The following is a 121,174-nucleotide window of genomic DNA, read 5'->3' as shown; positions in this document are numbered from 1 at the left end:
AGGAATTTTTCTAGTCTCTATTCATGTCTGATAATTACTGTCCATTATATGGGTAAGAAAACATACCAGAAATTGTTACGCTTGCCAGCATCTCAGGAAGTTAAGCATTATAGGTGATAATTATGTTTTTGGCAACACGTTTAGCCAGATGTTCAGAAGCAGCTGCTGTCAACCTGTTGGCAAAGTTAGTTTTTTCATGGTATGGTGCAGTGATTCTTGGCATCCTTCTAGGGAACAATGGCATAAAATTGAGGGGAAATTAGACTGAATGTAAGCTGCAACAATATACTGTGGTGATAGAAAGGTCTATCAGTAGTGGGTAATGGAGAATCTTGAAATTGATGCTAGTGGCTTTGCAGAGGGTAGAAAAATACCTTCTGGGCACCATTAGTCAGTGATTTCTGCTCATCAAAATCACTTTCAGGAGTGGCATGTGGACCTGTTTCAAACAGTCTAGCTCTGGATTTTGGGAATATGACCTAGAGGCTTTTCTTTCATCACAGGTACTCGGAATTCAGGGACCTGAGATTTCTTTGCTAGCAAGCATTGTTGAGGAAAGTGTTAGAGATGGGTAATGTGATGGTTGGCTCTCACAATTAAGGGATGAATATTATGTATATGTTAAGAAAAGTTTTATAGATGTATAGCTATATTATTATGTTCTCCCCGTAGCTCTCTTTCCCTTCCCCCTTGTAGTGTTGTCAAAGGTCGGGGCATTTGGGGAGGGCAGGTTTGTTACAGGAGGCACAACATGGCAACACCTGACCTTCAATCAAGTTGTAAGAAAATGATCTCCACCAATGGACGGCAGAAAAGGAATTGACTGACAAGACTTTGTGAGGTGCCAAGAGTATAAAAAGCAGTTGTGTAGAGAAGCACATGGTGGTTTAGTCTTATGCTCCCAGTGCTGCTCTTCTCCTTATTCAGTCTTTTGTTGTCTTTTGTTAATGTTTAATAAACCTTGGAAATTTTAAAGCATCGTTTCTCACAAAAGGAAATAATAGGTTATAGTTGGAAGGTCACAGGTACTTCACCACAGGCACAGTGGTGTGGAAAGGTATAATAAGCTTGGGTCTAACATTTCTTAAACTCTCATGTACTACTGTAATTTGTGATTCTCCTTCACAAACAGCCCAGAGAAGGCATCTTGGTGATTCTGGGAACAGTTGCAATGATGATCACTGGGTATCACAATGAGGATTTTATGAATTTCCCGTAGATATGTAAGCCGTGCAGGGAAATGTTTTGGAGGGACTTTAGTGCTCTGTTCTCTTCAGTGGATTCAGAATTGAGTTTCAAAAACTTGTCTTTATAGATAGCAAAATGTAATGAGGTTTTGTTTTCTTTGCATTTCATACTATGACTGAACATGTTCTGAATGGGATGGTTTTGCATTTGTAAGTCCACTCAAAAGGCCATATTGTTTTAATTGTACGTTTGCATAGATAATTCAGTCTCCAGAGCAGAGTCCATTTGTGTTTGGTCATCCCTGAGAAGGGTAAACAATTCGCTCTGTCAGTGAAATGCATCTTTTCTGTGGTGTCTGGGAAAACTGAGTAGCACAGCCAAAAAAAAACATTAAAGTGTTTTTGCACATATAAAACTGAAAGTGGCCAAACTTTATGTATTGTGCGATGTATTGTAACTGAATTCAATATAATTTTGCTTTATGCATGTCTGAGATTTGCTTAATGAAATTGTCAACATTTATATATGCAAAACACTTGATGCCTTCAGAAACCAAATATTGACTACAGCTGCATGTCATTGTGACCAAGACCAATTTCTCACCATGGGAGTTTCAAGTTCCAGTCCCCAGAACCTCAGGTGTTAAGATCTTGTTTGCACAAAGTCAGACATTTGCACTCTAAGTACCTTTGAATGAGATCCCGTTTCAGCCTTTGGTATTTATGTGCATGTTTGCACATGAATGGGCTTACATAAACCGGCATTTGTGTGCTTCATTGCTTCACTTTTCTTAGGTAAATGCTTATGAAAAAAATATGCGTGCTTCTGGGAAGAGCCAGTTAAGAACTTTTCAGCAGGGCTAAACTAATTCAGGCATCCTTGGTGGATGATGGAGTTCATTTGCCTGTGGTTTGCTGTCCTTCAAATGGCAATTGCTAAAGGGCAAGCTGTGTAGAAAAAGGTCATTTTTCCCAATGCTTACTGGAGAAGCATAGAGTTTGTGTTTCTGACTCAGTGTTACACAGTTGTTTTTATGAAGAAACATATGGCATAGTTGCACTGGTCTAGATGTTCTTTTCTGCTTATTCATCCCAGAAGGCTTAGTCTGTTGAGATTATTTTTATAGTAAGTATAAACACTGTCTAACCATTGGGGAGACTTTGTCCCTGATCAGATCTGCTGATGTTAATGCTTCCTGGAGGAATGAGTAAGAATACTTCAGCAGCAAAAAAGTGTTTTTATATTGAGGAAAGACTGTAGATTAAAATATACAGAAGTTTTTGCTGTGTCTTTCCCTGGAATAAATATGAAGAGTGGATGGGTGAGAACATGTTATGAAAACTGCAAGAATATATGATATAACACTGTGAGGTTCCTTTATTGTTTTTGGTGTTAAACTGTTTTGGTGTGTTTCATAATGTATTTGTATTCTTCTCTTCCCCAAAAAGTAACTAAGTTTGGGGTGTGTAAACTTTTTCAGGTCCAAAATCTCACGTGAAATATATGGGAGGAAAGGGTGAACCTGTCTTCCCTCCCCCCCTCCAGTTATAATCACTAAAGCATATTACTCTATATATTTCCCACTGCACAAGTATTCTACCTTTAAACATGTTGTTTTAGATATAAAGCAATTGAGGGGGAAGATGGTAATCTGGGAGTTTGAGTGTTTATTTTTCTTTTGTTTCCAAGTGCATACCCTTCATGATATTCTGTAGCATTTCTTGGCAATTTCTCTGCAGAAAATATTGGGGGAAAAAAAAGTTAAATAAAATTTAGAACTGAACAGCTGTGGCTGAAACCCTATAGTAGTACAGTATCTCCTGTTTCTTGCTAAGAAACAGGTGGATAACAATTTAGGATGGTTTTAAGGTCGATGTTCTATGTTTAAATCAGCAAAACCGTCTTTCAGTCTTTCATGTCTTTTGGTTAAATTCTGAAAGTCTCTGTGCTGAGGTCAGACTTCACTATCTGAGGACATGGAAGGGAAAAATAATGAGATTGGAATGGTTAAGCATGAAAAATAACCATAACAATGAGACCTTTGCTGCTGGTGAGGTGTTGACTATCATTTGTTCTGCAAATGATTTTGCTTGTCCAAGCTATGTAGGATTGTTAGTTTTGAAATGGAATTGAGGCACTGTTACTTTGTTTGTTATTGTTCAATTTGTGCAGCTGAACTTCCTTCAGAAAGATATCGTGGTTTCTCCAGAGTATTTAAATACTGCAAGAACAGCAGCTGGGCTGGGAGATGGTGAAGGAACATCTGCAAGACTGGGATTCTAGATGAAATTCAGCATTTTAACTTCACAGGGCAGGTCTGTTATCTTGCCTGGGGCAATGGACAGTGTCTGCTGGCTGCCTTGGTTCTTGTGTCCAGGGTGGTCAGTGCATCAAGCTGTAGTTTGTGTGGTTTAAATTAATATTATTAATATTAAATTAATATGTATTAACTGATACTGAGGCACTCGGCCCTGTCTCTCATTATGATTAGGATTTGGGAGCTTAGCTGTTAGTAATTGCTGAGCTACAGTGACACAAGCACTGTAGACAGAAAGGTTGTCCATCATACAGGGAGAGTGCTATGCCCTTGGGAATGCAGGGGGAAGAGGGTGATGCTGTGATGCTTTCTTTCCAGTTAGGAAATGTCCTAGTCAGCAGACTTCTGGATTATTTAGTGTGAAATTCTGGTTTTGTAGATTCAAAGGAAGACAGGCTGGGCATGAAGAGGTAACCAAAAACTGCCTGGGGGATTCATATGTAATGCTGATCTAATGCATTGCTGAACCAAAAAGAGGTGCACAGCAGTATAGTGAAAGCATTAGTGGTGAGTGGTAAGTGCTTAGAGGTGGAGGCTGATTTAAATACCTCCTCTACATTGTCATCCTGTGACTAAAGTTCCTCTTTCTTGCTTAGTATAATATATATATATATGGAAGGCTGTAGAGCCACAAATGCCTTCAAGGTATCATTCTTGGAGATACTTAGAAAACCAGCATGTAGAAGAAAATCCCTGCACCAGAGATCTTCAGATCTGAAGGGACCAGTGAGGCAAGGAGGACAGGGTCCCTGTCCCACTCATCCTTCCACACCTTGGGTGCTTCCCAGGGTGGCTGCAGAGCCTCCTTCCTTCCCACAGTCAGCAGCCAGGAACCTGCTGTTCATGCAGAGCACCTACTCAATTTCTGAACCTAGCATCCAGAATAACCTTCAGGACCTCCCTCAGCACCCTCAGAAGGTCTGCAGACCTGGTGCTAAAATAAAGCAAAAGCTGCAGTTGGGGATTATTTGGCCTGGTCACTATTTCTCAGTCCTGCTGCTACAACTGGTTCTCCTGGCACTTGTCCTGGTGATTTTTGGTGTACCCAGGAGGCTCTTGTGGCCATGGAGAGAGAAGGTGAGCCCCAATATCGTTCTGGGGAACAGACTATCTAAGAAGAGGTGCGATGTTGTGGTGGGGGTGGTGGTGTTCACTTCTCCTCTCTCTCCATGCTGCTTTTTGGCCGTCTCTGTTGTGCCCGCCATCCCTCCCGTGACAGTGCGTGCCAGTCTCCCCTGGCCAGAGCAGTGCCCAGCTGGGCCATGCAGCTGGAGCAGTGGGGGCAGGATGTGGGGGCAGCCCCCGTGCCAGCTGCGCCCTCACACAGGAAGGTCTCCACAGGCTGTTCCCACATCTGCTGGAGAGGAGACGTGTCTGCCAGTTCACCAGTGGCGTGTGGCTTGCTGCCCTTACAGCTGCACCAAAGCTGTGGGGCTCAGTCCTGTCTTCCTGCTGTGGCCCCACGGGAGGATGAGCATGCCTGGGGATATGGTGACTATCTCCTGCTCTGCTTAGTGTGGGAACAGCATCCAGCAGCACAGAAGGGACATTCAAGTTGGTAAAACAGATTGTGCCAAAAACCAGAAAGAAGTCAGGAGGTGTAGTAGGATGGTAGAGGCTGTGCGCCCTTGCCTTCAGGAGTGCCATCATCCTTTTCCATTGATCTTCCTGTGTCCCTGATGGCTCTAAATGATATTGCATCTTCCAGCTTTAAAGTTGCTTGAGCGTGCATTGCCACATTTCCCGCTCTCCAGCTGCACACTCAGTGAGCTTCCCTTGCAGTGCTCCCAGCAACATGACTGCTATTTTTTCAGCAGAAGGTAGTTTGTCTTAGGGGGGAGTATTTCTTACATGGTCTTCAATTAATATCTGACATCGGCACTGCTGAAAGAAAATGGATCCCACCTATAGTGCAGCAGATATAATGGAGCTTCTTAAACAGCATGATTTGGGAATAACCCAACTCGTTAATTAATGCTCTTTTTCTATGCTAAACCCAAGCTGCTCAGGCAGTTTTATTCTTTTCCCATATCTGAGAGGCAGAACAATGTTTAAGGACTTCAGTAAAGCTACATGTTGATTTTTAATGACACCTGTGTCTTGAGGCTGGTTGTGGGGGATCACTGTCTGTCATTAGTCAGGCATCTTGTTCAAGCTTCATAACCAGTTTGTTTACAAAAAATACCACAGTTTTGAAAAAAATCTGACACCTTTTTGCTTTATTTCTTTAACAGATTAGTTTGCTTTTCTTCAGTTTCTGTGCAAAGGGAGTCTGCCACTCTAGAACTGAGCTCCTGTTTGAAATAACTAGCATATACCTATGAAGTATTCATTAAAGAATTCAGGCTTTTTGTTTGCTCTTTAATTATTCCTAATTAAACATCAGAGGGTCATTTGAGATAGTTGAAAGTTAAAATTATTTTTCTGCACAGAATTCTTCAGATCAGTCAGCTCTCAGTTATTTTCCTGCCAAGGCACTGCTAGTGAGGCCTCAGGTTTGTTTCCTATAAAGGAAAACAAAACCACTTTTGAATGTCTGGTAACTCTGGGTGGTTGTAGGCTCTGGCTAATGGTCACACACACATGCTGTGATGGTAGCAGCCATCAGATTTCTGCTGTAACCCACCGTGGACTCTTCCCCACATTGTTTCTGCAGCCAGGCTCCAGCTGATATGGAGGATGCTGCTATGTGATAGATGTTTTTGTTCAAGAAGTGGGAAAGAGCAGGAGGTGTAAAGCCTTTTTTGTCTTCTCACCAGCGGTGTTCCTCCTTTCCCCAAGGAATGTGCTGAAGGTTAGCCAGGCAGAGACCATACGGAGTAGTGTTGGCTCCTGCCGTGCAGTCTGTGTAAATTTGTCTTCTGACATCTTCATCCCTTCTCAATGGACTGGTTGGGGGCAGGAGGGTTAGTAACTGGTACTTCTTAATTCCTAAATTCCTAAAGCTGCACTAATGTTCTTGGTGATCTGTGAAAGACTTAAAACCTCTGTAATAGCCTGGGAAGTACTGTAGCAGGAGTGTGTTTCTATGCTCAGCTTAGAGCTTTGAGGAAGTGGATTGCCTGGATTTTGTCTATAGATACTTTGTGCTTTGAATGGGACCATAGTCAGATGTAAATCATGGTGCTGTGCTGCTTGTGCTGTCATTGTGCTACAAGATAAAAAGAGAAACTTGCCCCCTCTCCATTTTCATGCCCCTTTACAGGCATATCCAGCTTCTTTCAGGGAACCCTGAACCACAGTTGAACCTTACGTATTTATTCTGAGCAGGCCTAGTGACACTCACAATAAACTTGGTGGACTGCTCTGTGATCCTCTCACTGAATTGTACTTGTCACTTGTTCAGCATGTGGGCTGGGCAGCTCCTCAGGCATTTTGAGGATCAGAAACAAGCCTTGCTTTTATGTGATGTTTAAAAAAAAAGCCCAACCTCAGAGTGAACAAATTAAAGTCAAGATTGTTCAGATTGTGATTTCAAATTCATCAGAGCTGTTGGAGGGTAGATAGTGCTGCCTCTTGTGGTACTGTCCCATAATTGAGTGTATTCCCTTCTAAATCTCTTGGTGCATCTCACTGTGTTCCCACTGACACATGGCAAAAAGCTCTGAGAAGCGCTGGTGGGTCTGTAGTATGGCCTGGGATGCCTCTGTAATGAATCTCCAAGTAGGAATTTCCATTCCTCACCTCTAGCTTCTGTCTCATGCCATGGGTTATCTGTATATGTGTGGCTGATGATTTAGATGGGCAAAGGAGCCAGAAAGCTCCCAATCCCAAGGCAGGTCCTGGACATGCTGTACACAGGTGTGAGGGAATCAATGACTCCATGTGGGGGTGTGCTCAGCATAGCACAAATACCCTGCTGCCTCCAGACAGGCCATTTACTCACTGGACCTTCTTAAGCCCCAGCCTTGGAACATATAGGGCGTATTTGTGACCCTCCCAAAGCAGTTAATAAGATTTTACTTTCATTTAAGCATGCTTAGAAAGTGGAAGACACTGTGACTCCCTTACAGGAACATACAGCCTGACATCCTGTAAATTACAGGGGATGTTGTACTGAGAAGGCTTTCTATCTTTAGGGTTTAGCACAAAAATTCTGTAATGCCTTTTTTTTTTTTTTTTTTGCTATTACTTGCAAACAGGAAATGAATAAGCAAAGAAAGACCATTATATTGTGGTGTCAGAAGCTGTTCAGTTTGAAACAAAGGGATTTCTTCACATTCAACCTCATTAGTCTGATTAGTGGGCTTGTAAAATGAAGCATGAAAATGAAACAAGACAGACATGAATTGATTGTACTAAAATCTACACAAACTGCTGCTTGGAAATGAAAGGATGACAGACATCTTCTGTGAGCTGTTTAAAAAGTTAAGTTTTCAAAGTAGCTCATTTTCTCAGAGCATGTAAACTACATTTCTGTAGCTCTTAACAGGAGACACTAAGAAGCTGAAAAATTCAAACAAGCCTGTCAGGTGATTTTTTTGGTTGGTTCATTGTGTTTGTTTTTTTAATAGAGCAGAGAAACACGAAGATGTAATAAGTTATCAGTAAAAAGATATATTAGGCAGGAACATGCTATAACTGCATGGAAATGGATGACAGGCTACTGATTGTTACCTTTTAAAAATCCGAGAGAATACTTGGCATTATTTTTAGAAAGGCCTCTTTGTAGCCTGCTGACTTCTGCCTTCAAATGCACCGTCCTTTTGCCCTGGTTATTGTAAAAAATAATACCTGTTTGTTTGGATCTTGATGGGAAATCCTGAAGGATTTTTCTCTTTCAGCATTAGACTGGCACTGTGTTATATAGGTACAGCAGTCTCTTGTTTCTAGTGTTACTGTATAGCTACAACGTATTATTTTGAAAATCGAGGTTTGAATACCTAGTTTTTTTAACAGATTAGTTAGATGTTCTGTAATGCACAGCCACAAAGTATTTCCATGAACCATGGAAGTAATGTATTGCCAGGCTTATTTACCCCCTTGCTCCATATATAAGTGAATTGTGTATTACCTGCTTTAAACCTAAGTAGACCTGGTGTTGTGAAGGTGACCTGTGTAGGAGACAGCACATGAATGTGCAGCTTCTTCAGCCACTGTGCTTCTGGCCCACAACTCAAGGAGCAGCAGTGTCTGCTGGGCACAGCCTGTTGTGCAGTGCTCCCATGCCAGGACCAGGAGTGCCTATGGAAAGCATGAGTTCCTGCCAAAGGCTGCAGAAGACCCATTTTTCAGGGTCTTGTGGATGGTGGCACCTTAGCAGCCACTTTGTACCATAGGTTTTGTAGGCCCATGGGATTTATTTCCTAGGCATGAGTCAGGACATGATTTTGCCTATAAGAATCAAAATTCCCTTTGAGATGTTTCCATTGGAAGGGGGGAAGAAGGAGGATCACTTCTTTGAGCAGGTTTTGAGACAAGTGTTTTGAGTATGGCCGTCATGGCAGTCTGCCATCCAGAGGCACATGTTGTGGCTCTTGAGTGCTGGGCATGGGCACTTTTCACTCTATTTTTTATTTTCAGCATAGGTTTGTGGAATTTGTGTAATTTAACTGTGTGTGTGTTTGTGTTTCTAATACAAACCTCAGTGCAAACAAACCCTGCCCAGCAGGGACTGTTGCAGAAAGAAGAATGAGAGAGAGTACTGTTGACTTGAATATTCCCTGTTCCCTGTCTTTGCAGTGAGTCCCAGATATTCCATGGGTTCCTGGTACCTCTGCTGGATAACCAGACAAGTATTTCAGTGACTTTAAGATGATTTCTTCTTTGTTTTGAATGAGGGGAGGAGAATGCTTAAGGGGGGAGTTTGAAGTAGTCCCTCTAAAAATGCCAGTAGAAGTTAAACTGTTTATTAGGTATATTAAGATAAAATTGATGGATAAAATAGCCAGGTTTATGTCCACTTTTCAGAGTGCTTGGCTGGCTGTTTGCTGTGGATCTGGGGAAGGCAAAAAGGGATGCTGGATAAAAGCAAGCCCACCATGTCGTTGTTCAGGGTGTTGCCTGTCATTAAACAACCTCTTCTGCAGAAGAGAGATTTTAAGAGAGAAGGGGGAAGTTCACCAAGAATTATTCAGTGTTGGTGTCACTTTTATCTTTGAGATTTCTGTGGTGATCAGAATGGCTCTGAAATAGATCACACTGTGTGCTCCAAAAACTTACTAAAGATTAAAATGGGAGTTGTGAACAACAACCTGTGTTAGAAGGTGTAAATACATTAAAAAATAGCATTTCTATAGTTGAGAAAGGCACAGGAAAACTTATTGTGATGTTTGCAGCTGAAGTTAAAATAAAGAAGAGGAACTTGTTTTCCCAATAAACTTCCACTGGTTTGATTTCTGTGAACTCCAGTGTGTTCTGGGGACTGCAGTTAAGGACATCACTATCTGTGTTAGCAGTAAAGCGATAGACACAATTAGTATTGCCTGCTCTTCTAGGAAAAAAGCCAATGGATGTCATGGGATGGGTCTAAAAATGGATGGTGATGACACCCATTTTATGCTTCATTTGATCCAGTGTAATACTGTTGTGGGCTGCTGTTTGGAGGAGGGGCAGAACTAAAATAATATGTATTTGTATTGATCATAAGGCTCATTAAATGAGGCAATTTTTGTGGTTTGCCACTTAGAAATTTGTGCAGCTTCTGCTACAAGATAATGCCAAAGAGCTGTGTGCTTTCGTCTGGGGGTTTGAGAGTTGTGGGGTTTTTGTATTTGTGCTTTCCCCTTCTATCTCAAATTTGGTGTTTACCAACATCTTGAGAAAAAGAGAGCAAGACTTTCAGGCTGCTGGGTTTGTTTGATGTTCTATTCCCACTAGAGAATACAAAATATAATTCAGTTGCATAAACAGTTGTAACTGGGAAAATGCATTCCTGCCAATGTCTTTAAAAAGAGCTTTGTTCTGGAAAACTCTGCTGAATTGACGCTATAATCGCTTTCCTGTCATTCTCTCCAGTGGATATATAAGTGGGTTTTAGTTTGCCTGCATGAGTCTTAACCTTTGATTTTTCTGACTTATGGGTTATAAGTAGACAGTTATAACTCCATGGATCGCTCTCCTCTGGGACACCCCAGGGTTCTCCAAATACTGGGCAGCCAAACTCTGGAGTGAGTGTATAAGGGTTGCTCAGGGCTGAAAATACTGATGGATAAGTTGGACTTGGAAATCACACCCTTTGTGATCTTCTTGGTGTCTGTTAAGTGCATAGCAGCATTTGGCAGCTGTCTAACAACCATGTGTACCTCTCTGTCTCAGGTTTAATTCTTGTCCTAACAAGTGTTTGTATGGGAAGAAGGTTTGGGGAGACACAAATATAGTGTTATATTAAATAACTAGTGTTAGTTCTGTGGTGCTGAGAGGACTAAAAGAGCAAACCCATCCTGCTCCTCTTGTGGCTGGGAAATTGTTCTGGCTTTACAGATCAGAGTTCAGCCATCTGGGGAACATGTTCAACTCTGCTCTCATTTCCAAAACTACAGCATAAATTATGTGCACATCTGAAATTTGTTGGGATTTTTCTTGAAGCATTGTGTCAAGGGGCTGATAAAAGAGACACTATACTTTCTGTGAGCCAGCAGAACCTTTTTCATTCATACCCCACCACTGCTTGCTTGAATGGGAACAAGCTGAGAAAAATGTCTGAAATGACTCAGGGGTGGTATTGGAGCTCTTGGGAGGATGCACTAACTTCTTGTGATCTGGAGCATTAAATCTGCTTTCATGTCAGGGAAAGGATTGCTATCTATTATACCCAGTGGTTAGAGTGGGAACGGGGTATGGCCATCTTTAACTTGAGTTCAACCCAAGAACCAGAGAAGCTGAGGTTTGGGTGAAAATGGCTGGGAGTCTGTCTGAGCATTGTATCAAACAGTCAGCCAAGGCAAGGACATTATGAGAAAGAACCCACACTGCAAGTCCCCAAATCCTTGCTGAAAACTGATGCCTGCAATGAGCACTATGTAGAGTTGGGACAGGCTAGAACAGGTTTGTTAGGAAGGGAAGGTGAGCTGGGCAAGGGGAAGGCAGTGTGAGGCAGAAATCAGAATTATGAAACCATAGACATATGTATAGACTGGAGGCTAGTGGAAGGAATGGCATGATGGTTAGAGGAAAGGGCATGAGTCAAGACTAAGCAATTGTCTGCAGTTGCTTGCTGCAGCTAAGAAACACATTCATCTGTTGAGACACTAGAGGACATTTGATGTTTGATGGATGAACAAGCCATCAAGATGGTGGTGCTGTGCTGCTGTGATTTATCTAGGACCTTTGTTCCTGGAACCACTGGAGGGGGACACCAATAAGCCCGGAGGAGGCAATGCTTGAGGAAGTTTTCTTCTGGTTTGCCTTTGCCAGTGCTGTGGAGAGACACCTTCAGTCCCTAGAGCTAGTGCCAGTCCTTCAAAGATTAACAGCCAGACCACAAATATTGAAATATGCCTGGTGTGACAGTCACTCTGGTTTCTCGTGCTGGTGCCTTTGAGGATCTAGCTTGCTAGTTTTGTCTGTAATTCCAAGACTTAAACACAGACTTTTCAAGTGAGAAGTTTGGGGGATGTGGTTTTTGTTTTGTTTGGTTTTTCTTTTACTGAAACTAAAAGGAGTTTGGTTTTTTGAGATGGAACCCAAGTGCAGTTAAAATGCCGGAATATCCATATCAGATGGTGCCCAAGGTGTGACACAGCTGCTGCTGCTTCCAGCATGTCAAGGGCTGGTGTTGGTTGGTTCACAGATAGTCCTTTCAGGCCAAGCTCATGAATATGCTGCTGTTCCCTAGTGAGACATCCTAACCACATTCCTAACTAGGAGGCATGACTGAAGAGAATTAAGTAACTCCTAGATTGCAGTAATTTAGGACTTCTTCAAGGAAAATGTTCCATGTGAGATCTGTGGCACATCACAAACTCCCAAAACTTCAAGCTGGCATTCAGTCAAACAACAACAAAACAGTAGTTAAGGTGTTTCTCACTTTTAAAAAATTTTTGTTTATTCAAATACATTTTTAATGCAAACACCCAAAACTGTGATATGTCCCAGTTACTGGAACCTTCTGAGAGTGCTTTTGTTGTATCAGTTAACTGAGGAAATATCAATGACTTGCGTCTGGAGCAGCAAAAATTCATGCCTGACTCCCCTGTGGGCATGGGTGGGATCAGATGCAGCCCCAGGAAACCAAAAGGCAGTCTTTGTGTGTTGGTTTGTGCTAAGGGAGCAGGATAGGGGTGTGTGACAGACCTTGTCCTAATAAAATATTATTAAGGACTTGTTTTTTTCTTAGAAATTATTTCTTCCTCCCCTGGGAAGCCTATAATTGGGAGTTGGAGGGGAAAGAAAAAATAAGCTGTTTATTTAGATGTAGAGGAATGTTTCCAGTTCTCCAATGTAGCTCTTAAAAAAACCCCAAAACAACACCCTTCCCCCTCCCCTCACAATGTATGTGGCATGTCTGTGAATAGCTTTATAAAGCTCCTCAGGTAGAAGTAACAGATTAAACCTTTACCACCTAGAACGGGAGCATTTGTGTATTAGTTTTCTGTGTGCTCTGCCTGCTGCTCCGAGTGAGTGTGACGAATCACGTAGTGTCTGCAGATGTCAGAATGGCTAAAGAACCCGTGTCTCCAGTGAAAAAACAGTTGGACTTTGTTATCCTAGTCTTCTGGGCTTGTATTTTTATTAGTAATCACATGTTGAGAATGTCCTATTGTATTTTGTTATAAGCATTTCTTTTATAAACATCATGAATCTTACCTGAGTGAATTCTGTGTTCTAGGAAAAATGTTTGCTTGATGATTTTAAAAAGGTGATAGACTTGATAATCAGCAAGAGACTGAGACCGGCCCAAGTCATGAGAGTTTGGCAAAACAGGCTGATTTTTCAGCAGAATGTAATGAATGTTGAACAACGTTGTTGGGATCAGTGCTGTGCTGTTAGAGATACAAAGTCTGAAGCCAAGAAATGGTGCTTTTAAGCAGTGAAAGATGATGTATGCTGAATTTTAAGCACTTCTGCTGGCCTACTGGGAAGAAAAAAATAATTAAAAAGCTGCCAGAAATCCCTGTTCAGCAGAACAAAACCCAGCTATTAATTCATAGGTTACATTGTGTTTCTGATCAGCATTTGGGTCTTTGGGGTATGTAAATTGTGCTGTCAGAGTTTTGCTGTCCAGGGTGTTCATATATGTAAGGAAAAACCAGTAAAACTCACTAACATGAGAAGTGTTTAGCTTCCCCTAGTAGAGGGGGAAAGAAAAAAGGCAGCTCAAGGCACTTATCAGTATGTTCCTTTTGAACATGGGAATGGTGAATGCAGGACCCTCTGTAAGTATGAGTGTGTGAGCAATCAGCTGTTTGGACACCCCAAAAAATAATGCCTGACAGCATTAATTTATAGTAACAGTAAACTATTGCACTCTTCAAAAGATAGAACGTGATCTTAATAGGTTAATCTGTATTTCAGAGGGTTTTTTTGGGTTTTTTCCAATACTCAGTTGGATTAGCATCTGTGGTGCTGAGTTAGTCAGTTAGGGGACACTTGTACAAAGACTAAGGGGATACTTTAAAAGCAAAAATTTTGTATAGTTAATGTTAATTACAACAGATTTAGAGGCGAGGCTTTTGTTTCTACTCCTATTGAGTGTCCAGTCTAAGAAAGGAGGTAATGGTAGCCCACTTTTGCAGGCCCTTCACAAGATTTGCTACTGCCTGAGCAGCTCAGTGGCACCTGTATGGGCACTGCATCTTTCAAAGGCAGTTATCAGAAGGGTCAAGCATTAACAGCTTCCACACAGTGCTGAAGTTTAGGTGCACGTTTGGAATTTTTTTTTAATGTGTCTGTCCTACTATGTGATCAGTGTAATTACACAGGCAAAACCAGCATTGTCTATATGGAAAAGGACTGACCTGTTTAACAGCAGCATTGGGATTAATGACCACTGTCAGCATGAAGCAGAGGCTTGGAAGGATTTGATAGGGAAGTCCATTAGTCAGGAGCTTGCCAAGACTGCTAGAATATGATGGCTTCTGTTTCTCCATTAAAACTCAGGTTGGGAACTGTAGCAATTCAGCCTCTAAACTGTGATTTGGTGGACTTAATTTTACCTCTTTTTTTTTTGTAAGGGTAGCATTACAAAAGGCACTCTCAGCTCCTCAGATAGAAACATGGTTTTGAACTGGAAGCAGCAGTCTGAGCCATAGGACAAGTTCCAGAAGGGCAGTGGTCTGCAGGGCATTCTTCATTTGAGGAAAAAAAGGCAAAAAAAAAAAGTAGTCGATAGTATGGACCTTTGGCAGGCTCCTTCCCAACTCTCAAATATGGGTAACATTTGATTGTTCTTTCAGTCTTCAAAGATCAATGCAAACCTTTATTTTCTATAAATAATTTAATAAATACTTTTGTTTTACAATGATACAACAAATAACAAATTCATAGCAAATGAGTCACAAAGAATTTAGGATCAGTATACTTTAATAAGGTATCAGTGTCAAAATACATTTCCTTATCAAGTTAAAGTTCCCATACAGTTATAATATTGTCATTAAGAATTCAGCAATATAGATTATGAAATAATTATGATAAAAAGTATGATTAATATTAAGACATGGTATATTTTTTCAGAGTGTTTTAGTAAACTGTTAGGGGATAACATTTTTAATGCTGAAACTACACAAATAAGAAACAGAAGAGCAGTATTCAAGTGTCTTTAATCCTTGAAGCCTTAAGTCTGTGCCACTGCAAATTTGTCAAATCTGGATGGCCAGTTTTCACCAGATGTTGATACTTAAAATAATTTTTTCACATAATAGTAACTTCACTTTATGAGTAGGTTATTTTTGGTAATGAACTCTTGAAAGACTGCCTACAATAGGGAGTATATTTTTTTACATCATGTACCCATAACAAAAGGTTTTTATCTTTTCTAGCTATATGTGTGGTTAAAACTTGCTTAACACAGCGAACTCTGAAGTGCTCTACGAACCCAAGGCTCTCTCTATGCAAGTGTCAGTGCATGATATAAAGCAATTTTATGCACCAGGCTTCAGCAGACTCAGAAGTCTTAAAAATATATTTTTGTTCTAAGTTTCTGGGCCAGATTTTTACCTTTTACCTGTGCCACTGTTTCATTTTCTTCAGCGAATCTACAGTGATTTATACCAGTGGAAGAAACAAGATGGATCCCAACACTGATTTAACTCTGTATGTATTTTAAAGTCAGAACTTCTCACCTGCCTTTTATTGTAATACTTTTTGCTGTTTAGAGATGTTGTAATTTAAACTTTCAAAACCCTTTGAAAGCATTCAAAGCCCTGTTTTTCAAATATGTGCATAACAATTAATGATGGTTGGAAAGGAGCTCTTAAAATGTCTGGCTGCCTTTTAATGACTTTTTAGCTACTGATTAATGTAAGGCGAGTAAAAACGAGAGACCTCCCTGCTGGCTATTCATCTCGCTATGCAATCCCTAATTCTTTTTGTCTAACTGTAACTGAGTTAGACTAATACACTGGGAAATACTACTTGTTGATTCAATATTGCAATTATATTGCTAGCTAGCATATTAAATGAAAATGGGTAACATTAATCAGGTGTTAGTACTGGCCACTGCTCTGATTCCTGAAATATCAGCAACATCATAACAAATACTACAAATTTATAGCAGAAACAGCTCTTAAAGTAGTTGTGTCACAGAAATAGCAAAAGTACCAAGAGATGATTAACAACTGACCCAGAGAGAGATAATAATTAAAAAAAAAAATCTGTTTTGTGTAAAAAATAAAGGCAGCAACAAAGAACAAAACAAGAAACCTCAACGCAAACACAGGCCTAAAATCCTCCACTGGGGCAAATCTGTAGGACTCCCTTGGCTGTAGAGCTAAGCCAGGTTAAGGCAGCTGAGAATGTGTCTTGCTTCTGAGGAAAAAATGCTTAAAACGTGCAACTTTCACAGATACCCACAAACATTGAATTTCACCATTCACATTTCTTTCGATGAAGTGTATAAAAATGAAGGAAAGGGATGGGAGGCAGAAAGCTGGGATTTTTCCTTAGTATGCTTTTCCAGAAGTTATTAAGGTTACAATAAAATAAATGCTGGAAAACAGAAAGACTCAAAGGATTTTAATTTGGCAGATCAACAGAAAACTGTGGTTGGAGATCAAATTTTTTTCATTCATCTTTGGCAATAAAAACATATATTTGCAGTACTGCAGCCAAAGTATCACATGATGAGGCATTTATACCACAGCTTTTTATTAGCATGAAATTACGAAAGAAAAACATTCAGAATATAAATTACAGGTAATGAGATAAGGGGAGGGTAATCAAACTCTCTAAACACCATTTTAATTGCAATAGAGAAAATACAGTAGATGTATTTTTTTTAATATGAATAATAAAGTGAGTAACTTCAAAGGCCACTATTTGGTAATGTGGACAGGTTCAATATCTAAGTAAAATCCTGTAAAAGTGTACTGGTATTAGAAATTGTCTACTTGCAAAAATATATTTAAAAACTGAAGCTGTTTTGAACAGTATAGGCCACGGAACATTGTGGGATCGCTCAGGTCGCCTGGTCCAGTGCTCGGAGCAGTTCACTGCCCTGCAGCAGCGTTGAGCTGCCCAACACAGGCACGTTCACCTCACAGTCATATCTTGTCAGCTCAGGCAACAAGTAGGGTTCAAAGGAGGGCCCCAGCAGACGACTGGTCATACCTGGAACACAGCAGTAAAGTAAGTTATGGTGCTGAGACCAGAAAGGGCATTTTTTTCCTCCCACCTCTTCTGTTTACACCACTTTCATTCTGTTTTTATGTCAACACGCTTCAAACCACCAGCAGTTCCAGGTATTAGAGCAAATCTGTGCTCTGCCCTTCCTTAAACTGCTGCAAGGGTGTCACACAAACAAGTGAAGTTTTCCACCTCCACCCCCAAACTGAGACTGTTCTGAGAAGAATTGTATTGGTAAAGATGAGGAAAGCTGTAGTAAAAGACATGGTTTCTGAATTGACACCACTCCTCTTATGTACTAAAAAGAACAGATACACGTCCCCTTTAGTTACTTATTTCAGAATTTAGAAGGCACATGTTAAGACTCTAACATACAAACTTCCATATCAATGCTGTTGGTAAACAAAGTTGTTACAAAGTATTGTATTACAAAGATGTAATAATCAATTTTGTCACAAGACAAGAGTATTGATGGAGGATGACAGGTCCTCCAAGGTGAAAACGTTTAACTGTTTAAACTGAAATGAAGGGTAAAAACACTTTTTGCATATATTACAAATGTAAACATTACAATTTCACACTAAACCACAAAACTAATTCTATATTTCGATTTTTATCATCCTCCACATTTTTTGTGTGGTTTGTCTTTTTCCATGGAATCAGTATTGGAATAAAAAACATTTTCCAATCTCTGTGTTTTACAGCTCTTACCTGATGCTTTATGAGCTGGCTGGACACTGTAGTCCTGACAATGGGAACTGTAAAACAGAGGGGGAAACGCTCCTGCTTTCAAATTTTCACCTGGACTGTCACAGGTGAGTTGATGCTGCTGCTGCTGCTGCTGTTGCTGCAGTTGATTCATTGGCTGGCTCAGACCTCTTGAGTTACAGAAAAATTCATCTGTTATTTAAATAGTAGGAAAATAAAAAGTTAAATGGAGCCAGTGTAATAATTATAGTAGATAATACTGATCCAAAGCAAAGTGAACCTCGATGTGATGATGTTACAGCATAGGCAAATCTGCATCTTATCACTAAGGAAGTCTAGAAACAGCCCCAGCTCTAGCAGTAGTACTGCAGTCAAGATATGCTTGTGTAAGGAAACACAGTGTTGTAGAGGAACAGTATCTGTTCCAGCTCTGAGATAGTCACACCTTGGGCCAGCAGGAGGTACACACAGCTCCATTAAGCTGATTTCTGTTCCCTCCGAAGGAAGTGTGTGGACATACATGAAACCAGCTAAATGGTACTTATCAAATGCACCTTTAAATTGTTCAGCTCTTAGTGATACAACTTGATCTTTAATTTTAACTTAGTGTAATATTTACAGAGCTTATTTACATTTCCTTTTGAAAGAGCTTTTTTCCTCTATTCAACCTGTCTTAAAACGATGTTTCAATTTGTTATATTGCAAAACCACTTTCTTTTGTCTTACCAGTAAGAACACTTGTGCTGAGAGACTTCTTTTCTGTAATCAAGGAACAGTTTTCCCCCTTGAGAAATTTAATTCTCTTCCACATTAAGTGAGATGGGTTAATGACAGATGGATCTCCCTGGAATGAGAAGGGAAGCAAAACAAAGAATTACACTGATGACCATGGTGAGTCCAAAGTTGTGAAGGGGATGCATTTCTTATGATTACCCCACTCAGCTGTTGCAGGGTTTGTTCTTCATAATCCAACTGTCGCTTCAGTTTCAAACTGTTAGACAAAGCAAGTCTTGCTGGGTTTACATCTATGCCTCGTTGTCCAAAAGCATCCAGGGGCCTGTGGAGAGTAGATCTTTGTATGTGCACAGGAAGGCAAATCAAAATCCTCTGGTTTATTTATACAGATTCTTCTTTCATTTAAAGACATTTAAGGTGTCTGAGACTTGCCAGTGGACAGATCTCAAACCTCAAATGTTTTTATTTCCTTTTATTAGTCATCCCACCATCTTTAGAAACTTTTGATGTTTGGGATCAAAGACTTACAAACATTGAGCATTAACAGCCTCTAGGGATCTCCAGGCAGACAAAAAAATTGTGTGGAAAAAAAGTAATGTAATTCTTAAGAATGGGATTTGAGACCCATGCATGGCCCCTCAATTTACATGCCGAGTATGACCCACAAGGTCTGACTGGGGACAAACCTTTTCTTTCCAGATGCATATTCAGACACTGGTATTTCTGCCAACAAGAAATCCCGAAAAGCAAACTGCAGATCTTCATGTTTTAAAGTGACCATTGCTATTTTGTGTACTTTTTGAATATGTCAGTGTGAGCAACATTGATAACTCAAGAGCTACAGAGAATCTTCTAGCTATGAAAACTTCTAGGACTGCACCCTCTGATCTACATCTCATCATATACTGTTCACCTGTGTAAGAAAGTAAACAGGTTGTAGAAAAAGAGCCTGCAATTTAAGTCTTGGCTGTAGTATTTACATATGCCAGCAATAATGTACTTTCATTCCTTTCTCTCCCCCATTTTCTGTTGTGCATACATTTATACAGATTCTTCTTTCATTTAAAGACATTTAAGGTGTCTGAGACTTGCCAGTGGACAATATACATAGAAGGTAAGAAAGTACATGTGTGTCCCTGCTTCTCTGGGCCAGTAAGTCTTTTTGGTACTGTTCTTAAATTGCCTGAAGTCAAGTATGCTTTGCAAAATTACTGGTGTAATTTTAACCAGACCAGCAGGAAATTCATTTGAGTATCCTAATAGGCAATGAAAAATTAGCCCACTTCTGCTTCCTCCAGACTCACTGTCACTGGGACAGCACCACATTAATTTCCCCAGAGCTGCAGTCTGATGCTTATCACAACAAACTGTTTCAGCTGAATTGAGAAAAATTAATTTTCAAGATTATGACCCTTCTCATTTCCCAAAATATTTTCTGGGTAAAATATACATAGTTATATTATATATATTATATATACATAGTTAGTTACATACCTTTTTTTATATATGGGCACCCTCTGAGAAGTTATTGGTGGGCCTGAGGGGGAACTTGATAGGGATCCTGAGTATTTATCCATGAGTCTCCATTTTGCAGGAACATATTCTAATGGGGGATCAGGTGGCCACTGGGTGTTTGGTCTTCCTCCCATTGAAGACAGGGGAGTGCTGGCTTGGTCATGGTATGGTGGCAGTGATGACCTACTCATATTGTTGAAGAACACCGATGACAGAGACCCATGACAAGAGTTAATTTTTTCATTTGATAGCTGTGGGCAATATTTCTCTGGGAGGAACTGATTCTGTGAAGTAGGAGCAAGGGGCTGGAAGATGGTAGTCATGCTACTTAGACTCTGCTGGGTATTTTGTGCACTTTCAGAGAGAGGACGTTCTTCTTGGCAGATGGGACTGAGCTGGAAATCTTCTCCATCCATAGGAATGTAAGGAGCCAAGGTTTCAAGATCCAGTTCATTAAAGTCAGTCTGTGCAAAGATAAAGTAAGTTCATAAAGAAACTATAAGTTAGTAATAGTTGTGGCAGTTACTGTGATGTGGAATAATAATAGATGCAAAGCTGAAAAATCAGTGTGCCACATTTACCTAATGAAACTGGTCAGGTCCTGTTTAAAGATGTCTTGTTTCTATGCTAGCATACATGTTCATCATATCATCAGTAGAAAAATTAGGATAACAAACTGAAGGAAAAAAACTCTCAGAGGAGCAGTATTTGTTAAAGCAGCTTGTTTGCAGCCTCCAGCATCACTGTGATCTGAAGATGATGTTTCACTAAGCTTTGAATAACTTGTCTGCCAAGACTCTACAACATGTGGCATGTAGTTCAACCTCAGGCCTTTTCATGTTAAAATAAAAAACACAGCTTTCTCACAATCCAGCTGCATGAAAAAAGATGTCTAAAAATGCGAGGGTTGAAAAAATTTAGCCAGAAGGACACTACCACACTTTAATTGTATTCTTTCTTCCCCTGGAGGACTAGCCATACCCACACTCGCTTCTCTTGGCATTTGACCAGAGCTGAACAGAGGGGATAATCAACACTGGCCCACCCAGTCAAATCATAACACTCCTGCCAGCACTTTTATAATACTCATTTTTTTCCACCAAAGCAGCTGATGTGGTGGGACACACCTGTGCAAGCAGATGCTGAATCTGACAATACTGAAGTTTGGACATATAATGTCTTGCAGTGACTTTCATCCTGCCTCCACACTTGTCTCCTATCTGTCCACCCTTGCTTTCATTTCTATGTCCAGAGTTAGACAAAATTTCTTCAGAATATGGATTACAGCCTACCTAAGCCTCCAAACTGTGTTGGCAAACTGAAGTACCTAATTTGGGCCCCAACACCCCAAACTTTCTGTAGGATTAATAGATAGAGATGTGTGTGAGGTCTGCACTACCAATCAGCAGTGCCTATTCCTTTCTCTCAACTATGAAGTATAAGCTCTTCACAAAGGCATTTCAAGTATCTAAAGTTAAGTACGCTGAATCAGGCCCATACCTTTTATTCACTAGCTCACTTGCTGTAATAATAGTGGGTTTATTCATTTACAAGGGAAATTTCTACACTTACATCATTATTAGAATGCAGAAGATTGAGACTGTGTTACTTTATGTGCATGTAATTTTCAACTGTCTCTGAAAACCCCTGAGAGGCAAAAGAGGAAGCATATATCTAAAATGAGTTTTCATTTTGTAGTTAAAGGACATATGTGCTATGAGGGGCATTCCTCTCTCATTTGGTTGTTTTGCAAGAATTGGTTTGTTTATATTTTGTTCTAGAAAGGATGTTTATTCATTAGTCATTTGGCTGGATTTAAAAACAAATTGCTGTTGCTTATACTCCTTATCCAATCAACAGAAGCCTCCAAATTTTGAAAGCTCTCTGGTGATCCTTTCTTCTTAGCACTGCACCACAGTGACACTCCAAACCTTGTGTTTCAGAGAGTCAGGGACAGAGATTGACCTGGCAGCTTTTGGAAGCGCACTGTTTAGTTAATGTGCATCAGAGATCTGGTGTGCACATGCAAATGCAGTTTAAATGCTGTATCCCAATATCTGAATACACAACATGCAGCTGTACTGTGTACTAGCAGGACTGATGTTGGTGGCTTTTGGAAGAGAAAGTTCATTACCTGGGAGGTGCACTGACTTTTTGATTCTGTGTCCATGGCAAAAAGTTTTTCAATCACCTCGATCTTAAGATCTTCATCCACAGAAGTGTAATAATCTCCTGGGCTGCTGGGCTGCATGGAAATAACCATTTGTTATAACCAGGAAGACAACCACAGTTCTGGCTGAGCATCGTGTCATTTACACCATGCTGTTACTCAGTAACAGATCTTTCCTATGAAAAGTGAATGGGAAGATGGTATATTTAGTGTGCTCAGCACCCAAAACTGTCCACTTCTATCAGAAGCTTTTCTCTGACACAAGATTGTCAGTACAAAACATAAGCACCCATTACAGGAACCTAGCTGTCATCTTATTTTAGATGTTTTTTGGCAACTTAGACCAGGAACAAGAAATGTACACCATTAAATACTTTTGTCAAGAAAGAAGATGCTTAACAATACCTCCATGCTTTTCTTAAGACTGGATGCCCTCTGGTTCCAGCTCTTGAAGGCAGTGCCATGGAAGCATTTTCATTTCTTCAGTGGGAAACTCCACAGAGCTGCTCTCAAAAGCCTGACTTGGCTAAGCTTTCTAAAAGCTACAGCTTCTACTTAACAGAAGGAGGATGGGTCTGGGGTAATGATCCCAGTGGCCACACAATTTTACATTGGCTTTTTAGATAAGGCTACATCCATGAAAGGTGGTAGCATGTTCTCCTACTAATGGTTTTGTATGTTACAGTAATTACTAAGGGACAGCTGGGAGACAATGAGGACTGCAGTCTGAAGCCAGGATATTGCTCCCATTTGATAGTTTTGCTGCTAATTCTTAAGGGATGATGCAGTACAGGAAGGCTAGAGATACTCTAGGCCTTGCTAAATAAGCAGTGAGACAGGACTGCCAACACAAAAATGTTGTCTACATCTATTGATGGGATTTGCATACAAAACGTAACATGCTTTTAAATGTTTTTAAGCTCTTCTTACCGTGGAGCAACTACTGTTGCTGCTTGCACTTGGAGTACTGCTGCCAGGTGCAATCTGAGGCATTGTAAAGGATGGTATCGTCAGTGTTTCACCTTGAGCAGGGTGGCTTTTCACTTCCACTGGCCATGTTTTGTTTGGTGTCAAAACAGCACTGGTGAAGGCAGGGGCTTCCTCAAATTTCTGTGTTCCTGGATAGGAATTGAACAATATTAATGAATATTTTTAGCTGGTGCAGTGTTATGATATAACTGCAGCTATTCATTAAAAGTAAACACTGCTCCTAGTTGCCATGACAATAAGTTGGCATAGACTTAATGCACATTATTTAGTCAGCAAGAAAGCCTGATTCTCATTCACAGAAATTTTCCACTGGTGTGAGCATGTGGGCTCTTTTAGCCATTACTCCCAATTTGTACACACAGCAAATAGACCTTGTCTATTAAGTTTCTAAATGTAGGTTCACATGTGGTTCTTTGTTGCACAAAAATAATTTATACAAATACTAACCAAAATCCAGGGAAATAATGGCATCACCAGGTGTTGGTGCCAGCTGAGCAAGTTCCTCTGGTTCTTCCTTTAGCTTAGTAAACAAGAAGTCACTCTTCTCTGTTGCAGGGATGCTGCTGTCAGAGGCAGTGTTCATCGTTAGCAGGTGAGGCTTGAAGAGTGATTCTGTTTGGTCCATGGAGAACATAACATCGTTCTTCTCAATTTCACTATGAGAGAATAGGTTTTAGGCAGTTTGTACCATAAAGATGAAAGATGTGGGTAAAGTAGGCAGTACAAACTCTCTGAAGCTGGGGCTATAGGAGAATTTTGGCCTCTCAGTTGCGTGCCAGGCTCTTGACAGGCAAGGCACAGTTCCAGCGTTGCTGAGCACCACCATTTCGGATGACGCAGAGAGTGTGGTCAGGACTTCTGTGGGAATACTCAGGGCTTTGTTGCTCTGCTTTTTAAAGGGATGTAGTCAAGGCTATAATGACCCAGACTATCACTCAAATAACTATTTCCTATTTTGGCCCCAACTAGGACCAAAAAAACTTGAGTTTTGCCAAATGAAGGCAAACCTTGTGATTGGTCCTGATTTTTAAGGCTGTAAATAACTTCTCCTAGCAACATACGATACAGTTACTACTTAGTTTTATCTCTTGGTCACGGCATTAGAAAAACAAAACACGTTAGCAGTTGTGTTACACAATACAGTCTTATAAGCAGACCTTATGTTCTGTTGTATGAGAACAGCAGCCACTCTGCAGAGGAGAAAGGCTGTGGTGTATTTCGACAGCATGTATGGGAACAGGCATGCCACATTTTTTATCCATGTCTAATATCAGTAAACAAGACTGAGCAAACATGACTAAACTGATTTTGGAACAACAGTGTTGAATAAATAGACCCTTAAAAAGCTCCTCCAAATATTGCATTTCACCAGCATGTGAATGCACATGTGAATGCTGGTGTGTCCCCTGTACCCACCTCAGCACGTAGTTGACGCAGACAATGCACTGGGGCTGCAGGTTTCGGGTATTGTAAATCACCGTTCCTTGGGTCTCCAGCCATACATATCCCCCGTGCTTGGCAAGCATACGGTACTGGCCTGTCACTACTTGACCTTTTGTACACACTGAGAAAAGAGGGCAGAGATATAAATAATGCATCAGGACAGGAACACTCAACATGTAACACTTGTTTCAAATACACCGGCTCCTCAGTTTTCATTATGCAGAAGTGCACAAGGCATTTGTGGACAAGGATGTGCTTACCTTCAGGGAAATTCAGCCATTTTAAACATGAAAGGAGCTGCTCATTTCAGGTGTCTACTCAAGACTGTAAATTTGAATTCTGGCATTTGAATTGTTGAGATGGTCTGAATGTTCAGATCAGAATGTGGTATTTTAAAAACTCAAAAATAATATCATTTATAATTTAAATAAAATTTAATATAATAATCTCAACTCCCAAAATAATGCCTGCTGACTGCTGACTATTGACCCTGTTGTAGAAGTGTCTCAGTTTGGGCTCCCAAATTGATCTGTAGAAAAGAGAATTTATTGAGGAAACTATAGTTGCCTTATTTGGGTAATTGATAAATATAAAAATCAGGTTATTTTAAAACTATATTCACTAAGATTTTTTTTTTAAAAACTAAGATCTCATGACAGTAATATCATTCTTTAAAAGGTATCAAAATTAAGAATAGTAAACAGGACTGATTTGTCTAGACAAAAAGCTGAACTTCTATATTTCTTCCACTGGTTGAACTGGTTGATCTGTGTTGTTCTTCCAAGCTCCATTCCAAGAGCTTGGAATTAGCAGCCTAGAAGAAACCAAGACTAACATGACCAAATCAAATAATGTTTATTTAACTGTTTTTTTAAACTATCCTGTGTTTCTCAAACAATAAACTGTAAATAAACAGTAGAACTTAGGTTTAAATATTCTAAATGATTGAAGGCTGAAATCTGTAGCCCTGCTACCTTCCAATATTTTGCAATATTTGCAGAGGATGAGTTTTCAGTGTGGAGCTTTGGACTTCTGAAATGTAAGGTTTTATGATGTCCTGTCTGTTGTAATTTAAAGCTGTCAGTGAAGGAAAAATAATGTTCATCAATGGCAAAAAAATTAGGGCTAGAGTAGACAAGCTGTACTTTCACTAACAAGAGCTTGTACCTGTAAGCAGACATAGTCACACTGAATAGCAGCTGAAGTGCGAACTGGACGAACTAAACCTTTGACCACACATTGACAGTCTTTCCTGTTCAACAGCTTTTACATCCAAAAGAAGTATGCCATCAAACTAATGCCCTAGAAATAATGCAGTTTGACTCAGGAGGACTGGAAAATTGATACCATGGTCTTTTTACAGAAAAATTCCATGTGAATGTGGCCATTAAAAGAAGCTGTTTATTGTCAGCCTCTCTTACATCGCCACTATACAAATGTACAAATCCAGGCCTGTGAAATACAACAACTGTTTTGCAGATAATTGTTGCTGTGTTTATCCTTCTATTTCTGAAGTTTGTTTGTTTTCTTCCTAGGAGTATTTAATCATCCTTCATTTAATTCATTTAGACAAAGTAGAACATTACTTTTATTGATTAAATACTTCTGGTGGAACAAAATCAAAAGGCTTTCATTTCAAAGTGTTTTAGTGACTGGACTGTTCTGCTCTGTTTGTGAAACATAATTACGCTGCTTCCTAATCATCAGCTCATCAATAAGAGTCACAGTGTAGGCGCCTGTTACATTACAAAGAAGCTTTTTACTGCTTTAATCTTTTTTATTATTATTATTCAAAGCATGTCATGTTCTGATATAATAAAGTACAGCAGAATCCCTCCATGGGGTAATCTCATAAATTACTAATACACTTGTAACTGCTGACTTTGTTATCAGTGCTACATTTAAGGTTCTGCCTTCAGTGTGAACTTTTCACATCTCTATTTTCTTTTACTTTTAATAAAGTATACATTACCTGTATCTGTACAGAACTAGTTACATGTCAATGAAGTAGGCTCCAATTATATTCCTTATCATTGTGTGGAGAGAGGGGGAAGGTGGGGATGAATTTAATAGAACACAAAACCACGATTCCCTTGGAAGGCTTGCTGAACTTCTGCTAACTGGTGGGCACCATCAGAATTGATGACTGCATTATTGCCAGGAGCTGTATTCTATACAGAGCATATTTCTAATAAATATTATTGTTTAATAAATGCAGGTCTGCTGAACATGAATTTTGAGGTAGCTATTTCCACATACAAAAGGACATGTCATTTTTATGTTTTGTCAATCTCAGCTTGCTGTCACTTTGTGGTTGTTCTCTGACTTGGAAAGAAGCTGATGGTCCCAGAAGACACAAGAACTATTAATCTTAGAAAAACTTAAGGGGTCAAATTTTATGGCAATTTAAACTGAGAGTTCTGTTGTGGGAAATTGCATTTATCACTGCAATAGACTTTGGTCCTGTGCTTCCAACAATAAAAAGGTAATCGATACTGACCCTATGCTATCATAAACAGAACTATGGAACAGCTGATCCTAAACATTTTTAACCTGTGCAGTACCTTGAAGACTTTTGCTGGTTAAATACCAGCATCTAAGACTTACTCTTGCCCTCATTCTGCTTCTTGATCAGACCTGGTACCCTGCAGCAAGTTTGTAAGACATGGCCCTTTTCAGTGGGCACAAACTGCATCTGGACACACCCTGCACGACATGAGGGTAATTGAATTGCTGGAGTCAGGAGCAACATGTATTAATGCCTGGTCGTTGTAGATACTAGAAACTCTCCAGAAATCTTTGCATGGACAAGTAACTCAGTGCCCCCATTTCATTAACCAGATGGGGATCACCAACAAGGGCTTGCTCACCTTCCCTTTCCCATTACCAAATGGATTGCCAGCTCCCATTTTATTCCCTCCCTGGTAGTATCCCATTCTTAGAAATCCAACCCAATGATTCAAAAGCACCAGTGCAGCACACCCCCGATTTCACAGGATGATTTTCAATAGCCCAGCACAGGATATTAACATCCTATCTATAAATATCACTTATTCATTTTTACTGGTAAAAACACTAACATATTACCTAAGAAACCATTTTAGAAATTACATTCCCAGATAACTCTCACTGAGTATGGGCTGATCTATTTTTTTTCTTTTAAGCAGCTTTGGAAGCAGAATGATTCATATCAACACTGTTTTCCAGTATACAACTTTCATCACTGCCAAACACTTTTTCAAGAAACATTTCAACTTAAAACTGTCCTGAATCTTTGCAATTGGAGCTAACCCCTTAAGGTGAGACAGCTATTCTTTGCTGCAGCTTTTCTCTGGAAAGTACAGAAATACTTCCTGTAATTCTATTTGGTGGCCTATTCCCTATAGACATGACTTAAGTCATGGGCATTTTCCTGAGGACAGAAGCCTTCATCACAGCAACTACAAGGTATATGGGGTTTGTTTTTTGATCTTGTAGGTTCCAGTCTAGCTGTTTTGCTTTGTTTCTATTAAAAGAGCATCTGCAGAGGTTTTAGTGATGTGCTGCTTAGAACTCTCCAATAAACTGGTTTGGGGGTAGTAACAGCCAAGGGTGGGAAATGTTATTTGTACATTAACACACTAACTTGTCTCCAGCCAAAGCACTAACTCTTAAGGACAGAGACTGAAGATTTAAATCCAATTATTTTAAGACACCTGATGTGAAAGAGATGGAAATTTTGTGGCCTGCTGAAGAGAGGAATCTTGGATTTGATCTCTGCTCCCAGAATAATTCAGATACTTTACTTAAAGAACAGCTAAAACTGGCAGTTCCCATAGGCATAACAATAACAAAATCTGTTATATAACAGTAATAGCATCTGTTCCTGGAAGTAGGTATTGTTTTCATAATGAATAAAAGAAAATCTCCTTGCACATCAACTTTGGATGGGGAAGATAGTTGTTACTTGGTAGCAAAAGAGAGACATTCAAAAAAAACCACTATTTCCCTTTGGCTCAGTCTGCTGAGTCCAACAGCACATGAGAAAGACAATCACAGAATGGCTTGGGATCTTTAAAAGATTTTAAAGGGATCATCTAGTTCCAGGCCCTGCCATATGCAGGGACACTGTCCGCTAGACCAGGTTGCTCCGAGCCATGTCCAACCTGGCCTGGAGCTCTTTCAGGTATGGGGCAGCCACAGGCTCTCTGGGCAACCTGTTCCAGTGCCTCACCATCCTGATACTGAAGACTAAAGCTCCCTTCAGGTACTGGAAGGCCACATTTAGGTCACCCCAATACCCTCTCTTTTCTTTTTGAACAATCCCAATTCTCTTGACCATCAGGAAATGCCCTTCTCACCAGGCTAGAGATGCCTAACTCAGCTTTTCAAACTTTCAGCTGAACCTTGCACTATACCTTACAGAGACAGTGATTTTCCTCTCTAACATCCAAGTTTAGTTTGAATTATGTCAAAACCCAGACCCCCTGGAACGGTCAGCAGATTTCAGCTAGGCAAGCACAGTAATCTGGTGTAAATACTGCTCTTGGAGAATATCTTCACACAAAATGCACTTGTATTTTCAACTATGTATTGAGGTACACACAATTTATGCTTTACATGCAAACAGCAAAGAAGAATAAGAATGTGACTTACAGTTCTGATGGCTTTTGGTCATACTCTCCGAGTCCAAGGCATGGTAGAACTCATATGCTGAACGACCCAGCAGCTCCTCTGGATGGTATCCAATCAACTCTGTTATTCTTGTTCAAGAAAAGAAAGCAAGTATTTAAAATTCAGGTAAAATGAGAAGTTCTAAGCTTCCAAATACATGAGGAGCTATAGAGGACTTCCGATCACATTCTGAAATATCCATGTTGAGAATAAACTGCCTTGTCCTACTACTGGAATAAAAATTCCTAAAGATATTAATGTGTGCACTGCAAATTCTCCTATGCCTATTGCCTGCTATCTCTAATAGAATGTAACAACTTTTGCTACTGACAGAGCTCTCAAGCTGCCCACTACATGCAGAAACTCCCAACAACCACATTCAAAATCAAATACATGTGAGAGGGGTAGTGGCTGCTGCCACTGTATGTGTACATTTTAAAAACATACACAAAATGGTTAAATCACTACTTTGGGCACTGCATTTCATAAAATAACACTAGGTGAGAAATTATGGGCAGTTAAAAGGAAAAAAAATGCTCATCTAATTAATTTTTCCTCAATCACTTGAAAACTCTGGCATATGGATTAGGTTACTTGGGTGACTAATCCACAAACTAAGTAGGATTTTACACAAAGAAAGCTATGATCTCAAAAACTAGACCTTTTTTCAGAGTTTTTTTGAGGCAAGACAGGATTTCTCAGAAGTTCCTGAATCAATTAATATAGGTCATCAAACTGTTCAGATGATTTTCTCTAATGAGGGGATGAAAGAAAAACACTATTTCAGTTGGAAATACCATCACGCACAGCTTTACAGGAAATGCAGTAAATTTTAAAAGTACATAAAAAATTAATTCAAAAGCAAAGATTATCTTCTGGTTTACAAGACAGTGACACTCTTGGATACATCTTCCTACATCTGAAATTGTTATAATAACCTGTAAAACAGAGAACAGCAGAAGAAAGGACACAAACTGATTGTGAAGCTGTCATAAACCTTTAAAAGCTGGAAGGTTTGTAAATACTGGTCACATCTTGCACCATTTCACAAATGTCAGTGGCAGGGACCCGGTTTTATGCCACATCACTAACTCACTCAGAATGGTTTTATCTGCCACCACCAGATTTGATTTGTGGTGTTGCTACTTTTAAGAGGCATCCTCAGTTTTTTATACTCCCTGGAAGGCTAAGCCCTTTGGACACAAGCATGTCTTTACAAGACAAACATGTATATACTGTAAAACAAACAGCAAGAGCACGGCATTCATCTCCTGGACCCCCCTACAGCAAGGAAGACACATAAGATGGGACTATTTTGTGTATGGCTTGAACACCAAGGTATTGAGTCAGATTTTCCCTGCCTCTATCTCCACAGAACTCTAAAGCTCATAGTCCCAGCACCGCTTCGTTTTGTCACTCTGAAAACTATTCTCTGTCCTGCTTTCCATGGAACAAACTTGGGTTTATAATTGAGCAAAAGCTGTAGTTTGTATTGGATTCCCCTCAAAAACTTACTCTTCTGTTTATGTTTCCAGTTTTATTTACATTTAAAATTAGACCAACAAAGGGGAAATGTTTGAATCCAGGTTTTAAAGAGTTTTTTTACTCTCTTCACTGACAAGCTTCTGAGCTTTTAAATTGTATCCCACTCAAATCTAACTTTCTCCGAAATCGCAATTGTTTTTGCTTTGTTATTGAAAAGTACTTCTCATAACGAATTGGTCATCAAAGCTGAATCATCAGAAGAAAACAACAAATACTGAAAGAGTCCTAATAAAATTAAGGCTCAAAATACAGTTGCTGCTTGCCTTTACACAGCCAGCTGGGACACACTGGTGTAAGCAACCAGAAGCTTTTGCCAGGACCAGTGTAAATGGTCTTTAAAATCGGAAACTATGGCCTTTGGCTATATAATGGCACAATACCATAAAGCCATTCCAGTTAATTTGGAGCTTATCAAAAGGGGAGGGATTTTAAAATTCAAGAAGTTGAGTATTTACTCTTAATCCAGTCACTGGGAGCTGAGAGCCAAGTGAGGGTTCAGCAGGGAGAAGGAAAACAAAATTAAAATAATGGGGTAAAAAAAGAAGCACCATGCACCCAGTAGCAGCAGTGCAAATCCAAACCCACATTACAGCCTTCATGGAAGTCAACAGTGGAACTGAGATAGCAAACAAAAAATGCATGTTGCAGCAGGCTGAGGGACTCTTCTCATATGGGAATTGTAATATCTCTTCAAAATTTATGTATTCCAGTCCTGTAATTCCCCTCAAACTGTTCCTTGCTGTTCATAATGAGCACCCTCACTGTAAAATTACTCTACTTGTCATTCCATGGCACAAAATGACTTGTGGTACAATCCTGCTGTGACAATGTCAAATTGAATTAGATCTAATATAATCCTGGATGGCAGTTAGCAAGTGGTGGGTTTTACTAGAAGCAACTGCATGAAAAACTTACATTAAAAGATAAAAATAAGAGATAAAAAAATTACCCACAAACCCCACAACACTGGCTAAGTTCTAAACCCATGCCTGGTAACAATGAAATACTAATGAAGAGTAATTGTTTTAAAATAGTTACTTAAAAAAATAATAAAAAACAGCTAAACAGCCGCTATGCTCTCATTGACTGATCTGTTTAACTGATTCATTCCACTTCTCTTTAAAAACTACTCAGATTGACATGATTTTTTAAAAAAAATATTGTAGAATGTTTCATTTTCCCACTCAAGAAACCCCCCTAAAACTGGCTGATAGTGTTTCCTAAGTACATTTTTAAATACCACTATTTTATAAAAAAACACTCTCTCTCCAATAGTTGTGATGTCTATTAGTTTTGGGTACATAAATTGGCACTTCACACCCTCCCTTATTCCTCCTGTGGTGCTGCTGACCCTGAAAAGCTTCAAAAAAATCTCGTAGGCTGCAGGCTGTGCAGGGCTGGAAATCAGGTTAGCATATTTTGTGCCACATTATGCACCAGGGTTGAAGTGGGCAGCTATCCCTATACTCATCAAAGCCATCCTGTGGCTCTCCCAAGATGTTCATGGAAGAAGACTGGGCAAAGCCAAGAGCCTGACCGGCCCCTGGGCCAGGAGGCAGTGAGTGTTTTAGCACAGGTCCTTCTACTGACCTCACCTGAGCATTACTTTAAGGTTTGCCAATGAGGTGCACCCTCTAAACTGTGTGTGCTCTCCATACAAATCCTCTTAGCAACACAAGATGCCAAGTGAACACACTAGGCATTTAGAGGACTAAATGCAAAGAAAAAGGCACCCCATGGAGCTATGAGGAGGAGGAGTACGTAGCTAAGAAAGTCAGGAAAATGTCTACGTCCCACAATACCAAAGGATCATTTACAAAACTGAGTTCAGACACAAGACTTCTACTTTTGTTTAGACACCAGACAGAAAATTGCTCTTTGTGCAAGCTGTGGAATGACAAAATTAGAAAACAAACTGTATGGTGGTTTTAGATGGCATTCCTGTCATGGTAGGCTTTGTGTTTCCTTTGCATCTGTAGAATACTAATTAGTAAGATAATAATACTTTTTTGCTGAACATGAGAGGTGGGCTATGAGGCTTTTTATTTTTCTATTACCAACTTGTTTCTGAGAACACAAATACCTTTGGGGGAATCTTAACTTTTGCCTGACTGTCTTTTAAGTTTTCTAAGCTAAACTTGTCATGATATACAGAGGTCAAAATCTTAGAAAACACAGTGAAGAGGTGGGCAATAGCCATCTACAGTAGGAGACCTGTCCCAGCTGCCTCCACTAAATGTGTTTTGAGCACTTTTTCAGTTTCCTTTAAATACACAATATATATAAGTATCTTAATAGTGGATTTTAAGGACGTTGAATAAATGCAAATTTTGTGCCTAGGGTACGCAATTAACAAACAAGCGATCTGAATTCTATTTCTAGGTTTGTACAACTTTGCCCTATTTTATGTCTTTTGAGACATAGCAAAGCAATCAAAGCTCACTGCTTGGAGGCTGCATTTTCTACAAGATGAGCTAGTTCAAGTATTTTGTTTTTTATTAAAATTGTGCTTTTCTGTCCCTTTATAGGAGCACAAAGCTTGTTATTGTACACTACTTCTTGAGTTAAAATAGTATGGTAAGAATCATCAGGACTGAGAAGTCAGGCTCTGTGGAAGACTGCTCTAATGTTTACTGCCTACGAAAAATAGCTGGGTATATATTCATTGGGCCCTGTGTGGACTGTGTGTGAGGGTGTGGATCACTTAACAAAGTCTTTCTGTATTCAAATAGTTACCAAGTTATTGATGTTAAATTGGTCTTGAAGGGAACAAACAAAATGAAGTTATACTTAAAGCAGAGTGAGTTAAAAAAAAAAAAAAGAGAGTGAAAAAATAATAAAGCCTAACATAGACACTTAGGCCTGGTGTAAAGCACTCTATCAACCTCCTAGAGCAGGCAGTGTGACAGTCTTGCCAACTAACCACATTTCCTCTCAAAAATATTCATGGCTGTTTCTACTCTAACCCTGGCCAATGAAAAATAAAACCAAAATGCAAAATCCTGGGACCAAGGCTGTTACTGAGCAGGATGGATGGCCTGGAAAAGTGTATCTGCCCTATGAGGAAAAAAAACCAACTTGTATACATGAAATTCTTCACCAGGACTGTCACTCCTACTCATTTTGTCTACCTAAATCAAGGTTTTGTTATTAATAAAAGAAGTAGCTCACATTTTACTCTTAAATATGACATATAACAAAAGTCAGCTTTGTCAAATGTGGATCTTTGGCTTCAGATATCACCACTTCACTTTGTCTCCATATTGCATTTTTCCCTCAGCAGGAATAAAAGGACAGGAGGTCCATTCAAATGCTTCCCTGTGTTCTCATTTAACTTAAAAATATTCCCCAATTATAGGTCAAATAGCAAATTGACTTATATCCTCATCCAAAGTCCTGTGCCTACATATTTCTTATTTACTGGGACATAACTGGAAACACAATAAAACTCAGTTTCCTATCAGTTGGGCACAGCCTGGATCCCACATGAATACTTATATGGGAAATCTAACTGGGACCTATACTGTGGCATTATATCTTCCTGCACCATCCTATTCTGATCACCACATATCCTCTGCTATTCCTTTTGTCTTCTTCAACTCTACTGTTAAAATGTTTCAGGAAAAGGGAGAAAAGGATATATAAATAATTGGGTTTCTAGTAACCAGGGACATACAATCCCCCACAGCAAGCCATGCCTTCAAGTAAGTGTAGATGCCACCAAGGTAACAAAATTGCCTTAGTACAAAGACATGCCTTTTCTTCTGACTAAAACACCCTCACAGGCAATCCTTCCTGACACAAAAGCATTTTGCAGCTGAACTAAACCCTCACTTGGATTATTAAATTGTATCACTGATCAGCATTTCTGTATTACAGCTAAAATAATCCTTCCTGTAAACCACTTAGCCAAGATAAGTGGAGCAAGGGAACAGTTTTAAATCACTCTCCAGGAATGGCTGAAGCAGGCACTTAATAGAACAACCCTTATTTATTATTCATACCCATGAACCTTTCTCTACAGGCTCATCACCTTGCAAAAACTGTTTTAAGAATCCAAACATATCCCACCTTACCACTGTCAAGTCATAGGTACACATATATAATTTATTTTTGGAAGGCAAATTATATGGGCTACTGTCTCACATGTTTTAAATGATGGCCAGTCTTGTCTGCTTCTTATTACACCTACCCTATATCCTTCTAAGGAAAAGCCAACTAGTTTATGTCACAAAATACTGTAAGATAGCCAGCCTATATTTTGCATGTTGCTTTGTGACAGACAGAGACCATGAGCTTTCCTAAGGAGATTATACTCAGAAATCCATGAGTTTCTTTGCTTGAGTGCATTGAAAATAAAAACTTAATGCTCCCTGGAAGCAGACCTGTCCACACCAGATGAACTGCAAGGAGGATAGCAGGACCACTGCAGAAGCCTGGTAGAGGAGGCACACTCCCCTCAATGATACCAGCCCTGAACTGGAAAGACACTGTCCCTTATGGAGCAATGAACTGTGCCAGCCCTGCTGCATTGCTGCAGAAAGGACAGAGTATGCAGAAAAGAGTTTAGGCATCTGACTGGCACATGCTGCCTCCCTCCTCTGCTCCCCAGCCTGGATTTACATTCTTGGCATAAGCTGCTCCTTCAATGAAATTTGTCTAGCAGCACTGTATTTGATAAGAACAGCTGAGTGTTTTGCCTTTTTATGTGTCTAGTGATGTGTCGCCTGCTGGAGAGAAACCAACATCCCTCTGGGAGGAAAGTGGGGGACAGGTGGATCTGCTGTGAAGAACCTGAAAAGTTTGTGAGGTCTCTTCCTTCTCTGCCCTAGCTATCTTTTTGCAGCTTTACCAAAATCTGAATAACACAGGAATGAAACATCCAACCAAAACTATCCAGTAAAAGATGTGCTACTTTTTAGTCTGGTTTTAGAGAAAAAATTTCTAAAATCCCTACAAGTTCAATCCTCCAGAGGAAGCTGTTGTATTTCACTGCCATGTGAAACATTTTCCCTGTAAATCACATGTTCACTATTTAAGACAAAGCATACTATTTCATTATTTTTAAAATAAGCATGTGTATCTTTAATGGGATGGCATCAGTCCCTCTAATTCTCATTTATAATGGTTTATGCATTAAGTCTTGCAGAGACATGTGAATGCTGCAATAAAGCAAAATCCTCTGCTACTCTCCTGTAGCCTGCCACTGAATGGCCCCAGTAATTCAGAGCATATTGTTTTTAATAATGAGTCACTACCATATTGTTGCTTCTCCCTCCAGCAGCAAAAACCTATTCATAACTCAATAGTTTCATGCTGAAAATATTACCATGGGAAAAAGTTTGATTGTGATTACATCAGAGACTGTTTCTAGTTACTTGCTGGCCAGTTCTCAGAGAGGTCAGAAGGTCAGTTGCAAGTTTGACACTTGCAATCTTGCTTTCATCCACAGCTGCTAACACGACAAGTTTATATGGCTGCTTCATCACATTGTTTAAAAAATAATCTTAGCAGTTTAAAAAAAACTTCAAAGGTTGAAGAAATCAACAAAAATGTTGGTCCTGTGAGTTTCTGCATAAGTTGCATGCATGTGTATAATCTCACTGGTAACCCTCCAGGCCCCAGAGACTGCCAGCATCTCTGAATTTCAGAAGACCAGTTTCTTTAGGCAGAAAAGTACATCTTAAATTTAGGGATGACCTCATAAACTTAAAAAAATCCCAAACAAACCCTAAATCCACAGCAGTAAAGACAGGATTTTCTGGGCAAATGGAGCACAGGAAGATACTTCATGGGGAGGGATCTCTGGCATGGATCACTTGGCATGCATAGAAGATGGTTATCACAGTACACAGGGAGAAGAGGTAGATGGCATGAAATGGCATGGAGATCCCAGGACAAGTCTGGCAGGTGGAGACTAGAGGAACCTCCATTTTTTCCACTCAAGAGTGAAGTGTGGGGAGCAGAGGACAAGCCCCTTGCCTGATCCAAGGTCCTCCCCTCCCCTTCATTTCGTCACTAAATTGTGCAGGGAGAAAACCAATAAAGGTTGTTTGCTTTTCATTGAGCAAGAGGCTGCAACTCCATTTCAGAGCAGCAGGTACTCTGGATACCTTGGCAATTCCTGGTTAATGTAGGGCATAAAGTACTTGCCAGCTAACTGATAACAGCATCCTGGGCCAAGCCAACCGTAAAACAGACCTTGACTAAGGTCCGTACAACATGCCATGGGACACGCTCTCTAAAATATGGGAACAGGAATCCTGTAAACCCTTCAGTTTGTTAAACCCCAAGAAGCTAATGTTTGTTCCTCCAAGTTGCCTCATCTTCTGCCAGTAAAATGGAATTCCTCACTTGGCAGGATAAGGAAATACAGCAGGAATACAGTTTCACCCAAATTGAAATTTTTGAGGTGGGTTAAGCGAGCCACTAAATAGCTGTTTCGGTAACAAGCTGAATTTTCTTCTAGTCCTTGCTGACCAGGTTCACACAGGACATTTGGAAGAGCTGCTTGTTTTGTTCAAGAAGATAAAAACACCTCTGGAAAGAAAAAAGCTGTGGAGCATACCTGTCATCACAGTAGGTGAATTTCATGTCCATGCTATGGCGACTCAGGAAGGTCTTGCTGTCCAGGGGGATGTCAATGTTTGAAGGGTGCTGAATAGGCTCGCACATTATTATAAGGCAGGTGAGAAGAGGTTCCTTATACCCACACAGAGTGTGAGGAGGGCAAGTGTTGTACACTTTGACTTGTCCAGTGCAGTGCAAAACCTGAAATAACAAGAAACAAAGGATGTATTTTCTCTCAACATCAAAAATCAAACTAAAGTCTACTAAAATCAAACCCACTTAATTTGGCTCAAATATTGTACCTTCCATGTGGCAGACTTAAGGTTAACAGTTCTGCCTCTGTTGGTAACAGTGCATTTCATCCTCATGAAGAAGTCACGCTCAGTTGACACCTCTTTGCTTTTCTTTCCAAAGCCTGGGCCTGTATAAAGGCAAATTAAAGCAAATTAATTTTCTCATTTTCTTTCTTGATTTCTTCTACTTATAAGCATGAAGGATTCAAGAGAAATAACAGACCAATTCTCAGATAATTTACCTGCAGAGACCATCAAAGATGCATTGACCATTGCAGAGCAGTTTGTAGAGCTCAGACCTAAAACTTTAAGTGGAACTTAAATAGGACTTGGTGCATTTTAAACCTATGTTTTAGCTTGCAGCACATGAATCTTTCCACAGTGTTACAATTACATTACACCTGTCTACACTTGATGAAAGGAAAATACTAAACAAATAGTTCCTTAGTACTATCATATTTAAGCAGTATTTGGCAAAACAAAATGAATCTGCAAAGCACTGAATAAGTTAATGACTACTGTAGGAATGAAAATTCCTTTTACCATGACAAACAGATCTCTGCTGATAACCATTTACTTAATTCAGTTGTTTCAAAAATGAACAGGGACTTTTTTATTTTCATTATTACCATTTTTCAGACTCAGATTCTCTCGAATTTCTTCATGGTCACATGGATGAGTGAAGTCAAAAATGCTATGTCCAGTAAGTTCCACCTGTATGGAAGTAAGAGCTACATGTAGTTAAATCAAAGAAACTGAAAGTATTTATCTGTTTTTAAATGTGACTGAAATGAAACTGGTCCCTAGAACCAAGTGCATCGACAGGATGCTTACAGACACAAATCCCATGACCCTCCTTTTGTTTATCCTATGCATAACTTCTCATTTTCTCCCCAGGAGGATTCTCTTATCTTTGAATTTGCACAGTGCAGTTAACAGTCAACACCAATATTGTCAATTTCGACACAGGAGAAAACTCACAATCCACAAAGCAGAAAAGGGGGGAATCCAAAAGAGCAGCTCTATCCACTCTGTCCCATAGTTTAAGGCACAAGTATGTTTTCCATCTCCCCTAGTATGATTCTAGGAAGGCAACTTTGAAGTTGCCAAAGACACAACTTGATAGGATGGGACAGGGAACCTGAAACCTGTGTTGTCTGCTGTGCACAGTACCTGCCTGAGAAATTAAGACATTTATTTCCAGTCTTTTTTGCAGTGACACACTGCTGGGTTTTCTGCCTTTAGACATGAGAGTTGTTTCTGTGAATTTTATTACAAAGAGAGGAAAGCGTAAGGGAACAAGTTACCTGGGTAAGACCCATATATTTGTTGACATTCTCTGACAAAAAGATCATGTCTCCATCCTGTGTCACCACAGCAATAAATCCCTCCAAAGCTTTCAGGTACAAGTTGTCCATCTGTTGGTCTGCCTCTTGTTCATTCTCATTGTCAGCACATACTGAAGAAAAAAAAAAGCAAAAAAAGCACTTCAGCACCTCAGCCAGCCTTTTCGAATGCAAGCACACACAGTTACAAGGCAACAAAATATTTTTTTTCTGTTAAAATTTCCTTTCAACAAACCTCTTCTGGTGGGGCCCCTGAACAACATATGAAAAGGATGTCCTTATCTCTAAAAAGGCAGGAGATACTTTTCTCAATGTTTTGGCAAATGCCAGACCCTGTTTTCACCTTTAGCATGTTTCTGCAAGATATGTTTTCAGTCACTAACACCTGCAGACGCAAATTACTGAAGGGCATCTTGTTTGTGCACTTTCTCTTGGCCACTTGCAACATTTGCACCTCCTAACAGGCACAAGGTAGAGGGCAAGCCTTATAGAAGGGACATAATCTATGCATCCTTAACAAACAACAGGACTCTTTCACTGGGTTAGGCTTTCTAAGAAATTCAAATACTGCTCCTACAAAACATGCCTAAATAGACCTCTTCACTCAGTACAGACATATCTCTTACCACTACTTTAGATAGAAAAAGTAGAAAACTGCTCCTTTGAAATAATTCTGGTTAAATCTTTGTCATCCTATAAATCTCAGTATTCCTAGGAAAACCACAGATCCATCTCACTGATACCTGCTTTTTCATCTGCAGACCTCAGAACTTCCTATGGCTCCACTCCAACAAAGTCTGACAAGCTTAATCACCCACTCACACTTCCCCTGTCCTGCCAGGAGAGCCTCAGACTCTGCATATGTGCTAAATATTTGCTTATGCAGATTCAAGAACCCAGTGCACCTTACTAATTTCTGGGAAACACACTGTTCAGCTGAAACCTAAGGCCGTGCTAGAATATTTATGACAGCTATTATTTTTTTGGTTATACATTTTCCTGGTACCTCTTGGTGCAGCAACAGTCGATGGCACCATGATGCCCTTACTGTGTGTGCTCCATGCAGCCCATCTCATGCCATGGGAAGCAGCACGTAGCAAAACTGCAGGTGGGGGGGAAGGGGCAGGCACTGCTCCTCCTGATGCCAGTCACACAAATGCCCATTTCCCTTCTATGTTTTTAAGCATGCCTCAGCTCCATGAATAAGAAGCTGTCAGGGAATGACACAGAGACAGCTAGTATAAAAAAATTTCTGTGTAGGAACTGGCCCATTAATTTCTTGATATGTTTTATGCAGAACTTCTGGAATTGTTTTGCAAAAAACCACAGCTATTGTATCTGGTCTGTGTACCTCAGACATGCTGTGGTACGCTTATCTTTAGAGTTTTGTCAGTTAGCCTGCACATTTGTGGTCAGTCATTGCAAATGTCATGATAAGGCTCAGATTTTGAAGGGGAAAAGTAAGTAAAAGAAGAAAAAAAAACCCCACCTTATTGTCTCAGAAAAAGGAATGACCAGCTCCAAGATAAAGGGCCATGGCTAAAGACCCATCCAGATCGAAGGTGCCCCAGAGCCCATGGCAGCAAGGATGATGAGAGAAGAGCTGAAGTGATTCTGCTCTTTGTGCTCCTTCCTGGTGGCACAAGAGTGCTCCAGGCTGGGCCCACCACCAATTTTGCTGTCTAGAGGATCCAACCATAATTGCATCAGCCTTACTTGCAAGAACTGTGGGACACAAATTTCTTGGAGAAACTGCTCTTTGATTGTTTAATGCTGCAATTTCAGCTTACAGTTTGTTCTGTATTACACATACTGTTAGCACTTGAGAAAAGTAATTAATTTTTGTTCTTTTCTTCAATGAAACAGCATATTGATCATATTCCTTCATGTTTCGTGTTGAAATACAAATTTTTCAAGAAGTCTGGAAGCAGGAGTAGGGCATTGCTTTGTAAAACATTACATGGTTTGGGTTTGTTGTGTTTTTGAACAGGGAAAAGGCTGAGCCAAACTAATGCAGTTTTACTTTGAAGCACTAATGAATGATGATTAAAGGATAAGTTTGATCTATACATCATCTGGAACTGCATCTGCTAGTGCCTGAGGATAGACTGCAAGAAAACCAAGAGGGATGAGCATTCACAATGCAGAACCCAGCAAGCACTGTTTGGAACAGGTAAGTGGTGACAAAAATGATGATGGCTGCTGTTGTTGCCGCCTCCTGTTCCTCAACATCCCGCCCTGGCAGCAGCCCATCACACAAACAAGGGAAGAAATGGACTCAGCCCTGGAGCTATGGAGAGCGCTTGGTTTACCCCTTTGCCTCTCAACAAGACTAGTAGCAGGGAAGAAAGGACGCTCTCTGGGGATGGCCAGCACAGACTGGGGATTTATCATTTCACGTCCCTGCACTGCAATTCTAGCTACACATACAGGGGCCAGTTCCTCCTCAGTACAAAGCAAATTACTTCAGGAAATTACATCAGGACTAGCATTTAAAATACAGAAAATATACAATAATATATTTGAATAGTATGCACTTTGACCAAAATGACATTTAGGGAAGGAAGAAAAAAAAAAAAAAAAAAAAAAAAGAGGTAAGTGACCATCTGCTCCCAAGCTTGTTTCTGCTGCATAAAGAATGTCAAGGGTCTTTTTTTACTTTTCCAGAAGCAAACAAATGGTTTATTCAGTAGGGCTCATGGCTATAGCCCAAGACAATCGGCCAAGTGTGGGTTCAGAGAAAAAATGACTTTTCAGCTCTAACCCCAGACCCTCCTTTTCATTTTTTTCCCAGCTCATTAAGTTTGCATTAACAAAACATCACTATTCAAAGGCAGGAAGGCTATTCAAAGCATTTGTATTCTTAAATGCCTCCAACAGTGAAAGACAAACACTTTACTTGTATTATCAGATGATTAAGTTTGCTTTTCCATGTATATAAATTATATTACTTATACAAACACACATGGAGGACATGGATCAGGGGACATCACATCAGGGCTGCAGGTTCAAACCCTTACAGTCCGAGCTGAGTGCAGCACTTAAAGATACAGTCAGCTTTAAAGCATGTGGTTACAGGGGTTTATGGGATCAGAGTTCACTGTTTTTATTAAAATTATCTTTGTCCAGCTGGATGTATCTGTGATGTGGACAGGGAGGAGAGAGAGAAGATTGTTTGTGCTGCCACGCACCCCATCTAACCTAACCCAAAAGCATGACCAAGGTGTTTTGCAGACACACTCCAGCCTCTCTGGTAACTCAATAAACCTGAGTGCACCCCCCGCCCCCCTTTCTCCTCAGCAGCCCGGCAGCAGTAGGAAAGGGGAGCTGGCAGATACGGGTTTCTTGTAGTACTTAATAGGGCGTGCTCACATTTCAAAGAGGAGGAAACGGCAGGCGCTATCAGGTACATAAAGGTGGATGCCAAGTACCTCCAGAGCCACTCTGCTGCTTGTTGCCCATCTATTCCTTGCCTGTCCCCCCAGCAGCCTACTCAGTGCAGCTCAAGAGCTGGGGAACACACCAAAGGTGCTCATGTCTTTGACTGTTTCCAGGTGCTTTGCAAACACAGCCCCGGAAGGTGTCATCTGTGCTAACCCGCTGAAGCAGATCAGCTACCTGAGGATCCTAAGTCTGCAGCAAAGAAATATGCTGAGCTGCACTGTGGCAGCCCTGCTATGCCCTGTATCAGGTAACTTGGTATAATTATAGTAATATAAATAATAAATAGGAGTCCCTCCTATGGCTGCAGTGTCAGCGTTAGAGCATGTTCCCCTTCTCTGTGGAAACCACTAGCTACTAAGACAGAGGATATACACACTTTAGGAGAGTGATACATCTGAAGAAATTCACTCACTGCAACTAGCAAAATCTGGTTTACTTCACAAAGAAGCTATTTTGCAGATGCAAAACAAATAATGGCATGGCTACTGCAAGCTCCTCCCTGAAATCCCTATTGTGTTTCACTTTGCTTTAAATTGTCTTCATTAATTTACCTTGGAGTTGAACTAAAGCATTAGCATAAGAAAATTCAGCTTCAAATGGAAAATATTTGAGAAAGCTGGGACCAAATGGAAGTGGCAATGGAAGTTAGCATGAGTAGGTGAGAACAGAACTTCAGCCTTGGGTTTACAATAGGTCTGAGATCACTTTATCCAGAGAGCAGTACCTCATGTAGACTTGACAGGTTTTTGCAGGTCTTTGGGAAGTGTAACAGTGAGACTCAGTTTATACCGATTTTTAGGGGTGGGGTTTTTTTTTTGTTTGGTTATTTTTTTTTTTAGCATTGCATTTCAGAATAGCTGCTAGCTAAATCTTGAAATGAGGATGTGTTTCAGGGTTTTTCTCTACAACTTTTTCCACCTCACCTCAACTAAAGGGAGTACCTCAGTTCAGGCACCATGACAGTATAGCAGGGAGACTGGACTGCAAAAATGCCAGTTTAAATTAACAGCATATTCAGCAGAATGAAGTAAAATTGTTCTTCATATTATAGCTACTTGATAGAGCCCAGCCAAGACTGCATTCATGTAAAGCTGGAAAGTCTATACAGGAGGAGAATCCCTGTCTAGGGGAGATTGGGAGATGTTGAAACATGTCAAAAAGCCTCCTAAAGCTGCTGCTGTGGCCTTCCTGGGACTGTCAGAGCTACAGGAGAACCGGGAATAGAGCAGTGGTGTCCCATGTCCCAATATTTGAAGATAATCCACTGCTCACTTTGCCCAAAGGCAGTATTTCTTGAATTTTAATACAGCATTTTTCAGTCCATGTCTCAGTCTGTATTAAATTTTGGTATTTACTTTGACAAATTTTCTAACCACCAAATTGAATTTATTCATTGACAAGAAACTTTGAACTGTTACAGCAAATGCTTTTTGCAGTGTTTATGATAACCTTTTATGCTAAAAATAACTTTTGTAAACAAGCTTTGATTAATTCTCACTGTCAGGATGTGCACTGTTCCCAAGTTTAAGAACACTTTTTCCGTAGATGCTTGCTCATTTCCTTCAGTCCAACCTCTTGGAACAAGTCAGAAGGCTCAAAAATCAGGCTTCTCCTTAAAAAAAATAACTGCACAGGTATAAACAACCTCCCAGCAAACAGCCTGTAACTCCTCTCAACACCTTTGATCTGACTCAAAGGGGTCTTTCTGTCAGTTCAGAGGTAGACAATGATAAAATGCATTTCTACTGGAGGTCACAATCATCACCTGCACAAAATTTTCCTGGCTTTTTCTCTCATCATACTTACATCTCATCAGTACCAGTAAGCTGCTTACATATTGTGCATAACCGACACCAGGCTACAGCTGCCACTCCAGAAGAGGGTTGTAAAATCTGCCTGATGTCCACAGGCAAAAGTTAGGGAAGATCTAACAGCAGCTTCATCCTGCATCAGAGAGAGCAGCTTTCAGACAAACTTGTCTCTTCCTTGTTTCTTGTTTTCCATCAAAGGAAAGTGACTGATTTTTTTCCCCCTTTTTTTCTGTCTTGACAGGGCAGTACATCCTGTTCAAGGGGATATTTTCAATGTGTTCAATAAAAGCTTTCAATTTAGATACATCAAGAAAAAGCTACTCTTAAACTTGAAGCTTCCTGAAGGGCTCTTATCTCCAAGTGCACAAGCAATCCTGGATAAAGAAAACACTTATGTTAGTGTTGTTTTGATTGCAGAGTTTGTATTTAGCCAAATCATTCAGATGCTACTCCCAGGAACTTGCTTGGAGTCGTGCAGACATCAGTGTTGCACGTTGGGAATACAGCATCTCATCAGACCAGGAATTTGACTCCCATGGGACCTTTGGGTACACCTTCCCTGAAAAAGGACATCACTTCAAGCAGCTGAAGCACTCAGCACCTGACTCACTCTAATTCCTAGCAACAGGCATAAAACTATTTTTCCAATTTAATAAAAGCAATCGAGTAGACATGCTATTTTTAAAGCACTGTTTTATGCCACAATGGCCTGACATTAGATACAGCTTGTCCAGACATTCAAAAACAATGCCCACATCAGTTCTCCCTACAGTCTGTCCTCTCCCTTAAAAGCCTAGAGAAAAGCTATTTTTTCCCCTTCTGCTCCCTGCTGGCTTTCCGGCTCTGTTGTCTCCCTCCCTTGAAACCTTCACACTGGCTTCCTTGTGGCCTCCCTTCTCCCAAACAACTTCCTGTCTGTATCCCTGTTCCCTCCCCATTTCTGCTGCTGTCTGCCTGCACAAGAACAACTCTCAGCCAGTTTCCTTTGCTGGATTTCTGCACAGAAAAGACACCCGGGTGACCACACAATTGGGATGGGATTAAGGCAAGCCAAAAAAATTGTGTTTGCCTGATTAGCCTGATTAAAAAGTCCGTAGTCTTTGCACACAGAAACTCACTGCAGAGTTCTGGCTTCTGTAACACCTTGAGTATCAGCATGGTTCAAATAAACACTTAAAATTATTGGCACTGTGCATACAGGCTTCCTAAAATGGATTCTCCTCCTCATAATCAGACCAAAAGAGGATACCTGAGGCAGCCTTAGCATCTATCACAATGTTAGCTGTTAACCAAGGCAGCCACTCTTTAGCAAAAGCCGTTATTTCTCTTTTGCCAACTATTAGCTCCCCAAACAGCATTAGCCTTACTTACTAGCTATACTAGGAAATAATATAGGAAAAATACTGCTTACAGTTTTTCTGACCACACTAAAGGACATAAGATCCCAACTCCAAAAGCTCCACTACTGATAAGCATCTGAATGCCTATTTTCAGCAGCAACTTTATGGGATCAAAACCTTTACCTGAGATGAACAAAGATCAGTTCTAAATTTATCCCAAACATCTGAATGTGACAATGGCAAAAATGTATTATGCCAACAGAATTAGGAGACATCTTGAAAAATATTTAAGATTATCATAATTAAATATTTCTACTTAGCATTCCAATTATATGGTGTACTGTTCTGTGCACAACATGGAAACAGTATTATAAAGCCATTGTTTCAGTTTGCTTCCTGTGATACTAATCTCAATCAGGCCGTCAGACGAACAGCCTGCATTTCTAAATGTTAAAGGCTTCCTCTCCAACATTCCCACACAGAATTGCCTACTGTGAAAATCAAAGGGAAATGTGTTACTAAGTAAAGCAGCAACTTTTATAAAGCAAAACCTGGTATTTTTTACCCTTTTGAACTCTGAGATATACAACCAGCTATTTCCTATTATGATAGGATCCAAGGGCCAAGCTCGGGCCCTGCAACGCCTGCAGGAGACATGCACTCTGCAATCCAGAAGTCGGGATTTTTCGAGGCACGTAATGGGAGAGCTCTCAATGAGGGCTCAAATTCAGGGGCTCCGCCCTTCACCTGCTGGAAGAATGTGGGTATACATTTCCCTAGGTCTTGGCTTCCCAACAGATCATTATGCAGACACAGCTAATAAAACAGCCTGAGTTACACAAGTGAAAAGCCCTATTCTGACTCAGGGAGTAATAGGAAAGGGCATGAGACACTCAATGCCAGCTGAGTGAGACTGGCAAGTTGCCTATCTTTGGCCATCTCCAAAATCCCACCTGGAGCATCAGCTTGCAGAAAGATGAGGGTACAGTCCTGGGAAAGGCCTTGTTCTCTCTACATCAGGCAAAATTGCCTTAAAACAGAGAGAAGTGTTTGAGAATCATGCCCACAAACAGTAACAAAATAAGATATGGTGTACTAGTAGGTTTTGATAGACTAAATCAGAAACAAGCAAAACAGTGATAAAGCAGTAGTTTTTTCTCTATCACATTTTGAAGTGTTTCTTTCAAGCTGCAGCAAATGTTATTTCAATGTCCGAATTACTGACAGAACAAATATACTCACTTAACTCCAGTTTACAGTGGATGTCCACCCCAAATAATCAAAACCATTCAATAAAGACAACATAAAGCAAAGAGGGTGTTTGCAGCCTGGGGTGGCATTTGCTTCTATGCCCTTCCACCTCCCCATTTCCCAGTTCATCTATCAAGAGTTTCCTTGTCAGTCAAGTCAGACTTCTCAAATGCAACAGTATATTTATGGTGAAACTCTAAGCTGCTAAACACATACATGAAACCTTTGCTGTAGCTTTGCTTGGGGCTCAGAAAGGGTCCAAAGCAGAAGGAAGAACAGAATGGGCACAAACATCACGCAAGCCCATGTTCCATCTTGTTTCACACTCATCAAAACGGATAAGCAGCAAACCTCTTGACCTGTAAGCCTCCAACTGCATCAAAAACCTACCACTCTGAATTAAACTGGATGGCCTTCGAGTGAAAGCCAGTATCCTTATAAAGACTGACATTATTCAGAGGTCTACAAGGATAAAAAATTCAATTTATATGTTAGCTATACTCAGATAGTAGAGGAGCAGCAGACAAGGTTTTCTGACTTGAGTTCTTTAATTATAATGTATTTTCATTATCAGAAAATAATACCCAAAATTTCCAGATAATCCATCCTTTTAAAGTACCTAAAGTTCAGTTCCTCAGAATAGAAGCATCTAAGATTTTGAAACTCTTATCTACACCTCTGATGCCTAAAGATGCAGCCACAGACAAATCTGCATTTGACTAACAACACAAATTTTAATGAGAGGATTTACTCCAAGTAAATACTTGGACTGAGGAAGTGAATGCATCAGATTTAAGGCTAAGCAAATAACTAATACAGAGAAAGCATGAAATATTAAAGCACAGCCTCTTGCTATTCTAACATTTTATTTCCAGGTTCTTTCTCCTGCTGGGTACTGGTGGTACTTAATGAAAATGTAAATTGTCTACATGAATCACATTATTTTTCAAACACTGTACAGAAATATGTCTCAGAAATATAATATCTTTATGTGTATGTATGAATATTATACACATATACTGAATTGTCATCGCTATCAAATAATGAGTCTAAGCCTTAACAGTATAGAAGTATCAAAATAAATGTATTAGTCAGTAGATTTTTTTCCTCACTGAGAAATGTAAATTTGAAAAGTTCACTTTAATCTTAGCAGGTTAGCAAATGTATTTTTCTGATGATGACTGCACCCAACTATTTCATATCAATTTTCACAGGCACGCACATTACTTATATTATCGGTTACAGCCTCTCAGAAGTTTACTTTTCCTATGGTGTTTCAGTCTCCAGTTCATTCCATATAAATATTTGAAAAGCTGAGGCTGTGTTTTTATGAGACAGTTACTAACAAATTGGCTTTGTTTAAGAACATTTACCTATTTACGCAACTTCTTCAAGTATTAGTTACATGACAGAATCAGAGATGATTTCCAAACACTGTTCAGCACATCAACTTCTCTTTTCACAGAAGTACATGATAAAACTACATTATATAAGCTAAGATAAAATACCTACATTTTATACAGTGGGCTTCAGCAAAAGCCAAAAATGCTACAAGAAATTACTGAGCACATGGAAGCAGAACTGAATTTACCCTATCTTTCAGACTACCCAACAGCAAATTCAACAACAAAATTGGATGCTTCCTAGTAACATTTATTAACGTAATTGCTCTCGTATGACTCAACTTTTCTAAGTAGAGGAAGTGCAATCGTGACCTTATTGGGAGTCTTGCCATTAATCAAGGAAAAGACAAAATTCTGGGGTTACCATTCACAAACAATGCAAGCATTGTTTTCTTAATGTATTCTCAACACTCATAGGTCACTGTGTGAAAGTTCTGGAAACATCAGTTGTTTTCATTGATCTTACAGGCTACTCAAGCCACGTATTTCTATCGAAGTGGTTATTCAAGTATGGGGCAAAATAAGAATAGTTCTAATTTTATCCGTTTTCACAGGCTATAAAAATTATGCTTGTTCATGTTTCCTACTAGTCCAACATGAGCAAAATTGTGTAGAATCCACTCGCATCAAGTATTTAGAAATTGTTTTAGCTATCTTAGTATAGCTACCTACCTACTACTCTTGGCCAGTATTACTCCTTTCAAACCAAGTACTGGACCTTCAGAGCATCCCAGCTGCTATTTGAATGTGCAGGCATGAACATTCATGTGCTTGCCACACCAAATCAAAAAATTATTTGCTTCAGTATGGAAGCTTAAGGCATATGTTTGAATTCTGATTAAACTTTTGAAAGCTCAAAATCTCGTAACTTGAATGTAACCACATTCAAGATGTCTCAGAGATTTTATTTAGAGATGAAAAAAAACTGTGCTAATTATTCTTTTGGTAACCTTGTAGTCAGAGAAGAGCATGCATAATCTTACCAAGCTGCCATCAGCCAGCCCAGACAACTAACTTCTTCTAGCAAGATCTTACCTGAAGACAAAAGCTTATGAGTCCGTAGGAAACTGATTGCCAGGCGCATTATGGATGCCTTGTCCAGGTGGGAACTGATGTTGTGGGGCAGGGGCAGCTCATGTGCCAGTTCATAGAAAACCTCGGTCTCTTTGCTTCTTCTGCATCTTGCTGCATCTCTCGATTTCTCCTTCCTCCGTTCGGAACTGCTCCTGATAGGTAACAAAGAGAAAGAAAAAAAAAAAGCATGTCTTGAAATGCGATTCACAGCTTGAGAGGCGTTTATAAGAGCACATCTCAGCAATTAATCTATTCTATCAAGTGTTTGAAATCAGTTGGCCAGGCTCTAATACCTATTTGTATCATTTGAATAGGAATTAGGAGAGGACTGCCACAGCTGGAAAGGCCTCCAATTGCACATGAGTCAGCCTTTGAACGCCCCGAATCCCCATGCAGTACAACAGGATTGAAATCTGCCTTAGGCAAGAGATTCAAAATGAAACAGCAAACTACTACTTCTGGGATTCAGGAAACATTAAAGTATTTTTGTTTGTTTGTTCAATCTAAATTTACTTACTCTGGGACAGAGTGGCAATACATTTTAATGCTAGAATAGTTATAGTGAATATGGGTGTGACACAGATGCAACAATGTTGTGGAGTTTCAATGGCTGCAATCCACATTAAAATAAAAGTAGTAATAGAGTACCAAATTGTGTTGGTCTTGAACTGTCTTAGCTCTTAATCCAAAACCTGTCCAGAAAGCCATCTTTCTTTGACCATGAAGAGCACAAAATGGAAAATACTGCTGCTTGCAAGATAGCCCTTCTTTGGAGAAGCTGTTCTAATTAAATCGCCATCTCTCCACTGTCTATGAAAATAGATCCCTTCTTCAGTAAAACAACATAACCAATAAGGCCAACCTTCTTCAAACTTCATGAAGAACAGAAGAGCAGGAAATAACAAAGGGGAAGGCATTTTATGAAGCAAGTATGCAAATTTAAGCCACCAAAGGACATAAAGCTAAATTTAACATGTGAGAAGCACAAGGAATACATTTCTAATGGTTCCGGGATAGGGCATTTTAAGAGTGATCTCTACTGACTCTAAGGTACTGAAGTACAATTCTTATTTCAGAACATGAAGCATCTGAAGCCATTTAAAACCATGAGCCATTTCAACCTCACTTAGCTCTGCTGATACTACGAGTGCCTACATTTGCACGAGTTGAGGTTTTGCAGTTGAGGATTATAGTCACAGTAACACAGAATACATTTCTTTTCAGGCCGACTCTTGCAACAGTCTACCAGTGCCACTTGACTGAGCACAGAACAGGGTGCTAAGTAGAACAGCTCCTCTGCTTTTGCTGTTTTGGCTACACATTAATTTCCAGAATCACCAGCAGCATCTGTGTCCATTTGCAGGGCTCCCAAAAATGAAGCAGATTATAACTTGTTTTTTCCAACGTCAATATAAAATAATGAGCCTGTAAACTAAAAATGGACCAACCAAAAAACCCTACCCTATCAAAACAAGGAATTTTAATAAATGTATTCTGTTGCATGAAGATTATGAGGAAAACAAGTATTAATCACATTACTTAATCCTAGAAACTGTTTCAATCATGATTGGTCTCACAAAACTGCCTAAAATAGAAAAAGAGTATTACTCCATAGTAGAGTATTTGTTTCTTGAAGACTTAGACAGTCTGCAGGAGCTTCTAGCATTCTAGCATAACCACAGGAGGCTTCATAAATTAGTAAGAAGGAGAAACAGCCAGGATGTGCATTAAATGCCATGAGTAAAGTCACAATAAGGTATGTGCTGGGGCTCAACAAGGCTGGACACTCAACATCATCGCTCAAAGCAGCGAGATCACAACAGATCAGCAGAGCCCTTGTGCTGTGAAACACAAGAAGCTGGGCACATATGTAGGATCAGACAGGTGCTCACTAGTGGGTATGCTAACAACAGGGCAGGAGGGCTCACATTCTCACAGTATCTTCTCAAGGTCCATGATCAGCCCTCAGCAATCTTCTTTCACAATTATTTTGCCCAAGGTGATTGTTTTATAACATGGTCTCTCTTACAGGAGGTGTGAGCTGGAGGAAACGGACACATTCCAGTACATAATGGCAAGATCCAACTTCAAGAAATAGTTCAGGGGTATTGCTGAATCGTCCGTCAAGTCACCTAAGTTTAAATCTAAAGGAAATTCACAAGGTGACACTAACTCATTACTTTTCTCCTTGCCAAGAAAGAGTCATACTATATCCATGTAAAAAAAAAGTCCCTTCTTACAACTATCTGAGAAAATACAACAAAAAATGTCCCGTGTTCTCCTGTGGCCGGTGCTGGCTACAGGAGAGTCATGTATAATACTTATACTGATGGTACTTTTAGAAACACGTCTTGCTCTCTCTAAAGAAAAATGTGCCTATTCTGTGCCTATACAGATGCTAGACTGGGAACAAATCTCAGTTTCTAATTATACCAAGGAAATAAAAGTAGAAGCAAAAAAACCGAAACAGAACAAACTACGTAGCAGTATTTGTGAGCATTTCCAATTGTCGCTTGAAAAATATAACTTCAACCATAAATGTTTGAGCTCTGTTCTAAATCTAGAGGCCACAATTTTCACATTAGAACCAGCTTGGGCAAAACAAGATCCAATCCCTCCTCATTTAAATATGAAGCTTTGGGAACCAAGGCCAAAGACAGGTCACAATTTATACACTAAAAACAGGTTGTATAAGACAGGGTCTCTCATGACACTACTGCAGCCACAAAGAAAAATATTTAGTTTTCTAACCTCTGTAAATATAATTTTGAAGTGTGGCTAATGAGACAAGCTGGTTTCAATAACCATGGGTTGCTCAAGGTTTCTAATAATTAACACTATGAACAGAGAAAGATTTTCTCTCTCTCTGTTGCAGATGCTCTCCCTCAACACTGTTTCTGACTGTCCTGCTAAGGTCCCCTGCAGAGAGACATCTCCATACATTACACACCACACAAGAGCTTTCTCACATCGGAAAACAAGGGAAGGAATCAGCCTGCCTGGTTGCCTTCAAAAGACTTTTTTGCTCATTCATTGTATTTTAAATAAACAAACAACTTGCCCATTAAGCATTTCCCCCTTGTGGCTTCCTGGACCTCAATTTTCCTCCCCATCTCCCCTCACACAGCACACCCTTGAGTCGTGTTGTTATTGTAGCCAGGGCAGCGTAAGCCCACCAAGACCCAAAATGCCCTCCTGCCACCTCCCCACTCAAACCCTCCATCTACGCTTGCTTGCTGTACCTCCCAGGGATGTTCATGTCAAAGATGGCCATTCTGTGCTTACTTGTCCTGGTTGCAAAAGACTCCCAAAATAGCAGCTGAGTGACAGAATTCTGCAAAAAACAGTATTTTCATGATTTTTGTTTGCAGACTGCAGGCCATTAATAATTCTCTCTGCAGTTACCCCCACATGGATTAGCATTTCACCCTGGGTGAGGCTGGACCACCCATAGCTGGAGAGTGGTAAAGTGACTGCACAGCAGCCTGAACAACTGAAGGCCAGGAGGAAATAAAGGCTGACACTGAATCCTCTTCACACATCACCTGGGCAATAGAGAAAAGGCCTGGGCTCTGGCTAATTTATGAATCATTCCCTCCTAGCACATAAACCACCCACTTACGCGGCAGAAAAAGAGTACATGTGTGCGTCACTGCTTGGAGAAGCAACGCAAGCAGAAACCTCACTCACTCTGACAGATTTCTAAAAGAAAAGTGGGGAGAGCAGAGAAAGCCACCACAAATGAAGCCACCCATATGCTGGTCCAAAGCCCCAGGGTATTCCAAGGTAAGCCTCCAGGGAGCTCCTGGACACCTGCTTCTTCACGAGTCCCAGGACTGTCCAGCAGGATAAGACTCCACTGAGCTGCACATGCACCCTCATGCTGCAATCACAGCATAACTGGTACAAATAAACCAAGAAAGGAAAGGAGAAGGTCCAATTTCTTTTGGAAATGGGGAAGTCAAGCTGAGGAATGTGTCTGGTGACTCCATTCAGGACTTGGCTACATAAAAGAAGACTTGAGAAGGAACAGGGAGGTGCTGCTTCCCAGCAACGACTCTCCCAGGGCTGCTGGATGACGCGCCGTGCTGCATTGCTTATGGGCATTCAAGCCATTGGGAAAGGAAGAGTTCCAGAGGCACAGGCAGTTCTGTGACACAGAACACAAGTACAGCACTGTACCCTCGGGACAGCTGTTTACATGATTTCCCATTTCCTCCTAGTGGGTTTAGTTTGCACTCTGAAAATAGAATTTATGGACCAATGCACGTGAGAATAGATGACAGACAACTGGCAACTATTTGCACTCCCAGGTGAAGCTTCCAAATTTTCATAAGCAGTTCTCCATGCTTCTCCCTAGAATCCAAACACCAAACTAGTCCCATGCCCAGGAACAGAGCTGTTGATCCCACCAGGCGAAAACACCCCAGGTGATGTAGGAATGCATGGATCCCAGGAGCCAGATTCCTATCTCCTTGCTCATGTCTGGCAGGCCCTTGCAACACAGCTTCAACGAAATCAGTAGGAATGCCTGCAGACAAAGGTCTTGCACGCCCAGGGTGAAGACCATAATATGACTTTCTGTAGCCTCTCTTACTGCAGGACTGGAAACTCCAGGGATGGCAACTTATTGGAAAAACCTGAAGCCCCACATAACCCATCTCATTTAAACAATCTTGCAAAACTACCATGTCAGCTTAGGAATTGCCTTCCCAGTGCCCACTGCTGTGACAGCTCTGGGCTCCAGCAGCCAGGAAAACAGCTGAGGCAGCCAGCCTCAACCAGGGGATGCACTGCTGCCACTGTTCTGCTGCAGCATCCTCAGAAGGCACCTCTGACACAGAATCAGCACCACAAACAATGAGGCACACAGATCATCCCCCACCTGGGAGCTTTGGTACATGGAGTCACTCACTGATTCAAAGTTTGGTTAGGCACCCACACAACCCTCTCAGCTCAGCAGCCAGGGACTGAGCTGAGGTTTCAGTCCTATTTCCACTGATTGTGTATTTGCTCTCTGCAGTTTCAATCCCACTACTACTTCATGTCCACCAGTAATCCCTGCCCACCACCTCCACCCATACATCTGCCTGGTCCTTCCCGCAGCCTGTTCCAACCCCCTCAAAGCCCTCGGTACCCACTCAGCTGATGAGGGTGCCAGGCAGTCAGCATCAGGGGTCCTCCCTTCTGTCAAGGACATTGGTGGCCTCCTCTAAGCTGATGAAGGGGACTTGCCAGGACAGCAATCCTCTGTTCGATGTTTCGCTGCTCTTCACAAGTCCACGTGGGTCAATACTCAGGTTGTACGTACACACACACACACACACACACTCTTGTATAAAATTCAGCAGTGTAGGAACTGCACTGATTTACACTCCCACTGTGCAGGCTCCAGATCACAGAAGCTTTCAGAGAAACTGAAATGCACACCTTGCAGAAAAATATCTCTAAGTAACCCGGTAGCCTTCACTCATACCTACACTGTGTGACACATCCGGACAGCACTTTGAATTACACAGTTCAGACAGACCCGCTTGAGTTAACTTCATGATTTTGGTGACCCTTGGACTTTGTTTCAAACTGCCATGTATGCACACTAGTAAAACAACACGCATATTACTTTATATCCAATGGCTGGTTATTAAATGTTTCTAGCTTCAGCACTTTAAAGGTCAAGAATCCACAGTTTATTAAGTTGTCACATGAAATTTCTCTAAATTTCTAAAATGCTCATTTCAAATAGTTTAAAGTATCACATGCTAACTTGCAAAACAAGAAAAATACATTCTGTGAATGAAAAGGTAAGAAAATACTTTACAGTTCAGATAAATGAAAAATCAGATGCTTAGCATAAAAAAAATTCAAATTAAACCTGTAAAAACTCAATAGAAGTATTTTAATAGGCAATATTACCTTAGATAACAAAAAATACTTATTTCAAACTAGAAAATCCAGTTTTTGCTGAGTTTCTATTTTGCATTACTTTCTGCTTGGCAAATCCCTAGTTGATTTGAACCAGAATAATAAAAAAGGAGTTTTGCTGACTCTGAGGCACTCCATTGCTATCTCAGAACCACACCACTTGACTGCCCCAGAGATGTGCTTGCAGACACCAAGCAGCCAACAGTCAATGCTTGCTTAGCCTTAAAATTCCTTTAAAAAGTATTTGTAACCATTCTACCTGACAAGCAGTTTATTCTGGATGGCATGCTGTGCTTTTGAAAGCTCCCTCTGTTAAAAGTAATAAAAGACCATGGGTAAATAAAAAGTGCTAGAAGCAGGAATTTACTCACTAACCACGAATTCAGGCCAAACTATGAAAGCTGTGAAGGAAACCCATACACAGTGCCATGCAGATCCCTCCTTATACCTCTTTCCAGTGAAAATAACTATTTCTAAAGAAGCCACCAGATGCCTGGGTTCAGCACACCAACAAGAGCAAAAGTGAAAGGGAAAGGACATGGTTATTTTCAGGCAGATAAAAACACAAAACCAGTTTGAAATATGTGGAGTGCTCATGGAGGACAAGTGCTAAAGCAGCATTGCTGCCCACTGGGATACAGTACCCAGTACACAGACAAAACAAACTCAAAGGATGCCAAAATAGGGAATTTGTTAATAAAGGAAATGAAACTTTGAAGGTAACAAGAAAGGCTACTAACAGAAAGCGCTATTACAAAAAAAGGAAATTAAGTATCTTCCACCCTTCCTTTAAAGCTGCCCTAACTTACAGTAACTCACCACAAGCTCCTTGGCTTGTTTGAGGGATTTCTTGTGTTTCTGTACATACTCATTAAATAAAAAAATACTTTCTAGTTCAGCAAAACTTGGCACCTACTGGCATAAGCAATATTAATGCAATTCCTTCACCATAGTTTAAAACCAAAGGTGAGATGATAGGAAAATAAGAAATTTGAGTGTCAGGGACAGAGGGAGGAAGAGCCTGCATTAAGAATGAGGAACTAATTTCCATTCTCATTAGGATGCTTGGCACAGCAATAGAGGATTTGGCTACTACAATTACAATATCAAGAGATGAGGCCTAAATGAATATCACGGTTTTGGTGCCTTCAAACATATTTATGATTCACTAGGTCCATATCACTCCAAGACCCTCACAGCTGACAGTAACAGAGCCAGGAATAGGTTTTCTTGACAGGGGATAAATTTAAAAGCACACATAAGACTATAACTTCTCTGTCTGAATCTCTGATTGTACCTTTAGTCATAATAATTAAAAGCTATTTGGTTTGTACTCTATTTATTTTCATGAACATTCTTGGCACTGATTTTTGAAAATAAAAAGGAAAAACAGGTGGTACTAACACAAAAAGCATTATACCTATACAGTTTTAAAATGTTTATAGCCCTGGCATTATTTATACCACTAACTGCATTTAAAGCAGCTACTAAAAGAAAAACACTTTGTAAGAGCAATTTAAGGTATTACTGTAAATACTGAAGTTATCACAGCAACTATGTATCAGTTTGGAAGTTCAATACTGTAAACCTCACTGACGCTGCAGGAGCACTGCCATTTTTTAAAGCATTTAGGTTCACAATATGTCAACAGAGTCTGATAAATTTAATCATAGTAAGCAAAACAATGTCTAAGGATTTATGTTCTTCCTTTTTTCCTCTGGTTTTATGAGTACCTTGAACAGAAAGATAAGTTAGGATTTCACAGCCATTAATCTCTTCCTGGATTATTTTATGATGTCGAGTGCCAGCCTGTCCCACAGTTGCCACACCAGCACAAGCCTGGTACCTCAGAGGATGTGCCAAATGCTCTGTGTCTGGGGCAAGGCACAGCCCCACGGAACCACCTGAGGCCCAAAGTGTGCAGACAAGATGCCAGGCTGCGGATCAGCTGTTAGAGCAGATAGTGGCACTGGCTTTTTGCCTATATTAGGGCTAGATTACTTTACTCTGGCTTAGTTTTCAGGAAGTGCAATATCTTGCTCCAAGTCACTGTATGCTCAGAAAGTACCAGTCCTGCTCAAAGAGGGTCAAAACAGCTCTGGGTGACCTTTGTAAAGCTGCTGCTGCCCACATTAAAAACAGATCAGAGAAACACATCCTCCATCTTCTCGAGTACCAGGGACGTTTGGAAAGAAACAAGGAGGATAGCATATGGTCAAATCACAGTGAACCAGCCAATCATCTCAGCCCAGGTCTTCCCTCCCCACACTGGTTTTGCACTGCTCTGCTCCATCAAGATCATGGATTCCTTCCCTATGGCAATCAACTCTGACACCAGCCAAGACAAGGCCAGCTTCAGAGATAACATACATGTAGACTAAAGAAGGCCCAGCAGCAAACACTCTAAACAACACAACAGAAATGACTGTTTCAACATTGGCCAAAACTGAACTTTTAAATCAGCCAAATTTTTTTGTGTGTGTGATAAATGTATCACTCTGCTTTTCTCTCCTAGAATTGCACTGCAGTCATAGCGATAAGGTTAGGTATGACAATGCACAACCCCAGATGTCTATCAATGATTTGTGTTTGAGAGATTACAGATCCTTATCTTGGGGCATTACTTGTAGTAATCAGTCAATTTTGACAGCTAATCTAGAGGTCCATACACATTGTTGCTCAAAGGCTCAGCAGGTATTGCTAAGATCTGTTTTCCGATAACCCAACTATTTACCTACTCTAAAAAACACATATGAAAGGATGTACTTTATCTCTTCAACAGGGGCTAAAGCTAAAGGTGAATGAAGTGCAATTTGCAGGCTGGGGGGGTGGTGGGCCCCATAGTTAAATTCAAAACCAGCCTCATTTTTTAAAGGGGCACTGACCACATCCCCAGCCCATACTAAACCACAACCAGGCATTATTTAACAAGATGGTGCAACTGCAGGTAAACAGGGACCATTTTTCAATTAGGCTTTATTTCAAGCCTAAGGGACAAACACTGCCATTGCATTACTTAGCTATCAGTGGTATGCGTACCTACGCTTCAGCCCCAAACCCACTCACCCGTAAACAGTTCAGAGAGTCATCCAGAGCATTGTTGACAAATCCCAAGGTTTAGATCTAACCCTGTGTTGTGCCTTGGGCAATACCCACCAACATTTGTGGGGGCAAACCCTGGGGCTTCAGCAGGCTTGGATCAGTATCTCATGACATTTTAGCTTGCTGTGTTGGCACATTTGCTGACAGGTTCACACAAGGGGCCTTTGTGGGTAGGAACAATGAGAGAGGCCTGCACAGCACAGGAAAATGGGTGGTGACCACCAAGGGCTGGAAAAACGCCTTTCAAAGGAAGGTCTTTGGAAACATTCATCACACCCCACCCATTTCACTACAATATTTCAGTACATAAAAACAACACAAGGAAAATAAACAGCCCACCCTTCAATATGTTGTAGGTTCTCCAACCCTTGAAAAGAAATCAGCAAGCCATAAAGATGTAAAAATTTTCACCAAAAAGAGCCACATAAAAGGCCATCTACTAAAACATCTCCATACTACCTTTCTTCTCTCATGCATCTCCAGGCTCTTTATGTAAGTTGTAAGCTAAGTAAAATTGAAATTTAAAAGTGTGAACACCTGATATCAAGCACTTACAGGGATTGAAAAGTAACTATATTGACAAAATTGAAAAAAATTGCTATACAGTCCACTACAGTGCATTTCAGCTGGGATTTCTTTCCTTCCAATTTCAGCTAGAACTAGCGAAACTAAATAATCCATAATTAAATGTGTCTCTGAAACCAGCAGACAGGTGTAAACTAGAAGCCAGTCCTTAGAGACCATGCTCTTGCAGAGGCTTGTCTCCATCACAGTCAGTGAGGTTTTCAACAGAGCAAAGATTGAGCAGGTAAAGCCCCCAGCCTTGGGAACACAGGAGTAGCTCTTTCTCCTAAGGCTTTAGGCTGCTTTCTGATGATGCTCACTACAGCATCTTTACTCGTAAAGTCTGTATAGAAAGGCAGCGGAGCACCTACAACAGAAAGCCACTTTGTTTCACCTTGTTTCAAGCATGAGGTCTCTGTGCTTGGATGCTGTAAAGACTGCAGTGAGGGCACATGCCAACTCTAAATGAAAATGTTTTGTCTCCTTTAGAGATTATTCAAAACACTCATTAAAATTATTTTGCAGCATTGTCTTTTAGTAAGTCATGCTTTGTCCTTCCAAAGTGACAAATCATCTAATATTAAAGTTAAGAAAACAGATCCTGCAATAAAATCTCTATTAAATAATGCCAACCCTTCTTTACTTTTTGGATCTTAACCATTTTAGCATCCACTTGAAAATGATGGAAGTTAATGTTTTCTCCTTCTGTACCTCTTGGTGATTTACAGCTATCCATGGTAAAATGATGGATATCCAGAAAGAGAGATTAAGCAGCCATTTCTTTGGCAAGCAGGGAATAATAATTTTTGAAAATAACAATACAGATGCTCTACATTTTGATCATTCCTTGTAACACAGCTTCCTCCACTTCCTGCAACAATGATCAAGCACGGATCCTGAGGGCCAAGCTACATTTTTTGCCCTGGAGTGTGGGCTTTCTCTGTACAAACATGCCAGGACACAGCTCATTCTCAGCCCCAGCTTTCTCTTTGGAAGGATGTTATTTTATACAGTAGCTCTTTAATTGTCTCTCTCCTCCAAACTAAAAAAGCTAGAAACTAAGTCATCAGGTAAATTGGAGCTGTGATAACTTTGCATGCTGTGATTTTGAATTCTCATTAGTATTCAAAAGTTTGCCAGTAGTTTAAGTCAATAATCGAAATTTAGCAGCTTGAGCTGGGTTAAATTTCATTCTTTGCTTACTACAAAGTAAAAATATTGATACCAAAGGGTCAGATTACTTCAGCTACCTGGCCAGAAAAGCAGCAGTCAATTCAGCCAAGTTAGGCAATTCCTCTAAATTTACAGCTAAAATCAGAGCCTGGAGTGATGTAAACTGGGGGCAATCGGTAGCCCCAAAACACCTTCAGCTACTGGCGAAGTCCTGAGGAGTCTTTTCACTGCTGACCTGCCCCTCCACACCCACGGCTGTGGCAGAAGCCAGAGGGACATCAAAACTCCAGTAACTGGGGAGGAAACAGTTGTGGCTCCTCAACATTCAACTGCGGTATTTCAAATATGCTTAAAAATTAAGGCTTGTTTCTGTTGGGAGTTAGCCGCTAGCTCCTCTGCCTTGTCACCCTGAATAATTAGTCACTAAACACTAATTTTCAAAGGCAACTGATATAAAGGCAGTCTGTACTGCAACACAAAGTAAGTAATTGGATGCAGTCTCTTTTGGTGTTTCTTGCTTTATTGCTTCCCTGCTTCTACTGTCTACAAACTCCTAAACTGCTATGTAGCTACAATAAAAAAATGGTTACTCTGGGAAAAGGAGAAAAAAAAAATTATGAACATGAGAAGCAGCAAAGCTAGGAAGAAATTATGTACATACACAGAGGTAAATTCACATGTCCACATTTGTTTATATTTTATTGGTTTTACTTCAGAGCTATGAATTAACTATGTATCAGTATTTTGGCTTTATTCATGTCTTTTGTTCTCCTCAAGTTTAAGGAAACAAGGCACATATGCATATATCTATTGGGCCTGATTTTCATCTCCACCATGGTCCCATCACCCCAAGAGGGCAGGAGGCAGGAGTCAGCTGCAATAAATTCTGTTTATGAAACATATAGGTAGGAAGAACTCAATTCTTCCAGAAGCGAAACAGGATTTTTTGGCTCATATGGTATCAACCACATTTGTCAGCTTACTTAACAACACATGACAACTAGACAGGTCCTGGAGATCTATCAGAACTGTGCATCTGTCAGGGTGTGGTACCTCTATACTCACTATTTTGTTATAACTATACAGCAACCAAATTTCTGACGAGAATGTCCAAGATGCACATGCTGAAATGCATGCAACTGGATCAGTACAGAAGTGGCCACAAGAGTTACACAAAACAGATGGCATCTCCCAAGTCAGGAGTGACGGTGCTGTCATCCCAGTAACTACCAACACTGCTTTGTAAACCCATTTTGTGCCTCCTTGCTTGTGTTCTTGGAGAATAAAATTTTATTCTTCTCATCCTTTCCCTAAATTATGTGACTTAATCAACTGAACTGCACAATTTCCCAAAACCTAACCACTTTCTCAGAAAAAAAAAAAAAATAAGGAAAAAATGAAGGAAAAAAAGAAAAGAAGCTGCACTCACTGCCAAAAATCATAGGTTTGCTATTAGAAAACCCAACTGGGATGGTACAGAGGCCAAAGCTAAGGTAGACTAAGAAACATGTGTACCGCCATCAGCAGAAGTGCAGGAGAGGGCTGAGGCAGGCACAGAGAGAGCACCACGTACACATGTTGATACAAGCTGAATCCAAAAGGGAACATCACTTCTTGTGCTAATGTATTCTTTCATGTATTCTTTTGAACTGCGTGTGTTTGTCTGCCAGTGCAGTTAGCTACGTTTGTACAGAACATGCTGCTATGGCCAAGGGTAGTTATAAAAAGATATTTACCCTTTCATAGACAGGGAAAAAAAAAAAGTTCTTTAATACAGAATACAGAATGTGAATAAATATTTAACTCATTTACTGGAACAGCTTTATGCTACTGTGAAATACATTTAAGACTAAGGTATATGGAAAACAAGAGTCATAATTGAAGAGCAAGCCATTGTACATCTAATGGAGACAATCTAAGTTGTACAAATATGACTTAACGTGATTTAATGTAGTTTTTAGTCAATGGTACATCTATAAAGTAACAAGCCTAGGAGAAATACACTTCATGTACATACTACTGACTTTATTATACATTTAAAAAGAAATTAAAAGCCATTTTATTAATGACTGAATATAAAAATTATCTATACAAACTTTTCTCCATGGTTCTTATTATCATTTCCTCATACAGATAGTGGACTTCTACCAATTTCTGTTGATTTTGAAGAAAACTTGAGAATATTGGAAAAAATCTTCAAGGACTGTAAGACAACAGCCATTACCAGAACAAACCCACTTTGATGAATATTTTAACCACAGTTTCTCCACTTAAGAGGAAACCAATCTCTCAGATCACTAAGAATCAAACAGGCAATTTTCATGACTGATACTAAATAAAAAAATTCGTTATCTACCAATAAATGTTTACCATAGCTGAGTGCAGGTTGTTTAGCTTTAACCAACTTAAGCCTGGCAACATCTTTCTAAAAACAGTGAACAAAACCAATCCACCATGTAAGAAGAAAGACCCTCTCCCCTATCTGCTATATTTTTGATTAAGCTTCAGTTCATAGTGAGGTAGGGCATAGGTCTGTGCCTCTGCAGATAAAGGGATATTGTTCATTGTGCTTACAGCATGTTTTATTAAAAACCTGAATGAAGATTTGTTTCCCTGAAGTTCTAGCTTGCTAACAGCTCTGGGAAATGCATGAATGACAGCATCAAATCTCATCAGCCCAGAAATTTAGAATGACAACAACTTGCCTAACCTGTAGATCAGAGGTTGGAAGATTCACTTGAATTAATACAATTTGAATCTGAGCATTTCTTTAAAACAACAGTCTGACCAACTTAAGCAACTTTCAAGGATGGAGAACCAAAGTCAGCCCGCAGCAACATTTAGAAACTTGCTCTACTGGTCAGTCAGCTTCACTGTCAAAATATTTGTGTAGATTTTATTTTTCCTCCATTATAATTTAGTTCTTACTACCTATTTTTAAAGGCCTGAAGTTATTTTGGGCACACAGGTGTACCAATCTAATGCCATTTCACTTTCAGTCTGTTTAATACTGTGAAAACCTCCTAACCAACTAGGTCATCACTGCTATGTTTTGTGCAGAAACTAGGTGCAAATTCAAACTCAATATTTAACATGAGAAAACATCAGGCCAAGTAGGAAAGAGCAAAGAATTACAAAGTCGAGTTTGGCCAGAGGGGAGTGGAGAGACAGAGAAACAAGCAAGATAAGCTGTGGGGTTTTGGGAGAAAAAAACCCACAAACATACACACACAGACACTCCCCACCCCAGTTCCAAGAAAATCCACTGTTCCCCTTTGGTGAACACTACTTCCAATTCTGCCTTCCACAGGCTGCAGCCACAACAAGTCACTCCTCAGGTGCTTCCAGAGTCACTGCACTCACTGTCACACACTGTCAGCACTCACTGGGCCAGGCACAAACATTTCTACAGATGATTGCCCTGGACAGTAAAAACCAAAGAGTGGCTACAGGCAGCAGCTGCAAAGCCTGTTTCTGACAGCTCTCCCTCCCCAGTGTTTACATGGGAAGGATGGAATGCCATAGAGCATACACTCTGAGGTACAGATGACTAAAACAAGCTTTGCAAAGCCGGTCTCAAAACATGTCTTTCCCACGTTTTTTATAGCTGCAGCTACTTAAATTATCATCTTGAAATATTAAACTCCTCACTTCCTTGTTTTAGCATAAAAAACAAAACAGCAACATAACAACTGGGAAAAACATACTTGACATGATATGTCCCATGTCTGACCCATCTGAGTCCCACTCAGAACAGGGATCCAATACTGACACTCATCCCCATGCACAAACAGGGGACCCAAGGAGAGGAGAGAGCCCAAAAAACCACCTGAAGCTCCATCCAAACAACGATACTTGCAGTACAAAGGACGAGGACACAGGGGGACATAACAGAGTTCAGGATGAAGGACTAGCTTGTGATACTACACAGGCAAGGTCTCCCCTCCCAAGTGTTTCTCTGAGGAATCACATTGCACCTGTCCATGGGATCAATTCTTACTTCATCACACTAACTTAAATGGGGTTATCCTGACTTGCACCTATGGGAGATTGGAACACAACTCTTCAAAGTACCTTTTATGTTTTCTTGTGTTGTTTTAATGACAATAAACAGAAACTATTTTGCTGTCAGACTCTCGTGGGACATGTCACAATCCTTACATCAGATCAGCTATTAAGAAGCAGTGACTGTTCAGCATGTGAAGGAACATCTAGATATCCACATCAGCTCTGGCTGATCAGTTACATGGCTACCGAGAAGTAAGGATAAAGGTTTAGAAGAGAAAGTAGGTAGAAACAACCATTTTGGGAAAAGTTAAAACAAAACAAGGCCTCTGCAAGGAAAAAAAGTAACTCTATAAAAGCCTATTACAGAAAACAGTGTGAGCTTCACATAATTCCAGAGGCTATGAGAGAATGAATCTGTAACTAGGCTGTGATGTAGCATTTCCAATGCCTCAGTACAAATCTATTTCAGTAGAGAAAAAGAAATAAAATATTGAGGACCATTTGAAATGAATACCATATAAAAAAGCAAGAAAGACCACAAACAGAGGTTCATTAAATGATATTCTCTTCCACACAGAAGTCTGAAACATGGGGAAAACTGGAAACCAGATTTTTATCAAACCATCTCTGGAGGAAGTAGATAACAATTCAGAAAATGGGATAAATGTTTGGGAGTGCCATCAGCAGATTTAGGGAGAGGAAAGGGAAAGCACACAACCAAAAAAAATAAAAATCCCATGAGTGTAGAAAGACTTCAAGAATATGGAAAACATTTCCAAGTGCAGACCTAGAATTAGATAAAAAGACAAGTCAAGAACTTTTCACCCCGTCTTACTTCACAGAGGGGGAAAAAGGTTCAGGTGTGCCTGAAGTACAGGAACACCTGGACTTTGTCAAGACCTAGTTATGCAACCACTGATCATCTTAATTAACCAGGCTTTGAGAACTGTCAGAAGGACAAAGATTAATTCTGTTTAACTCCATGAATAACACTTTTTTAAGAACAAAAGGGCTCAGCCTGCACAGTAGCTTCATCAAGAAAGATACACTTCTTACTCCCACAGGGGATAAAGAAGATGAGAAGATACTGCATAAAAACTTTAAAGATAAAAATGCACCTTCTATTAAGCAGTACCTTCATCCCTCAAAAAAACACCAAACCAACACCACAACCCAAAAAACTGAAACTAGAATAAACCTTATGCCAGGATCTAATTTCTGTATGCTCAAGCATTTTTCCCATGTTTCTGTTCACCAGCTTGCTGTATCCTCACCCATGGCAAGATCCCATGGCTATCGGTTCAGTGAGCCCCATGCTATCCCTTGCACATGCAAGGCCAGCCCTCATCAGAAACCTATGTGCTCCCCTAGTGAGAACACCTGTCCTGTGAAGCAAAGTCCATTTCAATTATTGAAAAGGCTTTTCCAATTTGGCCTGAGTAAACCTCTTTTCATGGCTGTCTGCCCAAATCTCAGGTCTTACATGCTTTATCCCTGGTCCAATTGCTCACCTAAACTACCTAAATTAGCTCATTTTCTAGTGTGCTTCTGGCATTCACATCACAGGCCAGGAGGAGTTAAGCCCTTGCATCCTCCTCCCTGAAGGTGAATTGGAAGTTTAAACTATAGCTTAGTCTAAGACTAGTTGTTCTGAGGATTTCATTCTGCTTCTCCCTTACAGAGACACTCATACAGAGTTTTCACCAGTGATGATGTTTCCTTTCGTGCTGCTGTTTCAGTAGTTTTGGGAGCTACCTATTTCACTCATCATCAGGGAACTGAGGACCATTTTCTGCAGTGAAAATGCTTTGTTCAACATCCATTCATACCTACAAGATCACAAATAAGTAAGTAAATTATGACAAACAGCAGAGTTTCCCCTGTATCTGCTCGTACAGTGGCATTCACAGTCCTCAGTTTTGCTACTCCATTTTGTTCTCTCTCAGCTTTAAACACAGTGCCAACATATTATACTGCTTTGTTATCCAGCCTTGGTAATACTGCTTTGATGTTACTCAAAGTTTAACTTCATTGAAGCTGTGTTTAACACGCCATGAACAGAATCACCTTGTGCATCACATTCTGCCTGCCTGTTAGAAGCCAGAGTACACCTGGTACTCTACACTGCAAACAGACCTCTGACACCATACCTTCAGGTTATTGCCCGAAATTTGCATTTATATCAGTCAACTAGAATTTACGGTTTCTTACAATATGGCATTGTTATTACTCCATTGTATTGCTATATAAATATTACACCACTCAGTTCACTTTTGAAGACAACTTTCACATATTTGACCACTATTGACAAACAAGAATTTATGTACTTGCTCTGCCGTAAGCACATTTTTAATAGCACACTACCCTTTTTTCTAAACACTTTGAAGCTGCATAGGGAATAAAGCATTACCCGCAGAATGGGCATAATACAGAAGCAATGCACAAAGTATTATAACATTATACGTTTCCAAAAACAGTGTCAGCCACAAGAAATGCTAAGGCACTACAGTACAATACAGACTCATATCGCTTACAAGACTAACACAAAAGTTTTTGTCAGATTAAAGTACTTTAGAAAGTTCATACATATGATATTTGCTCCTACATTACACATGAAAATACGTATATGCTAATGCATAATAAAATATTAAAACAATAGTGCCTTTGCACATTGTATTAGCCTGGGCCTATAGGGAATTACCTGGCCAAGACCAGAAAGACCATATGCTCTAGCTAATAATCTGCACAGCTACATGCATGAAAAGACTTTCCCCAGCTTTTCAGGTGCCATTGTCTTAGTTTTTAGGGTAAGGAGAGGGAGTTCAGATACTTTATAGGCCAACAGGACCTAGTCTTCCCAGGGATTACTCTCCTTGCAGTCACACAGCAGAACAGAATTTGGCAGCAAGAGCTAGAGAAGGAGAATGAGCTGGAGAAAGGGCAGGTTTTTGAAGGATGGTCAGGAGCAAGTCATTTAGGAATGTGAGAGGGTAACTGTCCTTGACATTTGCAAACTGGCAAGCACTGTACAGCAGTGTCCAGGCTGCAACTACAAAATACTTTAAGCACCACAGCTAGAGTTTAGCTTAGTTTAGAAATTAGAGTTCCTATTTGATCACTCAGAATTCAGTACTTTAAAAAACTACAAATGTACCAGTAAGCATGTACAGCTTTTGTAAGACACTAAATATCCTTCATATACCCCATGGCTAATGTTCTACTCTGGACACTTGCTACCCATTGTCAATGTAATAAGAAGTCCAAACATTAAAAAAAAATATGAGGGCTAAGTCCAGTTTACAAGAAAATAGTAAAATTAAAATTTGATTAGATATGTGTGCACATTCATACATGTACACCTTAGAATCACCATGCACACACAAACACATGGGGCTCAGAAGTCTTTGCCTTCCCATTTCTGAATTTTTGTGAGCAACTGGGACACAACTTCAAACTTCTCTGTCTTAAAATATTAAATTAAAAAAAAAACAAACAGAAAGAAAAAGTTGTCCAAAAGACACAGACATACAGAGAGACAGAAAGCTAAACATCTAAGCTAAACAGTTTAGCTAACAGCTAAACATCAAGAATGAAGACCTTCACAGTAAAGGTTATTTGTGTAACTCATGGTAGGAGCTACCAGTGCTTCAATGAATATACTGAATAAATTATTTTCTCAGTTTTCATCATTAGCAGACACATTCCTCAAAGCGGGATGGATAAAATTACACTGTTAACTGCACTTCAAACTGTGTACAAACTTTGACTTGGAAATACTGTAGTACAGAAAAAGAAGAGGAAAAAGTAGGAGTTATCCCTCAGAAACTTACCAATGCCAGGATTTAGTATACCCATAATTTTATTGCCTGAAGCCTCTACTGAAAAGGCCCTTCCTCACTGGGGGACAGGGAGAAGACAATAAAAACCAGAGGACAGAAGTAGGTTACAAGTTAACATTATCCATTTAAGCTGCTAATGGCAAGCTCTGTTGTTATATTTTTATCAATGCTTTTCTGCAAATTACTTTTATCAGTGATAATTTAGCTTTTATTTAATTATCCAGCAGAGCAGACAAAAGGAAAACAGATTTGTTTTACAACAGCTCCAGCGCTTGTTCTGTCCATTAACATGGACAGACAACAGTAAATTAAAGCTCTTAGACTACATTTTCAGCATATGTGGCATTGAGGTCTCTGTTTCTAACCAATATGTGTTTCTAAAGGAGAACAGAGTTCATATTAATGCTTTTATTCTCTCCACAGAGCTAATGCATGTTTCTGTATTTTTTCATATTTCATATTTTTTCTCCATTCAGCTTTTTGTACTCCCAAAAACATCTCAGGACAATCAGGGAGAATCAATATTTCAAACAAGGAAAATACCACATTTCAGTCCACTGAACAGTGAAATAGCACTTTCCCTCCTTCCAGTTTTCTTAAGGCCACAAAACCACAGAGAAGTTGTGTTTGATTAAAATAAAGAAGCATAAAGAACTCTTGGAGGATTTAATTTTGTTCCAATGCCCCTCTTCATACTTTTTTTAGCAATGTTTTTCAGCTATTCTACTTACTTTAGTAGAACTAAACAGATTGCTTTATAACTTTCATCTCAAATAATAAACTTATTTATAGAAGCTAATGTAGTGAGCCAGCTGCTCTGGGCATACAGAAGGCTCTCCATTTAAATGATATTTTAATGGCTTTGATTACAAACAATTTTGCATGAAAAACAACAAAATACTATTGACTGCTCTAAAAGTGCAAGTCATTAGTAATAACCATTCTAACTAAATAATATGGTCACTTCTGTTCTTTTATGAAATAAACTTTCACTTGGACTTAATAAAAAAGCTATATTAGAAAACTAGAATTTCAAAGTCTGAACTGATAGCCAGATATTCTGGCTTGCTCTGAAGACTACTTGTGTTACCATTAAATATATATATATATATATTCTTCAATTTTAGATGTTTAGGATAGTTCTAATTTGTGATATACAACCCACAAAAAAAGGTCTCTTTCTCAAAGGCTACAATAAATAATGTCACAACCAGTTGTTCAGTCTGAAATTGCTGCCCTAACCCAAGCATAAACATTTATTAACATATAATGCAAAATTAAAAGCTAGAAACAAAGTATTTCAAAGAAAGAATATTATGCTTTGTAGAAGCAAAATGAAAGTTATACTACCATAATTTCTTTATTGATTATTCAGGATTGTGACAAATTACCCCAATACTGTCAAATGTCTTTTCATTTTCTAATAAATCCCTCATTTTTCTCAGAATAAGATTATTAAAAGTCTCAGATTAATTTAGTTTTTGTCTCTTCAGCAAACATTACATGACCAATTACAAACAAATGTTACTGCTAGGGCAGGTCACATTGATGAAAATAGATTAATATTAAAGCACATGGAAATTTGGAACAGCAAGAAAATACTTCTTGGACTACCACCAAGGCAATTTTAAAGCACAAACATGAATATAATTTAATAATTTCCTTACAAGCAGCCTTCACTACAGGGCTCCCAAAGAAATCACAAATGAAGCATTGGAGCATGCATTTTAAGAGGACCTTTACCAGATGTGGGAGGAGGAAGAACATGGTAGTTGAATATTTTTAACCAACTTTCCAGAGATGAGTCTAAATCAAGCTCTTATGAATTTTCCCTGTCATAACCCACGACAGAGCTCAAAGGTTGAAGCTTTCCCAGAGGTTCACTGTGCACAACAAACACTAAAAGTTCCTTAAATTTAGTATATATATATTGGCAAAAGTGCTGTGGCCAGTGACATCTTCTACAGACCCATTAATACTAAACAGGGCATAAGCAGGGCAGGCAAAAGCACAGAATGGCCACATTTTCAACTAGTCTTAGTACTCATGTCTGTTCCAGTTAGTGCTCTTACAGTCTTTAAAATGTGCTGTGAAAGGATGACAAAACCGATCCCTTAATGCAGACATTGGACATATTTTGCCATAAATAGTGTATTTTTTTCCTAATGTATTATAATTATTTGTGAACTATTATTAAGGTTTACCAAAGGACTTGGAGGTGCTCGCTTTTTTGTTGTTGTTCTGTTTTGAGCAGAAATCCAGTGAATAATTTTGATTAATCTGAGATTGTGAGCTCTGCAAGCTGGACTGGAGCAGCGAGTTCAATACCCTGCGGCTAACTTGGGGGACGCCTGGCAGGAGCTTGGCCACTGGGCCAGAGCTGAAGCCCTTGGCTCTTGTGCTAGGCATCTGACCTGTATGCTATTTCACGTCCATAATTTATCTTCAAACAACATCGGGGAAATTGGTAGCAGAGGGAAGGCTTCGGGATGTGTGCTGAACTGTCTAGGAACCTGCCATTCCAACTGTGCTTAGGACTCACTCTTCTTAATACTGTCTCAAATCAACCAATAAAATAAAATTAAAATAAACAAAAAAAACCCCCAAAAATCCAACAAAACATTTTTCCTTGAACTTTTTGAAACACTTTTTTAAAAAAATGAGTCAATATAATGAAGGTGGTTCCAGGAGAAGCTATCAGCATGATCAAAGAGGCAAAGAGAAACTACTGAGTTTCACAAGACATTATCATCAGCAAGCTCAACATAAGGCGATTTTTTTCTGCCCCAAGCTGTTCATACAGCACAGGGGAAGAACAAAGGGATATTAATGATGCTGTTGCACATACTGCACAGCCTGATCAGCATCAGAGAAGCGTTGAAGAGCCTGAGGCCACCAGTCAGTCTCTTGCTCCACCAGATGCCGTGTCTACAGCCACCCACCGCCCCCAACGTCTGCTGCAGGTTCTGCAGAAGCCAGCATCAAATACTTGAAGAAAGTTGAGTTTTCACAACATGATGCAAATGTGAATTTAGCTTCAGCTGGTTTGTGAATACAGCTGCTACCCATAAACCTATCTTTTTCACACTCAGATGATCTTTGACGTAACCATGCCCTACAATATATTGGCACATGACGTTTCAGAAACAAGAACAGCTTTGTAGCTGTGATTTTGCTTTGTATATAAATAGTGGTAACCACAAAACATATTTAAGGCAATTTGCTGTATATCCAATTCTATCAAGCACATAAACATCCCTCTGCTAAATAAAGCCTATCTGCCTTCATTAAACATCCTGGTGTCCTCCTAGTTTTTTGGTAGGCACATAACTACCTCCTCTCTTTGTCACTCCCTGCCTATACCAGCATCCTCCTGTCTGTCAGTGCCTCACTCCTTCTCTTTTGACATCTCAGAAGTCTCCACCACAGACTTTATACTTTTTAAATAGTAACAGATGCATGGAAGAGTTTCAGCATCTGCATATGCTAAGTGCCTTCAGTTCCTCACTAAAGTCACCCTACAGGAAGCAAATGCAAATTACTGCCTTCTAGACATAAGGCACAGTCCTGGGAACCTTGTTATTAAATCATTAACCTTTGCCTTTCATTTTACCTATGTTTTAAGTATTCAAATGTTGCTTGAAACAGACAAGCTTAGTACTTCCCCATGTTGCAATTTGTTACTAAGTGCTTCACTCCAATGATTGAAGAGTGACAAACAAATGAGAGTACCAATTCTCAAATAACAAGAAAGTAGTTCAGTAATTACTACAAAAGTTAACACTGGTGTTCCCCTAAAACCTTGCAAAAATCTGTTTATCATTCCTATGCAATTCCTAAACCAAGATTTTCAAAGTGTCCTAAATACCATTTTCTCTGCCTTCAAGGCTATATTCTGCATCCTACTAATGCTCCAGTTTATCAGAAGATTATGCTAGCCATGGTTGGTATCTTATCTCTGTAATCCACCAAGACTAGTGTTGTGCTACAGGTATGTAAAAATGTTTTGCTGTGGAAACAACCACATGTAATTTGGTGATAAGCCTGAATAATTGGTATGCAATAATTATGGTTGCTAGTATCATATGTTTGTTTTCCTGAACCAAAACAAAAAAACCCAGAATTTCATAAAAGCCCTTATATACGTATTAAACATCACACTAAAAGTTGGTTCATACACATAATTAACATATTAGATATACAACCATGAGATGTCTGGTAAAAAAATCATGTATGGCTACTAAAATCAGTGGGAGGGGGTTTCGCTGTTGATTTGGATAGAATGAAAGCACATCTGTTTCACCCCTTCATGAACCCTTTCTGTCCTCTCGATGTACCCCTGCTGACAGAGGAATACACAGCAATATGCCTGGCAGGCAAGGTGTAAGGTTGATGTAGCCCAGCATCTTCCCATCAGCCTACTTCAATCACTGGACACTTCAAGGAGGACACAGAAAGCAGAGATGTTTCCCCAAAAAGTTCTCCAAGCCTCCTTGTGTCTCAGCCTTCCCCTGAGCACTGACCCCAAGAAGGTATGTTTGGTCAAACCTCCACCAGTGGCTACAGGTGCTTTTGATGACTGAAGTCCAGCACACACCCAAGCCCCAGCAGAACCCTTTGAAACTGCCTGCGTGGTAAGACAGCGTGACAACTCAAGAGTCAAGAACTGCTTATCAGCTTTCACAGCTCCTGGTCCTATCCTGCCAGCCCTCCCTTTGGGCAGGCAGCCTACAGCAATCTCCTCAGGAGAAAGCTATGCTGCTGAATGAGAGCTCCCTCCGCAGGAAGGGCAGAGCCCCTTGGCTCCTTCTCAGCCTCTAGGCAGCATCAATGCTGCAACCACCTCCACCCAAGAAGACAAACTCACCAAGCCTGCAGGGGCTCTAGTAACAGGCAAAAGTGCCTCTTGTCCTCTCTTAAAGCTCCCTTTGCATTAAGCTCTTCTTTCAAAAATGCTCCCATTCTTACTTATTAAAGCAAACAAAAAAAATTTTTTTTGAAATTTCCTATTTAGAGAAGCTGAAGTGTGAACACTGAGTAAGATATTATTTTGAAAAACTCAAACAGAAAAACCAATACACCATAAGCAACAGCTAAAATTTACTATTCTGACACATCTGTCAACCAGGAACCTTTTCAGATCTCTATTTTTTGTAGTATAGCTAAGACTATAGTTCCTCACCATAGCATATGCTGGATTTTAATGTTAATTTTACTGTTCTTTCATTTCACTTTTTCAAACCACATCCATTTAAGCTTTTTAAGCATTCCGAAAGATACAAATGTACTAATGGTTGTTATTAGACCTATCCTCTAAGAGGCTAAGTATACTGAATTACTACATTAGTCAGTAAGAGAAACTCTCCCAAAACTCCTGAGGTCCTCAGTACTTAATGAGACTGGATTTTACAGTATACATTAAAATTGTTGTTATACACCTACAGCATTCCCTCACGTGCACAGGTCCCTAATGACAGCATACAGGTTACACTGCATGAGACACCATGTCCTACTGTAATATCACAAGGTTGGCTTTCCCTGCTGACAGACTACAACCTTTGGGCAAGTGCCATTAAAAAACTTCAAATTATAAGAATAAACTAAAATAAATATCAGCAACTCTCTCTCAACAGCAGTACCTGTATTAAAAGTCTCTCATACCCCCTGCCCACTGTCTGTGAAAGGTTCACAGGTGTTGCCACTTTGCCAGCTGCAGCATAGAGCTCAGGAAAAGCACTCTAATGCTCTTTGGCATTGTGAGCATAGCCGCATTTCTGCTGTTCCCAGTTAGCCCTTATACAGACTCTTTCTTCCCTAGATGAATAGTTATTCCTGCTCCTGTGAAAGTTTAGCCTGAGAAAAACTAAGCAAGCTCTTCAGCTTCAGGAAGGAGCAAGGCATGCAGGCTGAAAATACTCAATGTTAGGCGGGCTGCTCCCTCCTGCTTTATCTGCGAGCACAGGCATTTTGGAAGTCTGTATCTGCATCTTACATCCTTCAAAGGAGAGCAGTATCTCTGTGCACCAAAAGCCGAGTGACGGAGGCTGCTGTACCCCCAGAGATACCTATCACTCCTCTTCTGTGGCAGGACACATTTTGGATGGACCATCAGCGTCTTGAACACAAGCCTTTATGAAGGTCCAGCTGTGGCCATGTCCCCAGTGATGCAAGGGACACAGGGTGTTCCCAGCTCTGAAAGCAGATTAACGCGTACAACTGCATGCATGTTTACTTGACTGAGATCCACATTTAGACATGTATACAAGTGAACAATCCCAGACTGTTTACTGGAACAAAACTCCCACTGAATGCAGCAGGTTATCTTCCTGTACAGCTGAGGATTAAACCCTCAAAGCTTCTCCAGTGCCCATTTGCACATTTCTAAATCATCAAAGAAAAAGGAAAAACAAACATGCCCAAGTGACCATGTATCTCTTCAACACTTGGCTACATTTGGATTCAAAGAACACGTGTTCCTTTTTAACACTGTTGAAAGGACTAAGTCTCAGCCTATCTTTTTTGAACAAGTTTCTAAATCTTGTTATTCTATACGCAGAGTAAATTTCCAGCTCTGACTTTATAAGGCAAAACAATTTTTCTGAAATCACTTAAAATTATGTACACAGGAGGAACATACACTCATTAAAAGAAATGGACTATCAAGTCCTAAAAATATCTCTCTAACTGCTTCCATTTGGAGGGAAAATCCATTTTCATTGACAGCAAACTGTGTTCTCCACCTGGCAGAGCAGTACTCAGCCTTTTGCAATTCTTATGTGTCTTCCCTAATCTCAGGGCCAATCACAGCATCAGGCTTCATCTACCATGCAATTCATATTTGTATGGCTTATCCAGGACCCAAACCCATCACTGAGGAGCAAGCTTGTTGGTCTTCATCATTGGTCAAAACATACTGAGGTTAACCTGGTTTATTTGGCAACTATGCTGCTAGATCTGTTTGGTCAAGCCCTACTAGGATTTCAGGATTTGCATCCATCTGTCAAAAATGCAGTATATGTAATACACGCCCCCAAGAAGCACTCATAATCCCAGTACTATAAAATGGTGTGCTAGATGTCAGTAGTATCACCCACTCTATTACTTTGACAATTCTCCATGTATGGTATTAGGTGGACTGTAGCCATTAAAATGCTGATCCTAAGAATACAAGGTAGTAAACCAGACTACAGCCTTTAAGTGACCAGGAAAGCTGTCTCATAACACACATTAACCAGTAAAAGCTTATTTTCCATTAAATTAATCAGACGAAAAGATAGTGTTGCAAGGAGTCATGTGTAGGCAGCATGATTTTTTTCTATGACAACTCGTTAACCTGAATTCATGGAAAAGATGATGGTATGAGACAATTTAAACAGAATTTCACATAACTGTGAGACTAAGTCAATTCCAATGCTTTCCCTAAAATGATTCTTCTGTTTCTTCAAAGCAGATAGTATTTAACTGGAAGATCATACATGACCTGGGAAATATAACAGAAAAAAATCAATACAGTCTATTGTGTAAATTTTCAAACATACTGAAGTTACTATTTTGTCATCTCTACTTTTCAGCTTTTCTAAGCCATGCCACAAACAGGTTTCCCAAAGAACATGAGTAACAGTTTGAAAACTGTGTTTAAACTGTGTAGAAAGTGTCAAGTTAGGCAAACATCTTTCTGAAAATGAGTTACTGACAAATCTCTGTAGGTACACAGTGTTCTACGTATAACTACATGTGCAAACACAAATATTTAAAAAATAATCAGTATAAACACAGTGACATGGCACAAGTGGCTATGAAATACACTTTCAAAACATACAAATAATCTAGTAAGTAAGTAAATGGTAAACATTATTAAATACACTTGTTTCAACAGTAATGCAAAACTAATGCATATTTTAACTGCAGACAATTGCAGAAACAACTTATGTGGAAGCATTAAAAACCATCAGCAAGAAAATACTGTTTTCTTCTTCCTGAAATTCCTATCATTGCCTTTAATACTGGACACCTGGAATATGTTTTCAAGGCACATTTTCAAGGACTTTTAACTGAGGGATTATTAGCAATAACAAGAATTTCAGAGCGCTCTGAAAATGTGCTTTCATTGCACGCTGCCTCCCTCATCCTTAATCAGCAGGTATATTTGTTATAGAAATCAGAGCAAGAGCAGCACATATTTCAAAGGTGCAGTTAATCTGAAGTCGTGCCTCACGCTTATCTCGTCACAAGGCTGCAGCAGCCAACTTTATTGCCTTCAGACATGTCGGCACTGACGTACACCCCTGCTGCCGGTGGTTCCCCCATGGAAGGGTGCTTCCATTGGCGTCACCACTGGGATGCCTCCTGCCACTGACATGGCTCAGCTGCACGTTTGCAGGACTGGCCTTTTTAAAAGTCGACCGTATAAACTGGGCAGTGACCAGAATAAGCCACGGTTATACAAGAAGCACGGAAATATTATGCAAGACCACAGGAAGTCAGAGGAGACAGCATTCTGGGCAGGCCTGGCAAGGAGTCTGTGTGAACTTCAGCTAACAAGCAAAGCTCGGTCATTGGCGCCAAATTCAGCAGAGAACATTCCCAGTGCTGCAAAGGATAACACTCCCCATGCTTTTGCCAGTGGGCTGCATTCCAGGACGCCATGTACCTGATGAAATGCAGATAAACCCAGGTCTTACTTTTTGCCAAGTTTTCACTTATTTTTAAGGTTTGAGGCATATTTTAGTCCAACACTTGTTAGAAGTGGCAAATGGTTTATTTTCATGGTTTTGCTAATAGATCACTTGCTCTTACACTCCCTGTAATTTCAACTACAATAAGTGACCTACAAAGAAAATGCTTAGCAAAAGGCTCATTTTTTCCACACATCTTGCCCATCTCTACCTCAAGGCTCTGCTAATAGGATATGTGAGGATTATGGATGCCTTTTCCCTTGGCATTTTGGAATGACCTCTGAAAATACACTTGTTGCAAAAGGATGACACCCGCCTTGCACATAACTATATTAATTTAGTCTCTTTCAATGTCAATAGTAATTGTTTTTGGGGTCGGGTTTGGTTTTTTCATTTTGAAAGCTACCTCACACAGGTCCTAATTGGAGAAGACATCCATTAAAACGCAGAAAACTTCACTTCCCAAATAACTTTAAAAATTTGCCTTAATTTGGTAAGCATTCACCGTCATGAGTTCAGAGAGGTTTTATGCTTTGTTCCAGGATTCACCTTTAAAACATCAGTGATAAAATGCTGGAGGTGGAAATCCAGTTTTAGGTTCACATACACATACTGCCAAATAAGAAACACAGCATGCAGAGTCTTACACAACACAAAACAATTACCAATTGTGATGAGAGTAGACAAAGCGTTCTCAAGAGAATCTATTTTATGTTTGTAATCACCCTCAAAAAACACACAATAGCACTCTCCTTCTAGCAAATACATAATACAAACAAAAACCAAACAGTAGCACTCTCTCAACTGGGGGAAGTGATTCTGAGAAGTATAAGAGACCTTCAGTAGATACTGACTGTCAAAGCAAATTAATCAATTTTAATAATTTTCATCATTACTTTTGCTTGTGGGAACAACAAAAGTACGCAACTCTTAACAGGAGATTCCTGCCTTCAACGTGGTTTGCACATGAAAAGGTTCCCATAACCCACTGCTCTTGCAAAAATAATTAAACAAGCACTGTAACAACACAGGAAAGTGAAAATGTTAGTGGTGACAATGCTTTCATTGTTACTGCCAGTATAACAATGCCCAAAATTAATCATAACCCCAACAATCAACACCAAGGCACACACAGTTGGGCCTCTCCAACCAAAACAGATCTCTCTACAGCCAGATCCAGAGTTATAGCTGTTGAGAAGTGCAGTTGTTTCTCCAGTTTAAGTCAGAGATTCCTGTCTAGCAGAAACAAGTCTGCACCACTCAAGGCCTGAGTGAAGTGAACACACTGGTGGTTTTAATGTGGCCAGTCTACAATAGCCCACAGTACTGAGTGTTATTAATCATAGTAGCACAGCAGTTTCTTCATCCAAAACCAGTAAGGTCTAAGCACACTGAAACAACTTGGAAACGCCCAGAGTAAGGAACAGCATTTTATCTGTATCTATTACTGCCAAATAGCAAGGCAAATAGCTCACAGTAAGTTTTTATCACACCACAAGGGTTAACTAGTGACCCACACTACAAAAGCAATAAGCTGTTGTGCCAACAAGGACGCTAGCAAAAACACACTTCTCCAATTCTGCAGACTCCTGGTGGATCCTGGAACCTGTGGCACATCAAGCTGCAAGCATGTAGCTGTCTGGCGCCTGGACTTCTTCAGCGATAGGAAGACTTTTGTCTCTACAGGAAAATGGACTTGTGGCTGAAACTCTTCCCTGTAGCCATTACAACAGCTACTCCAGTCATTTAGTCCAGAATATCCTTGAGATCTCTACAGCTCTATCAGAAATGAAGGTAGACACACTATAACCATGTAAACCTTGATCTCCTAAGGAAACAAGCTAGAAGGGGATAATTAATCTAAACACTGTCTCATCACCTATTAAAATTTCTTTTGATTTCCAAGTAGTTCACTGAGCTGTAATACTTCTCCAAACTTCCTACATGCAATTCATATTCAACAACAGCAAACTGTAATATACCTACAACTACAAGCACAATAAGGTATTTACTTCTTCTGAGGTGGGGGGGATAAGTTTTGTCTCAGTAGCAAGTATATCTCTAGGTTGAGGCCGCCTCTTTTTTTCTTTCAGTACATTGATTTCATACTCCACGGCTTCACTAAAACAACTCCTGGTATGTCGGCAAACAGAGCACACTGAAATACATCTGCCCACCAATTATTGCTTCTTACAAGTGTAAATCAGAACTGACTTCCTATGCAAGTAACAGTATAAAAACAGATGGTTGTTTTACTTTCCTCATACTTTACAAAGGTATCTCATTTGCTTAATCCACCAGCTAAGACCTGAAGTGAAATGATCATGACACCCTCCTTTAAGAGGGATGAAGGTTTATATCACACACAGCTGACATTTTATTTTCCTCAAAGGCATTTTCACAAAACAGTACCCAGAGGTTTGAGGCAGGAACTGAAGTCCATTTTGATAAAAGTTCTAGATATTAAGGACATGGAGATTTTTTTTGGTACAACAGCCAGAGCACTCCAACTGTTAATTAAGGTACAAACAGAAACTTAGGAAACCAAATCAACAGGAGTACACAGCTCAACAAATGACTCAGAAGGCTCTTTCCATGGCTGTAACCTACTCAAAACATAATATAACATGAAATCATTTTGTATTTGCACTGTATTCATCACATGAATTATGGAATCTGAAGGAATGCTCTATAATGATTTCACTTTGGCAGGGTTTCTTCTTTAAAGGTTTTAACAGGTAAGGTAGCAGGCACTCTTGCTCTTTCAGCTCTGCCTTTAGGCGGGACTTCTGCTCCACATTAGCCATCACTGCAACCAAAATCTCTACTGTGACCTCCAATGCAGACTTTGCTCCCTGCTCATTTTATTCTCCAGTTTAGGAGAGCTCTGAAAAGTTCCTATTTGAATAAGCACCATTTGCTGTCATCTGCTTCCTTTAAAATATTTACTTTTAAAAGCGCCAGAAAGCAATAGTGCTGGTCACTCTGTATCATTTCTTCATATCTGCCCTTTGAGAAGTCGGAATTTAGTTACAGCAAGTTTACAGTGACATTTAGGTTTGAGGGGCGGGGGATGTTGTCCTAAGATTTGGCAGGCAGAGGGAATGAAGTGTTATACAGATAACACGGTTTCTTGCACCATCTTCTTCAGGGCCTGCACACAGCAAAGCTGCTAAGTCTATCTAAAATGTTAGGCTTTCTCACTGTTTGTTCTTTACACTAAACACTGTGTGGGCTCCGTCTTCAGGCCCATCCTGGCACTCGTATGCAAGAGAAGCCTTAACTGAATGAAGATGCACAGGCCTCAGCCTCTGTGAATGAGATTGCATATGCTGACCTCTAAACCCATGTCACATCAACCCTGTATGTCAACACTCCTCTACTTTCTTACAGCTCTCAGTTCAAAGAAACTGACAGCAAATGATGGCTGGCTGAAACCCTGCTGAACTCCCCATCTGCAGAAAAGACCAGTTTTGTTGTGACGGTCAAACCCTCCTTTTCACTCTTATTGCCCCGTGGGTTGCTCACCTGCCTGTTCCATGATGAAATCTGAAAGAATAAGGGTTTTTATCATCTGAGATGCTTTCAGGGTGTTGCAATCTCCTGCTGCCACCTTCAACACCCTCACCTTCTCAATTGCTTGGGGCATCTAAATTGCATGCACATGGATCTTATGTGACAGAAGGACAAACTCAAAGGTGAAGCAAATGAAGGTGTACGTCACCTGTCAGCACGTGGGTGTAACCTACATATTGAGGGATAATATGGAGTGGAGCAGTAAAGAAAGCAATTAACCAGGTAATATAGGAGTGAGAGATAACCAAATTCCTTCCACTTGACAACCTCCTTTTAAAGCATTTTCAAGTTGGGTTCATTCTTCAAGCTTCGTGCCAACATATCTACAGCATAGTGTTAGGCATAGAAATAAAAAGTCCCAATTTAAAAAAGTTTACAGTTTAAATAAATAACATACACAAAGGGTGGAAGGAAGGATGTACTACCATCCTAGTTTTCCAGACTGGGGAGCTAGGATAACTACAGGGACCAGTCACACTACACTGTCCAGGCTACATTATCAATGCAATGCCCTGAGTACCCAGCAGAACAAAGAGCCAGGCTGAGCAAGGGGCTTTCAGAGAGGGTGTGGAGGGAAAAGGAGACAGAAGAAGCACCTGCAGAGGCCAGACCCATTTGCTGAACTGTTGTTCAGTAGCCAGGTCAGCAACCAGACGCGACTTTCACAGCCAGCTTTACTTAGAGTGGCGAACAATCTCAAGAGACAGAATCCAAAACATGATTTTATTCAGCTTCACTGCATTTTGGCCCAGGTCCCCATGCCAGAGAGGTTTTGTTCGCGCCAGTCATGCAGCTGACAAACAAAAGTAGCTTGGGGGGGGGGGTTGGTTTTTCTTAAATGGGAAATAATGGCTGTTTCAAAATAGCAGTATTAAGTTTCCCTCAAGATATCTGCACTTGCTTCTATTTCATTTTCAAGCCAGCACATGCCTAAGCGAACAGGATAGTCCCCTTTTGTGAATCACTGGGAACATAAATACTGCATTGCTGTTATGTAAAAAAGCCAGTAGAAGTGTTAAGAGACCTTGAGCACAGAAAGGATGTTCCCATAAAAATGTCCCTCTGATTAGTAATGGCAATAAACACATCCTTCAAAAATTCACAGGGAAAAAACCCAAGAACCAGATCCGTTAACACACGCTGATAATCTTACAGCTTCAGCACAAAAACAGCCCACCTGCAGCTGAACCAAGCTGTGGACCATCGGAGAAATGCAACATCTTCCACCTAATCACGCACATAAAAGTGCTGCATTAAGCAATAAAGTGGGTCAACATCACTAAATGTCTACCTTTCCTTAAAAGTGTAAATAACACTGCTTTGTTAAGACCAAGCATAATAATCTGTCTTCAGGCATTGGTTTCCTCCTCTGCAAGCAAAAGTCAGGCATCCCATGTGCAAGAAATGCTGAATTCCAGCTCTCTGCATTCTTCAACGTACAAGACAACCTTACAGGACAATGGGAATTGTGTCTCCCAGGTCCATATGGGGATAACTGGAAGAAGTAAACCAAGAGCCATATATGTCATGGTTTTCCCTTGCAACAGAGGAGGAATGGGAAAAGCCAGGAGTAGGCAAAGCCTCACTGTTCTTCCAAAGACCATATGGTGAATGGTTACGCAGAGGCTATTTTAAAATGCTTATCCTTTCCCAACGGCTCTCCACCTTCATTGAATTAGACAAAAGCAGAATTCTTTTCCAGAAGAATCATCAGGCATTAACTATCAGACAATACCAAAAGCACTTTCACAATTTTCAATCTTCTTTCACAGATTATGAAACACAGTAGAGGCAACTGAGACCTTAAAAAAAAAAATTCCTGGAGTATAGCTGTAACTGGTCACTGGATTTGTATCTGGAGAAATCCTGCCAAAGGAGTCGTGGCATGATAAAACCATTTAGTGTTGAACTTCTTCTCACACATCCTCGTATGATGCTGATATTCTATAGATCACTCAAAAGCCATTTTTGTTCTAAGCAAACTTCCTATCAGTTTTAAATCAGTACTCGCCATAAATACCTAAGAGTCTGAAGACACTGTCATTGCCATCAGCTAACTAGTTTGTTATTTCATCATAATGCTACACAAAAATCTAACCAAGAACAACAATGCTTATCATCTCAGAAGATACTTTGCTATTTGCAACGATTTTTGGATACAAAATGCACAGACAGCTAAAAGCTGGGCACATTCCTAGCAACATTCCCCATTTACAAGTGTAGAAATTCAGAGTGGGGTGGTTTCTTAATGTCTCAAAGATCTTTGAAGTATTTTGACAATAAGTACCCAACAATATCTAGAATTTACTGGCAGAGAGGATAATACAATTGTGAATGGACAGGGCCTGTAGACCAACAGCAGCCAGAGAATGTCCCAAACACAATGGCTGAATAGGATTGCTTTGTAGTTTATCATACAAATGCAACTGCAAACGACTACAGCTGTGATACCAAGAGTTTAAGGACCTTTTTATGGCAGTAAATACCTTAGATATGCTAATGGTAAAACAAAATACAAGGAATGTTCTTTAAGGCATACTTCCACCACCTTTTTAAAAGCTGCCTAATAACCATCCCACTTCATACTTGCTTCAGGTTATTAACTAAGCAATTATTTATTTTACAAGGGCATGACTATATCTTAAATGAAAAATATTACACAGTAATTTTGAACACCATCAGAAAACTTGCACCAAAATGATGAGCCCTTCATGGATTTTTTCCCATGCAGATTTTAAGACGTTCATAAGGCCTCTGACACAACAAATGAGCACCAGCTTTCCCATCTAAAAAGAAAAGAATAGGGCACATTTTTAAGATTTCATGCAACTTACTCAGGCCACTGACCTGGGTTCTCAAAATGAAACCATCTTCTGTGTATTAAATAATATACATTTAAGGGATTCAGAAGCTGACTACCTAAAGAGAACATATGTACTAGGCCAAAGGTGCATATCACCTTGGGATGACTATATTTCAAGATATTATTGTATCTGCTACTTAAAGCAATAGCTTTCCTGGGAAAGGCAAACATGCCTATCTCTCAGCCTATGCAGGCAGGTTTTCAAGAACATGGCTCTGAAATTATCAGTCCTTTGAGAACAAGTTAGAAATTCTGTAAACATGCTGTTTTCTTCTCTCCCATATTTTGACTTTCTTGCCTGTCATGTCAGGAGCCGGTGAGGGGTTATGGAGGGACTTCATTGCTATGTTTTCAATTATACTACAGTCTTTAAAAAGCTGTTCACATAACCAAAGCTAGAGAAGACCTTTGTCATTGCCAAGTCACACTTCCTGCCTAACCCAAGCCAAAGACAACTGAGTATTTTCATCAGACCTGGTAACTTGTCTAAGCAATTGCAGTTTTTGAAAGACTGGGACCATTTTTAATTCAGGGTTTTAAGTGATGAGGGCCTTGTAAATAGTGTAAAAGAAATACCTAATATTTTAAGTTTAGCAGATGAATTTGAAGATTTCTCCTGAAAGGAAGACAGGAATCTGACTGAGGTCCAGCCACCAAACCAGACACATGTATGTGTGTTGTAGACTTTGGTACAGCAAAGATCTGAAAAAAGCCCCAATTAAGTCTAACACCAGAAAAAAAAAGACAAAGAAAACAGAAAAATCTTTAAACTAACAAGAGACTAATAATTACTTAAGTCTCATTCAAATTAATTTAAAACATCTGGCTTTCAATAAACAACATAGTGCAACACAGGAAACCTTATAAAAATGAAGCCAAATCTAAAATGTTTCAGCTGTCTCCTTATGTCTTGACAATTTCTCAAACCAATCCCTTCCATTTTAGTCTAGCTAAACTAGAACACTTGCTCGTTTCCCTTGTGCTTTGGAAAATTATTTTTCCAAGAAAATATTTATTTTTACAGAAAAGATTCACCAACTGTATCTGCAGGTTTTCCAGGGTTTGGTAGCCCATTGTTCAAAATTTGCACTTTATATCTTACCTTCATTTGCCTAACTAACCAAATATATTTTGACATATTAGAGAATGAGTAACAAATATTTACAGTAGATTAAGTTCATATTTCAGAAGTTCCAAATAATTTCTAAATGATCCCAGTAATCTTATTACACACACACCTTCAGACAGACTGCTTGCTATCAAGTACCGTAAGTTACACCCACATGATTTATCCATTAGGAGAGTTGTTCTGTTTAAAAAAAAACAAACCCAAAAACCAACCATACCACCCCTCCAAAAAAAAGTCACCATGCACAATGCTCCCCATATCACTTCTAATTTTAGCTTTTCCTTAGATAACACAATTTCCTGAAACAAAAAGAGACTGCTCATACTCTTCTAGCTCCAAAATGTAAAAGTATTGTTATTTGTAGAAGTAGTTCAATGCACACAATATTTCATATACAAATATAAAGGGATGTTTCAGTGCTTCAGCCTTCTGTTCTGCCAGGGCTGTGGAGAAAGAGGTGAAAATAAACAGGAATTACTGAGCTTTTTTTAATTTTTTTTTTTTGGCAGGGGGGCAGGATTTAAAGAATGAGGCAGGCAACAGAGAGCAGTGTAGGACCCTCCCCTGATCAATGTTCACTCATATATACGAAAAAAACAAGCAAACAAAACTGGACTTTTATGGGATTTGTCTGGGCTGTTCTCTCCACCAAATTCCTGCTTTACAGTCTGTCCAAATTCTGGCCTGGAGGTTTCATTCATGCAGGTCACAGCTGAGGTTCAGGGACATGCCTCAAGAAGTAGGGACTGGAGGACTAGCCAGGCACAGGCAAGATGCAGTTAGAGAAATGCTTCTTGTTGGAAACACCAACATGCTGCTGAAATCTTTGACCAAACAGTCCATAGATTCTCCACAAATACTTGAGATTAAAACACATGCTACTTAATGTTTGTTTGAAAGCAAATCAGTGCATAAATACATACACAGCAGAACGAAGCAGCATTTGTAACTTGGGGGTGGTTTAACATATTTACGTTAGGAATCAAAACCACTGAGGAGCTGTATTATCCTGGTTTTGTACTACTTGAGAGCAAAAACAAAATAAAAAAGTGATTTTTCCACCTGCCCAAATGTACAGAATTTGTTCATAAAGCTGCAATAAGCCAGTATTAATCATCTACCCACAGGCTTACATAAAGTATGTGTAAAGTTTCTGAATTTTTCAGACAATCTTCTTTGAGGCAACACCCTAAACATTCCCCTAAATCAAAGAAAAATGCTGATTCCACATATTAAGAGAGAGAGAAAGGGTCAAGACTAGGGCACCTCTTTGACTGAAGATCAGACATAAAAATTCAACTAAAGCAACTTTGCTTCATGTCTGGCAAAACATTTGATGAGTTTCAGTAGAATAAATATTGAATATTTGCTGTGTCACATAAAGCAATGGACAGAGAAGCATAACGGAAATGCTATCTAACACCAAACGCTTTGTAATAACAGTCAAGTAAATTAAATTGCAAGTCTAACTGTTTTCAGGCCCAAATATGCTCATTTAATCAAAATTTATTATTGCAGATTTTGTTTAAGCTAAATTTTCTAGACCTAAATAAAGTAACAGAGGAAAGAACCAAAATCATAATTAGGTTTTAACTCAAGGAACAGAGCATAATTAAGTGAGTTACTTTGGAATACTACTTATTTATCAGCCAATTGGTCAACTGTACTTTATTAAGCTACTTTCTAAAGGCACAGAAAAATAGTTTCCCATTTTACAGACTTTAGAAACAGTCTCCATGAAAAGCAGTTCTGTAACTGTAAGAAATAAGTTGGTTTTTTTTATATAAGCAGTCAAGGTTTTATCGTCACCAGATAACTACTTTATTATATTGCTTCTTAAGCAAACTGAGCACAAGAATAATAAATGAGGAAAAACCTGCAAGACGCATAGTATTAATACTTGCACTTGCATTGTAATTTAAGAGAAAGGCTCTGTGAACCTAGGAGTAGAACTATTTATAACTATTAAGGTATACATGCCACTATGAATACTGAAGTAATTGACACAATAACATTTCACAAATAGCTTTAGCAGAATAAAACCATTCCATGTATTTAAATTATTTTTAAATACAATCTGCCTTTGTAGCTCATTTCCTTACTCTAATGTTTATCCTAATAATAGCAAAAAGTTTAATGCTTGAAGAGTTCTGGCCCCACCACACCTAACAGCAGCTCCTGCTTGGAACCTGAAAACAAAAATACTTAAATGTTTATGAATTCCTCATAGTAAATATTAGAGAAAGATATAGTTTAGAGAAAGATACAGAGAGGTCAATTTTTGATACTCATGATAGATCTCCTGAATTCGCTGCATAAATGTAAAACTGGCAATTAGCAGAGTACCTCAAATACCCAGGACATTCCCAATGACCTACACAAGATAAATGTGACACAAGATGCAGAGAAAAGGACAGGACACAAAGACTGTGTTTATGAAAGGCTGACAGATTTTTAACTTGCTCTAGGGCTAAGTGCTAAACACAAGCAGAGCATCCCTGCAAAACACAAATCCTCAGATGCCCAGATCACTTTGGGAGGATGGTACACACCGGGAGACACCCACACTGCACACCATTCCCACAGCAAAAGCCATTCAGTCTTCATCAGGCTGAGATACTTTGGCTCTGTTGAGATGAAACCACGTGAGCTGAGCAGCACAAGTCAAACACTCCCAAGCAGGCAAGGTCGCCAAGCCAGAGCTCAGCCCAATCTCTGCTCCATGACATGCATGCAAAGGCAGAGCTGGGGGCAGGCATGCAGCCTGTCCTCCTTCACTACTGTACCCTTGGGCCACCCTCTGGTAGAAAAGCCAGATATCTGTAGAAATGCAGAAGGGGCAGTGAGTACAGAAACAGAAGGGGCAAAATCAAAGTAGAAGAGGCCTAAGTGGCCAGGATCATTCAAGATGACCTGAAAGGTATGAAATGCCTGAATTTGTGGTGCTGAAACATAAATACAAATTGCTTAATGTTAACACACCATAAGCACGTGCTAAACAGTCAATTTCAATAGATTATTCACCAGGAATTCAGAATTCCTTTTGGTAACTCCAAATAAGAAAAACTGCAAGGGCAGATGTGAACATAGAAGCAAACAGAAGTAAATAAAATATGTGGGCTATGCACAGGAACATGTTGGACAATAATAAAACTTGAACAATTTTTTTTTTATGAAGCTGAGTAATCTATGAAATAGTCTGCAAAGGAGAGTGTTCAAAGCTCCATCAGCTAAAGAACATAAAGTGAGGTTTAAAAGAGTATAAGGACCAACCTGGGTTGGCAAGAGAATGGACAAAATCATCTGTCACTACCATCACAGATTAATGGCAATATGGAATTATACCTGGCAATAGTAACAACACAGAAAACATACTGGAGAGAACAAAACAGACTGTGTGTTTCTTGAAATCTGCAGTTTAACACCCTGGCACATCCAAATGCTCACATTTCCTGACATCCAAATTATATCCATTATGAGCAAGCAACTACCTGAGCTCTGGAGAGCTGTGCCATCAGGACAGTTTCCTCATTCTTAGGAGAAGTGGCCAAGAGTGACCTCAGCTTGGCAAAACTACTCTCCTGAAGAAAAAGGTCAGTGAAAATCGAGGCACAAAGCATCCCATTAGAGGGGCTGGACATCAAATAAAGGCTGAAGTAAACAGGTAAATGAAAGCAGTGTATTACCTAGACAATAACTGGGGATGATCCCATTTCTTTACTATCTGGACCAGAAGAAGTTAAGCAGATTTATGAAACATTACATGGTTATGGTCACAAAATATATTGTGTAATTACATGGGGACCACTAGCACAGAAACACCCTGAGCTGCAAAATTGGTTTATTTTTCATACAATTGAAAATGAAACACAGAATTCCCCAAGTAACAACACAAATGAAAAGGTGAAGCCAAATGCTGCATCTTTCTCAGTGGTACTTGACTTGCCCTGAGCCTGGTTACAAACATTTCTCAGACACTGTTGTCCATCCAGAACCATTCATTTAACACAGAATCTGTTCTTAACAATATAAATCTGCAAATCATTAAAGAACACACCAAGATATTGTATCAGACTGCTCTAATTACACTTAGGCTCACCAACTACTTGTTGTTGCACTGCACACTGATCACCGATACTTCTCCCTTAGCTTCTACTATTTTGCTAAAATGTGTTATGCCCTTTTATTTTTCCTTCTCCAAGTTTCTAATGATCGGCATTCTAATAGAGTATCTAATACTGTGTAGATTTTTTTTTTTTTTAATTAAGTTAAAAGAATAATCATATTAATCTCAGCTCTATATCTTGGACTGACTTTAAATGTGGGAAATCAGCTACGGAAAGCGCCATAACGTTTGTTCCAAATAAAGCAACTGTTCTTTTCTGCTGACAAACAAGAGCTTCAAATGGGGACCTAGGATGTTCTTCAACTTAAATGGACCAATAAGAGAATCAAAGATTATCTTCATTAGAACATTTGTTTAACAGTAAGAAAACTGCTCCTCAACACATTTTCAGAGCTGCCTGGAAATCTGGTAACACCGTCCCACTTTTTCTCCATTAAACTGATTTATAAATGCTATTAGCAAGTTAGGTTAGGGATCCTAGGTGCATATGTGGATAGAGATCAAGCAAACAATACAGTAACTGTCAAAAACAAGGCAATAAACCTATTCTGTAATAGTTCTGGAAAATTAAGAAAACAAAATGATCTTGTTTCACCAGGCTACATAGGGTACATCCACAGTGCACTGACAGGGGGGCCACAAGCCAGCTATCTGAAATCCCTCACAGGACACTCTCCCAGTTCTTCCACAAACATTAATTTACACAACAATCCCATGAACTAGATAACAATTAGCTTACTTCTGAGAGAAACAGAAAAATTGTCACTGAACGTCACAATATTTAAAACCAGTGACAGAGTCAGGATCATGGTTCAGACTTCAGTACTGTAAAGCCTGTGTGGTATCTGAAGACTATTTCCAAAAACCACTTCAGTGTGCTGATCTGCAAGATTACACAGCTCTCAATCAATCCCTCACTCTGCTTAAAAGTAAGAGGTTAAAACTGAAGAGATTAAGAGTGCCCCATTAAAAAGTGGTGATACAATGAATGCAGTGTATTTCCAATACAGACACTATTTAATCCTCTTGCCTTATATAGTTTTCTTATAACTCTTTATTCTAACTACATTGTACTGTAGTATAATTTTTACTTTTTCGACCTAAGACACAAAATGTATGTATATTTGTACTCTGCACTCTACCTAGAACAAAATACACTTGAGCCAACTGTTTAACCTTAATACATAAGTGTCTGATAAACTGAGGAAAACAGAACTACACGGAAAACATACGAACATACGATTTACACTACTACATCTCTCCTATTACATCGTCATAGGGTGACTCAATAAAAAAGGAGCTACTACACAAACAAAAACCCAGGGTTTAAAGTTAACTACATCATCATCATCTAGACAGAATGCATGACAAATAAAATAAAATTCTTAGTCTGTAAACCACATCACTCAGAATCTATAGACAGGACAGCAACTTGTGCTGATAATCAACAAATCCTTGTGACTGCCAGCTGCACAAAACAAATTCAATACATATCCTTTTACAATACTTCACAGACCTTTATTCACTTGCTTAGTTTTCCCCATGTCCGTGCCCTCACTCATCCATAGGAATTGTTTAGAGCTTTGGAGCAACAAGTGGATAATTCTCTTAATCTCCACTTGTAACTTCTGTGTTATGGACCTCTGAGTTTTATTTTGACGTTTGTTCTCAAGAACCAACAAGAAAACACATTCTTTGATGAAATACAAAACCACCAGTGCGTTACTTTGATTTCCTCTGGAAGGGTCACTCTGGCAGTGTAGGAATGTCTAGCTTTACATCCCTCTCGAAGGGCAGCAACAAGCGAGGCGCTGGGCGCTCCTGGAGCTCTCGGTCCCCCAGGAAAACGCGCTGACAGCTGAAGAGCTCCATGAACCGCGGTAAATGCACCGCGGCCAGCGTCTCGGACTGGAGAGAGGTGTCGAAATATTTACATAGCAGCAGGCAATTTCATCCGCGCGACCTTAATTATGAAACACGTTTTGCTAAGAGTGCTGATGCCTTCAAAACCCTTTGAAAAACAGTCCTCAACTGCAAAATAGTTTCCTACTACCTCTGTCCTCGCTGATACCAAGCCCTGCCATGGCGTACATGACAGTGGCCGCACACCGAGTGGCTGGCCCTGCCTGCCAGGTGCACCTGCCCGCAGCCCGGCACGGCCGGGGGCCGCCTCCGCCGGCCCGGGGCCGGGTGCGCTGCCGGCCGCGGCGCCGCCCGCTGGGGCAGCTCCCGGGGTACGCGCTCCCCGGCTCGGCGGCGGCCCGGACGGAGCTCGGGTTACCCCGAAGGAGCATGGTGCTGCTCCCCTGTCCCTCTTCCCGCCCGGGCTGGGCGAACTAACTCTCTCCCGCCGCAGCCGGTCCCCGCAAAGGCTCCGGGTCGAGCCCTCGCGCAGGAGCCGCGGCGGGGGGAGGCGAGGCCGCGCCGTCCCGCAGGCAGTGCCCTCTCGGCCCCTGGCCGCGGGAAGTCTCGCGGCCGGAGAGGGCAGCCGCAGGAGGTGGACGCAGCGGCCCGAGCAGCCCGGCTCCTCGCCCGCGGCCCCTCACCTTTTCTTCTCCTTGTCAGCTGTCATCGCGGCGGCTGCTGCCGGCTCCTGCGCCGCCTCTCGGGCCGGGGCGCGCTCAGCACCTGCCCACAGGACGCGAGACTCCGCGGGCGGCGGCGGCCGGGGAGCGGGGTCCGGTTCGGCCGGGTCGCCCCCGAGGCGGGCGTACAGTCTCAGGACACTGCCGAGGATTGTACGGCCCGCCCGGGGGAGGCGGCGGTGGCGGCGGCTGCTGCGGCGGGACAGGAGCGACGCAGCGACGGGGCTATGCAGGTCGGCGCCGCCCGCAGAAAGTTCTCACTTTAAACCTTGGGCCGCCGCCGGCCGCGGGGGCAGGGCCGGCCCCCTCCGCCCGGGACCCGGCCCGGCACGGCCCGGCCCCGCCGCCGCCGCCGCGCCCGCCAATGGGGGCCGGCGGGGCGCCCCGGGCTCCCCGCCCCCGCCCCAGCCCGGCCGGGGGTCAGCGGGGCCACTCCGCCCCGCCGGCACCGCTCCGGCTGCGGCGCTGCTCTCGCACGCGGGCACCGCCTCCTCCGCCACTCTCTCTATTTTTTAGTTATTTAAGTTTTTAGTTATTCAACTTTCTTTTTCTTTCTTTCTTGTTTTCAGCAGCGGTATCTCCCCGCCGTTGCGTCCCAGGGCCACCGCGGCACCTGCCCGGCGGCCGCGGAGCAGCTGCGGTGCTGCCCCGGCACCGAGCGCTGCTCCCGCAAGCGAGAGCCGCCCCGCCCTCGCCCCCTGGAGCGCCCCCCGGTTAGCCCGAGGCAGGAGGTGTTGAGAAAATAAATTTAAAATTGCGAAAATAAAAGCCGCAAGACGGTGCGGGTTTGGGGCGAGGCCCCGGAGCCATGGCAGGTGTGCGGGGCAGCCCTGCTCCGGCACGGCTAAGCTCGGCCCGGCTAAGCTCGGCCCGGCTAAGCTCGGCCCGGGTCGCGCACGGAGGAGAGGGAGTGTGGCGACGGCTGGGAGCAGAGGGATGTACAAGGAAGCAAGGGCTGTACTTCTGTCTCCCTGATGAGACTTCCTTCCTCTCCCTGTTTTTTCGATTTTATTTTCTGTGCTGTAATGCATATTTCAGTTTCAGGCATTTTTAAAACTCGTGGTTGATGACACATGGTGAAGCGAGTCTGTGGCAAGAAGCACCAAAACTCATCTCATGCTAGCACCTGCTATGGCTTGCTGCAGTTAAGATAAATGTAAATAATAAAAAAAACCTCTTGCTTTGATATCTGTTTATTTTTACACCAAAGCAACTAGCCTTCCTAAACAAAGTATTATGAGAATTTTTCCTGATACTGTCTTTCAGCACGGTAGAAACTTCAGCCTTATCCTCATGTTCTCTAAAGCTTACGTTACATTTTTATGTCTTGAAACAAATGCACAACCTTTGCACTAGGCTGCATGAGGTTTTCTTTACTTCTGGAAAATGGAAGTACCAGGCAACATGCAGGCAACATGAGCTAAACAAGACTTATTTCTAGCTAATTCAAATTTTAGCGATTTCCCTATGCCACTTCAGAGGCTGCTTTGTATACAATGGGTCAGAGGGTGTCTTCCTTTCTATTATACAGTATGAAAGTTTAAAGAAATGCGTTCAGGTTTGAATTTGCATATTCTACTCTCGAGTCTGAAAAGACCTACACATGCTTACACAGCAACAGCCTAATTATGTAGTAACAGTTGGGCTTTTTTTCTTTTTATACAAGAGAACCTAAACAAAAGAAACCCACAAATATTTAAAACCTAAGTAAACTTAGTCAAACAGCATTTGTGTATGCAGGACTAAATTTAACCTTCTGGGAATACAAGAATGCAACAGGATCAAAGACCCAAGTCACTCATTTCCTAGATTAAATAGATCTCTTCATCCTTCATTGATCTCTGCTGATGTCAATGCTCCTTGCTGTATCTTGAAGCACTTCACTTGGATAAACAACTTGCCTTCAAAAATCAGACAAGATAAGCATTCAAACTGACTAAATCTAAACCACTCAGTAAATTTTAATTATTTCACATCTTGCTCATTGGCCAGACTCCTGTTGGCTCTGCCTACATGGACACAGTGAAGTTGATTAACAGTGTAAATCTCTTGCTCTTTTAGCCAGCAGGGCCTGAAGGTGCTTTTACAATGGGAGAGCTCACATCTGAGTGCCACTCAAGAACCACCACCTGTCCTGTCCTCCTCTGCACAGGCAGATTGGTGCCCACAAAAACAGGAATCTTGCTGCTGCATCAGGAAGGTGAAGCAAACAAGACTGAGTGATTCTTACAGCTCCCTCACAGCTTCAGTTCTTGAAGTTGTGTATACTGTTATTTCTGGCAAATGAGCTCTCATCTTGAGCATGAAAAAACAAATGGCCCGTCCTATAGAGCTTACTTTAGTTATTAATTCACTCTCTTTCCCAGGACTATTCAGGGAGGGGAAGGTCAAATGTATCTTTAATACCACTGTCAATTTACTAGATGCATTCTGTGGTGATAAGGGACCCCACAGCACCTTCAGGAAGGCTCGCCAGAGTTTCTCCTTGCTGGAGAACAGTGGAGAGAATCGCATAATTTAATTTTCAAATGCATCTCATTGCTACTGGAATTTCCTTTATGATGAGTCAGTATTTATTAACAGCAATACCCACCATAACATGGACTTTCTCTAACCTTATACTACTCAGAAGCTTCAATAGGAGCTACACGCTCACTTAGTAAGCACATTTACTTCTTTTACTGGTCAGAGAAAATAAAAGCTGAATGGAATGTCTTATCCATTCCATTCTGAAAAATATTGGAGAAGATTACCCACATTGTTCCTATGTGAATTTTTCTAGAGATGCTATAGGAACACAAGCTTTTAATTTCTAAAAACAGCCTTCATGTGATGTATTTGAAAAGTGATTGACATATGCTTTGGTATCAGGTGGGTTCTTGAAGGGTCCTTCAAGCCTAGAGGGGACCAGTTTATATCATCTGTGTCTAGTCTAAACTCTGGGGAAGAGAGAGACTTACAAAAAAGCCCCGGTGGTGTGAGAGCAACTTTCACAGCCCACACTGAAGCTTAAACTGCATTGACAAACTAGGAAATTTGCACAGGGTAGTGACAGGGGCCCTGGTGCTCATGGGGAACACCCTATCACCCAAACAAGATGCTGGCAAGCTCCTGATTACTGCCACTTATTCTGAAACACACCAGTGATTTAGGACCAGTTATGCTGCATTGTTTTTTCCAAAGATATGCATATGTATGTAATCAACTATCCAAATCAGCACTTACACCAGTTTGAATGTGCATAGCCATCCTCAGCCAAGTGAAAGCACTTCTCATATTCCGGTTTATGTATGCATGCTACTGGCACCTGTACTGACTGAAGACTATTGTAAAACAGAAGTTTGACAGTGCTCAGCAATTAATGCTCCAGAGCAGTCAGAAGAAAACATGGATACTCCATCTCTTGCAGGGGGTGCATAATTTTTAAAATTAAAAACAGCTCTTAAGAACAGATTATTGAGAGGATAAAGTGCTTTATCTTCATTAGTAATCCCTGTCTAATTTCTTTCTTTTTCTGGCTCCTCAACACTGCAAAAGCAAAAAGTTAATGCTTGTAATAACAAATAATGACATGATGGGAACGAGGAGAAAAGAGGGCCCTGTTTTTCAACACAGCTGATCTTTTAGAAGAAGAAGGCAGGATTCTTCACTTAATCATACCAGAGTAAGTTGAAGCCACAGAACATTTATTAAGCACAATAGCAAATGAGACATTAAAATTTCAAACTTTGGGTTAATTTGTTAGCAGGGGAACAGGGATGCTTTTGAACCATAGATAGAATAGATAGAATATGATCTAGATAGAATGCATAGATAGAATAAGGTCTACAAGAGAAAGTAGGGACTACTCAGGTAGAAAAAAAAAAGTGTGCCTGAACCTTGTGCGGGTATTATTATTAGTAGTATTAGTATTAGTAATAATAATAATAATAATAATAATAATAATAATAATAATAATAATAATAATAATAATAATAATAATAATAATAATAACAATAATAAAATTTGTTATAAAGCAGGATACATAGATTGCCCTTACACATATACAGATACTAAGAATATCTTACAGCAGCACTGCCCATTGCCCTAGGCAGAAAGCAATACACAGTCTATACAATATCCTGGATCTACCAGTCTAAAATGTCGTTTTTAGGGAATGAGACATTAAGATGTTTTTGAGAGCTTCCAAATACTGAGTGCACACCTTCAAGCAAGGCTTACAGATAAGCCCCAGGATTTTGAGGCATTGATTACTTACAGACACTTTCCAGACATTTCAGCCATCACAGTCTCATGGGAAAAAAAAAAAAAAAAAAAAAAAAGACATGATGGCCAAAATGTTGGGAATGTACCTGTAAATATTAGAAGGCTTAAAATTACTCTGCTTATCTCTTTGCCTTTTTCAAAATGACATACTGAGGATATCTTAGGCTTAACCCAAGGAAAGGTGGTCAAACAAAGTCTAATTAACACAGCAGTGTGTTGCAATACAATCAGATTAGAAAGAAAATCCATGATGAAGTACACAGAAACAGTCCTGTAATGATATTAGAAAATATAATTTTGAAATTCTGAGAAAGTTCAACCAAGAAACCAGGGAGAAAACAGATGCAATCCAGCCTGTTAAATGGAGAAGTGTTTTGTGTTTTCCTCTTGACCTTCAGTATTTTAGTATTTAGAAATACTATTCCAAGGTGGACATTTTTTTTAATTGGTCCATACACAGTAAAAGCTGAACACATTTTCTACCGTCTCATCATGTAGAATGCAAACAAGATTCCAGCACATTAACAAAAATCCTGATGAGGAGTGAGGTTATTCTAGGAGTATAATCTATTAATGGTTGCTTTTTGGTATAAAATGCAGTAAAATCCAATTTAATGAAAATGAAGTATGAAGTGGATGCAGCCTTCACTTACTTTTCATAAATTCCTTTGCAATGTTTCTGGAAGTTAGGCACCCTATAGGTGTAATATTGATGATTGCCTCCTATTCCATTTCAACCTATTTACGTCACCCTCTGTATCACCTACACAAGCTGTCAGCACTAGCTTTGGGCAGAAGAGGTCTGCAGCCTCCTGCTGCTCCCTGACAGCATCTTTGAGGAGGAAACATGGGTGCGAGATCAGAAACAGCATGTTTTACTCAAAGCCAGCAACGGTAACAGGAATATTTTAGAAAGTGGGAAGGGTAAACATTCCTCTAGGTGGATTTTAAAAGCCAAATTTTGTAGTAATGTTTTTAGTGCTTATTATCACTTATCCCCAAGAAAATTATAACCACAGAGGAGGTAGAGGAACCATATCAGCAAGCACAAAAGCAGTGCATGCTGGATGAATGTTCAGAGAGAAGGGAAACTGTGATTGAAGATTTTTGCAATACTGAAGCCAATACCAATGCCTAGTAGTTAACATTCAGTCACTCATCAAATATTTATTTAAAGACAGTGTAACATGTGTGGTGCAGAACTTTGAGTTTTTAAAAAGAGACAAGAGATTGTGTCTTGGGTTCGTGTTTTTTAGGTTTGATTTTTTGGGTTTTTTTTGGTGGGTTTTTTGTTTGTTTTTTGTTTGTTTGGTTTGTTTTTTAAAAAAATCTTATTTTATTTTACAATCCTTAATACTATAGCACAGCTGCTAAATCTTTTAATCTCTGGCAATTACCTCTAGAGGGTTTGCATGGCACAAAAGTGACGCTCAAGTTTATGGTGGCATTCTGTAGAGCACTGAATTTCCATCATAATCCCAACAATGAAACTAAGGCAATGAGATATTTTCTTAATCCCAGCACTAAATTCTAATTTAAGCCTAGTTCAGGTAAATAGATTTCAGATTTGTTTTTATTCTTAGACAAAGACTAATTTACTTTTAAAAAGTCTTGAAAAGTGTCTGTTTTAAGCAGTCCTTAAATTGCCAATGTTCAACAAAGCCATTTACCCTGTGGACACTTGTTACCTAAAGGAGGTGACAAATTATTGTAAATATGCAAAGCAATCCTAAATTCTTCAGCCACTGCAATACTAAATGCCAAATCCCTGCCAAGGTTATGACCTTATCTGGGGGCAGAAAATTGTAATAAAAAGATAACTTCCTTATCACTACACCCTTTGAAATAATCACACATTACTGCTGAAGCTCTCTGATTTCTAGATTTATTTTTTTTTGTCCTAAAGGAAAGTTAGTTTTTTAATAGTTGAGGTTCTTGGTAATTGGAATCCCAGCCCAAAGGTACTGGTGTACAGCTCTCAAATGTATCCTTGGCATTCTGAAACCTTAACTGACCGGAGGCAGTCATAGATACTCACAGTGGATAGCTGTAACCAAGTCTTCCTTTGCTCCCTCCAAGTCAGAGAACAAAACTTCCCTGAGGGTGTGACTCGTAGCAATGTGTCTAACTCAGTTCTCGGAGACATCTGGGACAGCCTCCACCCACCCAGCACGCTCCTGCTGCTCAGGAGTGGCCCCCTCCAAGGCCCAATGGTTACAGAAACCTGACTCCCTACAGTGCTGGTAAAGTTCACCTTTTCCCCTCTTGGTCCTGAATCTTTTTCTGTTTCTGAGAACCAGTCCGAAATTTGTTTGGCACAGGGTCTAACACCGGTTTCTCAAGATGTGCTCCTGGAAGTATTTATAGGCTATTAAGTAGAGAAAAGATGACATATTGTTAACAGTACAGTGATTCACATGCAGACAAGGAGTTGGATAGTCATCCCCTTTTTCCACTCAAAGCCATTGTTGTGCTTTGTGTTTTCCTTCCATGTCTATGTACTCCATGCTTTGCATGAGGCATCTGTTATCCATAATGGCACTGCCTGTGCATACTAAGGGGTATTTCTTGTCATAATACTGTAATATGTAATTTATGACATGAAATTTCACCAAGGAAAAAAAAAGTAAGAATAGGAGGAAACTGCAACTATTATATCCCAAGTCATTTACTTATGTGGAGAAATAGATTTAATTTAATTGAAAGTTGCTTTGATATGGGAATGGTTTAATATTCTCCAAACCCTTGACCCTTGGGTTTCAGTAGTCATAAGAATTAAAACAAGAAGGACCATTACAATTTGCTCCAAATTAATGATGAACCCAGGACAATTTAATCTAGTAGGGAGTTTGCTCACAACACTTACATTCAAATAAGAGTGCATCATCCTATTTTTGCATATTCAAAACCAATATTAACCAATATTAACCAGCACACTAACAAGGGTAGGTAAATTTTCACAAAGTCAGAGTTGGGGACTGTATGGATACCTTTACATAGCCACCGATTCCACATTACTCTTTACATTGCTACAGACAGCTACAGTCAGATTACAAATATCTGAAAATCCTGTTCAGCAACATGAAATCTGAGACACTGTTATAGATAGTTGGGGGTTTTTTTTCTTCTTTCATTACCAGTGACAAAGGAGCAGGTCCAAACTTTCACACTGCCTTTCAAAGGTCTAAATTAATTTTAGAAAGTGCCAAAACCTTTGAATCTCCATCTCTAACAAGTTTATTTGAGCTCCACATCAACCCTCTACTTTAGAACAGTTGTAAAATAGTTTTTGCTCAAGCTATGTGAGCGGTTGACTAAATGATTTTATGTGATATTTTATGTGATATAGACAAGGTAAAGGCAGGAGCCAGAGGAGAGAACAGTTTAGAACAGTTTAGAACTTTTTCTCCTCAGACAGCAAGGCCTCGGGAGCATGGCTAAAACCTCCAATTACATTTTTCAAATAGTGGAGCATGTTAGACCAGTAAGGCCCAAAATCTTGTCCAGCCTGACAGGATCAGCAGGTTTTCACCCTGAATTGTGTCACCACCTCAGGGACAAGAACAGCAGAGTCCCAGACAAACCTTGCCTCAGAAATGAACAACACAGGGACACCCTGTTCAAATTTTCAGAGATTCAGGTGGAAGTTTTGCTGCAAGAGTCCTGCAGAATACCCATGCAAATTATAAAACTGAGATCAGGCCCTCCTGCCCAGTCCCTCAATCAACACTAAAGGCATCTACAGCAGTCAATTTGAGATATTTCTTACCATCAGTACAAGTTTTTTTCATTATGCTTTTTCCACCACTGATACTTGAGCATAATGTCCATAATGACACCAGTTTTCAATAAAATCATCACGACACCAGTTGCTGTTATCACAACAATTCAGCTCAAAACCATCTTGGATATTAAGGCTTTTCCAACGTACCCATTTCCAAACACTATTTACACAGACTCATCTAGTTGCCTAGTTACATGCCTTATTAAAAGTCTTTTGACCTGTGTGATGTAATGCACCTGATCCTCAGCAAAGCATTGGAAAATCTGCACATATCATGTTGTCAGAAAAATAAAAAAAAGAAAAAAAGAAAAAAATTATTATCATTATTATAACTTATTATTTAATATTGCTTCCAAAGGCAAGATAACAACAAGGAATCAGTGTCCTACTTAAATAAATCATGTTTTGTCCTGAACACAGTATAGAACTTAAGTTTCTAAGTCTTTCATTGACTGGATGCTTGTGATTTGGTTTAACACAGGATGCTGGCATATTTCCATAGTTACAGGCATATAAATGACTTCAGCAGAGTTCTCCAACAAGCTAAATTAACTCAGTGTCCACATTACTAATGCATAATCCCAAAGTAAAGGTGATTGTGAATGCTTTTTGATGGAAATATTAATTTTTGCAGTTTGAGTGCATGCAAATTCAACAGGAGTTTCTATTGAAATTAAAAGTTAGCTCACATTAAAAAATACGGAATATTTTGGAAGTGATTCTTACTAGAAAATACCCAATATCCCTACCATGAAACTTAAAAGAATGAAAACAGAGACAAGCCTGAACTATCAGTTCTGTAAGGAAGCTTTGAATTATTTTCCAGTAAAACCTGGCAAATGAAGAAGAGAGTTAATCTCCTGAGAGATCAGTAATTTATGTTGATACCCTAAATTTCTTTGATAAATAACAGAGACAGAATAAGAAGCACTGAAATGAAAGTACTGAGGTTGGAAACTGTGGTGCTCAGCTCCTGTAATGAAGCATGTAGTGTTACAGGCAAGTGTCAGAATCAAAGCAGGATTAGCAAGTACCAAGCTCAAAGGTTACTCTGTGTTTTCCTCTCACACTTATTTAGAATAACTTTCACTTTCTAGCCAAGATTTTTGATCTGTGAACAACAACAGAAATTGTTAGCTCCTATTAACTTCAAACAGAAAGTGGGTTGTGAAATATTCCTTTTGTGATATAAAATTCAGTCACAAAGAGGAAGAGGACAGGGCAAAACAAAAGAGAACCACAAAGTACTGTTCAGGCTGACCAAAAGATTCCATACCTTATAAATGGGTTTGGGATTATTTTTTCTCTTGGAATTTCCTTTTTTTTGCCCTGTGAAGTCTGAGTTAATTTTAATCTTCATGCTTTAGAAGATGTCCATGAAAGCATTCTTCAAAAGAGTTAGTTCTGTGATTCTGGGAAGTGCCTAACATGTCTCTTCTGGAGTAATGGAGAAGCAAGTGGGATTTTCAGCAGTTTGGGGTTGTACCCAAGCTGGGAGGAAGCTAAGTGCTCTTTAGGAATTACTACAGCACTCCCCCCTTTCAGTGAAACTGAAAGGCTCCCATGTTTTTGTCTGTTATCTGACACTGTCAGTGTGGTTTCCTAACTACATGTTGTTCTGCAGGAATCTGCTGATGAAATTGCAGCTCCTTTCTGACTTCCAGTCCTCACTGTTTCTCCTCCTTCCCTCTGTCTTCTCCCACAGACCCACCCCAGATCCCCACTCACAGCTTTTTCCCCACGTCACTCTTCATCCATCTCTGAAACTGACAGTCCACTTTTAATCAAAATGCTCCATTTAAAGAGAGTCATTAAATCTAGTTGTCATAAATGCCTAGATATAAGCCAATAAACCAGCATATCACGGAGAAGTTTTATAGTATCTTTTAGATATTTCTTGGCGAGAATCCATTACAACTCATTAAATGCTCTCACATCTTATCCTCCAAGTTGAAAGCCTACAGTAAACATGAAATGTCCTAACTTCTGCTTCCTATAACATGTTACACATTTTCAAAAATCAATAGGATTTTTTTTCAATTTAATTTCCTTTTGCCTGGGAGATATTCATGACCTGCAGTCAAGTCAGCTTCTATACATCTGCTTGACTCTTCAGGCAGGTATTTTCTCCCTGTAGGTGCTCTACAAGCAGTTTTTGGCTCTTTTAATTATTCCCAGATGGATTTCCTGGACCAACTGGAAGGTGCCATAAAAATATCTTCTGTGTAAAATACAGAGCAAGATAGGTTCTATTGATATTGCTGGAAACACTTTACTTCATAAATTTAAGGATCACAATAGTCTTTACAGTTACAAACATACCTGATACTGAGGTTTGGTTTGAGACTTGTCAGTTGAGTTTTAACACACTCAGCATATTTTGTATTTAAATCAGGTTATTCTAGGTCCTCATGTAAAGTGTATGACATCAATTTAAATGTTCAGAACATATTGCTTGAACACTCCTGATTTCTGGAAAAAAACTTCCAGAAAGGTTTTGGCTAGTGGGCACTATTGTGTGGTAACAAGTTCACCTGCTCATTGTTTACCAGTTTTTATATTAGTTGTTCCATTCTCTTCTCCAGAACTAGACAATAATTTATCTTTCTGAAAATGCTGCAGCAATGATAAGGGTAGGTCAAATGTCTTAATCTTTTCCATGGTTTCGAGTACCTGTTTGTGGAGGAAATCACTATCTGAGAGACTCATCCAGTTATTCTGAAACTCTTAGATGTAAGTAATTTCAGCCTGTCAATATGCAAGTCAGGAAATTCCTCTTTAGTATCCTGCTTTCTTATGAGTGATACTGAAACCCTTTATTTAATCCTGAAATTTCTAGATCACTGGGCTTCTCTCAAATGCAAAGCACAAATATACGTGTTCAGCCCTTTAGCATTACTGTTTTTTCTTCTCTTTTTACATTCAAGTGAACTAATAACATTTTCTTCATCTGTATTTTTAAATCCCTTGCAGCCTAGGCTCTACCATTCACAGCTCCACCAATGGCCTTTTTAATTTCCTTTTGTTGCATGTTCTCTACCACTGACAGCCTTATTTCCCTCAGTCATTAATTCTGCCTGCATGGGCAGCTTCCTTACTGCAGCTACCTGCAGTAGATGTTGAGCACCTATCAGGACTTCCTTTAAGAAAGTCTGAAAAAAACCCCAAGTGATGACTTCAGATCATCAATCAACTGATCAAATGCCAAGGAGGTCAAAGTGCCTAAACATCAGAAAGCTTCTGCAAAAATGGAAGTAATCATCAGGTAATAATCATCTGCTGGGCAAAGGGCAAAACTGAGACTAAGATTTCTAGAACACAAGTCTTCTAAAGAGTGGCTGAGGGAGCTGAGGTTGTTTATGGAGAAAAGGAGGCTCAGGAGAGGCCTTGTCACTCTCTACAACTATCTAAAGGGAGGGTATAACCAGGTGGGGGCTGGAGTCTTTTCCCAAGAAAGATACAATAGGACAAGAGAAAATGGCCTCAAGCTGCAGCAGAGAAAGTTTAGATTTAATATTAGGATAAATTTCTTTCTCAAAAGTGTTGCCAAGCAGTGGAACAGACTGCCCAGCATAGAGGTGGACTCATCATCCCTGGAGGTATTTGAAAGTCATTCAGATGTAGCACTTGGGGTCATGGTTTAGTGGTGGACTTGAGAGTGCTAGATTTATGGCTGGACTCTGTCATATTGGTCCTTTCCAACCTGAATGATTCTATAATTCTATGAGATTTAAATTAATTATATAGACTTAGATTTTAGTAATCACTAATAGGAGGAGTGAGCTGTGGATTATTTCCTGAGGTGCTGCCTTTGGTCCTGGTTTTTCCCCTGCAGCTGGCATGGGAAGGCAGAGATTCAGCAGTATGAAGCTGGCAAGAGATGTATAGGGGACTACTGACAAACTTGTATGAATGTAATAGAATTAAAACATAATCAATGAACTATTTCCCCTCTATTAGTCCTATAATCAAAGAGGAATTACAAAGTCAAAATTTTCAAAGACGTATCATCTCTCCTCCCTAGTGGTAGGTACCCACCTGGAAAAATGTGCTCAGTCCCTGGAGGAATAACAACCTCCAGTTGTGTAGCAAAAGGATTTGGCAAGAAACATCTAAACAGTTTACATATATCACTTGGTATGTTTTCAGAAAGATTTTATAACATTCATGTGCAGTAACAATGAGTAGTTTAGGTGAGTCCAGAGGTCTCTTTCAGTCTATGCCCCATGACTGCAAGAACAGTGAAATGTTTGGTTCTACTGTTAATATCATTACCACCATTTTTGCTTTAAAATTTTTGATTTAAAATCTCAGCTTTCATTAAATTAGACTTCTAAACCTCGCTGTTTCAGAGGAAAACTTCAAAGACGACACAAGTTAAATATCACAAATCAGGAAAAAACCAGCAGAGACAGTTTTACTGGCAAAAACTGTCCACCGGTGTTTTTCTAAAAGTAAGTAAATATGTTGAAGCCTTTTCCCCTATTGTTTTCAAAGCAGCAATTTATGGAGATAAGTTCTTGGGCTACAGACCAATGGAATCTACAAATAATGTGTCTATAATTCAGATTATTTTTAAGACATGAAATACACAATTGCATGGAGACTGTTAAAAGAAGAGATTCTGAGGCATTGAACTGGTGCTGGAACATCAGAAGAGCTATGCTCTCTTGTGCCTTTTTTATACATGTTGAAACAGGGGTTTGACAACTTCTAGCTTCTCTTCAAACGGGCTGTGTGGTAGAGAACTGTACACACAGAGAGGAGGATCTGCCAGTGTTGTTTGCAGCCTTACCAAGAAATCTTGTTGTTCGTGTCAGAGTGGGCAAGCAGGCAAACTACAAAGGGGGAATAATGCTAGAAATAACTGCATGAGATCATCTAACCTTGAAATTATAACAACCCATGAATAGCCAAGTTGAAATTTCCTGGTTTGCTTTGCTAGGGGTGTCAGTCAGGTGCCTGCCTACTTTATTGCATATTCTTCCTTAGAATGGAATACTGAAAAACTGGTTTCCAAGGAAAGCAGCATGTGTCAGTGGACTTATTTATGTAGGTATAATGTCAACACTGCTGAGGGGACCTTGCCTCCTGGTGATAGAATACCAGCCTTTGACACTTCACAACTGTTTTCAGAGTGCCTTTGCTACAAAACTCCCAAAGATGATTTTCTATCTAATCCCATTTCCAGCCACCACAGCAGGGAGCACATCTCTCTGTATTGTAATGTGGCATTCTGTTTTCCATTCAAGCTATTATTTACTATTTCTTTTTAAATTCAGTGTATTTTGGGTTTTTATATTATTACTGTCTCTTAGTAATTATTACTGTCTCTTAATAAGCATTTCTATTCTCAAATGTAGAAGACTTGAGATCAGGGAGGCAAAAATTCCATAACATTTTGCAGGAAGAAGAGCATTAAAGCTTTGATGTAAATATCCGCAGCTCCAGACTCCACCTGGTCCTGGATGCACAAGGAGCAGAGCCAGCGGAGGGAGGAAGCCTTTACAGCTGGGCTGAGAGGAGAATCCAAGGGAAGAAAAGGCAGCAGTTGTGCTCAATTGAAATGCAGACTGCCTGCCAAGTTCTCCAATTGCACCAGGAAGTATTTTTTAATCAGTTTAAAAGAAAAAAAGGAAAAAAAAAAAAGGAGGGGGGGAAAGGAGAATGATTATTAGAAACAAGGTGACTTCTTTATTATTCTATTTTTATTTTCCTAGAAGGATGGATTGTCACTTAGAATATTGTTTTCAATTTTCAGTTGTAAGAAAATTTCTCAGGAGCAGTTTAACACAGGTGTCTCAAGGAAGGTTATCTCTTGTTTACAGTACATTTTGTTACAGTCCTTAAGGTGCTAAAACAGTGACAAACAGGCATCTAAATACATGATACATGCTACCACAGTTTGGAGAAGTCATGATTATTAACTATTTCCCGTCAACTTTTACATTGCATTAATATGCTTCACGTTGCACATCTGTCACACACATCCTCCCATTCAACTTAAGGGAAAAATAGATTTATACAGAGTTACCCGTACTTACATGTCATCAACATAGCTAATGTTAAGATGCAACAGGTGAAATCTTCAGAGACATTACACTAGTTAGTCTGCCTGAGGAACTGGCCCTCAGTCTCTTCAGCTTGTCTTGTAATCCTCACCTATTAAAATGATCTTCATCACCCTATCACCTCTTTTTAAATCTTGTTTAATTAAGTTAAAAAAGTCCAACTAGATGGAAAAAATAATTTAAACTGATTTTTTATCACAATAATCCTTTGTTCTTTTGACTTGTCTAATTTAGGATTATCTTTATTTCCTTACACAATCACCCAGTTATCATGGTAAGAGTAAGGGAATTGCAGCTCTAACCACTTACCAAATGAAAATAACAGGTCAGAACATTCTTGTTGACTGCAGTGGGAAACAAATCAAACCTAAGGACTACACTGCAGGAGCACAAATTCTACAAGCAGGCAGCAGTGGAATGGCCTGTTTGATGCAGCATACAGACAGTACTAGTCTGTATGCTCTGTTAGTAGATACAGTTTTACACAAGATTTTTATTATCATGAGTAATTCTGACAGAGATATGGATTAATTCCATTGTAACACTTTATTTCCAACTTGATAAAAACTATAAATGCAGAGGATCCATTTAAAAGCAATGGCTTCCAGTAGCAATATGGACTAAACCTTTGTTCATGTAGAGCATTAACACAAAAGTACAACTTAAGTTAGGTGTCCAGTGCATATGGCTGCAGCAAAAGAAGGCATTTTCATCTTTATTTATTTGCATAAGTCTCCTTTGCCAGTAGCTGGCAGAGGAAGGCTGAATACATGCAGCTGCTCAATTGCTGTAGAATAGGTGCCTCCTTTAAAGTCAGTAAACTCACGATAATTTAATTCAATTCACTTACAATAGGTCAGAATTTTCTGCCTTGGAAGAATTCAATATAAATACTTCTAGCTCAATAGACTACAGTACAAACACGCATCTTCTTCCTCCACACCTCTTTGAGCAGATACCATGGCCTTCACCTGTTTGTGGTGTCATAGGATGGTTTGGGTTGGAAAGGACCTTAAAAATCATCTTGTTCCAATATCCCTACCATGGGCAGGGACACCTTTCACTAGACCAGGTTGCTCAAAGCCCCATCCAGCCTGACCTTGGACACATCCAGGGATGGGGTATCCACAACTTTTCCAAGCAGCCCATTCCTGCCTCACTACCGTCACAGTGGAGAATTTTCTTCCTAATATCTAATCTAAACCTATGCTTTATGTTTGATATGTGACCCAAGAAATCAATGGAAATCCCACTAGTATGCCTCAATATTATTTATTTATTTTCTCTACCAATAATTTTATTTTTGCGCTGTGTTTTATTTCAGGCTTCATCTATGTTCATTAGACATATTAACCCTGACTTACTTGTAGCAGTGTCAAAAAAAGCATTACAATGTACTAGAAAGGAGCATTGAACCACAGAGTCTTCCTGCCACTGACATGCCAAACTTTCTGCTTTTCAAAATGCACAAGTCCTAAGCATTGTTAGCACACAAAGATACCTCAGGCAGAAGATCACTGTATTTGGCAACTTTTATAGTTTACCCCAAAGCTTGGGGTATTTTGGCTGAGGAGGTGGAAGAGAGACACTGACATTGAGTACTTCTCTGAATGGACAGGAGTCTCTCAGCTGCTCACATCTTTGCATTCTGTGTACACCATCTGTGCACCCAGGTCCTTAGAGACAGAGGCCTGTTGTGTTTGAGAAATACATAAAGTCTTACTCCAATAGTAATCTATTACTGACTCCAAGAGCACCAAAATATGAGAGTTCTTACAACTACCCTGATACCATAAAAATTTGATTGTGGGTTTTTTTGTTTGGTTGCCTTTTTGTTGTTGTTGTTGTTGTTTTGTTTAAATCATGTGAATACAGGTCAAAGAATAAAAAGACAGCACCCTTACAAAAATAGGAAGTGCACACACATTCTCCAACAAAAATCCATCTCCTAGAATTGTCTTCTGTGTCATGAATCCTTTCTCTGGGGACAACCAAGGTTTGATTCACTTTACCCTCAAACCTTAATGCATGGAAAAAATTCTCAATTAAACTTTTTAAAGAGTCTTTAATACAACCACACTGGTCAAGGGAATGTCCCTTTAGGGCACGTGCCCATGGCAGTTCAAAAGACTCAAGAAACCTATGAGTTTTTTAAATTATTACTTTTTAAAATGTTACTTAAGGGTTTATGACATATAGCTATTCAGCAACAGTTTAAGAGATGGACTATCAGACAGTAAACAAGAGCTCTGGTGTGAGTCTGTCAGAAGAAGGGGTTTGGTGGTTCTGATGGGGAATAACCAATGTGTTTGTGACTAGATAAGAGTATCAGCTGCTGTTAACCATTTGTACCACACCACATGGGGTTTTCTTTTATGTTGGGGTGTCTCCCACTCATCCATAAGAAAAGAAGCCCTTTTGCCTCTTTGGAAGTACCTTTCATTGCACACAGCGGAAATAAAAGAACAAGGAATATGCATGTATAAAAGTGCAAGGAATGAAAAAGGCCAGAATTGTGTTCACCCCAACACCTCCCACAATTCTCAGCAAGGACAGAGGTTCTTCCGTAGGCCCCTTGACACCAGCAGCAAGGCAAACCAGCACACTGCACAGTACTTTTGAGATGGGAGAGCTGCCATCAGCTTCCATGCTTTCCAGGAGGCCCCAAATCTTAAGCCAGCAAGGTGGTTTTGCTGCCTTCCAGGGAGCACACACAAACCCCCTTGGCGGAGCCCTATTGGACTGGCAAGACCTTGGTGGGGCAGCCAAAGAGGAGGGTTGTCTCTGAACAGATGCCAGCAGCATCTGTTCCTTTGCATTCCTGTGATGGGGTCTGTATTCACTTTTGGCCCGATCATTAGCCAGACATGAAGAGGTAATACCTTCTTTATCCATCCATGAATGGAGCAAGTAAGGGGCAATATATGGAGCACTTGGGGTAAAGATTACATTTTGGGTAGACCTACTTCTCATTTTCACAAGAAGATTCAGGGTAATCTGCACACAGTAGTTTGTATATGTGTCTGCATCATTACATACGGCTGTGCTAGTTAAGTCAGGCTCATAAACAACCACTTTATAGGGGGAGAAAAAAAATCACAAGAAAAAAGAAAATAAATATAGTCTTGAATTTAGAAAGGCCAGCTCACTTTGCTCTGCTGCATAAAGCACATGCTCCATCTTAAGTACATGAGCAATTCCTGTAACAACTCTTGCTCGAACACAAGTGTGCACTTCAGTGCCTGCACTTGGCTGAATCCTTAATTTCCAACTCATTTCTCTAAAGACATTTCTTAAGCAAAGGGAAGTTAGTTGTAAGAAATTATCTGCTTTTTCACTGTTGGGAAAAGTAAACAAGTGTAATTTCTCATTCTCTTTCACCTCTGGTTTTAAGAAAGCCTTGCTCTGATTCATGACATTTATTTAAAAATAAATGCTTTCAGGCCAGGAAAAAACAGTCTTTGTTTTAAAGAGGGAACAATACAAAATGGCATCTTCAGCTCTTTTTCAATAATAATTATTCTTATTTTCAAAAAGAATATCTTTTGTAACAGTAGTTTACCATACAAGCAGTAGCACTAGAATTTTTGGTTCTTGGATTCTGTGTGAAGTCGTGCACGCAGCTGAAACTACCAGTGCCCTGAATGTTTCACAACCACATGACATCCTTTCACAGGCCAACAGCTTCCCTTTCTGCCAGAAAAACACACTAGAGATTCATTTGGAGTGAGGAGCTTAATTCAAAGCTTTCCTTGCATGCTCCTGTGTGAGAGGGTGTACTTGCTAGGAGGCAGGACATTAAGATATCTGCATTTAAGAAGAACATTTCAAATTTTAAAAAGGGCACTGAGCACTTCTAAGATAAATGTAGAAGCTAGTTGGCAGGACTAGCTGGAAAGGGTTAGGAGATAATTTTAAAGGAAACTATAAAGTAAGAAATGCAATAGCTGAGGTTCCAACAGCTATTATCATCACATTTCAAAAATGTTTTCCTGAAAAATATATCACACTGACCGCCTACTGTGGAAACTGCTGAAGCCTCTGGAACTTCGGGAAGAGTGAGTGGGTGGATTGCTGCAAGTTACAGGCTTGAGAATAAATCATCAAACTGTGAGTGTGCCCAGGCTGTGTTATAAGACCGTCATTTCATGGTGACCCTTTATCCTTTCCCGTATCTTTCCATCTCTGCCCTTTATTAGCATGTCACCAATGTCAGGCTATGGACTCTTCAAGGATGGAACACACCTTACCATATTTTTTTCCTGCAAGATGCCCAAAAAGCACTTCCCAGAGAGATGAAGAGAACTCCCAGGGACCTCAGCTAGGTGGGATGCAGTCATTGTGCAGGAGACTCACATGCTTCAGCATTTGCTAAATGTGTGCCATAAAATTGATCGGATATGCTGCTGTACCAACACAGGTTTCCAGCTGTATATTTTGCATGGGTTGATTCTGCCATTTCCAGATGTACAGTCTTAACCTTGCACTACCCTAGACTAGATCTTGTCTATGTCTTGTCTATATTTGCAATATTACTGTAATATTTCAAAGCACATAGTTGGGGCCTGCAAGTTATATTTTAAGTTCCTTAAGTACCTAGCATTTAACAGGAATTATTCTGTAATAATTCTATTTAGAATTACACCAGCAATTCCTTGCAAACTGCCTTTTTATTTTTTTAAATGCCTTTTATTAAAAAGTGATGTGGTAAACTGATTCTCTCAGGACAGTCATAAGTAATTTTGGAAAAAGAACTGAATTCTAGGAACTTTGAGTTAAACAACATTCACTCAAATGTCTAATGCTTTTTTTAAAAAAAAATTCCACCCCTCCATATTTCCCCAAGCATAAGTTTTGTAACACTTTCTAGCACTTCAGAAGAGCTGCAGGGTCAGAATAGGAGAGCTTCAGCAGGTGACTGGAGCTCCAAAGGGGCTGAGGCTGGTGTGGACCAGCCTTTTCCTCCTGGCCTCCCTCCCCAGTTATAAGAGCTGTCCCAAGCAGTAAGGCCTCGATGCAGGAAAAATAATGGGGATGAAATGTGCTGATCTAACTGTTCATCATAGATGAAAAGCATTGTTTCCATCCAGCTTCCCACACCCATTCCTCTCTTATATTAAACTATTCCTATCAGCCACTTTAGCTTTCCTATGAAGACAGGCTGAGAGAGTTTGGGGCTTTTCAACCTGCTGGTTTTGGGGAAACCTTATAGCACCTTCCAGTACCTAAAGGGGACTACAAGAGATCTGGAGAGGAACTTTTTTACAAGGAAAAACAGCAACAGGACAAGGGGAATGGCTTCAGGGCAAAAGAGAATAAATTTAGATTAGATATTAGGAGAGAATTCTTTACTGTGAGGATGGTGAGGCACTGGAGCAGCTTGCCCAGAGAAGCTGTGGATGCTTCATCCCTGGGAGTGTTCAAGGTCAGGTTGGATGGGGCATTAAGCAACCTGGTCTAGTGGAAGGTGGCCCTAGGAATTAGATGATCTTTAGGTTCCTTCCAACCCTGAACAGTCTACGATTCACCCAGAAGGAAGCAAACTGAGAAAAAAAGAATGTAAAGTACATAAATTTGTTCTAGTATTAAGGCTGACTCATCACATAGAGTCCAAGCAGCCTGCAGCTGGTACAGAGGAGTGAGACAGACATCTCCTTTGTGGTTAAAGATGGATGCATCTGCTTATTCCACCCAGCTTCTCACCTACCTGAGTGAGGGCACTCAAGGACTGTAGTTTCTCCTAGGGCAGAAAGATACTGTGGGGTCAAGACTAAAACCTAACAATTAGCTAGGGATTCCACCTACTGTAACAAGAGCAATACCAGAAGTTCATGCTTGAGAGCATGTGTCTGCAGCTGCCTCCTCCAAAGAAAGAGAAACAAATAGCCTTCTCTAAAGCTGAATGCTGGGGAAAAAAAAATTAAAAAATCACCACTTCTGGTAATTTTCTTGCGTAAATTTTGCAAGGTTTTTGAGCTTCCTGGGATACCTCAGGAAATGTGGGTTTCCTCATCCAAACCAGTCAGTCTTGTAAATTGGTGCTGTAGAAACCAGCAGCAGGTGTGGTTAGCTCATGAAACCACTGGAGAAATAGACTGCAGCAGCTCTCTAGCAATGGGATCAGTGTTTAGGGCATGAGAGTATCCACAGACACCACAACAAATTCCCTTGTCTCTGAGGGGAAAACGATACCATTCCTGATCTCAATCAAAATTACAATACATCAGCTACAAGCTGATCTCATACTCACTAGCTGCTTTTCCAGCATTTGTCTGGAATTTCTGGCACATGGGACCACCAGCTCCACACTCTGCCCAAAAGGCAGAGTGCCTCTCCCAAAAGGAGCAGAGGATCAGGGGACCAATGCTCTTTGCCTTGACAGGCAGCTCTGGGATGCAACATCTATTAAAGCACACTTCAAGCCAGAGGAACAGTGCAAGAGCAGCAGCCTCGTCAAAGGGCACAGCACTGTTCCACCAAGCACACTGGAACAGAAAAGGTGTTCTCTTGTACATTAATCCTGAGACTGAAAAGGAGGAAGGTTGTTGACAAGCTTTTGAAATTCAAAGTAGGAGAAAAAAGGTGATCTTTCCACAGAAAATCTGCATTGCTATGGAGTAGAACAAACATTTTGGGAGTTTCCTAATGGGATCTTCTGCTAATGGGTGATATAGATGGGCTGCCTCTAAGGTAATAAAAAGGCTTGAGAAAGTTTGCTGCACCCTTGCTGGTACCTCTGTACACTCTGCCCACTGACAAGCTGTAATGCAGCACAGGGCCTCTTCCACCATCACCTGCAAGTTTACTTCCTACCTTCATTGTTTTGTACTGCATTCATTCCTGGTCCTAAAGCATTTTCCACCTTGGACACTCTCTTTATAAAATAGATTCTCATAAAACCCAAATATCTGAATGTGCTTCTGTACAGAAGTGGCTGAATGAGTGAACTGAGAGTAGGTAAAAAAATTCTTAAGGTACTCTATCTCAGCAAGTCAAATGAAAGAATTAACTGAAACCACAGTAAAAAAAAAGTTTACTTTTAGCCATTTACTGTATGCTATTTAACAGCTAAATTCACTTTCACACTGCTTTAATAATGCAGTCATCACCTCTCTTTAAACACAGATGTCACATACCTGAGATTAGGAGGTATTCAACTAATTGAATATTGCTGAGAATGAAGATCACAGAGCAGTTTGTCAATAGTTGCATAATTATTCCATCCTAACAAATAGACTTTGTGTAGCTCAATTTCAGTAGAAGAAAAACAAAATAACTCTGAAATTTCCTTATAGAATTCCGAATCTGGGTAAATGAATGAAGATCAAGTTCTTTAATTGACACTTAGGCTGAGCAATACTGTAAGGAATTGTCTAGAACAAAGCTAATGGCTTTAGTTAAGCCATACAGTACATGAACAAGAAGTGATACTTCAAATTTCAGGTTTTTTTTGGTTGAATGCTATCTTTGGGATAAATGGCAATATCATTATATGCTTCCAGAAAAGGGATGAAGTTATGAAAGACCAGATTTTCATCAGTATATATTATTATATTGAAAGCAGTTTTGAATGAAATCTTAATCATCCTTCACAGAGTATATGTTGAACAGAAGAGAGCCAGAAAAAGGTTAGGAATAAGGACAACGTTATGCATAATCAAACCTGGGAAAACAGCAGCTATACATAGTGTTTGGAAGGAAAATAATTTGATAAATGTTAGTTAAAACACAGTAACATGGAATTGTGAAATTCAGAGCTGGTCTTGTTTTATCCCTGCTGCAAAGATGTGTCATTTAGATTCAATTCCAGAAAGAGCCAATTTATCCCATGCATTGAAATGAGGCACCACAACATGAGAATAACACAATCCACAAGTTTAGTCTTTAGAAGCCTGCATTCAGAAAGGGCAAAAAGCATTTCTTTGCAAGGCCAGTGACAATCCAGAAGTGTTTTCATCTGAACTTCAGAAAGATGTAAACAAACATGAAGGACTTTGGACAAGAGCTTGAAAACAATTATGTAGTTACAGGAACTGACAGAGACTTCTTCACAAGAGCTAAACATATGTAGTCCAATTGAGCAGTCTCCAGAAGCAGTGGGAAACTGACCTGGGAATTTTTTTGAGAGTCTTCATCTATAGTCCAAAACATGAAGGTATTTACAGAAACACACACACACACAAAAAATGGGATAAAATTAATCACCAAAAAGTAAACTGGCAGGGAAAAATATACTCCATTAAAAAATATTCTGCTGTGAAATAAGTACCCAGGAAAGCAGCTGCATGTCAGTCCAGATTAACAGGTACTAACAACCAAATCTGATGTGGGTTATTAACTCAATCACACAGAACCCCAGGGAGCAGCACAATTAGCAAACTAAAAAGAACCTAAAGACAGACTTCTTGGTGTTCTCCAAATTAAAAGTTTAAAGCACCTCCCTTCCTAAGTTTTTGAAATAACAGCACCTTGATTATTTCAAGCATCTAAATGCTTCAATAAATTTTTGATCCACTAGTTTATTCAGAAGGCTCTACTTCCTCAGAAAAACAAAAAGGTTTGCTTTGACTGATAAGGGAAAAACCTTTAGCATGTATTAGTTCAGTTTCAAGTCTATTTCATTTAAGAATACAGAAGTCATTGGAATACCACTGTCAAAGCATATCGATCACACCATCAGTATCTGAGGCTTTTTGTGTTCATAGAGCAGACAAATGCAGGGGAGTGGAGAACCTATAATTTTGATTTTTGCTATTCCTATGTCTGTAAAACTGACTGAAGCAAACATCCACTTTTACTTGTTTTTGCTTTTAATTACATTAGCACACATGGGCACATTACTGGGTTGGTGTCTCATAGGGGAGTCACATATTGGCAGGAACAACAGAAAACAGCAATGTTGTATTTTTTAACTCTTAGATCTATGTCTTACTGAAAACTAGCAATCCAATTCCTGCATCTTATTCTAGGTTAAAGCAAGCCCTAATTGTGGTCTAAATCTTGTTGTCTGTTAACTTTATGGCATACAAATACAGCAATGTTTATTTTCTATATCCTTCCATTTATATTGGTGAAATGGTGAGAACCATTTCACATCAGATCTTCCTCCAGTTCCTCTGTCCACCCCTAAACTTCATGTCCTTGTCTATTTTCACTTTAGCTCAATTTTTTTTCTCCTTTGGGAACAATAACTGAGGTACAGAAACTTTCCAGTTACAGTTGTTTTCCCTTAGAAATTAAAATGATAGGCACTGGTAGGGGAAAAAAATGGCACAGTAGCAATTACCATCATGTAGAATACATCATTTGGTCTGTGTATTTTGGTTGCCTTCTGAAGGTCCTTTTATTTTAGCCCCACGCCTATTTGGCTGCAGTAGGTCTCTTGTTTCTGACAGCAATAAAAATAAAAAAGAAGCAGCCCTGAAAACAGCATTCTTTTTTTTTTCTTTTCCCCTGAGGATGTTGTTTTCTAGCCCATCTCAGTTTCCGGTTCCCATGAACCAGCTTGTTGCTGTTGTGTTTGGATTTACTGCGCCATAGGAAAATGTTAAAAGGCTTGCTTTCTTTGAAGGCAAAAGCAAGACAGATGTTAATAGAAAGCCACCTTGATTTCCATGCTTTTGAAAAAGCAAATCTAATTTTCCAACTTTTTTCTCCATAGTTTTACTTGTATTTATTCCAGAAAAATCCCTGTCATCTTTCCTAAGATTTGAGAGGTATGGGCAACTCACTTTCCCTATGGGGAAAGTGAAAATCCTCACTAGGATTTTGCCCATTGCAACCAGGATTTCAGGAAGTATGGTCCTGCCATGGCTCTGCTGTCTGGGTAAGAGTGAGAGCTGAGCCAGACCATTTGCATCTTCAGATCCTACCCATCCCCATCCCAAAGAGGGAGATCAGAGCATAAGGGTACGACAGGTAACAAAAGCACAAAGAGTTTTTGCTATGTGGCAACCATGGCTTGTGGAACACACACACACACACACACACACACGTATAGTTACTCTTTAGTCTTGATTTGTTGCTGAAGGACTTGCAGTAGAAAGGATTTTTTTGCTTTGATTTTATTTTTATACAGCCTCATTTAATAAGATGGAATACCTGACCCTGCTTCCATTAGTCAGTTGAAGTGGATCAACCAGTGAAGTCCCTTCCAACCTGAATTATCATCCTATGACCCTAAAAAGCACCTAAAGTCTCAGTCCCCCATGTCAAATAGCTTGGAGCTTGGCAAACAGTATTAAAAGACAATTAAAATCCTGGGAGTTATTTTTATTTGGGGTTGGTTTGTTTGTTTGGGTTTTTTTGTTAGTTTGTTTATTGGGGGAGGGAGTTTTTGTTTGATTTTTTTTTTAAATTATGGTAGGATAGAGAAGCAAGACGAAAAGCAGATTCCTCCCTGCTCCCCTTTCCTGGGAAAAGTAGACAGATTTCTTATTTTGAATGCTCTTTAGCAACAACACATACATCAACCAGCCTATTTCCTTCAGCTGTTTATGTCTGTGACTAAGATAAGTCAAAGACACCAGCTCTCAGGAAAGAGACTCATTTTCCCCTGCTCAAGATGCCAGCTTTTCTCCAGAGGGGCTCACACCCTGATTTAGCAGATGCCATGGGGAAATAATGCTGGTCCATAGCCACAGCTCCAAGCTCTGGGGCTTCTCTGGAATAACCAAAGATACACCCCATATTCCTAAGGAACCACAAAATGCGTCCCCTCTCCCTCTGAAAAACGGCTTAGACAAAACCTGGGAGAGCCACCACGTACTTTTGTGTCACTGGCACAGATAAGTTGCATTTTTTGCTGTAGTTTCATGCCAGAGACAGCTGTTACATGCTCTGGCAATCTTCCCCTCAAAAACAGCCACATGTACTTCAGACTTCACAGGAACTTCAAGGTGCTCTCACGCCCTGGAAGGTTTTCAACCCTGAGGATAGGTTCAAGATTTGAAAGCAAGATTGGGCCCTCAAGTCAGAAAAACATCCAGGTTTCTAAGGGCACTATCTCACCCTGGGCTGGCTTCTACTGACAGCTGGAGACACCCAGCATGAGCTGCCCTCAGGGTGACAGGTGAGGAGCCCCAACTGCTGTGGCTGTCTCAGGATGCCTCCTCAGGGCTGTACTTAGTGTCAGCATCAGCCAGGCACCCAGCTGCCCCCAGGTAAGTGGATCAGAGATAGTGGGATCCCTCACCATAAACCAACATGCATTTCCACACAGGAGCCACAGGTCCCAGTTTATATCTCTTAGCTTCCCCTTCCTTCCCCTGATGTGGAATAAAATACAGCAGAGACTGAAAGGTTTAAGGTAGTTCTGAATATTTATTTATGTATATATTTATGATTTCTGCTAAGCCCAAACAAAAAAGCTCTTTCCCCTGACAGGCTGCACATGAGCACGGCACATTTGAGTGTGCTGTGCATTTGACTCACAGCAGCCCAGAGACTTTGTCTACCCTCTTAAATAATAAGCACTGTGGTGCCTGTGTATGTCTGGGGCACTGTACTCCTCCCACCTCACAAAGCAGTGTCACAGCTTGTTTCACAGCTCCTCAACCTCCTGTGCCAGGATTGGAGTGACCTGCATGCTGTAGTGTCATGTAGAGAGGGCTGGGCTGCAGGGGAGCAGGGCTGTGGTGCAGCACGCCAGCTCAGAGCACATGGACTTCAGTGCCATCACACAGATTAGGGGTGGGCAGGAAAAAAAATCCAGGAGGTATTCTCCATGTTCCATCATTCACAGAAGGACTATGAATGCTTGTTCTAAGAAAAATCCTATTTGTGCCCATTCTGGGATCTTGGTTCCTTCAGTCTTGCCTGTCCTCTCCTAAAAAACAAAACCCAGAAACGAAGGGAGAAGGTGAGGGGCAAAGTCAGCAGACTGGTGGCAGTACTGAGAAACTGTAAAAGGACAAACTGGGACCTGGTTGTACAGATTAGTATTTCATCGATCCCACACCAACCACATGTTGCACAAGGGCACAATTCTGCATGCAAGGGAGGGCAGCACTACCAGGCTCACGCAGGCTGGCACCATTCCGCAGAATTCCCGTAACTTCTTGGAAAGGCTCAGAGCTGGTTCAGGACCCAACCCGGAGGTGCTTGCTTTGCCATGCAGCCAGCCTCGTGTGACAGGACTGCAAAAAAGCTGTACACCCTGCCCTGCTTCCTCTGCACATGCAATTCTTTGAAGTGCTCTGCTGCTGGTCTGTGAGAGGAGCCCTGCCCTGGGACATTGCAGAGACCCTGCACAGGATCTGGTACTCCTGAGTTTGGGATGGCAGCCACCTTGAAGGGTTTTGCTCCCAGCTGCGGCAGCAGCACCCTGCCAGCACTTATGGAACTGGCATCTTCCAGTTCCAGCCAGCTGCATCATATGCACGGTGGTATCCAAACCCTACAGCCCTACCTCCAGATCCCTCAGAAAAGGCAAGGTATCACCCTTTGGGTTGCAGGGAGCACAGGTTGGCCACATACCCTCCTTGTGAATTTCAGTTTGCTGCCAGACCAGTGCTAATTACAGTTTCTTTGTATGAGCACTCTCACACAGGCACCATTTTGCTCATGAAAAATCAACAGAACCCAAATAACTGCAAAAATAGAATCAAATGCAATAACACCTTACATAAGCTTTGGTTAATAATAAACCCAACTTTACTCAAATCCTAGTGACTCTAGTCCTAGTAGTGACATGATAGGAGACAACTATGAGAGTATATTGAACTGTTTCCTGTGAAGTGATGAGATTATCCCTCTTGCATTTTGCGAATTGTTAGTGGAGGAAAGGACGTATTTGGGGCTCCCCTGTCCCATTAATTGGAATTGTTATAGTAGCTTGAATCAAATATCTGATTTATCAGACTGATTGTATTACAGCACAGATTGATAAATTGTGTTTTACTGGGACCCAAAAGCTATAAATATGTGCCAAGTAAAATTCTCAGCCGTCTTTTGGTTTACCTCCATCTAAAATCAATGATAAGACCCTAAAAAAAAAAGTGGTGTTACTACTATTGTTTGGCTAAATTGGATCTATTCTGGCTATCCTCATGCTTCTTGATAAGACAAGCTAGCCTTTATAAACTGTGTTTACTTCTGCTGAAGCACAACCTGCTTGATCAGAGAATAATCCAAATTTCTGATAAACTGGATTACTCATTTTGGAGCTCTTTGAACTAAGAAAATAGTAGTCTTCCCTCCTGCCCCTTAGTGATTGCAAGGGCCTGAAATACTGTCATAGAAGTTTGCAAAGCTACCCAAGAGCAGGCTCTAGCCTGCCTGTTCCTCCTACTCAGGAGACATTATTTGAAGAAAGTGTTAAGTAGATAATTTTATCAGCCATACCTATCCTCTTCTGCCATGGAGACAGTAATGTTCCAGGAGAGGTTAGAGACAAAAAGGCACCCAAGTCTTCAATAGCTAAGTGACTAAGAACACACATACCAGAGGCAAACAAAAGAAAGGAATTTGGATGCATTGAAATGCAAGAGTCTCTGCCTCAGTGATATTAACAAAGAGCAAGCCCTATAAAGGAATTTGCAAGGTCATAACCTGGTAAGAAAAATCATATTCCTTCTAGACACTGCCAACTAGATTTTCAGGCTTCTCTAAAGCCTGCTCTGAGTTAGACATTGTTTAAAGTTTTTGGTGTCTCAAAAATAATGTTTGTGTTGGTGCATCAGTTATACCTGTGTCTAAAGAGAGTTATTCAGATATGTTTGCTAAAAGCAAAAACCCTCATCCACTTGTATATATCAGATCATCTGTTTTTCCTCAGTTTGACAACAGGAGTCCAACCTAGATGTTAATTACAGAGAATATTTCAAAAGCAAAGGCACTTTTTAGGGTAACTTCAGAGGGAGATAGTAACTCTCACTTTTCAATTTCAAGCTGAATTTGTAGTAACATATTTGACCACATCTCTATTTTTGGCTACTTTTCTATCTTTGCTGCTGTCTGTATACTTGGTGAGGCAAAGGGTACTTGTAGAAAAATAAAATTGAAGCATATGCTCTGACATAATGAGATACTCCCCTAATGTATGAAAATGTTAAAAATTTTAACCTGCCTTAATAGTGGCTTTCTTTCTTTGACAAGAAGTCTGTCAATGTCAGATATCTTTGCTTTCACAACATTCTAATGCTTTTTTAGTGCTTTTTTAAACAAAGGAGTGCCCATGCATTCATATAATGGGAAGAGCTACTGCCTCAAAGCCATTGAGGAAGAAGTGTCCAGGTTCAGATTTGAGCACTAGCACTGCCATGGACATCCAGCAGAGTGGGAGCAGGTATCACTGCATCCCAGCATGACCCTGAATAAGATATCTGACTGCTCAGGTCCAGTTTCTCAGTTTGTGAAACAGGAATATCAATGTTTAACTACCTCAATAAACCAACACCTACACATTAATACTGAAAAGGTCGTGGTACTTCCATGTTAGAAATACAAGTTAGTACATGGGAGCTCCTTTTAGTAAAAGTTTGACCATTTGGTGTTCCTACTAGAAAAAAAAACAAACTTGTCTGTGAGAATGACACAAAACTGACACAAGGCCTCACGGTGAGGGTGATTTGGGGATTTAACGTATCAAAGAGAAGGTTAAAAGTTAACTTGATTACAATCTACAGGTACTTATACAAAAATAACTGTAACCAGGGGGCTCCATCTCCGAGACAAAGGCAAAACAGCTACTAGAAATTCTAAATACCCAAGGAAGGGGCTGGCAGTAGCAATCTTCAGATTAAGGCTGGAGAGCATAAAGTTCTGAGACACACACTATGTCACTGGGTTACCTGCAGGCATCACTGGCTGAGATCCCACAAGCTTTCTCTGCAGAGGGACCAGATTAGACTTAATCTGAATGCATTCTCTCAACCACCATCTAGAAAATATTTTTTTTAAATGCACAAATTGAATTAAAGATCCAAGCAGGCATCCTTATCCAAGGACTGGTACTAAGTCAAGAAAAACTGAGACTGAAGCACTAACATATAACGTTATTGAAGCTTCTGTAGCAAACATATAAACTAATAGCTTTAAAATATCAGCTCAACCTTTATAGAAGATTTTCTTAGGGGTGTGTGGGGGAAACAGGATGGCAATTTTTGCCAGAAAGGGTGTAAGGAAGACAGTCAAGAGCAGCCACACAGTGCTCCAATTGCTATGAGGGAGGAAGGAACAGGTAGGAAAAAAATTATTGTGAGTCAAAAACCCTCAGGAGTGGGAAGAAAGATTTAATGTCAGCTGTCTCACTGTGGAACTCTCTGCTTCTTTCACCTGTAAGCAGTCTGTCTTTCCTGATTTGAGATCTTTGTTTGGGAATGCACGAGAGCCTATTTAAGCCTATATTTGTTGTTCCCTTTTCCTCTCATTTTGAGCAAAGGTGGGTGATCAGAACTCACCAAATTTGAACAGCCCAGTCTTTTGAATGATTAATTAAGCTGGAAATAACTGCATGAGGTAAAGAGTAACAGGAAAAGACAGTTGTTTTGGACCCATAATTGCTTCAAACAAATTTTACCAAGCCTAGGAAATCAAAGCTCTGTACTGTCAGGTTGCACTTATTCTTCCCCATCTCTATTATCAAGACTCCATCATGTACAGGTAATGTCACCCCATAATGTAGGCAACTCTGAAAGGGTCTAGAAAAGTTTAATCACAGCTGTAAGCAGGGATGAATTTGGATATTCAGACCTTGCCTGTTATTTCTTCACATCTTCACATATTCAGAGCTGCAGCTTCTAGATGTATATCCCCTTCTTCATACAGATAATAATAATTTTTAAAAACAAGAAAAAAAGAAAAAAAGAAAAAAGAAAAAAAGAAAAAAAGAAAAAAGAAAAAAGAAAAAAAGAAAAAAAAGAAAAAAAGAAAAAAGAAAAAAAGAAAAAAAGAAAAAAGAAAAAAGAAAAAAAGAAAAAAAAGAAAAAAAGAAAAAAGAAAAAAAAGAAAAAAAGAAAAAAGAAAAAAAGAA

The 121,174-nt window shown here is 40.1% G+C and overlaps 1 protein-coding gene and 1 long non-coding RNA gene across 6 annotated transcripts; both read right to left on the bottom strand.

The window, feature by feature from the left end:
- Positions 1 to 14,950: 14,950 nt before the first annotated feature.
- On the bottom strand, positions 14,951 to 91,336 carry EPAS1 (endothelial PAS domain protein 1). 4 transcript variants are annotated; one of them, XM_015621415.2, is made up of 16 exons: positions 91,042 to 91,336; positions 49,480 to 49,670; positions 39,157 to 39,308; positions 38,479 to 38,563; positions 37,859 to 37,977; positions 37,555 to 37,757; positions 29,424 to 29,530; positions 24,762 to 24,909; positions 23,793 to 24,001; positions 23,286 to 23,473; positions 22,320 to 22,430; positions 20,165 to 20,649; positions 18,869 to 18,992; positions 18,662 to 18,779; positions 17,939 to 18,127; positions 14,951 to 17,212 (listed from the first exon to the last, which is right to left on the bottom strand). In XM_015621415.2, the coding sequence occupies exons 1-16, from the start codon at positions 91,065 to 91,067 to the stop codon at positions 17,061 to 17,063; spliced, it is 2,607 nt and encodes an 868-aa protein (XP_015476901.1). In that variant the 5' UTR covers positions 91,068 to 91,336; the 3' UTR covers positions 14,951 to 17,060. The 4 variants fall into 4 exon arrangements, with proteins under 4 accessions (XP_015476901.1, XP_015476899.1, XP_015476900.1 ...); XM_015621413.2 differs by lacking the exon at positions 91,042 to 91,336 and adding an exon at positions 54,660 to 54,733; XM_015621414.2 differs by lacking the exon at positions 91,042 to 91,336 and adding an exon at positions 52,761 to 52,807.
- A 25,167-nt stretch (positions 91,337 to 116,503) lies between these two features.
- Positions 116,504 to 121,063, bottom strand: LOC107201201. Of its 2 annotated transcripts, none has more exons than XR_001520091.2 (2): positions 120,895 to 121,063; positions 116,504 to 117,028 (listed from the first exon to the last, which is right to left on the bottom strand). It is a non-coding gene; the product is annotated as an uncharacterized LOC107201201 (long non-coding RNA). The 2 variants fall into 2 exon arrangements; XR_004496800.1 differs by lacking the exon at positions 120,895 to 121,063 and adding an exon at positions 119,994 to 120,878.
- Between the last annotated feature and the right edge of the window lie 111 nt (positions 121,064 to 121,174).

This window comes from Parus major, chromosome 3 (assembly GCF_001522545.3).
Source record: "Parus major isolate Abel chromosome 3, Parus_major1.1, whole genome shotgun sequence".
In the NCBI taxonomy this organism is placed as follows: domain Eukaryota; kingdom Metazoa; phylum Chordata; class Aves; order Passeriformes; family Paridae; genus Parus; species Parus major.
The sequence above is the reverse complement of the archived record's forward strand: the minus strand, read 5'-3'. Positions and strand labels throughout refer to the sequence as shown.

What these genes read in the sequence shown, in the direction of transcription:
- EPAS1 (XM_015621413.2), bottom strand. Translation starts at nt 54,718, where the DNA reads ATGTCCTTGACAGAAGGGAGGACCCCTGATGCTGACTGCCTGGCACCC. An exon ending in TCATAAGCTTTTGTCTTCAG is followed by an intron (nt 39,309 to 49,479) that starts GTAAGATCTTGC and finishes TTTTTTCTTCAG; the next exon opens with TATGTGCTGACAATGAGAAT. An exon ending in CAGCACAAGTGTTCTTACTG is followed by an intron (nt 18,128 to 18,661) that starts GTAAGACAAAAG and finishes TTTAAATAACAG; the next exon opens with ATGAATTTTTCTGTAACTCA.